Genomic DNA, 144,179 nt, shown 5'->3' with positions numbered 1-144,179 from the left:
AATTTATTTAAAAAATTACTTCAATACATCACAAAATGATTAGTTAATAAAATGATAGTTTCCAACTAACCTAGAAAAAGATATAAAAATATTTACCTAAAATTCAAATCTCTTCTAAATAAAAACCTGTGAAGACGCCTACGAAAAAAATACAATAAATAATAACAACAATCCACATTAATTAATGATTCATTAAAGAAATAGTTTAAATCTTATCAATCCTTTATTTTGTTTTTATGTAAATCTTATCTATCCTTTAATTTTTAATTTAATATAAAAATATAACTATCTTATATATATTTTAATTTTTAATATTATCTGTAAATTACATGTCTTATTTTTTAAATTAAATAATATGAAATTTAAACTTTAATCTTTATATTTCAAAATTATAATTGATTACCCAATAAATCTTTTATAGATTATAAATATCAACATATGTTTAATTAAATAGTCAGATTATAATAATATATAATGAAATATTTGAAACACTTACCTATTTATTTCATACTAAATTTACTTTAAATACTTCCTCCATAACTTTTTCATCAATTCACTTAAGTTTTCAAAGGCATAGAATCATTGTTAATATAATATCATTGTAGATCAGCATGAATAAATTACTTTTCAGGTTTATGGATATTTGAAAGGGCAAATTACTTGGTGGTTCTCAAATTACTTACCTTGCTTACCTTTAGCACTCAAATTATTTTAAAACAAATTACCCTTTAAACTTTCTGATAGGTTACCAATGACCCTCAAACTATTAGAAAGGGTCACTAAAGGCCCTTCTGTCAATTTTTCCGTTACAACATAACATCTATAATTAAAACCCTAATTTTCAATTATCATAACAACTCTTTATTTTCAACCATCATTCTTAACTTTACATCTTCTCTACGACAACCTACCTACCTAATATCGTCTTTTTTTTCCAAAGATTTGTAGAGAAAAAGGTCTATTAGAGAAGTAAAGAAGTCCTAAGTTGCGATCGGTGCGAGAGAAAGGTCTACTAGAGGGATAAAGAGAGACAGAAGATAAAGTTCATAGTATCAGAGCAATGGCTTGGATGATTAGAACTAGAAATTGCGATTTTAGTTTCAATCGAGTATACGGTAAGTATTTGTTGTTGTATACTTAGTTCTTAGTTTTCTTCCTTAAGATATATTATTTTTAAATATATTACTCCATGTATTATCTATAGTTATCTCATTTGTACTTAATTTCTACTATATATTTATCTTTATTAAGAAAAAGAGACTAGAGAAAAGAAAATAGTACATTTCTTATGTGATATAATGATTCTTCTAGTTAGGTAAAAGATTATTTGAACTAGTTATTACTGTAGTAACTTATAGACAACTTTAGTTTTGTGCTGAAACTGTTTCAGTTGGAAATGCACTTAAACTTGAGACTGCTTGTTTAAGTAATACATAGTTACTAGTTTATATAATGTACTTGATAAGATGTTTAGCATTTCTCTCTAATTAAAACCCTCATTTTCTAATTATGCATTGATATCAAGTTTACTATATTCATATATTCTTCTAACTTCTATACTATTTCATTGTACATATATTGGGTTACAGGTCTTGAGTCTGAATTTTTCAGCATTAAACTTTATCACAGAGGAAGAAGAGATGGGTTATTATACGTTGGTAGTGATGTTGATTACATTAATTATTGTGATGTTGATATATTATCTTTCCAAGAGATTAAGGCAATGACTAAAGACCTAGGGTATGACAACAATAATATGTTCTTCTCGTATGTGGAACCGGGTGATCCTTTGAAATGTAGCATAAGGAACATTGTAAACGATGTTGATGTTATGAATATGTGTACGTGGGTAAATAAGGGAAGATTGATTGAGGTTTACTGTTGGATTAAAATTAAACTGTCAACCGAATGGTTAACTCCAGTTAAAAGAACGAAAAGGGGCCAAAGTCGTACTACATCAACTCTGGTAAAAAGGAGTACAAGGGGTGCACAAGGCTCAAAGTGTATTACATCAATTTCATTAAGAAAGAGTGCAGAAGGTTCAAGGAGTATTGCAAACTTTTCAGTAAGAAATAGTACACAAGGCTCAAATAGTACTTTACAAGAAGAAGTAAATGGGGAAGATGAGAATGATGAAGAAAACCGTGATTTGGAAACTAGTGATGATGCAAATGGCGATGATACAAGTAGTGAAGATGCAAATAGTGATAACTTTTCAGAAGGAGAATTTTATTGCAATGATGATGATATGTTCGAACGTTAATTAGGAAAATTATAGAAGAAAGGATAAAAGAATCCTTTAAGTGGAGGTCAATTTATAATGGTGTGGACGGCTACCAAGTTAGGGGGCCTAATGGACATCAGTTTGTTGTTGATGTTAGGAAAAAAATATGTAGTTGTGGATTGTGGGTGCTATCAGGATTATCATGATGTCATGCTATAGTTGCTTTAAAGCAACATGGCCTAAAAGTGCATGAATGTGTTGATAAATGTTACAGAAAAGAATTATTCATCACTATTTACCATCATGTCTTATACCCAATCAATGGTAAGATATATGGCCAACTTCATCATTGGATCCTCCCGTTTGTGTGGTTCAGCCAGGTAGACCCAAGAAAGCAAGAAGAAAAGAACCAGATGAGAGAAAATACTATGGAAAAAAGCTAAGGAGATATGTGGTCATCCACTGTAAAAAGTGTGGAAACTCAGGCCACAATGCTAAAACTTGTAAGATGTAAAAGGAGGAATGATGAGCATTAAAAAAGTAGAGAACCAATATGTAAGTAGATTTGTTTGATTTATTGAATGTATTTACATTATATGGTAGATCTTTTTTCTTTTTAACTATAGTCTTTTTCTTTTTAATTGCAGTGACTAGCTAAAGGCGGAGGATGAAGCAGATGATGATGATGGGAAAATCAATATTTTAGGGCTTAGTATATGAATATTATAAACTATCAGAGCAAATTTTTTGTCTTTTTAACTGTAATATTTTGTCTTCTTAATTGTAATATAACTGTTTTTTTATGTTTTTAACTGTAGGTTTTTTATATTTTTAACCGTGGTATGTAAAAGATGATTATAAATGTTTTTACTACTTTTTAATGAATATTATTTGTATGATATTGATGTTGCAATTGTTTAATCACATTCACATTTTTTTATCTTATTGTATAAAGCAAAAAACATAAAATAGAAATTTGCAATTGTGTAAAATTCTATTGTAATTGTCATAAAAACATTGATAGATTACAATAGAACAAATTATTTTCAAATTTGGTCATAAAACAAAATAAAAAATATTCAAGATTGAATATTGATAGTTTTGGGGAGAAATAATTTAAGGGTTAAAATCAACTATTAAAATAGTTGGAGGGCCAAAAGTAAACTATCATAATTGTTGGAGGGCTTTTAGTTAAAACCGTTATGTGTAATGAAAAAATTGACGGAACGACCATTAGTGTCCTTTTCGAAAATTTTAAGGGGAAATTTATTTCAAAAATAGTTTAAGGGCTACAAAGTAAGTAATGGAAGTAATTTGAGGGTCACCTAGATAATTTGCCTTATTTTAAATCCCTATTAATTATAATTAAGAATGAAGAAAAAAAACATTTAGAATGTTTGATTAAGTTATTCTTAAAAGTTTATTTGGACAAACTACATTAATAACTTATCCGCAAAATCAAAAACTCTAATCAAATTATTCCTAAACATAAACTCTAATTATAATAAAATTTATAATGTTCACTGTTTATATAATATTGGTGTCTATTTTTAATAAATTAATTTTAATACTAACAAAAAATATTATATATATATATATATATATATATATATATATATATATTATTAGAGATGTACAAAGGCATGTTGGAGAAAAATTTGCGACCAAACTGTTTGGGGCATGCATGTGGTGATTTGAAAATTTGTGAAGTAAACTTTGTTCATTAATTTTATTAAAAAATCATATTTTATTATTATTATTTAAAAATAAAATCATTAAGTTAAAAGATTAAATATATATTATAAAACAGTCATGATTATATAGTTTTATTTGTTTAGTGATTTGTTGGTTTAATAAATTTGATACATTTAATTATGCTCATTACTTTGTTTATTATTTAATACTTAAATGTATATTTGAAGGTATAGTTAAATTAATTAAATGAGTATTTTATAAATTTTAATAACTCATTGATTAAGATAGTTCAAACTGACCAAAATAAATTTTAAGAGACATAAGGTCACAAATTTAAAAATAAAACAAATTTAAATTTATCAAATGTTAATAAATATATAAAATATATATATATATATATATATATATATATATTAGTTTATTTTCTAAAAAAAATATTTTATCAAAAGAAAGTTGATACAAAAAATTTCTAACTTGATCTAAAGCTTTATAAAAAAATCATTTTTTCATAATTTTTTTATCTAATTTATTCATAACTTTTATATATATCAAATAAAATCTCTTTTATTTTTTACTTTAATAATTTTTAAAAGTGATTATCATGACAAAATAATAGTTTCTAAATAACTAAAAAAAGATATAAAAAATTATTTGAAATTCAAATCTCTTATAAGAAATAAAGTGTGAAGAAACATACAAAAATACAAATTACGATAAATAATAATAACACTCCTTTAATGAATAGTTATATATCTTATTTAAGGTATCATGCTACTTCTACTTATTAAAAAAAAGTATATATCTTATATATTTCTTAAATGGATGAACTAAAAATCTTGGGATTAATCCTTGATTTTAACCATTATAAATATATTATCAAAATTATTAATTTTATTAATTTTATTTAAAAAAAACCATATTTTATAATCTAAAAATAAAATCATTTAGTTAAAATTATTATTATTATCATTATTATTATATAAAAGTTTCATTTGGCCGGTGGTTAATTTGGTTGAGAATTTGTGTAATAAATTTGACACATTAATTATGTTAATAATTAAATTTAGTAATTTTTTTATTTAATATTTAAATACATATGTACATATATTAGAATAGGTAATTTGATTAAAACATTTTAAAATGAAATTATTACTTAATTTTTATTTTTTTATTAAATATTTTAGTAATTATTTTAAATAAAATGTATTATAACTAGAATTTGTATATACATTAAAAAATTTAGTCTTATAAAAATTAAAAAATATAATTATTGTTCAAAAATATTTTATTTAAAAGTATAATTGATTTAACAATTATAAATCTTATAATTATCCTTTATTTTTGTAATGTGAATATTATATATCCTTTGGTTTGTAATTTAATATAAAAAAAAATATAACCACCTTATCAATACTTTAATATTAATATACATAATTTTGAGGGTGAGAGAGAGAAAGATTGAGGAAGGAAATTAAAAAGAATAATATTGGATAAGACAATAAATGGTATAAAGAGACAAATTTTATTATTTTTTATCTAATCAAATTGTGCCACTCGTCACTCTTTTTTCTTTTCTTTCAAATTCTCTCCTAATTATTTCTCCATAATTTTAATCATAATAATTATTAAATATCTATTATATAAATAATAAAAAAAATAATTATATATAAATTAAAATGGTTAAAACAATTCAAAATAAAATAATTTATTATATTCTTTAATTATCAAAAAAAAAAGTTTATATTATATACTATAATTCAAAAAATAGTTTAAATTATATCTTTTAATTTTCTTTAATATAAATCTTGTTTATCTTTTAATAAAGTGATAAAGGAAGAGAACGAATGAACGAAGGAATTGATAAAGGTAGAGAATCGACCAAAAAATTGTTATTTTTTTAATTGATAAATAATCATTTCTCATCTTTTAAATTTGTAATTGAATATAAAAATATATAACTACCTTATCTATACATTACTTTTAATATTATTTTTATTATTTTTATTGTTTTTTAATCAAATTAATTTGAAAATTTTACCTTCCAACTTTATATTCAAGAAATCTTTAATAGATTGTAAATATCTAGTTCAATTAAATAATTAAATTATAATAATATAATAAATTCTTTTGAATTCTTTATCTATTCTTTCTTACTTTCACCCTAAATTCATTTTAAATAATTCCTTTCATTTTATTATAAATTCACTAAAATCTAAATCATTTTATACACATACCAAAAACAAACTAACATTTCTCATGATCAATATGGATAAATTAGTTTTCAGTTTTATCGTGTTAACTCTTATCCTTTCTCGTAAGTTTATTTTTAATAAATTCAGTTAAAACAGTAATATAATTATTAATTAATTATTTTGCAGAGAATCATCAAGTAGTATCGTCACCGTCTTGTAGAGTTATGAGCAGCACTTTCAAAGGCATATGCCTATGGGGCCCTAATTGTATGAAACATTGCCTTCTAGAAGGTCATCCAGCTGGCGACTGTAGTATCACTTTTCAATGTATTTGTTTGATACCATGCAAACCTGATCATCCCCCAACTTCTCCTCTATAAGGCCTTGTTTGATGTATGGGTTATTTGGATAAAGTCTGGGTTTTTTTCAAATAACCCTGGTGTGATGAAAAGGATAAAAAACCAGGTTTTTTAAATTTTATTCCTATTATATCCCTCCCTCTCTCCCTCTCTCCCTCTCTCCCTCTCTCCCTCTCTCCCTCTCTCCCTCTCTCCCTCTCTTCCTCTCTCTTCCTCTCTCTTCCTCTCTCTTCCTCTATATATATATATATATAATAAAATAATATTATATTAAATAAAATTTTAAATATAATAAAATAAATATTAAAAAACTATATATATATATATTAATATTAACTTTTATTAATATATAAATAATTTTTTTATAAATACTTATAAATAACTGTTATTATAATTTAAATATTACATAAAATAATATAATAGATTATAATTTTATTTATATTGTGTATTTATTTTTATTTAATATAATTAATATAATTTTTTACATAAATTTAATGTTATAAATATTTTTATTTAAATATATGTCACTTTATTTTCTAATATAATTATTTATTTACACTATTTAAAATTTAAATGGTATATTAAATAATATAGATTGTTATAATTTTATTTATATTTTAAATTTATTTATATTTAATATAATTTTTTAAAATAAAATAATTTATTAATTTAATTTATATAAAAATAAATTTTATAATGTAATAAAATAATATATATATATATATTTATAAATATAAAATAAAATATTTAAGTAAGGGTAATATGGGTATTTTAATTAATAAAAGTGTTGATTTGATTGATGATGGGATTGTTGGGTTTTGGGATAAAACCTGGGTTTTATCCCAAAAACCCAAAGATCAAACGAGGCCTAAGAGTACAATTGCATCAATTATTATTATATATAAATAATTTTGTATGCAAAAGATAAATAAATAAATTATATTAAAATAATCTTTCATACACTTAATTTTGAAATTATAGTGATCATTTTAAAATTTTCTAGCCTTTTATGTCATGTCTATAACTTATTTAAACTGTTAATTAAATGAAAATAAACATTTCATAAATTTTTAAATAGGGAATAAATGATTGTCTATAATTAAAGAGTAGAAAAGAAGAAATAAACAATATTAATTGGCATGTTTGATTTAGTTTATTCGCAAATGTTTATTTGTCCAAACTATTTTTGTAATTTATCTGCAAATCAATTCAAACCAGCACTTAATTTATGTGTTTTGTTATCAAACCTCAACTCTAATTAAATTTTATAATATCCATCTTATTTTAATGTTGGTGTCTATCTCTTATAAATTAATTTTAATATTAACATTGAAAATGTATATATAAAATACTAGAGATGTAAAAAGACATAGGAGAAAAATATGGATGGAGGTACATAATGGATGAACTGAAAATCTTGGATCTAATCCTTGATTTTAACCATTATAAATAGATTATCAAATCAAAATTATTAATTTTATTAAAAAATTCATATTTTATAATCTAAAATAAAATCATTTAGTTAAAATGATTATTATTATATAAAAGTTTCATTTGGCCGGTGGTTTGGCTGAATATTTGTGTAATAAATTTGACACATTTAATTATGTTAATTAATAATTAAATTTAGTATTTTTTTCATTATTTAATATTTAAATGCATATGTACATATATTAGAATGGGTAATTTTATTAAAACGTTTTAAAATGAAATTATTGTTTTATTTTTTTTTATTTTTTTATTAAATATTTTAGTAATTATTTTAAATAAAATGTATTATAACTAGAATTCTGTATATACATTAAAAAAATTAGTCTTATTAAAAATTAAAAATATAATTATTGCTCAAAAATATTTTATTTAAAAGTATAATTGATTTTAACAATTATAAATCTCATTTATCCTTTATTTTTTGTAATGTGAATATTATATATCCTTTAATTTGTAATTTAATATAAAAAATATAACTACATTAGCAATACTTTAATTTTTAATACTGTCTTTAAATTTAAACTATAAACTTTATATTTAATAGATTGTAACATAAGATTATAATAACATAATGAAAATATTTGAATTCTTCATCTAGTCCTTTTTTTAGTTTCACCCTAAATTCATTTAAATAGTTCATCTCATTCTTTTTTTTTTATCAATTCAGTAAAATCAAGATATTTTTCATTATATATCAACTTGGATAAATTACTTTCCAGTTTGATTGGGTTAACTCTTATTATTTCTGGTAAGTTTGTTTCATTTGATTTTAATAAATTCCGTTTAAATTAGTGATATAATTAATAATCAATACAAGACTGATTTTTATATGTTTATGGACCCCCATTGTATGAAAACTTGCATTCATAAGGAAGGTTGACGAGGCTGATTTGCACATGATGGATGAATAGAATATCTTGGGACTAAACCTTATTTTAACAATTATAAATAGATTATCAAATCAAAATTATTAATATTTTAACAAAAAAATTAAAAATAAATAAGTTAAAAGGTTATTATTTTTTGATAAATCATGTTCATAAATAAATTTAGTATTTGAATTACAAGTTAAATATTCATCTCTTATAAAAACATTATTATTAACTTAATTTATATATTATCATTTTCAAACGTCAACAATAATTATAAATTTTAGTTACGGATTTAGGAATTAGAGTTGAGGTGAGCTTTAAAATAATTTAAGATGGACTTAAAAATATAAAATAAAAATTAAAGAATGGTAGAAACATATTGGATCGTTGGTTGAATTAAAGAATTCAGAAAGCTAAGTTATAGTTTCAAGCTTAACATATTGGTATCAGAGCTGGTCGATTCTCGGAATGGTAGAAACTCGCCAGCAGTCAAAAATGAATGCGCTTAAAGCCTTTATTGAAAATTTGTCCCAACAAACCGCTGCGATGCATAATAGAAAAAATATATTATATATAAAATATTAGAAACTTAAAGATCGAGAAAAATCTGCCACAAGCTGATTTGGACATGATGGATGAATTGGAAATCTTGGGACATGATTTTTGATTTTTCGAAAATCAAATCGATTCTAGCTTTCACATAAAGTTTGTAAATGATCCTATAATCGTTTTTCAATCATGAAATCTAACAACCAGACAATATACAAACATATAAAAATTGAAATATAAAAATTCCAATTCAAATTAGAAGATTGAATTAAAGGTGATTGGAAACATATCAAGGATTGGAGAATACTTCTTACACCTTAGGGAAACTTTTGGGATGCCCGAATCTAAGTTTTAAGGTATTATATAAAATTTGAAAAAATCTAGAAAGCTCGAGCAATGGCGGATTTTCTAAAAATTTGGATTGAAGGCTTGAGAGGTGATCTTTTGCCTTCATATTCATCAAAGGAGGCTATTTATAGCATCATAAAGTCAGTTGATCATGAAAGTGGCTTGAATTAATCAAACACCCATAATAGTGTTTTGATTGTTTTTCCGACTAGTTTTCGATATAGATCATAATTACAATCTTAGATGTATGGAAAATGATGGTGATCATTTCACTTTTTGAATGGAGTTAAACCTTCTAGAACGATGAAATTCTATCTTTGAGAAATCTTATAAATCATCTACTTCCTTATTTAATATAAAAAAAACTTATAAATACCTTATATATACTTTAATTTTTAATATTATCGGTAAATTTTATATCTTATTTTTTAAATTAAATTAATTTAAAATTTTAAACTTTAATATTTACCTTGTAAAAAAATTACAATTGATTATTCAAGAAATCTTTTATAGATTATAAATATTAACATATGTTTAATTAAATAGTTAGATTATAATAATATAGTGAAAGATTTGAATTACTTATCTAATTAGTTAGATTATAATAATACAGTGAAAGATTTGAATTACTTATCTAATTAGTTAGATTATAATAATACAGTGAAAGATTTGAATTAGTTATCTAATTAATCTTAAATTCACTTTAAATAGTTTTTCAAATCTTTTTATCAATTCACTTTAATTTATATTTGTTTTATAAATAATTTGTTAACATATTATTAGATCAACATGAACAAATTACTTTTCACTTTTATTTTGGTGTTATCTTTTCTTCTTGTTCGTAAGTTTATTTAATATATTTTCATAAGTTTCAATTTTAATAATTATATAAATAGCAAATTAAACAATATTTATTATGTTTTTTTTCAGAACACGATCAAGTAGTGTCATTGCCACCTTGTAGATCTTATAGTGGCACTTTTAAAGGTGTGTGTCTATGGGACCCAAATTGCTGGAAACATTGCGTACACGAAGGTCATCTAGCTGGAAGATGTAATTTCAAATTTCAATGCATTTGTTTGATACCATGTCAACCTGACCATCCCCCAATTCGTGCTCTATAAATGTAATATTGCATTAATTACTATTATGAATAATTTCGTGCTCTATAAATGTAATATTGCATTAATTACTATTATGAATAATTTTGTATGAAAATAAATAAAAAAATTATAATAAAAAAAATTCATGCTTACTTAATTTTGAAATTAAAGTTATTATTTTAAATTTTCTTTAACATTTAAGTCAAAGTCTATAATATATATATATATATATATATATATATATATATATATATATATATATATATATATATATATATATATATATATATATATAACGCTTAAGTTTAAAATATTTTAGATTAGCGGGTGCTCGCACCATAGTGAACGACCTACTTTATAAGATAAAATGGATCGGTTAAAAAATCTATTAACTTACGAATCACACAAACGGGTTATAAAATAATATGAAATGTCACCAATTATAAATATAAATTAAAGGAGATGAGAAATCTTATTTAAATTATTAATCTCCATATTTATTAAATTAATTTTAAAATAATTTTTAAATTTTAATTAAAATATATTTTTTTTTATTTTCTCTCCATATTTGTAATATACATCATTAATTTAACTCTTTTTTATTTTAATATAATTATATATTAAATTTTAAAATTATTTTTACCTTTAGTCTATAAAAATATTTTACCTAGTCTTTAATTAAAATTTCTAAATAACTTATAAAAAAATAATTTTATACCTTATATAAAATTAATTATTTTTTAGTCATTATATTTTTTATCTATTATTTTATTATTTTAACTTTTTGATTGATTTAATAGAATTATATATTAAATTATATTTGTAATTTTGTTTTTAATTCAAATATAAATCCAAATTAAAATATTATTTTTATACTTTCTTTTTATATTTATTATTTATACATTTAATTAATTTTCTTTTATTTATTATATAATTTATCTATTATTTATTAAAAATAGTTAAATATATATAGTATATACATATATAACTCTCCATATTTATTATATGCACCATTATTTTTATTCATTTTTTAATTTAATATAATTATATATTAAATTTTAAAAATATTTTTACTAGTTTAAATTTCCAAATAATTTATTAAAAAATGAATTTATACCCTTTTTTTATATTTATTGTTTATATAATTAATTAATTTTCTTTTATTAATTATATATTTTATCTATTATTAATTAACGATGATTAAATATTTATACATGCATAAAATTTTAAATTAAATTCATTCACATTTCATATTTAAGATCAGAGGTCGAGTCTATACAAATTTATAAATTTTAAAATAAAAGTGATGATGTAGGGGTGGGAGAATAATGGTTCGTATAGAGAGTGAATGTATACTTAATGTAATGGTATATGTGAGTCCCTACATAAATGTATGTATGAATTTGTGTCGACGAGAATGCCAAAAGTAAGGGTAAGATGACATACGTGAACCCTTACGTAAATGCGTGTGTGAATTTGTGGTTGATGGAAAAAGTCAAAAGTAATGATAAGATGGCATATGTGAGTCTCTATATAAATGTGGGTGTGAATTTGTGATTGACGGTGAAAGTCAAAAGTAAATGTAATATTTGTACAAATTGTTCAAAAAGGAGGTTTATGATGAGATATCAATTAGAGCACTTTATGAGATAAAAAGGACTGGATTAAAATATTTATTAACTCGTAAATCATACCGACTTGTTATTAAATAATATAAAGAGTCACCAAATAAAAAAATGAAAGTAGATGAGAACTTATTTTAGATTATTATCTCCATATTTATTAAATTGATTTTAAAATAATTTTTTAATTTTGATTAAAATATATATTTTATATTCTCTCCATATTTATTATAAACATCATTATCTTAATTTTTTTAATATAATATATTAATTATAAAAATATTTAACTTAGTATTTAATTAAAGCTTTTTTTACCAGTGTAACTAAGAAAAATTAAATAATTGTATACCTTATATAATTTATTAATTTTAATTTAAATATTATATTTTTTATCTATTATTTTAACATTTTTTTGATTAATTTAATATAATTATATATTAAATTTTAAAAATATTTTTACTTTAGTGTTAATTTCAAATTTTCAAATAATTTATTAAAATATTATTTTTATATCTTTCATTCATATTTATTATATATCCAATTAATTGATATTCTTTTATTCATTATATATTTTATCTATAATTCATTAACCATAATTAAATATATAAATACACATAACTCCATATTTTTATATTCATCGTTATTAACTCTTTTTTATTTAATATAATTATATATTAGATAATGAGAGATTAATTAAAGAATACTTAAATCCAAGTCACAAATATTTGTAGATTAGAAATTTATTTTGGTAAAATATTTGTTTTTTTTAAATTAAAATTTGAACTATATTTTTATTTAACCATTATCAATATTATTTTTTAAAGATAAGATATTATAGTACGTGTGAGTCAAAATTTGAGGGATGAGAGAATTATGGTTTGAATTGAGAGAGTTAGTGTTAGTCAGGAGATTAATAATACGAGATCGATACAAAATGTTTGAAATGAAATCTAATGAAAGATAATTAGATATTGTTTAAACTTTTAAAGTGAGGTCATAAATAAGTAGAATTATATTTTGATATAATATTAGTTTTTTAAAAATTAAAAGTTTAACTCATTATATTATTATTATTTTTTTATAAAATGATAAGATATTTTATAATAAGAATTTATAGATTGACTAACATTTTACCAAACCCGAATATTAGTAATGAGCGAGGGTAAAATGTCGTTACAAAATGTTCGAAGTGAAATAACGAGTAATATGAGGTTAATTGAGAAATGTTTGAAATGATGTCACAAAATTAGTAAATTTTGAATTTATTTTGGGTGGTCAAAAAATAATCAATATTTTTTTTAATGTTCGAATGGATATTAATTGTTTACTAATTCTTTATAAAATACAAAATATAACTATTTTTTATTTAACTATTATAAATATTATTTTTACATAACATGATAATATATTTATAATAAAAATTTAATAAGTAAAACGTTATTTTAAATGATCAAAAATTATTAATAAGATAGGGTAAGAGGTTAGTACAAAATGTTTTAAAGTTATGTAAAGATATTAAAAAAAATTGAGGTCAACGAGGTCTTTATTTTTCGTAAGTGAAAAGAATTATTTTTAAGATACTAAAATTCACAAATTAAAAAAAATATATTATCAAATGCTAATAAATTTAAAACAAATCTATATTTATTTTCTTAAAAAATATTATTTTATAAAAAACAAGTTGATCAAATATATATATATATATATATATATATATATATATATATATATATATATATATATATATATATATATATAATTAACTTGATCTAAACATTTATAAAAATAAATATATTTTCATAAATTTTATTTTTTATTTTCTTCATTTTCAAAAGTGATTAGGATGATTATCATGACAAAATAATAATTTCTAAATAAGTAAAAAAGAGGTAAAAATAATTATTTTAAATTCAAATCTCTTATAAGAAATAAAGAGTTAATAAACATACAAAATAATTACAATAAATAATAATAACACTCCTTTAATGAATAGTTAAATTATTTTTTTAAATCTTATGTATCTTTTAATTTTTTTTTATGTAAATCTTATGTATCTTTTAATTTTTTATGAAAATCTTATATATCCATTAATTTGTAATTTAATATAAAAACATATAACTACCTTATCTATAATTTAATTTTTAATATTGTTTTTAAATTCCTTATATTATTTTTTAAATCAAATTAATTTGAAATTTTAAAATTCAATCTTTATCTTTCTAAGTGATTATTCAATAAATCTTTTATAGATTGTAAATATCTACATATATTTAAAATATATGTTAGATTATAATAATATAATGAAAGATTTTGAATTACTTATCTATTCTCTTTTACTTTTAACCTAAATTTACTTTTAATAGGTCATATTTTTTTATATAAATTTACATTATTTTTACAATCACATATAAAAAAAAATCATTATTAACATATTATCATTATAGATAATTATGAATAAATTATTTTTCAGTTTTATATATGTACTCGCTCTTCTTATTTTTCGTAAGTTTATTTAATATAATTTTAGTAAGATTTGGTTAAAAATAATTATATAATTAGTAATTAAAACAATAATTATTTATTATTTAATTTTTAAAATTTTTGCAGAGAACAATCAAGTAGTGTCACACCCCTTACCACCTTGCAGAGCTTATAGCGGCACTTTCAAAGGCGCTTGTTTCTCGAACTTCAATTGCTATAAACATTGTCTCAATGAAGGTCATCAAGCCGGACAATGTACTCTATTATTTAAATGCGAATGTTTGTTACCATGTAAACCCGATCATCCCCCATTTCTTACTATATAGAAATACAATTGTATCCATGGCTATTATAAATAGTTTTGTATGCAAAAAAAAAAGAAATAAATTATAATGAAATAAATATTTCATTCATGCTGTCTTAATTTTGAAATTAAAGTGATCATTTTAAATTTTCTTAACATTTAAGTCAAGTTTATAACTCATTTAACCTAGCTATTAATTAGGTGAAAATAAGCATTTTATAATATTATTTATATATATATATATATATATATAATGATGTTTAATTTTTAAAGTGTCCGGATTGCGGGTCGAGAGCTGTGGTTAATTTGGATATATGTGAGAGTAAATGGATACTTGGGTCGAATTGTGGGTTAACCCGCCCATAAACTTAAAACGGTTAAAAATAAAATTAAAAATGCTATAGGTATGGTTCGAACTTGCAACATAACAAAAACAAGTACAACCTTTTAACCAACTAGACTAATAACAATTTATATTTTAAATTCAACCCAAAATTTGATAAACGCGTGACATTTTAACAATATAAGTTCAACTTTTTAACTAACTAATCTATATATATAATGATGCTTAATTTTTAAAGTGTCCGGATTGCCGGGTCGAGAGTTTTGATTAATTTGGATATATGTGAGAGTAATGGATACTTGGGTCAGATTGTGGGTTGACCCGCCCATAAACTTAAAAAGGTTAAAAATAAAATAAAAAATGATATAGGTATGGTTCGAACTTGCAACCTAACAAAAACAAGTACAACCTTTTAACCAACTAGGTAAATAACACATTATATTTTAAATTCAACCCAAAATTTGATAAAAGCGTGACATTTTAACAATATAAGTTCAACTTTTTAACTAACTAATCTATATATATATATATATAATGATGCTTAATTTTTAAAGTGTCCGGATTGTCAGGTCGAGAGCTGTGGTTAATTTGGATATATGCGAGAGTAAATGAATACTTGGGTCGGATTGTGGGTTGACCCGCCCATAAAATTTTTACCGTAATATTTTTTTTCAAGATTTTTTATATTATTACTCGTACAAATGCAAGGGATACATACTAGTTTTTATAAAAATAGATAATAAATTATTGTCTACATATTTAGGATATATAGTATATTTCCTTCCTCCATCCTTCTCTTCCCTGCTTACACTTATTGGCTTCTTCTTTTTTTAAAACCAAATATAAGTTAATCATCATATACATTTTAAATTTAGTTGAATGAGTCAATTTATTGGTAATTTATATAGAGACTTGGATTCTTTAATCCAAGGGTCTAAGTAGCTTCACAAAGCTCTCAAGAACATCATGAACATCATGTCAAGATTTTATTCAACCTGAATGGTGTTCGATTTCATCAAAACAGTTTAGGGAATAAAATCGAGTTTTTGGTTTTTAAACTATAATGAAGAGTAATGAGTTTTCTAATAGCTTACTTATATTTTATACGATTGATTAGTATCAAAAACATGAACGTTGTCTGTTCGTTTTGACCAATTCGAAATTGAACATTTTCATTTAGTTTGAAAATTTTAATTTTGATCAAACATGATCAAGATGGATAAAACATCATTAGAAACATGTTGGGAAGCTTATTGAGTTGTTAATCTTGAGAATTAGTTTAAGAACAGAAAAATCAATTTTTGATTTTTCCAAAATCAAACTGATTCTAGGATCGTTTTCAATCAAGAAATCCAACAATTAGACAATATACAAACATATAAAAATTAAAATATAAAAATTTCAATTAAAATTGGAAGATTGAATTAAAGAGTGATTGGAAGTATATCAATGATTGGAGAATACTCCTTAGACCTTAGGGAAACTTTTGGGATGCCTAAATACAAGTTTTAAGGTATTATACAAAATTTGAAAACATATAGAAAGCTTGAACAATGGCGATTTTTTGAAAATTCGGATTGAAGGCATGAGAGGTGATCTATTGCCTTCGAATTCATCAAAGAAGGCTATTTATAGCCTCATGAAGTCAATTGATCATCAAAGTGAGCTTGAATCAGTCAAACACCCATGATGGTATTTTGGTTAGTTTTCCGGTTAGTTTTCGATATACATCGTAATTACAATCCTAGATGTATGAGAAATGATGGTGATGTTAAACCATCCAAAATTGGGCTGCAAATGAGCCGAGCCGAGCTCAAGCTTGTTGGAGCTCGAGCTCGACTCGATTAATTATTTATTAGCTCGACTCGAACTCGAGCTCGAACGAGCTTATAAATTTGAGCTCGAGTTTAACTCGACTATATTATCCAAAAGCTCGACTCAACTCGAAAGCTTGAACCAAAATTGAATTATATATAAAAAATTAATTTTCTTTTATATTTTTTAATATTATATATATTATATACTTTTATTATATATAATATATTAACGTTTTTTTATCTTTTTCAATATTATATACAATATACTCATTATTACATTCTTGGTATTTACTTTTATTATATATATATATATATATATTATATTAATATATATTTTTATCTTTTTAATATTATATATAACATATTAGTTATTATATCCCTAATATTTATTTTTATTATATATAATATATTAATCTTTATTTATCTCTTTCATTATTATTTATAATATACTTTTATTATATATATAATATATTAATCTTCTTTTTTTTATCATAAATCCCCAATATTGTTTGTCGGACTTTTTCTTTTCTATCATCAATCAATTGAAAATCAGTGTTTTTTATATTTATTCAACTCTATCTATATAAACATAAGTACATAAGTTTCTCCTAATATATGAAGAAATTATCTAAAAACAAAATCAATAACTATAAAAGAAGTTAAAACAAATTTAATTATCAATTGTTGTGAATTAATGAGGTGTGAAGATTGAAGAAAGAAAAAGAAAAAGAAGAGTAAAAAAAAATGTGAAAACTGAATAAGAAGTATATATAAAAACTAAAGAAGAAGAGATAAGAGTGATTGAAAAAGAATAATAACTAAAAAATAAGAAGAAGAATAACTAAAAAAGAAGAGATAAAAGTTATTGATCGAAGAAGAAAAAGAATAACTAAAGAAGAAGAAGAATAGTAATTGATGAAGAAGATAAAGAGTAACTTGAAGAAGAAGAGTAACTGATGAAGAAGAGATGAAGAGTGACGAAGATGATGAAGAATAACTGATGAAGAAGAAGAGATGAAGAGTGACTGTATAATATGATGAATGAACTATATATTAGAAATTAAGGTTTTACTTTAAGGATTATGGGTCTTCATATTGGGCTTTGAAGAGAGAGGGAAATAAAAAAAGATGTGTAAAATTTTAATATTAAATAAATAAAAAATATTTAATTATTTTGAGGCTCGAAAAAGCTCGACAAACCATCGAGCAAGCTTTATATGAGCTCGAGTTGGACTCGAATAATAAACGAGCCAGCTCGAGCTCGACTCGAACTCGGTCAAAGTCAAGCTCAAGTCGAGCTTTGACCGAGCAGCTTGCAGCGGCTCACGAGCGGCTTGACTCATTTGCAGCCCTAATCCAGAATGATAAATTCCATCTTTGAGAAATCTTATAAATCATTTACTTTGTAATTTAATATAAAAAAAACTTATAACTACCTTATATATACTTTAATTTTTAATATTATATGTAAATTCTATATCTTATTTTAAAAATTAAATTAATTTTAAATTTTAAGCTTTAAACTTTAATATTTAGCTTTTTAAAATAACAATTGATTATCCAAGAAATCTTTTATAGATTATAAATATCAACATATGTTTAATTAAATAGTTAGATTATAATAATACAGTGAAAGATTTGAATTACTTATCTAATTAGTTAAATTATAATAATATAGTGAAAGATTTGAACATTGCACATATATTTTAATTAATATTTTGATTTTTGATAAATAATAAATTGTTTCTAGAAATCTTGAAATGATAGAGTACAAATTTAAATAATTATGTATAAATAGAGAAAAAGATACCAACATATATTTTGTTCAAATATTATTTTCACTAATTTGAGATATATAATAATTCACGTTACAAAAGTAAAAATTAAATTAATCAAACGAAAAAATTAAATTTTGAATAAAAATGGGCATATTTGTAAGATTTTATTTCGATTTAAAAAAAAAAACATTAAAAAATGTATAATAAATATGAGATTAAATCACTTTAACCAATATAAAAATTTCTCAAACTTATATTTTTTATATAAATAACGTTTAACAATTATTATATTATAAAATTCATACATGTGAAACACAATATAATAGTAAAATTTATATAATAAAATTTAAATGGGTATTACTTTTTGATAATTTATGTGTAAAATTATAAATAAAAAATGAAATTTAAATGTGTCATTTTTTATATAATAAAATTTAATAAATATGAAAATCTTATTATATTTGATTAAGTTTTTTAAACTATTGAATATAGTAATTATATATTATTCAATATTTTTTATAAATAAATTAAACATATAATTTTATGTTTTAATTATTTTGCTTTTATATATATATATATATATATATATATATATATATATATATATATATATATATATATATATATATATATATATATATATATATATATATATATATATATATATATATTTGTTGCTTCATACAAAATCTCCTAGTTTACTAATTAAGGTGACAATAAGTATTTTATAATTTTTAAATAGTATGTCTTCACTGTTTACACTTCCTAGCTTGTTTTATTATTATTTTTGAAAAATCAATATAAGCTAAATCATAAATATACAAATTTTAAATTCAGTTTGATGTTGTTAATAGTTATAATTTAGAATGTTTTTGAATCTCATGATTCATAAAAGTTTATTTGGACAAATTACAATAATAACTTATTAATTTGCAAATCAAAATTCTCAATCAATCAAACCAACACTTAATATGATTAAGTGTTATCACTCCAAAACTTCAACTATTTAGATATTGGTGTCTATTTTTAATAAGTTAGTTTTAATATTAACAATATATATATAAATTAAAATCGTTAATTTTATTATTTGTTATTTAAAAATAAAATCATTAAGTTAAAACATTAAATATATATTATAAAACAGTCATGGTTATTTTTAATTTTATTTGTTTAGTCATTTGTTGGTTTAATAAATCTGATACATTTAATTATGTTCATAAATTTATTTATTATTTAATACTTAAATGTATATTTGAAGGTATAGTTAAATAGAATAAATGAGTCATTTTATAAATGTTAATAATTCATTATAGTAACTTAAGTGAAAAGAATTATTTTTAAGGTACTAAAATTCACAAATTAAAAAAAAGTATTATCAAATGCTAATAAATTTATAACAAATATATATTTATTTGCTTAAAAAAATATTATTTTATAAAAAACAAGTTGATCAAAAAATATATATCTAATTAACTTGATCTAAACATTTATAAAAATATATATTTTTTTTCATAAATTTTTATTTGTTTTTTATCTATCTATCTATATATATATATATATATATATATATATATATATATATATATATATATATATATATATATATATATATATATATATATATATGAAATAAAATCACATTTATTTTTTATTTTCTTAATTTTCAAAAGTGATTATAATGATTATCATGACAAAATAATAGTTTCTAAATAAGTCAAAAAGAGAGAAAAAAAAAATATTTGAAATTCAAATCTCTTATAAGAAATAAAGTGTTAATAAACATACAAAAATAATTATAATAAATAATAATAACACTCCTTTAATGAATAGTTATTATATTTTTTTAAAATCTTATGTATCTTTTAATTTTTTTTAATGTAAATCTTATGTATCTTTAAATTTTTTTTAATGTAAATCTTATATATCCTTTAATTTGTATAATTTAATAAAAACAAATATATAACTACCTTATCTATACTTTAATTTTTAATATTATTTTTAAAATTCCTTATATTATTTTTTAAATCAAATTAATTTGAAAATTTAAACTTCAATCTTTATCTTTCTAATTCTATAATTGATTATTCAATAAATCTTTTATAGATTGTAAATATCTACATATATTTAATAAAAATGTTAGATTATAATAATATAATGAAAGATTTTGAATTATTTATCTATTTTCTTTTACTTTCAACTTAAATTCACTTTAAATTATTCATATTTTTTTATATAAATTTATTTAAATTTACATCATTTTTACAATCACATACAAAAATAAATAGATCATTATTAACATATTATCATTATAGCTCACTATGAATAAATTATTTTTCAATTTTATATATGTATTAGCTTTTCTTATTTTTCGTAAGTTTATTTAATATAATTTTAGTAAGATTTAATTAAAAATAATTATATAATTAGTAATTAAAACAGTACTTATTTATTATTTATTTTTTAATATTATTTTTAAAATTCATTATATTATTTTTTTAAATCAAATTAATTTGAAAATTTAAACTTCAATCTTTATCTTTCTAATTCTATAATTGATTATTCAATAAATCTTTTATAGATGGTAAATATAGACACACATTTAATAAAAATGTTAGATTATAATAATATAATGAAATATTTTCTTTAAATAGTTCATATTTTTTATATAAATTTACATCATTTTTACAATCACATACATAAAAAAAAATAGATCACTATTAACATATTATCATTATGAATAAATTATTTTTGAGTTTCATATATGTATTAGCTCTTTTTATTTTTCGTAAGTTTATTTAATATAATTCTAGTAAGATTTAATTAAAAATAATTATATAATTAGTAATTAAAACAGTATTTATTTATTATTTAATTTTTAAATTTTTGCAGAGAACAATCAAGTAGTGTCACAACCCTTACCACCTTGCAGAGCTTATAGCGGCACTTTCAAAGGCATTTGTTTCTCGAACTTCAATTGTTATAAACATTGTCTCAACGAAGGTCATCAAGACGGAGAATGTACTATATCATTTAAATGTGAATGTTTGTTACCATGTAAACCCGATCATCCCCCATTTCTTACTCTATAGAAATACAATTGTATCCATGACTATTATAAATAGTTTTGTATGCAAAAGAATAAAAAAGATTATAATGAAAGAAATATTTCATAGTATTTAAGTCAAGTTTATAACTCATTTTAAACTAAAGTGATCATTTTAAACTTTCATAGCATTTAAGTCAAATTTATAACTCATTTAACCTAGCTATTAATTAAGTGAAAATAAGTATTTTATAATATTATTTTTATAAAAATAGATAATAAATTATTGTCTGCATATTTAGGATATATAGTATATTTACTTCATCCATCCACTGATCTCTTCCCTGCTTACACTTATTGGCTTCTTCTTTTTTTCAAAACCAAATATAAGTAATCATCTTATACATTTTAAATTTAGTTTAATGAGTCAATTTATTCGTAAATAAATCTAATTAAGAAAGAGGAAAAGTAAAAGTAAAAAGATAAACGCTGGGAATGTTTGATTTAGTTTATTTGAAAAAGTTTATTTTTTAGTTTATTTGTTAATCTGTTTATAAAGTTTATTAAATTATTGTGATTCAATAATTTATTTTCTAATCGCAATCACAACTAATTCCCCGAATCAACACAGCACTTAATTTATGTGTTATCGTTATCAATAGTCAATTCTAGTTATAATATCCATCTTATTTAATGTTATAAATAGTTTTGTATGCAAAAGAAAAAAGAAATAAATTATAATGAAATAAATATTTTATGCATGGTGTCTTAATTTTGAAATTAAAGTGATCATTTTAAATTTTCTTAGCATTTAAGTCAAGTTTATAACTCATTTAACCTAGCTATTAATTAGGTGAAAATAAGCATTTTATAATATTATTTTTATAAAAATAGATAATAATTATTGTCTGCATATTTAGGATATATAGTATATTTCCTTTTTCCATCCACTGTTCTCTTCCCTGCTTACACTTATTGGCTTCTTCTTTTTTTAAAACCAAATATAAGTTAATCATCTTATACATTTTAAATTTAGTTGAATGAGTCAATTTATTGGTAAATAAATATAATTAAGAAAGTGGGAAAGTAAAAGTAAAAAGATAAACGTTGGGAATGTTTGATTTAGTTTATTTGAAAAAGTTTATTTTTTAGTTTATTTGTTAATCTGTTTATAAAGTTTATTCAATTATTGTGATAATTTATTTGCTAATCGCAATCCCAACTAATTCCCCGAATCAAACCAGCACTTAATTTCTGTGTTATCGTTATCAATAGTCAATTCTAGTTATAATATCCATCTTATTTAATGTTAATGTCTATTTTTAATAAATTAATTTTAATATTAATAATAATAGATGTAGGAGAAAAATCTGGGTTGGGACATGATGGATGAATTGAAAATCTTGGGACTAAACCTTGATTTTAACAATTATAAATAGATCATTAATTTTATTAAAAAAACACATATTTTATTATTTATTATCTAAAAATAAAATTATTAGTTAACAGGTTAAATATATTATATAAAAAAAGTAATTATTATATTAAAGTTTCGTTTGTTTAGTAATTTGTTTGATAAATTTGACATATTTAATTATGTTCATAAATAAAATTAGTAATTTTCTCATTATTTAATACATATTGTATATTTCAAAATAGTTAAATAGAATAAATAAGTCATTTTTCTCTATTTTAAGTCTAGCGATTTTAAATGGTTTAATTTTAAATTTCTATATTTTTTAGGGTTTTAAAGATGAAATTGGAAAAATAAAATGAATTTTTAATTGGGCTAAAATAATTCAAAATTTTAAAATGAACTTAAGCTCAATGGATCTAGTGAATTGTGAAAGGAATTGGGCCTAGTTCGGTTAATGAACATTGGGCTTCAAAGTCAATCATTTCACTCAAAAGATTCATTCAAGTGGTTTATTTGTTAATGCTTTCAAATGATGAATCTTCTAAAGTTTATTATAATTAGAGTTTACTTTTCAAATGATGAATTCTGAAGTTACTTTAACTCATCATTTAAATAACTCATTAATTTAATTTAACATTAGATGAAATGCCTAACATCAAATTAGACATCAGTGTCAACTTTAGAAATCAAAACAGTAATTATTTAAATTCTAGATTAAATTTAAAGTTCTAAATTATTTGTTTAAGTTTCTAATAAATATGTTTGTAGGGAGACTTGGTAAGCAAACAAATCATTTTAAATAGAAGTTTATAAAACCTGACACATCTCGAGTTACAATTTGTCAAACTTAACCTCTTTTTTATTTATTTTAAAAAGTTTATATTTTTTTTTGATTTAAATGAGAAAAGGCATTACATCAAACACGGATATATATTACTAAGTATAAGCTCTATTTTTAACTAACTAATCTCTTTCTTTCTTTATTTATTTATTTATTTATATATATATATTAATTTTAATAATGTTTGGATAGCCAGGTCAAAAGTTATTTACGTCAAAAGTTGTAATTAATTTAAATATATATGTGAGTAAAAATTAAAAATGCTATTACATTTTTACCCAAATTTTTTTTCTCCATTTTTATATAATTAATCGTCCAAATGTATAGACTACATTATAGTTTAATAATTAAATTTAGTTAATTTTAATTATTTAATATTTAAATGTATATGTACATATATTAGAATGGGTAATTTGATTAAAATATTTTCAAATGAAATTATTGTTTTATTTTAATTTATTTATTAAATATTTTAGTAATTATTTTAAATAAAATGTATTATAACTAGAATTGTATATAAAAATTGAAAAAAATAATAGTCTAATTAATTATTGTTCAAAAATATTTTATTTAAAATTATAATTGATTTTAACAATTATAAATATTATTTATCATTTATTTTTTGTAATGTGAATATTATACATCCTTTAATTTGTAATTTAATATAAAAATATAACTACCTTAGCAATACTTTAATTTTTAATACTGTCTTTAAATTTAAACTTTAAACTTTATATTTAATAGATTGTAACATAAGATTATAATAACATAATGAAAATATTTGAATTCTTCATCTAGTCCTTTTTTTTTAGTTTCACCCTAAATTCATTTAAATAGTTCATCTCATTCATTTTTTTTTTATCAATTCAGTAAAATCTAGATATTTTTCATTATATATCAACTTGGATAAATTACTTTCCAGTTTGATTGTGTTAACTCTTATTATTTCTGGTAAGTTTGTTTTATTTGATTTTAATAAATTCCGTTTAAATTAGTGATATAATTAATAATCAATACAAGACTGATTTTTATATGTTTATGGACCCCATTGTATATTGTCTAGGCTGATTTGCACAGGAGGGATGAATTCAATATCTTGCGTATCCATTTAAAAAACGGTATCTACCTTATAAAATCTTATTTTTTTTAAAATTGGTTATATAACATTTTATTTAATTAATTATTCTTTCGATACAAGACATGCACATGTTTTTTTGTGTATTTAAAAATTATAACAATAATATATAAATACTTATATATGGTGTTGATGGCGACAACTAAGGAAAATACCTAAAGAATATCAGTATTTTAGAAATTGAAAAATGCAACCAAATAGGTCCTAGAATCGATGTCCCCGATCATAGGTGCATTTTCATCGTTCGGGGGTCAAGACCCTCGGTCGGGGTCAATATTCTCGGTCGTGGTGCGGAAGCCACTAGTCCTTGATTCGGGTGTGAGACTCCTCGGTCCCAAGTTTGATTTCTTGGTCAAAGGTAAAAGTCCTCGGTCTTGGTTGAAAAACTTCGGTCGAACCTCTCGGTCCTGACTAAAAATCATCGGTCTGACCTTTCGATCATGGTAGGACATCTTGGTCCTCAAGAACATCAAAATTGCAGGTTTTAAATTTTAATTGAGACTTGGATTCTTTAATCCAAGGGCCTAAGTAGCTTCACAAAGCTCTCAAGAACATCATGAACATCATGTCAATATTTTATTCAACCTGAATGGTGTTCGATTTCATCAAAACAGCTTAGGGGATAAAATCGAGTTTTTGGTTTTAAAACTATAATGAAGAGTAATGAGTTTGTTAATAGCTTTCTTATATTTTATACGATTGATTAGTATCAAAACATGAACGTTGTTTGTTCGTTTTGACCAATTCAAAACTGAAAATTTTCATTTAGTTTGAAAATTTTAATTTTGATCAAACATTATCAATATGGATATAACATCATTAGAAACATGTTGGGGAGCTTATTGAGTTGTTGATCTTGAGAATTAGTTTAATAACAGAAAAATCAATTTTTGGTTTTTCCAAAATCAAACTGATCCTAGGATCGTTTTCAATCAAGAAATCCAATAATTAGACAATATACAAACATATGAAAACTGAAATATAAAAAATTCAATTTAAATTGGAATATTGAATTAAAGGGTGATTGGAAGCATATCAATGATGGGAGAATAGTCCTTAGACATTAGTAAAACTTTTGGGATGTCTAGATCCAAGTTTTAAGGTATTATACCAAATTTGAAAACATATAAAAAGCTTGAACAATGACGAATTTTTTGAAAATTCGGATTGAAGGCATGAGAGGTGATCTATTGCCTTCGAATTCATCAAAGAAGACTATTTATAACCTCATGAAGTCAATTGATCATCAAAGTGAGCTTGAATCAGTCAAACACCCGTGATGGTATTTTGATTGTTTTTCCGGTTAGTTTTCTCGATATAAATCGTAATTACAATCCTAGATATATGAGAAATGATGGTGATCATTTCACTTTTTGAATGGAGTTAAACCATATAAACAATAAAATTCCATCTTTGAGAAATCTTATAAATCATTTACTTTGTAATTTGATATAAAAAAAAAAACTTATAACTACCTTTTATATATATATATACTTTGATTTTTAATATTATATGTAAATTCTATATCTTATTTTTTAAATTAAATTAATTTGAAATTTTAAACTTTAATATTTACCTTTTTAAATAACAATTGATTATCCAAGAAATCTTTTATAGATTATAAATATCAACATATGTTTAATTAAATAGTTAGATTATAATAATATAGTGAAAGATTTGAATTATTAATCTAATTAGTTAAATTATAATAATATAGTGAAAGATTTGAATTATTTATGTAATTAGTTAAATTATAATAATATAGTGAAAGATTTAAATTACTTATGTAATTAGTTAAATTATAATAATATAAGATTTAAATTACTTATCTAATTAATTCTAAATTCACTTTAAATAGTTTCTCCAATCTTTTTATTAATTCACTTTAATATACATTATTTTTACAAATAAATTTTTGTTAACATATTATTAGATCAACATGAACAAATTACTTTTCACTTTTATTTTGGTGTTAACTTTTCTTCTTGCTCGTAAGTTTATTTAATATGATTTTCATAAGTTTTGATTTTAACAATTGTAAATCTAGTAAATTAAATAATATTTATTATGTTTTTTTTTTCAGAACACGGTCCAGTAGTGTCACTACAACCTTGTAGACTTTATAGTAGCACTTTTAAAGGAGTGTGTCTATTGTCCCGAAATTGCTGGAAACATTGCTTAAACGAAGGTCATATATCTGGAAAATGTAATTACAAATTTCAATGCATTTGTTTGATACCATGCAAGCCCGATAATCCCCCAATTCGTGATCTATAAATGTATTATCGCATTAACTACTATTATGAATAATTTTGTATTAAAATAAATAAATAAATTATAATAAAAGATTTTTTTTCGTGCTTATTAATTTTGAAATTAAAGTTTTAAATTTTCTTTTAACATTTAAGTAAGTCTATAATATAATATATATATAATTCAGATAGATTGGAACTTTTAATTAATCCAGCCACTTGGGATCCTATGGATATGGATGAGGACATGGTCTCCTCCCTGCAATTTCATAATGTTGCTCACCAATTATCCGGGATTGAATGGAGGAGGATATATATATATATATATATACTCTAGATTAGTGGGTCCTCACACCATAGTGAATGACCTACCTTATAAGATAAAATTGACCGAGTTAAAGAATTTGTTAACTTACAAATCATACAAACGAATCATACAAACGGGTTATAAAATAAAATGAAATGTCACCAACTAAAAATATAAATTAAAGGAGATGAGAAATCTTATTTTGATAATTAGTCTCCATATTTATTAAATTGATAGATACTAATTCCTATTTCGAAAAGTTTTTTCTCTTCTTTGGAGTTCTTCCCTTTTTCTTTTATCTTGTCTATAAGAGACTCATATTTGAAGAGAAATACATTTTGTTCAATCAGAAATCACGAATTTCTATATATATATATATATTTCTATATCTCCTAATTAATTAATTTATCTATTGTTATATATATTAATATTTAAAATAAGGTATCATATCTCTTTTTTAAATATTTATGTTTTCTAAATTATCAATTTTTCTTTCTTATAATTATATATTATATATTTTACCTTATTTATATATATATATATATATCATTATTAATTTTATATAAAAATGATACTTAAAGTAAGATTTTGGAAATTTGAAAATTTATTAAGATAAGATTTTGGAAATTTATTACCCGCATTATTCATCTAATATAATAAAAGGTTTGAATTACTTATCACTTTAAATAGTTCTTCCAATATTTTTTATCAATTCACTTAAATTTACAATATTTTTACAAATACATGCGAGAGATCTTTGTTAACATATTATTGGATCAGCAACATGAACAAATTCCTTTTCAATTTTATTTTGGTGTTAATTTTACTTCTGTCTCGTAAGTTTATTTAATATGATTTTCATAAGTTTCGGTTTTAATAATTATATAACTTGTAAATTAAACAATATTTATTATGTTTTTTTAAGAACACAATCAAGTAGTGTCACTACAACCTTGTAGAGCTTATAGTAGCACTTTCAAAGGTGTGTGTCTATGGGACTCAAATTGCAGGAAACATTGCCTACACGAAGGAAACATTGCCTAAATTGTAGGAAACATTGCCTATTTATAAATTTCAATGCATTTGTTTGATACCATGCCAGCCCGACAATCCCCCAATTCGTGCTCTATAAATGTACTATTGCATTGATTATTATTATAAATAATTTTTGTATGCAAAATAAATAAATTATAATTAAATGAAATATTTGCATACATGCTTACTTAATTTTACAATTAAATTGATTATTTTAAATTTATTTAGCATTTAAGTTAATAAGTGTATAACTCATTTAACTAAGAAAGTGAACATAAACATTTTATAAAAATAGGTAATAAATGAGTGTATATATATTTAGTATAATATATTCCATCCTATTATCTCTTCATTGTTTACACTTCCTAATTTATTTATTTATTATTACTATTTGCAAAATCACATATAAGCTAAATCATTAATAAACATATTTTAAATCCATGTTAATCGTTATAAATAAAAATAAATAAAAGAAAAAAAAAATCATTTATGAGGTTTGATTTAGTTTTTTGTAAAACTTTATTTTTACAAACTATAATAATAACTTATTAGGTTTTTATGATCAAATTTAGGATTTCTCTAGTTTGATTATTGACTCTCCTACTTTTAAAATTTTTTAATGAAATTATGTTAAACCTATTTTAAAAAATAAATAAATAATTTATTCACAAATCTCAATCAAACTAACACTTACAATGCAGACAGATTATGCTAACTTTGTTTTAGAGTAGATGTATTCGCATGATAAATTTGCGGGTTATACAGGATGGAGTCCATAAAAAAAAAGTGAAATTTTAAATTGTACAAATATTATTATTACTTTATTTTGTAAAATAATTTTAAATATTATTTTCACATTAATTTTTTTTATGAAATATAAATTAATTATTAAATATGAAACACTTGATTTATAATATTATTTTTATAATTTATTTTTTAATTACTATATTTATCTTCTAAAACTAATTTTGTAAGTACTATTTTTTTATTTAAAAATGACAAAATTTATACAAATAATGAGTGTTCACTCTGTCATCAAACACAATGAGATTAATTATTCGAGAGCAATAATAAAAACATAAGTAAAAAAAATGTTTACGGAACTACCAAAACATAAAATTCATTTTTAACAAGCTCGGAGATCTTTAAAAGATTAATGAGTACACCGACCGATTCCATCAGCTTTTCAGAAGAGATCTTTCTAATCGTCATAATAATAACGCTATGAAATAAACGAGAACGATAATTGTAATTATGTACACAACTTATTATTGTCATAATAGTAAATGTGATGTTTTTTGAAAAAATAATAATAATAAATAGTGTTAAAACAATTTTTTAATATGAATATATTAATTATGATATTATAGTTTATATCGACCTAATATACACTAATTTCTATAAAATAAAAAGGTATAAATCGTTAAAAATCTTGCTTAACTTTCTCTACAATTTATTTATATACATATATATTAAGAGATGCAACAAAAGAAAGCAGTTTTTTTGTGCTCCAATATATAAAAGATTAGTAATAGAGTAATCATCTGGTAAGATGAAAAAAAAAATATTCAAACAAAATATAAAACAATCCTGGTTGAAGATGAAAAATCAAATTAAGATAAGAATGTACCCAAATTATACCACCAAATTAATAAATTTAGATGAGCAATAATCAACTGTAAATCTTCAGATACCAAACTTTTAAGAAAATTAAAAGTGTTTGATCAATTCAAAAATACATAAAAGAGGCGAAAAGATTATGTTGGTTCCGATTGCAGCACAAAATCCAATTCAAAAGTACAGAAGCAATTGACCAATCATCTGGTATTTATAAACAATAACTTGACTAACGTCGCCTCTTATGGTCATCTTCCTCCTCCTCATCGGAGTCGCCCTTATCACGGAAACGGGGATTCTTCTCCTACAATATCAAACCGAATGAATGATGCCTTAGTATAGTATTATCCTATCTAATATATTCAACTTATTTGAATCAAATAAATGAGAAATATCAACGAACTTATCAGATTTCAAATCATTACCATGTTAACATGAAATTTTAAAGACATTACCGGCCTAGTTTCAGAATCAGGATTTCTTCTGGACTCGTGATCGGAGTTTCTCTTGTTGACGAATGGCCCACGTCGGTCATCATCACGATCTCGCTTTCGGAAATCTAGATTCACAGGACATAATAACCAGAAATGATATTTTAAGGGTTTGTTTGATGTGGTCAAATCATCAGCTAAAAATACCAAATAACATTGCCTTATTACATCATACAGACTTTTTTTTTTGCAAAAATCCAAGATCAACCAGCTAGATAAAAAAGAAGAAGAGGAATTATTGAAATTAACACGATGTAATCAAACAAATACAAATGTAAACGAAGTCATATTTACCTTTACCCTGTCTATAAGAGCCGCCTCCTCCATGACCATGATTTCCTCCATGTCTACCACCATCTGTAGATGTTATATTTCAAGGTGTGCTTATTATATAGGCAAGCTAGTTTATTCCTTCAAAAGGACAAAGAAAGATTCTCCATTCTACTTGCAGGACAAATTTTGTTTATTGAAAAGTGAGATTCTTTTTCACCACAGTAAACATGAAGGTCGCATCAACTGTGATTGGCAAACCAAAGCCATTCCAAACTAACGTCGTGAGTTAATCAAATAAACATCACAAACTGGAACATCAAGAATCATCATAAAAAGAAAATTCGAAAATCGAAAGTCCTTCAAAGAGGCTGAAATCAAACTCTATGATTAAATTAACTATTTAAATTAAAATCAGCTATTGAAATGAATACGAAAATGTTTGTATCCTCATCTCCCCTTCTTACCCTAAACCCTAATTTATATCCTCCATTTGGAGTATCAATATTACATTGTTACAGAACTATACCTACGACACAAAATGTTATCACCAAAAGTTGCATCTATTACACAATCCAGAACCTATTTTGTATTTCAGAGTCCAGCTATATCACATTGCCATTAAAAAACTGATAAGAGCACCCATTTAAGGTACAAAAAAATATTGGATATCAGACCATATACTGATAAAGGGTAGAAAAGAAAACAGATCGATCATTTATGGGGTCTGTATGAGATATGCCAAACGGAAGCTGAAAAGAAGATTAACCGTTGCACCCTTTAGCAATTAAATAGTGAATTGCCAAGATATTGATATTCTTTTGACAATACTAGTGCTTCTAAACCAGAACAGAATATCCACTATAGAAATTTTCTTTCATGAATCTCCAGAGATGATTTCATCAATTTTATAATCATAACACTCGGTGTCATTTAGAATAAGAACAACGAGAATAAACTATGAATGACTTATGAAAAGCAATCAAAAATATCAGTTTTCACAAGCATGTTTTGAAAAGGATATCTTACATCGGGGCTGAATAACTGGAGGGAAAGATCCTAGTGATGTTGCACCACCATAGTCAACTAGCTCTCGTTGAGCTTCCAATTCTTTCTGGACCAATTTACCATAACCCCCTCTGCGTATGACCGTTAAGGAGGCAAACAAAATGAAAAATGTTCAACCAAGAAAAAAAGGTATTCCAATTTTCTCACACACCATCACATGCAAATAACAATATTTCCTTGTACCTACTACACACAAAGAACAGTATAGTTTGCAAGACACCATTAAAAAAGGATAATTTGTTAGCCATTAATGTAGTAAACATGTAACAACTCATAATAAGAGGTATAGGTGAAAGAAACTGCATGTCATGATAACAAAGAGCAATGTTGCAATTCACTATTGTATGAGAAATTGATCAGACTCCAAAATCAAGGAGCTTTGACCATGACATATCAACCATATATTGATTAAGAAATCAACTAAGAACTCCTAAGGGTTTAGCAGAATCTTAAAAAAAACTATGACACTATAGTTCTCACCCCCTCATAATGCCCTGATTAAGGCGGGGGTCGTGCTAGCCTCCTCCAGGGAATAAACCCTGGTTGCAAGAAAAAATAATGGGTGCTGCCTTTGACCATGTAATGTGACCAACAATTCAATGAAATAAACCTGATCCAAACAATCATGAATTTCATGAGGAAGTTAGAACAAAGAAGGTTCATATCTACACTTGATGACATGAGTGACATTTAAGGCAATAAATTGGAAACAGAAAAATTCATCATAAAGCCGTCTTAAGGATATCAGGATCATAATCTGTTCGATACTCATCACGAACCTAGAAATGAGAAAAAAATGAGTTAGAACAAACACAATCTTAGTTCATTCAAGTAAAATCATGGGCATTACCTGCCCCCCACTTCGACCACGGCCCCATTGCCTTCCCTCTTCAAACCCCCAATCAAAATCCACACGAATTGGACGATCATCAAGAATTGTCCCACTTACATATTTAACAGCATCTTCAGCATCTTCTCTAGAATAATACCTGCGTATTCATTTTACAAGTGATTATGCAAAGCTAATTAACCTCATAGACACAACTAAATTGTGAAGAGTTATTCACATGGACCATAACAAGGAATAGTCCTAATGGTTCTCCCTGGGTCCGATTGATGACACAAGTCAATGGAATAATTAGCGTTACATCTGCTGACACTCCCAGAAGATGGTCATGAAAACTCAATTGTCACATTCAACAACTATCAAATAGTTTCGAGATACACCCATCTCATCTGGAATTCAGGAAAGAAGTAAATACACTTTAAGTAAAGAGCACTAAAACTACAGAAACGTATTAATAGATGTCAAGAAAGGTGAAATTCCCTGCTTATTGTGTATCCTCATCTCTTCAAATACCAAATTGATTCAAGTATCTAGATGTAATATTTTCAACAGCAAGATTGAAACTAGAAGATCAAAGGAAAAGGCAAAATATCAATAGGAACTTTCCTCTGGCTGTTAAATAATCCCATGTTAAATGAAAGACATTTCATTCTATAAACTTTATAATTATTCCCCAACTCTGCATATAACAATAATCAAAGGAAGCTGATTGGAAAACATAAAACAAGCCTAAAAGTATAGTATAAAAAGTAAGGATAGTTCACATCAACCTTTCCAGAAGATATTTGGTTCTTGCCAACAAATGTCACTTTGAAATATAAACATTGGCAACCAGTTACTTTCTAATCTTTTAACATGCCTAGGGATAACAAAAAGGTACCGTACATGAACAGTACCCAAGATGAGCAAGAAGATATCAGATTTTGGGAGGATATAAGCAAAAATGACTAAAGTGTAAACTAATGCAAAATGATATACCGTCTCATATAGTATTGCCCTAGTCATCAACAAATGACAACTTTCAATACATCAATCCACACAGTTGATAAACTCAGGGATAACGAAATATCACAGAATATATGAGCAATTAAGGGCTCTTGCCACGAAAATAAGAAATTAAGCAATAAGTTATTCAAATATGTTAGTCACCATACACATAACATATTTGTGGATGTTGATGTATGTGAGTAAATTCTTTCAATTTTGGGTCATACCAAACATGGTATTCAAATGTGTAAAACAACTAGTTCAGAAAATGGAGAATAAAAAATCACATGGCTTTCAAAAGGGATTATATCTAATACCAACATATAAAATGGAAATGATACTTACAGGACAAAGCAAAAACCGCAAGGAGTTTTTGTGTTCTTATCAAGACCCATAGTTAGCCTCTTAATTTCTCCAGCTCGGGAGAACAACTCATAAACTTGCTCTTCGGTGGTGTAAAATGACATGTTCCCAACATAAAGAGTAGAAGATGTTTGTAGTGCGTGTTCAAATTCTTCTTGAGTTCCTTGAAATCTCCTATCTCGATATGCCGAGAGTTTGTTAGGATCCTAACCAAGCAAAAATATAAGTAGGAAATTATTACCACAAAAGTTGTACCTTATCAGAAATTCAATAAGCATATAGACAACTAAGAATACAGTGGAAACAAAGAGGCAGTATGAAAAACACAGAGAACACAACATAGCAAAAAAAACTATTCAGCCTTTGTCAATCTCTATTCGCTTCACTTTCTTTTCAAAACTCAAAATAACACAATGCATCTGACTAAACCCATGGATGTGTTCTTCCATGATCACCAAATTCGGAAGGTCAATTCAAGAATGTGTAAAGCTTACATCTAGATGATTTGATATAGATTGGATCCAAGTTCAAAGCTCTTCATGGTGTAAGTAGTCCTCAAGGTGATTCTAAAGCATTTTTCTTAATCAGTGACATTGGTCCTTTTGGAACTAGAGCGCACATCCAAAGGAATCTTGTCCAAGAAGGGCGCTTGTAATTTCCAACTTGAATTAGGAGTCTATCAGACAACAAACAATTTTGAGCATATGTTTGAGTTCAAATTATGGATTTGAGATCATAGCACATATCTGGAAAACACACATGTTGACAACTTTTCTGAAGATAAGCTTCACTTACATAAATTCCACATCAGTGCTTAACTTATTGAAAATTTGTGAAATTTAAGATTGCTTAGCTTTATTATTCTATAAATGTTAAAAACTTCTTACTAGCATTAGTATTTATTTGCCATACTAAATAGAGTTTCTATATTGAAAGACAATCTATAATAACAAATGAAGATCATTACTGATGTCCAAAGATTTTCTCTTTGGTTTTGAAAAGGTTCAATCTTGTGAAGTTTAACAAATGACTGCTACTCCCTCTTACTTTTTTGGAGCGTGGCATCAATATATTTCTTATCCCTTTGGTAAAGGTCCAATTAAGCATTGTGTCAACATCCTTTTTCTTTACAAAGGTTTCAAAGATTAAACTTGATTGAAAATCAAGCTCAATTAACAAACTGATGTATATCCCACAAGTAACCAACTTGGATCTCCACAATGTTTATCAACTCAAGAAAGCTGAACCAAGTGAATAAACTGAAATACCATGACCCAAAGCTGAAGAACAAGACAAATCAAAGGTATAAAAATGATATTGACTATATGCTGTATATTTTAAAATAGTATGGGAGTGATAAGTTATGGGGATAGAATGCAACAAGACTGGCAAGTTCACAAATTCAATCAAGAAACAAAAAGTAAATTCCCTCCAATATCAACAACATTCTTCATTCTATATTAATAAATACAAAAGACTGTTCATAAATCATAAAGAATAAATACTAATGTTGTGGAACATACAATAATGGAAAGATAATAAAAACTAAATTTCCAAAATATATCCCATAAGTTGGGAAGTAGTTTGAGAAATGATGCAGGCCAAATCTCAGATGGACCCTTAAAAGAAAACCACAACCTTTTTTATTTGCATTCCAAATCTTCTTAAATCATTTCAATCCAATGTATGCAACTGAGGATGGGCTATCTTATTGAGCTAGATAACTATAAGGCTCATATAAATTGAGACATTAAACTAAAGCATGTTGGACTGATGAAATGAAAAAGGAATCAAATAAATATTTAGACAAATTGAAGTTAAAACCAGTAATGTAGATACTAAAATAACCAACAGATATACATTTTGTCTAATTGAAAAGGCAGGGCATAAAATTTATGAAACTGTAATGGCCAATAGAAATGGATAGAGCAGTGCTGATGCAGGTAATACTAAATAAGTATTTTAATACATAGTTATTAACGGAATAATTAAAACATCCTTTGATACAAAATGTGTCGGGAGAGTAAAAGGGGGCATTGTGTCTACCTTGAATAGAGAAGCCATGCCTAGATATTGAAAGATCGGAGCAGTAGTCTGGAGGTCGGCGTCGGATATCTTAGTCCGGTCGGCGGCGGCGGCGGAAAGCTTCTATGGGTCGTTCGCCGGAACGGAACAAGGGTTAAGGGAGAGAGTCGAATTGTGGGAGTAAAGACGAAGGGATTGTAAAAAAAACTAAAAAAGATAATTGGTACTTTTACACTTAACTTTGGGTGTATTTTCAAATTATACCAAAACATATATATTATCTAATTTTACTCATTATTCAAAATAAAATTTAAATATAAATCTCATTAATTAACAGTTAATATATTTTTTTCTTTAATTTAAATATTTTTAATATTTATTTTTTTTACTTTTCTTATTGATTTTTTTTATTTATTAATATTTTTTTATATTTTATTAAAATATTAATTTATATAAAATATTTTGAAATATATTTTAATTATATATATTAAAAAATTTAATAAAAATTATTCATTCAAACTCAACTTTACTCCATCTTCAACTATTTCAAATAAAATATAATAAATACATATTTAAATATTAAAACAAAAATAATTAATATGCTTATACTTATCACTATATTTTAAATAATTAATAAATATTTATTTTTTTAATTTGTAATAATATTATAAGTTACATTTTTTACCTAAAATGTTAGATATTACTATTAAATAAAAATAATAATTATGTTATTATTTAATTAAAAAAATAATTATATTATTTTTTTAAATACTGTTAAATAAAAAAATTCAATATAAATTAAAAGTAATAATTGAGGAAGCAATACAATGTAGAAAAAAATAAATTATGGGTATAAAAAAAATTATCATCTTAAAAGTTAAAAGAGAAAAAATTGAAAAGAGAAATTTATGATATTCCCGAATATTATGACTTTTTATTTTTAATTTTATCTCTTAAATCTTTTTACATTGATAATTTTATTTTTATTTTTTATGACTTAATTTTTACATGTGGCGGTTAGGGGTTGCTTTGGCTCTCCTAACATTATTCATCAAATGTATAATTATTCATAAATTAATTATAAATATTTAAATGAAAATATATAATAAGTTATAAAGGTATGGAGATATCTTGTATAGTAAAATCAAACATTATTTATTTTAAAGATGAATCTGAAAATTGACTTAAAAATAAGGGATAAAAATAAGAATTGTCCCAATAAAGAACTTCTATGAAATGAAACCCTCATTTCTTCAGACGAGTTGATCGGCGACTCCTTTCCGGCGGCGATCATAATGATGCAGCGATGGTTACCTAAGTTACGGTCTTTTGCCGCTCTGAATTCTATCCAGACACCAAATCAAACCTCTTTTACACACATTTCCCGCCGTCTCCTCCACCTCACTCCGCAGCCTATCACCAGCACACGCATTCAATCCGACATTTTCTTTTCCAGACTCGGGTCTTCCTTTAATGGCTCTAACACTTTGCAACTCAATCAGTATGGCTACGGTTCTTCTTTACTTCCTCATTCCGTAAGTTTTATATTTTTGGGTTTGATTCACACCTCTCTTTTGATTTCATTACGAAAAGATATTGGGATTAGATATATGGAAATTTAAGTTCTTTCTATGTTTTAGTGTTAAACATACATGACATTTTGTCCTGCTTTTAGGTTGCGCTAATGCTAGTTAATTTTGTTTAGTTTTTCTGAAACATTCTCAATGGGAAGTGATGAGTGTCAAAATGGGGAGGTTAGATTCTGTTCAGGTTCTCTTTGAATCTGTTTCTTGAGTCCATATCTTGACTCTCGCATACCCCACCTACAGACTGTGCCTGATGGAGTTCGGCCTAGACTTCTTCACCTCTTCATTGTCAGACCTTCATTTATCATTGTTCCTCATCTATTGCTGGGATATCTTTCTTTTTTAATTTTGAAGTTGAAATAGAGATTGAACTTTAAGGTTGTAAGAAGTTGATTATATATGGTTAACTAAGTTTCATGAACACTCTTGTTTGATTACAAATGGAAACAAGTTAACGGAGGGGTTATGTATGACGATGACATGTGGAGAGGGATTGAAAGAGGAAGCCCTAGGGGAAAGATATATGGCATCATGAAGAGTGGAAGACTTTAAGAGTCAAAGATTTAGAGGGATTCTTAGGAGGTTTCCTCACGATATGACTCATGTGGTAAGAATATTTAACTTAAGAGGTTGAGATCTCAAGTTCAATTCCCACCGACTTGATTGTAGTGGTGGTCATGGTGGTGAGATCTTGTGCTAACCTCCACGAAGTGAACTCTTCTCAGAAAAAGAAGATTTTAGAACCACAGCTGAACCGCCTAGTTTGCTTTCTTGTTCTTTTGACCATAGTGTATCATAGTTTTCAGGCTCATGGTGGTAAGATCGTGCATTTGGTACTACCATAAGGTGAATGTCCTGGAAAGACTGTAAAATGAATAGCATACTGGTCCAAATAAATATTAAATTGCAATCCAGGTTCTAAATGTTGAAAGGTGATTGCTTCTAAACAGGAAGATATGAATACTAACAATAGGCACAAATTGTTGCTAAAAGTCCATATGGCTTCCAACATAATCATTCAAGTGTCCTACTATTAGTCGTCTCCTCCTTTCAGTGTTGGAGATCGTTATATTATCAAAAGAAATATGTATGAGGAAGATAAACTTTAAAGTTAGAATTTTATCAGTGGTCTAAATACTCGCCAACTGCACGATATGGCCTTAGATCAATGGTCCTTCGATTTGTTTTGTTCAAAGCTCTTTCAAATACTTTGAGATTTGTTCAACAATAGGCTCTTTCAAAGACAGGTGATGTGTTCATGCTTAATGGTCAATGGAAAATGAACATCATTCGAGACAAATGTTCTTTACTTTTTCATTGGAGATTAATTTTGTGTGATTAACAGGGTAAGATTTTTGAAAGTTTGAATCTCAACATGATGTGGAACCATAATGTGAAAGGTTCAAGGAAGAACAGTAAATATAAGGTGGAGACATAACTATGAAATCTCGAATGTTCAATGAAAAGGTTTCTAAGTTTATCAATAAAAAATTGGCGATTCCTTCCATGTGCGTTAGTGGGGATCTGGATGAGTGATTTTGCTCTGTGGTATGATTGTATATCATATGGATGATGCACTACTGTTGGGATACAAGTTTTAAGTTTTTTTTATTGTGAAATAACTGTTTTTGTATGTGATTTCAATTCCCATTTCTCTGAAAGCATACTTGTTCCCTTTTTACTCATAATTGCTTCTTTTATGTTCATGCAGTTTGTACAAGTAAGGCATCTCACAAAGAAAGAGATGAAGGCCAAGATGAAGAAGTTTAAGCCAAGGACACCAATCACTTCCAAGCTCAAGAAATACAAATTAAAGGGTTATTCGTATGTCACACATTTCCGTTTTTTTATGATGCTATACATATGTTCAGATATCTAAGGTGGCTAATTCTTTCCTTTCCAACCAGATCCTTTAAGGATCGTTTTAAGGCAATGCCTGATGGGACGATTAGGCGCTGGAAAGCGGGGAAACGACATAATGCTCATCTGAAGGTTTGTTCATGCTTTCCCATCTTAATATCATCCTAATTGCAGGGACATCCTTGTATGATTTCATGCTAGTCACCTAAAGTACAGGGTAAGGTGATTGGTGGAAAGAATTGCCGTCCTCTAGGATGTAACCGCAATCTGATTTTGAAGTAGTCAGGAACTTCTTGAATAGTTTATGGTTTATAACTTGTGAAAATAAGTTGTTTTAGATTTTCCATCTAAATTGTTTGATGTCCGCCGAACTGCTAATATTCAAATAAACCCGATATGTGAACTTAGTGAAGATGAGTTTTACATCACATGCCTATGATTTAGTTGACCTTCTTTTCTTTTCCTTTTTCTCAAAAAAAAAGATAGTAACCTCCTTAAAGCATGTGCAAAAGTCAACTGTCGTATAGAACGGTATGGAGGTAGTAATTTATAGAGGGAAGTATAGATTTGATCATAAGGTTCATTTTTGTTATTGTTGGTTGGAAATAAGTTGCTTTAGATTTTTGTTATTGTTGGTTGGAAATAAGTTGCATAGTAACCTATAATGCTTGCTGCCCGCTGAACTGCTAATATTCAAGAAACCCAATATGGGAACTTAGTGAAGATAAGTTTTACATCACATGCCTATGATTTAGTTGACTTTCTTTTCTTTTTTCTCAAAAAAAATATAATATCCTCCTTAAAACATGTGCTGAAGTCAACTGTCATATAGAACGGTATGGAGGTAGCAATATTGTAGATTTTTTTATTTTGGATAGTTGAAAATATGTTAAACTACAGTATTTCAAGATATGAATAAACCCTTTGCTAGACTCTAGAATAACCTCCATCCAAGAAAAGCAAGATGTGTTGGAATTACTATGAGGGGGATATTGGCTTCAGTTAAAAACACTTTCGTATGTTGATCTGGATTTGTATGATAAACCGCAATGAATTTCTCCTATAGATACACATACATTTGGTATAAAATTATGTTTGGCTGTTATACACCCCAAATCGTTCAACCTTCATGCGTCTCCCACCACCATTCTAATTGTCCCATTACCATAAATTTCTGTTGTTTCCCCCTATCGGACACCACCTCCGGTTGGAAGAGCAATTCTATCACTGACGCCTTCTTTTAAGCAAATCTGGATCTGAATGTGAATCTAAGCAGAATAAGTTCAAAAACACCCAGTTTCCAAACTGAATCTTCACCGGATGTGCACCCAAATGGGAAAACTAGATGAAATGGTGTTTCCATGTGAAGCCATTAACTCCATCTTTCCCTTGTCATTGTATTGTTAGCTCCACTTGAAATCAATTGTTAGCTGTAGGTTACTTGGTGTTGGTGTGTACTCCCTCCCCCGTCATATAATTGATGATAAAATGCATGCAAACAAATTACAAATCTTTCTAGTAATTAGGTAAGTTTGAAGAAGGGTCTTTAAGTAGAATGTGTTAGAATGATGTATGTACAGTGGAAAACCCCTCTTAACATAAAATTGGAGTTATGAAACCCCCTAAATCCTTGGGGGTTTGTTTTTTGGTTATTTAAATACCCAGTAATTTATTTTCATTATATTTGTTTGCTTTGATTTTGTTTGTGTTAGAATGATGTATGTACAGTGGAAAACCCCTCTTAACATAAAATCGGAGTTATGAAACCCCCTAAATCCTTGGGTGTTTGTTTTTTGGTTATTTAAATACCCAGTAATTTATTTTCATTATATTTGTTTGCTTTGATTTTGTTTATTTGGGTTTAAAATGTGACTGATGAAGGAATGTATGATTTGAGATTAAACCCAAATAACCCCAAACCGAACAAGGGCTTGTTGTCTCGTCATTTTTTACAAAATCTTTGTTGCTCTTGCAGTCCAAATCAGCGAAACGCCGCTTGAGGAAACCGGGTGTAGTGCCATTGGCTTATGCTAAAGTTATGAAGAAGCTCAACTTCTGCTGATAAACTTCTTCCTTCTGAGTCTTTCTGTTCAGCCTCTTATTCTAAACCCAAAAATATAGTTACTAGACTTGTTTAACCATGGATACAGGCTTTAGTTGATTTATTTATCTAAACAGTGTCATGTTGAAACATAGTCCCATGCTTGTGTTTTCATTGAAAGATATCTGATAATTGCAATTATTCTTCTCGTTAGAATAGTGGGGCGCCTTCTTTCGTTTATTTTTTCGTATTCAGAGCACGGAGATAGTCGTGATTACAATGTTATTCTTGTTTAATTTCTGAATTATTGTGATTTCATTGCAAACTGGATACCTGAAGTTGAAGGCCTTGTTTCAAAGGTGATTTGGTTTTAATGGCAATAATGTTTAATATCTTATTGTCAATGTCATTTTATTTTGTTGTTATTTTCCTATAAGACAGGAGAATAGCAATTCATGTATAATTTTGAAATAGAAATAAATGCTTATTATAATTGAACGTGGATGATTCTTAATTAATAATAATAAGATAAAATAAGATCACGAGGGGAATATGGAATATGGTGAGCTGGGGAATGGACCCCCACCCACCCCTACCTACTACTACCATGCTAAAGATGATGACATGAATCATACGCCATAATCCATTTATGAGTCTTTGTTTGGTTTTAGTTTTTTTTTTTTTAATATTAAATAAATTGTATTTAAATATTTGGATGTATAAAATAATGGATGGAATAGTGAATTGGAATGAAAGAAAATATTAAATTTTAGATTAAAAAAAGAGTTTAAAGAAATAATATCAAATAAGCTTGTCATAGTTTGTATATTATTATAACAAATTCAATTCACAAAAATATTGAAGTTTTATTATTATTTTTACTCAATTTGATCGCGGGCTAATCTGTTCAAAGTTTTGGTAAATCAAAATTAAAATTTGTAAATCAAACAAGATTTTGGTCCTTAAATTATTAATAAAAAAAAATAGAATAATCCAAACAAAACAATGTCATGATATAACATGATCTGGTTTCACATACAATTAACAACTTTACTACAATTGACAGATTCCCAAAATTCTCCACTAAGGATTTGTTTGGTTTTATATTAGTTAGGTTAGAGACTTTAGAGGCCACCATCTAATGCCTTGTTTGGATTAATATAACAAAATCTAGTTTAGTTTAACATATTAACCTCACAATATTTGAATTTTTGGTCATACGTACCCTCCATTACATTGAAATTCCTTAATCATTATTTCAAATAAATTATAAAAAAAATATATTACCATTTAGTAATATAATTAAAATTTACCCTATTTTCTTTTGATATCCATATCAGATTTTGTTCGAGATTATTGTGATATGTTTCTAGCAATATTAATAAATATAATATGATGTTCATACATAAAAGTCCAGCTTTATATAATTTTGTTAATCTATATAATATTACCAAATTCATTCTGATCAGTTATTTATTTATTAATATAATAATAATTCACTAGGTGAAAATAATATTATTTAATATATCAAAGTTCTGGATTTCAATTTATATTAATATTAATAACTGTCAAAGTTAACTTCTTAGAAGGGAATAAACTCTGACTCAAGAAACAGAAATTTATTAATATATTCTTAATTAAAAATAATTTATTAAAGAATATAAACATTTGTATATTTTAGATTATAAAAACTATATATTAATACAATTGATATAAATTTCACGCGGACATTATTTATTTGAATCCAGCTAGGAAACGGTCAAACAAACGTTATGAATCAGTGTAATAAATTAATGAGTGAACTAACAAACTAGCCCTCAAACTTATCTTCATATTTAAATACTTCCCTAAACTTCTATTTTGTTTAATTTTTCTCTTGAAATTTACGGTTTATAGCAATTGAGCCCTAATTAATATAGTTTGATGAAATCTCACCAAAATTAATTCAATAAGTTGAGTCTATTTATATTTATAAAAGAGTAGTTAAAAATGATGAGTTGCACAAGGTGTGACTAATTTTTTCGAGTTGAATATATATCACGTAATCATATTAAGCCAATTTAACCCAACGAACAAAACTAGTAATCTAACCGGCCCGAACCTAGAACCTTAGAGAGACTTGAGATATCTTTGCTAATATTATATAAGTAATAGGAAAAGAGAATAAGAATAAGGAAATGAACGATATGTCACCACATCACTAATTGGAAAAATGATAAAGAGTGAAGAGAAATAAAATTTGTTATTTTTTCAATGAATCAGATTGCGTCACGTCAATCACTCTCAAATTTTCTCCACCAATCATTTCTCATATTATATTGTATAGAATTGGGATTAGTTATTTCAAATCAATAAGTTGAGTGGCGAAAGAAAAGTAAAAGGGATTTTAGGGATGAATTAGAATTCAAGAAAAGTTTGAAGACTAAATTAACTATGTGAATAGTTAATGAATCTTTTTGACTTAAGACAAGCGAGTCTTACAAGCTTTGTCGTCATTCATCATCGTCTTCTTCCCTGCGCCGCCGCAAGATCACTGCAAAAACAACTGTAGAGAGAGAAAGATAGAGAGAGAAAAGGATAAGAAAGACAAAACCTTAGCGTTTCTCCAAAACCTAGAAGCATCATCTTCCACTCAATAACAGAACAAAACCCATTGATTACGCCACATCCTTTTGCGTTATGTAATCCACCACTACCCAAAAAAAGGTTCAAAAAAGTCCACTTTCCTAGTAAAAAAATAGTTCCCTTTTCTCCGTTTCAATGTCCTAGCCTACTTTTATACCCAATTTTCCTTCTTCTTCCTCTTCCTCTTCTCATTTTGATCACCCATGGCGACTATAACCGATATTGGAGTTTCTGCACTAATCAATTTACTGGGCGCCTTCACATTCCTGATAGCATTTGCAATTCTCAGAATTCAACCCATCAATGACAGAATTTACTTTCCCAAATGGTATATCACAGGAGCTCGCACTAGTCCAAGAAGAGGAAGAAATTTCGTGGGGAAATTTGTTAATCTCAATTTGTGGACTTATTTTACCTTTCTTAATTGGATGCCTCAAGCTTTAAGGATGAGTGAAACCGAGATTATCAACCATGCCGGTCTTGATTCCGCTGTTTTCCTCAGAATCTACACTCTTGGGTTTGTCATAATTTAATCTCTTCTTGTTTTTTTAACTGTTTATGTTAGTTAATCGATGCTATCTTTTTTGTCATGCAGCTTGAAGATTTTCGGACCGATTACTCTCGTGGCTCTTTTGGTTCTATTACCAGTAAATGCATCGGGAGGAACATTGTTCTTTTTGAGTAAAGAATTGGTAATTAGTGACATTGATAAGCTTTCAATCTCAAATGTTCGTCCAAAATCAATTAGGTAACTAGTTGTTCTTATTGCTAAGTAATCCAAAATGATTATATGATTTGATGAAATCTTTATTGAATTGTGGGATTGATTCTTCAGGTTCTTTGTGCACATTTCACTTGAATACTTGTTTACGTTTTGGACGTGTTTCATGCTTTATAAGGAATACAATACAGTAATGTCAATGAGATTGAAGTTCTTGGCTGCGCAGCGCAAACGAGCTGAACAGTTCACTGTAAGTTGAGAATGTTCAATTTTCGAATATTTATAAAGAAAATGTAATCGTTTCTTTTATAAATGAATTATAGGTATTGGTTAGGAATGTTCCTCATGTTTCTGGTCGCTCAACTTCAGATAGTGTTGACATATTCTTCAAAAAGAACCATCCTCAGCACTATCTTTGTCATCAGGTAATAAATTAATAATAATCTTCTTGTTCGTGTTTGTCTTCTTCGTACTTTTAACTAATTCTCTTATATGATGCTTAACTTAGGCTGTCTATGATGCGAACAAGTTTGTTAAATACTTGAGGAAAAGAAACAGACTTCAAAATTGGTTGGACTACAATCTACTTAAGTTTGAAAGACATCCAGAAAAGAGACCATCTACAAAGGTTCATTCTGATGTTTAATTTTTTTGTTTTGATTTTCTAGTTACTAAAATGAGTTGTCTCGTGATGGTGCAGACAGGATGCTTAGGACTCTGTGGCGAAAGAATAGATTCTATTGAGTTGTATACAGACCAGATACATAATCTAGATAAAACAGTAGCAATGGAGAGGCAGAGAATTATAAGAGATCCAAAATCTGTAATTCCTGCAGCATTTGTTTCGTTTAACTCAAGATGGGGGGCTGCAGTATGTGCTCAAACGCAACAAAGTAGGAACCCGACTCTATGGATCACAAACTGGGCTCCTGAACCGCGAGACATTTATTGGAAAAATCTAGCCATACCCTTTGTTTCTCTTAGCCTCAGGAAGCTTATCATTTCAATATCAGTCTTCTTTTTGGTCTTCTTTTACATGATCCCTATTGCTTTTGTACAATCACTTGCAAATTTGGAAGGTCTCGAGAAAGTCGCCCCATTCTTGAAATCTGTCATCGAACTGTAAGTTAATTGTTGTCTAATTCAAATTCAAACACTCAATTGAGCTTGATATTGTGGTCTGTCTGATTCTTGCTGTGTTTGATTGGTGCAGGAAATTTGTGAAGTCATTTCTACAGGGTTTTCTTCCCGGGTTAGCTCTGAAGATATTCTTGTACATTCTTCCTGCGGTTTTAATGATCATGTCGAAAGTGGAAGGACATGTTTCTGTTTCGATATTAGAACGTAGAACAGCAGCAAAGTATTACTATTTCATGTTGGTGAATGTGTTCCTCGGAAGTATAGTGACAGGAACAGCATTCCAACAACTCCATTCTTTTCTTAATGAATCGCCAAGACAGATTCCAAGAACTATTGGCGTTTCAATACCGCAGAAAGCTACATTCTTTATTACATATATAATGCTCGACGGATGGGCTGGAATTGCCGGAGAGATTCTGAGGTTGAAACCGTTGGTTATTTATCACCTTAAAAACATGTTCATTGTTAAAACCGAAAGAGACAGAGAGAACGCTACGAATCCAGGAAGTGTTGATTTTCCTGAAACACTCCCTACCCTCCAATTGTATTTCCTACTTGGAACTGTGTATGCCGTCATCACTCCAATCCTTCTCCCGTTTATACTCGTGTTCTTCGCGTTTGCGTTTCTTGTTTATCGTCATCAGGTGATTAACGTTTATAATCAGCAGTATGAGAGCGTTGCTGCGTTTTGGCCACACGTTCATAGCCGGGTAATCGCAAGTTTATTGATTTCTCAACTTCTTTTGTTGGGTCTTCTCAGCACGAAAGAAGCTGCAAATTCAACCCCTTTGCTTGTCGCGTTACCTATATTAACATTATCTTTTCACAAGTATTGTAAAAACCGATTTGAACCCGCCTTCAGAAAGTATCCACTAGAGGTAACTGTAATTCCATTCCTTCATTTCTCCATCTTTACATGCAATGTTTAAAAAACTAATGATCAATTCAGGAAGCCATGGACATGGATTTGGAGGAATCAGCTGAACAAACCTCGAATTTAAAAGCTTACTTATCCGATGCTTACTTACACCCGATATTCCATTCATTTGAGGATGTTGAATTGCCTGATCATCCTCCGCCGCCGCAGCAGCCCCCGGCTGCCAATAAGGAAGAAGATTTGAAGAATTCAGATGATGAAAAACATGATCAAATGCCAAGTGATTCATCAGGCGAATTGACTTCTCCTCCTAAAACCCAAAACGCTTATCGACATGAAGATCATTCGTCGTATACTGGATATCAGCACGGAGATGAAGAGAGTCATGACGTGTACCATTATGAGTCAACTCAGAATCAGTATGCTTATCATTATAGAGCTGGATCGCCTTCAAATTTCTTTGGTTATTGAATAATTTATGAATTGTGGAGATACTTAATGTAAATGCAATTAGAGTTTGAGAATTCACTTTGAATGAAACCATTTTGATTTTAATATGAAAGATTTCTATTATGTAGAGTAAACATAACCTTATGATTGATAACTTATATACTATTGTTTGGTTTTTGGAAGAAATTTAAATATGGTTTTTACTCTACTCTACATGTGTTTTAAATATTTTAAAACAATTAAAAACAACTAATGTATATAATTAGTTGAACTCTAATAGATTGTTTTTTATTGTAGTTAAAAAAATAATTATAACTTAATTCAATTTTTTGGATTTTCAAATTACATAATAATAAAAAACAAGTGTAAATAATCGCAAAAGAAATTCAAGGTGGCTCAATTTTAAGAGTCGGGATTTATCGCTCCAAAATCATTCTGACTTGAAACCAATTATTTTTGGAAGAACAAGTATAAGCTATAAAAAGAGTCCTCAAGATCGGAATAAGTAACTTTTTGAACAACATTGTCGATATTCAGACGCAAAGGCAATATTGTGCCATATTCTCTAAAATTGATCTTTTTGATTCTCAAAGACATTTTTTTTTTCACGATTAACCCGAATTCAAAATTCAATTTAGTTATCGTGAAACTAATCGTCTAACTCGATTGCAAACATTGCAATTCTTTTGAAAAATTTCGCATCCTTGTCTTATTTATAATGACATTTGTAGTAGATTTATAAAATATTTATGTTTATAAAAAAACTCAAACTTAAAAAAATAAATGAATATAAGAATGAAAAATGATATTGTAAGCTTGATTATCACTCATTTAAGAATCAATAAATATTTCATTATTAACATGTAAACATAATATTTAAAAATGAATAATTATGTTTTTTAATAAAAAAATCATAAATACAATTTTTTTTAAATGGTTAATATAAAATAATATAAATGAAAGTAACTTAAAGTACAAATATTTTTTTTTAACAAAGTTAATTTTATCATTAAAAAAACTCACAAACAAAAACTAAATGGACAATCAATAATTAATCAAAAACAAAATCAAAATATTCAAAAAAATATAGATATGAATCAAATCAAGCTTAACCATGAGAATCAATGAACAATTAATTCAACCCCATATACCTATCTAGGGTTTGGCCAAGAATCGAGTGCATAGCCTATAATACCTAATTTGGGCGAACAATGATCCAATTTTTTTGAAAAAAAATCGAGTTTAATGATTGAACCAAAATATAGTTTTGTGCAGCCTAATATGTAGAATCGAGCCCATAAAAGATAATATTTTTTTATATTGTTTAAATAAGTCATCTAAACTGAATCCATAATTTGTGTGGAAATCAAATAATGATGGGTGTATATAGTGATCACCAAATTAATAAGTATGATAAAAATAAATAGACAAATCAATATGAAAGAAGGTACTATATAGTCTATAGATGTTTGACATGATTTATACCAAATTGAGAAAGAGATAATACTAAAGATGAGATAATTAAAATGTTCACGTTTCATTAAAATTTAATGAATTTTAAAAAATGCATTTTGGCTCTTTAAACATGTTTTTAAATATTTTAAAATTAGTGAATTGAACAAGTTATTATGAGTTAACTCAAAATCAATATTTTTATTATTAATTAACTTCAAATTTCTTCAATATTTATGATAGCGAATGATGTCTAATTTATAATTATTGTGATACTCAATTTTATTTTAAAACTTAGATTCAGAGTTAGATTAAAAAAATATTTAATATTTTATTCAAATATTAATTTAAATGATAAAATATTCTAGAATATATATTAACCGACTTTTAGATTCACTTGAATTAAATTATTTTAATTCAAACATGAAGATTTATATTATGTAGTGACCATGATGATGACAAGTCATATGACTATGTTAAAATAAAATAAAAAAAAATGACAAAGAAAGATGAGATGCAAGATGTTTGGCATGATATATATATATATATATATATATATATATATATATATATATATATATATATATATATATATATATATATATATATATATTATTAAAATGACTCGTACTTAAATATAATTGAGTTGAAGGAGTTTAAACTAAAAAAATATTAAATGAGTTATATTTTAGAATATTATTTTATTTAAATTAACTTTTAAATAAGTTTGTTTCTTGTTTAAACTCACATCTAACTGAATCAAGTTATTTTCAAACATAGCTATGATACAATGCATTTTAGTTTTAAACATATTTTTAAATGGTTCAAAATGAGGAGAAAAAAAAAACCTTAAAAAAATGCAATTAATAAATAGTGTTTGATATTATGAAATCTTGAATTCCGATTTTAAATAATGTATATTACTAAATTTGTTAATGGGGTGTAAAGATTTAAAAGTGAAAAAACTTTCTTTATAAAAAGTTGTAGTCAATCAAATAACGAGTTTATCAAATGAGATTGAATTAATAAAATTTTGAAAATTATTAATAAAATCATATGATAATTAGTTATAGAGAGTTATAACTCACATTCAAATTTCTTCAACTAATATTGAATAGTTTATGATCCAATGATGTCTATTTTTATAATTATTGAGATACTCAGTTTTATTTTAAAACTTAGATTTCGAGTCAAAAAAATATATATTTTTCATATTTTATTCAAATATTAATTTAAATTATAAAATATCCTATAATATTTATTTATATATATATATATATATATATATATATATATATATATATATATATATATATATATATATATATATATATATATATATAAATCGACTTTTAGGCCTTGTTCGGATTGGGGTTATTAGAATAACCTAGAGGGAGAGAAAAATAATGATGGTGAATGATTTTGAGAAGATAATGATTATTTTTGGTAAAATGACTTAAAGAGTATTGATATATATAAATAAAATAAAAAATAATAATTTAAAATAAATGGTATTTTAGTATTTTGGTTAATGAAATGAGTGATGTGATTTGTGAAAAGTGATTGATTGGAAAAATGATTTAGAATAGATTAAATAAAAAACCTTACAAGAACAAGGCCTTAGATTCACTTGAATTAAATTATTTAATTCAAGCATTGAGGAAATGTTTTTTTGGGGTTTTATCTAAAACCCTAGTTGGATAAAAAGTAGTAAAAAACTGGTTTTTAAAATTTAATTTGCTCTTTGACTTTAGATGATATGATGTAGGTGAGAGAATGATGGTTTAAAATCATTTTCAACCCACCTGCAAACCCATCTCCATAATAGGTTTTAGCCCTCCAATCCACCTGCAAACTCAACTATATTTTGAGTTTTTCTGCAAATTCTCTCTCCTCCATACCCAAATTTGCAGGGACATTGTTCACGTACTTAAAACTTTTTAAAACATTCATTTTAGTCCTTTTAGTTTGTTTTTAATTAATTTACTTAACTTATTTATATTTTAATTTGTTTACCTATTTTATTTATTTATATTTTAATTTATTTATATTTTTTTTATTTAGATGTTTAATTCATGATAATTTTAATTTGTTTATATGATTAATTTATATTTATATTTGTTTATATTTATATTTTCAAGTATTATAAATTTATAATAATAAATAATATTATATAAATAATTGATTTATAATTAGAATTTAAAAGTAATTAATAAGTTGATGTAAAGTTATGAGTTTAATTTGTAATTTTAGATAAATATATAGATAATATTGAAAAAAATAAAAATTATTATAAAAAATAATATTTTGATAATATTGAGTTTGAGTTTGGGTTTTTGGGTTGGATATGAATTACTGTTTGATGGGATGTTTACTGCATTTTAGGTTTAAGAATAGGTATTTGTGTTGGAGATGGCCTAAAGAGATGATAAAATTATAGGGTAATTTTTGTATTTAAATGATAAAATTATTTGATTTAATGGTTGATAAGATGCTTGAATTTTAAGTTAAAAACTTGATTTTATCCCCCAAAACATTCTAGAGCCTCAAACATGACGATTTATATTATGTGGTGACAAACTAACAATGATGTTGACAAGTCATATGACTATGATAAAATTAAATAATAATAAAATAAAAGTTAATTCAAATAAAATACTCCATATTTTGACAAATGCAAGATGTTTGGCCAAAAATATATATATATATATATATATATATATATATATATATATATATATATATATAATTATTAAATGACCCATGTTTAAAATAATTGAGTTGAAGCCTTGAAGGAGTTTAAACTAAAAAATATTAAATGAGTTATATTTTAGAATATTATTTTATTTGAATTAACTTTTAAATAAGTTTATTTCTTGTTTAAACTCACATCTAACTCCAAGAATCAAGTTATTTTTAAACATAGCTATGATACAATACATTTTAATTTTAAACATATTTTTAAATGGTTCAATATGAACCAAAAAAACTTTTAAAAAATGCAATTAATAAATAGTGTTTGATATTATGAAATCTTGAATCCCGATTTTAAATGATATATATTGCTAAATTTGTTAATGGGGTGTAAAGATTTAAAAGTAAAAAAACTTTTTTTAATAAAAAGTTGTACAATCAAATAAGTAGTTTATCAAATGAGATTGAATTAATAAAATCTTGAAAATTATTGATAAAATCATATGATCAAATTCAATCCAAATGTTATTATATAATATATATTTATTTTTGAAGATTTTTTTTTTATCTAAATCATAATTTTAAATATTAAAAACATAAAAGGTGATGTTAATTTTATCTATATTTAGTATGAAAATATAATTCAACTAATAAAAATGTTAGGTAAAAAATTAATTTTATTATATTTATTATGAAAATATGATTCACTTAATAATTTTTTAGGTAGAAAGTTGACTGAAAAAAACTTTTTACCTTTTGCTAAAAAAATACAATTTATGTCTTATTTTGAATGTTATAGTAAAGTGTAGGGATTCAATTAATAAATTTCATTCTATTATCTAATTAAAATAGTTGTTTATTTTGTGAACCTTACAAAATAAAGAGGTTCAAAATGATCCCCAAATCCCTAGATTTGTTATTTGGGTCAAAAATAAGAACTTTAAAGAGCATGACGACAACAATGGTGAATTTATCAACTGTAATTTCAACCGCCAATTCATTTTCGTATAAATACTTCATCTTCTTCCTCAAGTTTCTCTATTCCGATCAGCCATGAACTCCGACGCCGGAAAATGGTACTGTCCAGTAACCGGAGTTTATCAAAGCACACATCCGACCCGGATTCTTCCAACAGACCCGTTAATGGACGTCGTCTCCTTCATCTTCTCACACAATCACAATGGCGGCCAAGCTGCTTTCATTGATTCATCATCTGGTACTGCAATTTCTCGTTCGGAAATATATCCTCTAATCAAATCCATTGCGTCTGGTTTACATCATCAATTTGGTGTTAAACAAGGTGACGTTGTTCTGATTCTTCTTCCGAATTCCATACTGTTTCCTGTTATCTTCTTGGCTATTGTCTCTATAGGAGCTATAGTTACTCCAATGAATCCTCTTAGTTCTTTAAAGGAGATTAAGAGGCAAATTACTGATTCTAATGTTTCCATTGCTTTAACTTCGTCTGAACATGTTAAGAAACTTGAAGCATTGGGAATTCCTGCAATCGGAGTTCCGGAAAGTGTTGATTTTGATTCATATCGATTTGGGTTATCTGATTTTTCTAAGCTTGTTTCAAGTAAATCTGATTTAGCTCCTAAACCTAGTATTCATCAAGAGGATACAGCTGCCATTATGTATTCTTCAGGAACTACTGGTATAAGCAAAGGTGTTGTGTTATCGCATCGAAATTTCATAGCTGCAATTGAGCTTTTTGTTAGGTTTGAAGCTTCTCAGTATGAGTATTCAAGTTCGGAGAATGTTTATTTGGCTGTTTTACCCATGTTTCATATATATGGGCTATCACTTTTCACCATGGGGTTATTGTCGCTCGGATCTACAGTCGTGGTGATGACAAGGTTCGATGCGAATGAGATGGTGAGAGCGATTGAGAGATTTGAGGTTACTCACTTCCCTATTGTCCCCCCTTTGTTGAGGCAATTGACGAATAAAGCCAAGAGTGTGCCCGTAAGTTTCGCCAAGAGTTTGAAACAGGTTTCTTCTGGTGCTGCTCCTTTGAGCTTGAAAAACATTGAAGATTTTTTGTTGGTTCTTCCCCATGTTGATTTTATCCAGGTACAGTTTAAGGAACTTTTGATTGTTTGTTGCTGAAATGGAATGTTTTTAATTGTGATTTGAATAAGTGCAGGGTTATGGGATGACTGAATCGGCGGCTGTTGGAACTAGGGGATTTAATACTGAGAAGCATCAGAAATATTCTTCGGTTGGGCTATTGGCTCCGAATATGGAAGCTATGGTTATAGATTGGGTAACCGGTTCTTTCATGCCTCCAGGAGGTAGTGGCGAGCTTTGGCTGAGGGGTCCAGGCGTTATGAAAGGTTAAATAAATAAAAAATTGTGTTTACGAAAGGCAATTCAAATGAAATTTATCTGGTTTTTCTAATTGGAATATGAAAAAATGTAGGTTACTTGAACAACAAAGAAGCCACATTGAAAACAGTAGATGGAGACGGTTGGCTACATACAGGAGATATAGTTTACTTTGACGAAGAAGGGTACGTGCAAGTACTCGATCGCATCAAAGAGATCATCAAATACAAGGGTTTTCAGGTAGAGAATCGTGTCTCTATGATGAATTGATAGGATTTTTTTGTTTCAATACAATATTTTTCTTTGCAGATTGCTCCTGCGGAGCTGGAGGCGGTTCTGATTTCCCACCCTGATATCGTTGATGCTGCTGTAACAGAGTATGTTTGCTAAGATTAATTAGTTTGTTTGCAAGTACTGGAACATAAATGAATGAATGATGTTTTTTGTTATACAGTGGTTATGACGAGGAAGCAGGCGAAATCCCAATAGCTTTCGTTATTGGAAGAGATGGAAATAAGCTATCAGAGGAAACTGTTATAGAGTTTGTCTCCAAACAGGTCTTTTACAACACTTTTTTTTCTTTTTTCTTTCTAAATGTGATTTGGTCGAAACTAATGGATGTATGTATGTATGACAGGTTGCACCATACAAGAAGGTGAGAAGGGTGGTTTTCACAAATTCGATACCAAGGTCAGCTGCTGGAAAGATTCTTCGAAGGGAACTGAAGAATGTGTTAACTTCCAAACTGTAGGAACAATATGATTGAATGAATGAATGAATGGTTAGGTTTTGTTGTAATGTGGGGAAGTAAAAAAGACATATTAATAGAAGACAATTGTTTTTTGTTTTACAAAGCTCTTGATTTACAATCATATATTGGTGTATGGACTAGCAAATGCATAGTAAATCAATGAATTAACCTTGTGTTTCGAAAGCAGATTAAATTCCAGATTCTTCGAGAAGTTTCAAGATATTATGCTCTGGTGCGCTGCTAGATGGTAGAATTAAGCGCCTCGAAGGTGGTCTTGATTTCGGTTTTGGTACAGATTCATCGGTGTTGCCCCCTTCAACAGAAGGCGTATCTGTTGTTATTCTTCTAACTCCAACCGATACTCGTTCCTTCCATAGTCTCCCATCCTAATTAACACATTATACATAATTGACATAAGTTATGTTACAAAATGAAACATTTTTTAATGTAACGTTATTGTCTTAAACTAGATAGATCCTAATCATGTCATATTATTATCGAATCTCATAACATGAATATGGAATTCATTTCTACATTAATAGTGAATTGAAACTAACTTACATTGAGAATTGAAGGTTCAGGAAGTGGGCATTGAATGGGGATGTCATGATCAAGAGGTTCAGTTGGATGATCCACTGGCTTAAACTCAACCGCAAGTTGAAGCCCATGACCGGCGGAAGTAATGGTTGTCACACCAACACCACCAGTAGCTAATACGGTTGCAGTTGCGGCGGCGGCGGTGGGTTCTGAAATAGGAACAACTTCTTCTCTCCCGTCCTGCAAAAAAACAAAACCCAAATCAGGGGTGTTATCAAAGATGATGAAAAAGACGAAGTGGATTGATTGTAATTAGATCGAAAAATCATAATCAGGCAAGTAGATCAAAGAAAGGGGGGGTGTTTGCGAAACTTACAAGAGCGCTTTGGGTGCGACGATGGGAACTTCTAGAGATGGAGAATCTGGAAAAAAGACTGACCATGTTTGCTTGTTAGAGTAAAACCTTGAATCTGAAGAAGGATCAAGATGAGATTTTGATTTGATTTGTTGATCCTGTTTCAAAATTTCTTTATTTTGGGTCTATCTATCTATTATTAGGCGGTGTAGGCCGCACCAGAAAGATAGGGATTAGGATTAGGATTAGGGAGTGTCCTAGTCAGGTTTAAGTCTTAACCCACCAGTGAGTTTGGCTGGATTCTTAATTAGTAATTGATGGGGATGGATTATAATAATGATATGTGATTGGAACAATTGGAGGGTCGGGATCGTTTCAGAAAAAATCAACACTTTCTCAACTCATCGTCTTCCTCAATGCCTGCCTGTCTATCTTGTCTATCTTTCGGTTTTAACTTTTAACCAAGAACATGTTTTTAAGGTGATAAATAAATAGCCAACGGTGCTCACCCCTCAATAATACCAACTTCACACTCAAACTTTATGGTCCACTAAAATTCAGCCTGGCTCTAACTTATGAAACTTTTTTTTATTTTTAACTTTTCTTTTTAAATAATATATAATGTTGTAAAGTTAATATATATATATAAAAAAAAAAAAAAAACTCAATTTTGGGCTAGAATTTTTTTTTTTTTTTTATTTATTAAATGGAACTCGTTTGAATCGTATCAAATAAGACTTCAACTAACAAATAAGTTTTAGACATTTAAAACTTTTTAAAATACGAAAATAAATGATTCACATTCGATAATTTTAAACTTGTATATCTCAAAAAAAAAAAATACTTATATTAAAATATAAATACGTCTAAATTGGTAGACCGTACATAAAATTATGTTGTAATGAAAAGAAAAAAAAAATAACTACAAAATTTATATTTATTCAAAAAAAAAATTAAAATTACACATTTTTTTAGTCACCAAAACAAATTTTGATAAATTAAAATATGTAAATCTTGAAAACCATACTCAATTCTAAAAAAATACATTCAAAACGTCTCTAAATATCATTTAAAAAATAACAAATTAATTAGAATAACAAAAATATACCTTAAAATAAGATTAAGAACGTTCTGTCCATAAAAAAAGCCCTCAAATAACTAAAATTTTGATAATTTAAGTTTCATATGTCACAAATTTAAAGTTTGAACATCAAACATAGAATAAAAATAACTCAATTTAGAGCATTAATTAACCATTAGCATGAAAAAAATTAACTTAATTTGTTAGTTATTAATTAAATTTTTTTAAGTGATTTGCATTAGTACAGAACATACGGATCTAATCTAAAATATAAATACAAGCTAATAAAGTTATCATAAATTAACATAAAAGATGTCCAAAATAATAACACTTTTTATTTAAACATATGCATCATAAAATACGAGTCACATTTCACTTAATAGAAATAATTGTTGATGTAATTACCGATAAATAAATATAAAAATAAAATAAAAAATCAACTGTCTTTATATAACGCTGTACCAAAATTCAATAAAAATGTGTATTTTTTTCTAAGTTAGTAACAAGACCTAATTTTATTTATTTTTCATTAATAATAATCGTTTTTGAATTTGATAAGAAGAACTCAAGATCAATAAAGCTATAATTGAACTAACTACATTAATTTTAGCAGCTTTTGATAAAATAGAGATTATTATATATAATTTATAACATAATGTCCTCTAATTAGATTATTAAGATTGATTTAAAAATAAGAAGAAAGTGGATATGATAAACGAATCCTTAGTTGTCGGAAAACGGATTTATCAATTCAAAAATCTTCGTTGAATAGTCAACGGAACTCATTTGGTCTTATTTGGAGTTCTGTATGTATTATGAAGTAGGGCCGTCCCTCTAAGGACTTGTTTTATATTTGACTAATCTTATCAAAGTTATATTTCATTTATTATCATTTGACTCTTAAATAATATCTACACAAATCATTATAATTTAAAGTCATTGTTATTATTCTTGATGTTAATAACTATTTTAAATGATTTGACAATAATCTGTCTAAACTATAGTCAAAAGTTCTTAGTTCTTACTGATTTGTTATTTTTAATATTTTATTATTATTTTTAAAATAATGATATGTAACAAAAATTAAACTATGTTAGAATATTTTATATTTTTATTCGTTCCTTTCCTATCTCTATACTTTATTTTTTAAATCCTATATTTTAAACGATAAATTTTATACTATAAAATTAAAACATGTACTCTATACTTTATGCAAGGACGAATTTATCTAAGAGTTCGGTGGGCTGAACCCACCCCGAAAAAAATAAAAAATTACAGTTCAAATGTGACATTACTCCTTAATTTTAAAAAAATCAATAGCATTCACTATTTTATTTATTTAATTATTAAAAAAATGGTAAAACTTACATTTATTTACTCGTTTTATTTAAAATTTTCTCGTTATTTATTTAAACTCACCCTAAATTATTTTTAAGCCTATATCACCACCACCGAATTCTGGATCCGTCCATGTTAATAAGATCTTTTAATATTTTAATACATGATAAATTGATTTGATATACTTGTATTTAACTAATAAATGTTAATAAAGAAAACAAATATTTTTTTTTCTTAAATCAGTGAAATTTGTGTACAGTTTAAGCTTAATCGTATGTTCTTTTATCCTCGCATCCAAACACATCACTGTTACGTGAGTATATATGAATAAGTCAATAAATTTGATTACATTTACATTAACAACATTAGTTTTTAAATACGAGTAAGGATAGGTAACACGAAATTAAACACGCGAATAGTGAATTTCTCTTTTTTTAATTAATTATTTTTTATTTTCTCTCATCATATAAATATATATTTACGAATAATGAATATTATTAATTTATTATATATTTTTATATGAATATATTAGTTTAGGCTTTATGATTTAGGGTATAACACATACATAAGGTATAATGTATAGGAAAGGAAGGTACATATAGAGTCAATGACGAACTCGAACTTAAATAAATAAGAAGAAAATTTTGGATAAAATGAGTAAATAAAGATAAGCTTTATCATTTTTTTAATAATTAAATAAATAATATAGTGAATTCTACTGATTATTTTTTTAAATTAGGGAGTAATATCACATTTTGACCGTATTTTTTTTGGAGATAGTGTTCAGCCCGTCCGAGCCCTACATAGATTCGTCCTTGTGTGTTAATGATGTGAATATTGTCAAATGTATCGATATATTATTCAAAATAATTCGAGTTAAATTCAATTTAAATGTCTATGAGCTCGGTTAATTAAAGCATTTTTATAACTAACAAACTCACCAATTAATTACTCATTTATATCCTAATGTCAGAAAACTATTATTCTATTTGTTTGTGTGAAATAAGTTGAATATTACTTAATATATCACTCAAATTAATTTTAACACATCCTTAATATTAATTAAAATAATTTATGTATATTTTTATTCAAATAAACTCAATAATTTTGGAACAAGTTTATTACAATGACATAAAACGTGAATAATTTGAGGGTTTGGTTTTGAGATGGGCCCTCAACTCTCTCTTTCTTTAAAGAGTTAACCCAGAAACTTCCATTTGAATATATAATATATATATATGCCTAATTGTAGTTGTCTACTACAATTTCTTCCAACCAACGCCATTCTGACTTTTCTCGATCATCACCAACCGCCCAAGCTGCCAAACTGCCACCGCCTTAGAAGACCATTTCCGATCTGAGCCATGGAAGCAGCAGCCACCTCGTCGCGGATTCTTCCTCACCTCAATCATCGCCAAACGTCTGTTCGCGATTATAATCTCACGCCTTCGATGTAAGCTATCGTCTCAATATCATTCTCTATTATTACTTTGATGATGTTGTTTTGCTGATCCAAGTCATGCATCTGATGTTTAGATTCGATATCGACTGCCTTCCGGGAGTTTAAAACGTACTATTGCTTGTTTGACGTTTCTATATTTGATTCCGTTTATTTAGGCCCTTTAGGGCAATGGGTTTCCTCTCGTTTTTAGCCTTTGATAGACTAGACTGATGAAATGTACAGAGGAAGATTGTATAATTCTTATTGAACTGAGCTAACCAACATGTTGATGATATCTATGGCAGGTCATTCAATCAGAAAAAAACTTATGTATCAGCTAGCTTCCATTTGTCTGATCCTTGGAGCCCTAAACTTATGTCCAAATCAAGTGTTCAACCATTTTGCTCATTAGATGCATGTACTTATCCCACAATTACCACTGTTTCTGAAGATATGTCACAAACGACGGAAGAAAAGATTGGTGTACTTCTGCTTAATCTAGGAGGACCAGACACACTTCAAGACGTGCAACCATTCTTGTTCAATTTATTTGCAGACCCTGTAAGTGAGGATGATACTAAATTAGGATAAAGTGTCTGTTAAGATTTTCTTAGATTGCTAAAGCAATGTTTTTTTTTCTCTAATTGTATTCAGGATATTATTAGGCTCCCCAGACTATTTCGGTTCCTCCAACGACCATTGGCACAGCTGATTTCTGTGCTTCGTGCACCCAAAAGTAAAGAAGGGTATGCTTCCATTGGAGGTGGTTCTCCTTTGAGGAAGATAACAGATGAGCAGGTAAACTGCTTACTCAATACTTGATTGATTGTTATAGCTACTACTCACACTACATTCATGTGTTAGGACTTGCCTCTTTTGGATATGTGTGCAATATATTACAATGTATTTTTTTTAGTATCTAGGTATTTGACCGCCTTTGGACCATTAAATTTCACTACATCATGTCTCATAAGTGATTATATGATTAGAACTATAATCCTAAAGAAACAAGCCCTTGCTTAACCAACTGTATTTGAATTGATCAGATGGTTTTAAATTGTGACGTTTCACACCTTTGCTTCTGTTTTGAAATCCGAGTATGCCTTTTCCTCAGGCAGATGCAATTAAGACGTCGCTGGAAGCAAAGGATGTTCCTGCAAATGTCTATGTTGCTATGCGGTATTGGCACCCGTTTACGGAGGAAGCTGTTAATCAGGCAAGTGTTTGTAATTACTCCTAGTAAGTTGTTACCTGAAGTATGTCAACATTGCTCCAAGTGTTTTATTCTTTTCGAGCTTCACATCTTAAGTTTCATATTAGTGTAGATTTTTTCGGTGCACTCAGTATCGCTAGCATATCTTTTTCTTTCTTGTTTGGAAATGAAAATATCATTCAAACCATATTGAACACAAATGTTGCAACAAGAAAATGTTGCATCATCTATGGTAGAAATAAGGCCAAATAAGAATCACTCACATATTTTAGATCTATTTGGCTATTCCATATATCCGAACAATTTCCATTCTCTCATACGAACAACATGAATGCTATAAGTGGTGCACCTTAGAAATCAAGGTGTATCATGGAATTGTACAAAGAGTTGCTATAACATGTATTGTGGTTCTGTAGTTTGTGGATTTTAAAATGTCTATGCATTGACAGTTGGCATTGAATCCATATATATATTTATTTGCAGATCAAAAGGGATAAGATTACCAAGCTCGTGGTGCTGCCACTTTATCCTCAATACTCGATCTCCACTACTGGATCAAGCATTCGTGTTCTTGAAACCATGTTCAGGTAAAGTTCGTTTGAATTCGAGTGTTTTGTTTCTCTAGCGAAATAAATATGACTAAATTTGGTATAATTTTCCAGGGATGACCCATATTTGTCTGGACTGCCTGTTTCTATAATACAGTCCTGGTATCAGCGACAGGGTTACATCAATTCTATGGCAGATTTGATGCAGAAAGAATTACAGACGTTCTCCAATCCCGATGAGGTGATTTCTTTATTGAATCATCTTATTATTTTTCTTGACAGAACTAGTCCTCGTTCACTTTATCTTGTCGATTGGATATAACTCCCACATTGATCATTAATCTTTTTGATATAGGTCATGATATTCTTCAGTGCACATGGTGTACCTGTGAGCTATGTTGAAGTTGCTGGGGACCCTTACAAAGATCAGATGGAGGAATGCATTTACCTGATAATGCAAGAGCTTAAGTCACGAGGAATTGACAACCAGCATACTCTTGCTTACCAGGTTCATGATTAATCAGTGAATCCTCTTGCTGGAATTTTGACACAATTATTAAGCGTAGGAATCAGGTTTAGATTGTTTGAGTTGATATTCAATTTGGTTTCTTATTGCAGAGTCGCGTTGGACCTGTACAATGGCTGAAGCCGTACACTGACGAAGTACTAGTTGAACTTGGCCAGAAAGGAGTTAAGAGTCTTCTTGCCGTTCCAGTGAGGTATTCTTTCACTTTTAAGTTTTAAGAGACAATATCAATTTATTCTAGTCAAGATTGTCACTCATAGTATATTTTTAACTATCTTTTGTGTAAAATCAACATGTTAATTACTACTATAAATGGTTCTAAGCACTTAGACTTTTGTCTCCTTTTAGTCGGATTTTGTACTTCCACATAGTTGGATTCAGAGCTTGTTTTAGATCTAAGAATGGGTTTCTGAACAACTATGGTATTTTGCAGTTTTGTGAGCGAGCACATTGAAACTCTGGAAGAGATTGATATGGAATACAAGCACTTGGCTTTGGAGTCGGGCATTGAAAACTGGGGACGCGTTCCTGCTCTTGGTATCACTTCTTCCTTCATCACAGATTTGGCTGATGCAGTTGTTGAAGCCTTGCCCTCTGCTGTGGCTATGAGAAGTTTGAGCACTGAATTGCAAGAGGCTGACAGAGATTCTGTCAGTTCTGCTGCTAAAATGATTTACGGTTCAGTTTTAGCGTTCATTTTGCTCTTTTCCCCGAAAATGGTATCTGCAATTAAGAAGCAATTTCTTTGATAGAGAAGGGTTCTATTTTATGCCTACATTCTTTGTTCTTTCTCTTTTGTGGGTTTGGTTGCAATGGGTATAATAAGATATAGAATACATTAGTATTAGAATGAAGATGTCAAAGAAGGGGGAGAATGAAGTTCATTTTGGTAAGTTTTTGGTTTGGCTGTTGGGACATAGAAATGTGATTTTTTTTTTCTTAAATTGTTTCAAATTACCCCAATGAGCACTAAATACATTTTAAGAGCCTGGTAATGGCGAGCTTTGGCCAAGGGTATATCATTTTGCTTATTTGATATGTCATTTGATTGCTAAAGAGTAAAGTTGGTGGTGATGAACAATTCTATCTTCTACTTTGCTTATTTGTGTTGTAATCTGTACATCATTTTAATAATTGGATTTAATCATGATGATTGAGGTATAAGGATATATTATCATTTAAAATATTAGATTAAAGAGAAAATGGTAATTTATTTGGTGTTGTAATAATTTGGTTATAGAAAATAAATAAAAATTGAATTGAGCTGATGGGATAAGAATGAATAAATATGGTATGATCTGGAATGTTGGATTGACATCAGGGACTGTGACTCAGTTAATCGTTGGAGGTTTGGACAAAAACTGTAAACTCGGTTGGATTGAGTCGTCGATAAATTTTATTCTGATTATTTTATGGTGGATTATTCGGTATAATTTTAGTGATCGTTGTCGATCGGTGAACTATTTGGTTTGGTTCGAAATGAACGGTATAATTTTAGTGATCGTTGCCCATCGATACGTCTATTGATTTACTCAACAACGTTATGATTATGACAAGTTCATAACAAGGAAAATCTGTTCTGAAAATTCGTCTTTTTTTTATATATTTGATTCGTCTTTTTTTTATATATTTGTTTGTTACTTAATATTTTTTGTTTTTTATTTTTAAATTTAATCTCATTGTGTTTTGGGTGGATTTGGTGATAAAACAAATATTTTATTTTCTTAAATTATTTTGTTGTTATATTTAAAATAGTATCATTTCTATTATATTAGATAAACATTTATATATATATATATATATATATATATATATATATATATATATATTTTTTTACAAACTTTATTATTGTTCCAAATATATATTTTTTCAAATAAAAATTCACATTTATTTTATGCAATAATTCAATTGACAATCCAATACATAAGCATCTAAATCCTTATTTTTAATATAAAAAATTAGCATTAATTTCACAATCAAATATATTATTATTTAAAATATTAGATTAAAGAGAAAAGGTAATGTATTGGGTGTTGTAATACTTTAGTTATAAAAAAAATAAAAAAATTGAATTGAGCATGGGACATAAAAATTAAATTATTTAAAAGAGATAAAAATTTAAATTGAGAAAAAAATATACTTATTTAATTTATTAAGGAAAGAGTATAATATATATATATATATATATTATTATAGGAGAGAGAAATAATGTGGTGTGTATTGGTAAAATATATTTATAAAAAATTATAATATATATTTTTTTAAATATATAAAAAATAAATAGAATTATAAAATGAATAAATATTTAAGGGTTTGAGTGTAGTATAAAATAACATGAGCATAAGGATGGATTAATCTCTCTCCATTCTCCACACCTTTCTTTGTTTTCCCTATCTCTGTTTCTCTATCTAGGGTTTCCTGCATCTTCTTTTTTATTTTATAGTTTGACAGCAGTCAGTTTCCAACTAGACGAAAATGGCCGACGATATTCAGTACTCTTCCGGTGGAGAATTGGTTAACAACAAAAGGAAGTACGAAGTCGACCAGTCACCGCCACCTCCTCCTCGTCGTGTCACTGGTTTCTCGGCTCCTATTGCATCCCAGTCGCCGGATTCAGCCCCACTGCAGCCTTCTTACAACACCGTTCTCCCAATCGTCGATGGCGTTGAGCTCGCAAAGCAGAAGGCTCAAGAAATTGCTAATCGCCTCTACAGCAACGTCGACCAGAAGCGTCCTAGGGTTGAGAATGGCGGCGGCTTTGATTCAATGGACGGTAAGTGTTTATGCTGCTTTCTTGTTAAACTTTTGTATCCGTTGCATCTTTCTTGTTAGATGTGTTGTATTATTGGCTTTTCTCTTTAAACTATTTTCCAATGTCTTGTGCATTAAACTTATGTTCTGTAATGATCCTTCTCAAGAACTGTAATGTTCTTGTTCAAGGTCTGACCAACTGTAATGATCTTGGGCTGCTCAAGATCATCACACAATAACACCATGTTAACATGGACATCAAGAAATGACGTAGAAGCTATTACACAATTCAAGCTTACAAACTAGATATGAAATATGCAACTGTATAGTGTATCCATTGTAACTAATATTGAGTGGTTGTTCTAGCTGGCTCCCATTGGTAACAACTTCAGTTTTGCTAACTCATTGATATTGTATATGACATGTTCTAGAGTGTATGTATAGTAGCTGACTGTTGATTCTCCAGAATTATGAAACCTTATTTATACTAACATTCAGATTATTGCTAATTCTTACTAATCACCTTGTTTTTTTTATATTTTTTGCATTCAAAAGTTTAATTGTTCTTTTTGCATTCTTACTAATAAACCTTCATTTTGGACACCAGGTGGAGGGAATAAGCCTGTGGTTCCAATGATGACTCCTCCACAACAAGCTTCTTCTTACAATAATTACCAGGGGACAAGCAAAAAGATTGAAATTCCTAATGGAAGGGTTGGTGTAATTATTGGAAAAGCTGGGGAAACCATCAAGTATCTGCAAATGCAATCTGGTGCAAAGATTCAAGTAACAAGGGATGTAGATGCAGACCCAAACTCTGGTTCCAGAGTGGTTGAGGTGATGGGTAGTCCAGACCAAATTGCTAAGGCTGAACAGTTGATTCATGAAGTTATTAATGAGGTAAATGTGTAGGATGTTTTACTATAATTTCTGGTAGAAAGTTTCGTTATTTATTTGGTACTTTCGGCAGGCTGATAAAGGGGGTTCTGGAGTAGTTTCTAGAAGGGTAAATGTTCAACAACCTGGTGCTGATCAATTTGTGATGCAAGTTCCAAATAACAAGGTTCACTAGTGTATAATGTTAACTTTTTATTTTCTGTTGATTATATTTGTTGGAAATGCTAATCTGTCTTTGTTCAGGTTGGTCTTGTTATTGGCAAAGGAGGCGAGAGCATTAAAAACATGCAGGCTAGATCGGGAGCTCGTATACAGGTTCTCCCCATGTTTATTGTGTTATGCTTCATGCGTATTCAGTGTCTTTCTATGAGCATCCCTTTGAATTTTGTTTAGTATTTATTACTAACTATGTCCAATCAATGTAGGTCATTCCTTTGCACCTTCCTCCTGGTGATACATCCACTGAAAGAACAGTACAAATAGATGGTACACCGGAGCAAATAGAGGCTGCTAAACAGTTAGTCATTGAAGTAACCAGCGAGGTAGGTTTACAATTTTGTTGAATTGATATTCTTAATGTCTCGTTATCTTTACTGTTTGAGAAAGTGAGCAAGATATGATACGATCCTAAGGATTGGTTATTTGCTTACAGATTTGAGAATCCTTTATTGGTTTTTTCTTTTTTGCTACATTCTTCATTGAAATGATTTTCATAGTAAACAGCCATATTATGATCCTGGTTCAAAACTTTAGCTCAACCTTAATCTCAATTTGCCTGCTGGCACCAACATATCCTAGAATTACCATCAGAAGTATTTTGTCACCGGATTTCACATTCTTTTGCAGTTCCTCTTGATAGTTGATTGTTATGGTTATGTTAAGATTGTGACACTTCATTTTTTTATTCATTTTTGAAAAACAGAAATTTCATCTAAACATGGTAAATATGAAAGTCAAATAAAAGTAAGTACAAGTAAATGACATGTGTAGCCATAAGTTAACATTTATCATACTAATTTGACAATGCTATACAAAGGAAGATAAAGTCACATGTTCTTTATGAACTGTCATTGTACTTCTTACCTTGAACCAGATCAGTTGTGGCGACGCACTTCCGTTCCTAAAGATGCGTCTGTATCTTTCCTTCCAAATAGACCGGATGATTATGGAGAAGCAGTAATCATTTCAGTTGGTAGAATGATATAGTAATATTTTGATACTTTATTGATTCATCAGTTTATCCAACTGAATTCTATTTCCATTGTTGCTGAATGGTCCAAATAAAGTAGTTACATATTATTTTATCTCGTATCTTACCTTTAAGCTGTTATGAACCTTTTTCTGCCTGTTCAATTATCCAAATGTTAAGAAGGATATCATGCTGACAGACCACTAGTTCCTGTTTGAAGAGGCAGTTTGACCTATATTGAGACTTGTTATACAAAAATTAATGATGATAATGCTTCTGCAGAGATATAATATATCTGTTATTGATGGTTGAAGTTGTTTGTTCATAGATTCTCTGCAGGATTATGTCATTGACTGGTTATTGCCGTCTTTATGATTTTGATATTTGTATATTAACTGAAATGAGGTAGTAGCTACGAGATTCTGGGGGGTTTAGTGATGTATTGGTAATTGGATATTGAGTGTGTCCAGATAGATGTTATATATTGATAAATGTGAGGATTGTTTGATCTGTGTAAAGTCTTGAATATCATTGAGGATGTTGTTTGTCCAAGTTGTGCAGTGATTCCTGCTAAATTCTAAGCAAAATTTTCATGGGAGTATAGATTGATGTAGCATTGAGTACGCTTCTTTAATGCATGTCATTACTGATGCCTGCTATTGAGAACTATTGTAGGGTTAGTGAGTATTGGTGACACCAACATTGGATCTTTAGTAGTGTTGGTGTTCCTCGGCATCTTTCTGGTATGGTTCTAACTTCATCTTCTATGATAATAACTAACTGCAAGGAGAGAAACTTGAGGCAATGGGGGAGTAAGGATCTGGGTTATCCTAAGATATGTGGATATTTAATGTAATTTATTAATGCGTTGTTATCTCTGTCAGTTCTAAGATTTGGCTGGATCAGCCTCTCTTCCCAGTTTTTCCCACAGTATATGTTTATCAGTATGATGAACATGTAAATACTAATCCTAAATTCACGTTCAAAAATTTTCACCTAGTCATCAGATTCTTTTACCTATTCTGAATTCTCTGATGGGTATCCTTTTGTTGTACTTCTGCACATGACAAGCACACCATTTTAATCTTATATCTTTCAACCATCCATAAACTAAAAGGAATTGATATTTCCCATCCTTCTTATGTTGACTAAGGGATTTACTGATATTTGTTATTTATCCTGTTGTTTTATCATTTGTAGTATATTAGTTTATACTCTGATAAAAAATCTTTGTTGATGATTAACAATATATTATGTATTCTATCATCAACGCTATTAAAATTCTTATGTTCCTGTTTTAGGTCAATAAATATGTTAGGTTCCTCCCAATATAGCTTTCTCATTATTCTTTGCAAGTCCATCTTTTGTCATATTTGATGTCTTGGTTTCTCTTTTGATCATTTTCTTTTTATCAGGATCTCTTATAACTATCAACTGTCAAATATTAATGCCTTGACTAATCTGTCTTTTATATTGTCACTGCCATACTTATAAGAGTAGACACATATTTTCTTATTGTATCATCTCTTCCTTTGCAGCCATATTTTTAGTGCAATGAACTTTTAGTCAAATTGTTGATATTCTATAGTGGCTTAACTTAATAGTTAGCAACATATAAATTTATTATTATCTGATAGGGGATTAGGGATTTTCAGTTGTCCATCTTATGAAGTCAATTGTAAATATGTTGCAATGTGAAAATGTACCTTGTATTAGCCTACTTTGTTTTGGCATCGTTGTCTTTCTGCACCCATTCGTCATGAATAGGGAGAGGATGATGGACTTCTGCAGGGGAGTAACTGAGTAGTACAACAAAAGCCAGTACGGTATGTAGGCACCACCCATCCCCTCTTCGATACAAATGATATTTGACTATATCCTTCTACAAGATCAACGTGATATGTGTGTGGATTCTTACTATATTCCTTATTTTATGTGTATCTCTCTCACTGCTTAATCAATTGCCTTCCACATTATATATTATATATGAGTTTGTCATTTTCTATGCTTCAAATTGTATGGCCTTGGGGTTTACATGAGGCCAACTTATTTTGCAGAATCGATCTAGAAATTCAGGAGGTTATCAACAAGGTGGTGGCTACCAAGCCAGACCTCAGTCTAGTTGGGGGGGACCACCTTCAATGCAACAGCAGCAACAACAACCTGGTTATGGTTACATGCAACAACCTGGAGCATATCCTGGTGGCCCATCACCCCAATATAACATGTCTCAGGCTTCATATTCTCAATATCCTCAACAAACATCTTATGGCGCTGCCGGTTGGGACCAGTCATCTGCCCCTCAAAATCAGGCTGGTAGTCAGGGAGGAAATTACGATTACTACAACCAACAAACTCAACAGCAGCAGCAAGTTTCAGGCGGTCAACCCGGTGGCCCTGCTGATGCTTCTGCCGGTTATGGTTATGGTCAGGCACCTACAGCTGCCTCTGGCTATGGTCAACAAGCTTATACTCACGATGGGTATGGTGGTTATCACACTCAATCTGGATATGAACAACAGCAACAGGGGTACAACTCTGCTCCTCCTGCTTACGGAAATGGAGGTGGCGGTCAAGTGGATGCCAGCCAAGCACCGCCGCCTGCAGGCACTCAGCCACCAGCTAACCCTAACCCCAATCCTGCTAGTTATCCAGCACCTCAAGGATCAGCTACTGCCGCTGCTGCTGCTCCTGCCCAAGGAGGAGGTTATGGAATTCCGACACCCCAAGCTGCTGCCGGTGGTTATGGAACTCAGCCTGGTTATGGTTATGGTCCGCCTCAAGGTCAAAAGGGTGTTCCTGGTCAATCAGGCTACGGGCAGTCCCCTAGTGGTGCTGCTGCTGCCCAAGTAGGAGGGTATGGTCAAGGTTATCCTCCACAAGCTGGTTATGGGGCAGCACAAAGCGGGTATGGATCAGCAGCGTATGGGGCTGCCCAAGCAGGTTATGGACAGCAACAACCGGCGGCAGCGTATAACAGTTCGTATGGCGGTGCAGGTTCCCAGCCTCCTGCTTATGGTGGTGATGGCACGGGCGGTGGGGCAACACCACAGCCGCCTGCTCAGGGTGGGGCCAAACCTTCCCCCAAGAGTTAAAAAAGGGGTTTTGTTGGAATAGTAGTAGTTAGTGGATGATCAGATTATGTAATGTTTTTAATGGATTTCGACATGATTCTGTCTGGTATGTCTTTTTATATGTTGTTGGAGACTCTTTTCACTATCCTACCTTCTTAAACTGTTATCATTTTTTGTTGAACAACCCTTTGTTATATTAAGCTGTTGCTGCTTTATTTTGCTATAAACATGCTGGACCTTTTTACCCTTTCTGATTTTGCAGTTTTATTAAAAAAAAATCTATAAGCTCATCTTTTTTTGCAAAATTATTTGATAATTGTTGGAGCATTTTTAATCTCTAGAATATTGTTTTCCTTACATAATTCAGTTTCAACTTCATGTAACTTTGATATGCCGCTTCATTTAGTGTTATTTTGGAGTTTTGTTTATTTATTGTGAATATATTATCATTTGATTGGCAATAAATGACTTCTGATTTGATTGTTCATATGGATTAGTGCATTACAAGATCCTAAGCCTTAGGGCAACAAAGAAGAAATGGCAATATGGTGGATCATATTGAGTATTCTTGTTTTGTTTATTTCCCAATTTTCAACTCAGATTTAAACCCCAAATGGAATAATGTCTTCATTTGCACAGAATTTTATCATCTGGGTGGCATCCATATGAACCCTGCTTGAAAAATGGGGTGTATCTAAACTTACAACTTGTTAGATCCAGTTGTATTGACAATATAGAATTGCACTTCAGAGCAAAGGTTGTATTCGATTCGGGTCCTCAAACAAAGTTTTTTCAAAATATCTAAAAAAATGTAATCCAAATTTGGCAAATTGATTAAAACTTGCCTTCTTACACTTTGAACAAATGTTTGGAAAAATAAAGATCAGCAACTACAACGCAATTTACATTACATTAATGGAACTATTATACATTTTAAGAAATGAGTGGCCATGAGGGAAAACCATTTGCCAAACAAGGAATAGCGTGCATACCACACCAAATGAATAATAATAATAATAAAAATTAAAAAGAAAAAAAAAAAAAAAGATTCATGTGTTAGATTAGCAGTACGCTATACTTGATTTTGATGTTTCAGAACCTGTTTTGAACCCGTGTTTGATCAAACCGATGAATTCTTGTGAAGTCAAGCAGTAGGAGTGTGTGAGGGGCATCTTTATTTTGATAGGTTTACTTCATGAATTGAGAGATCTTTTGAGATCAAGGCAAGCCGCTGTTTTGCGCTCTCTGATCGCAAGTTATCACCTTTATATCCCATCTGATGTGCATAAATTTGTAATTTTTTAAAATAAACAAAACCAAGATTTTCAAATAGCGGGCTAAATCTGAAAAAAAAAACAGTTTTGACTACCTCAATGTGGCTGTCAGGGGCGAACCACCGCAATAGCACACCGAGATGCACTACAGCAGGTATTAGCTTGAAGAGCAATGGTGTAGTCACCTGCAACAACAAATCATCCAGATAAAAAATACTCTGGTATTTCACAAACTGATATTTTTGTAAGGACCATCGAATTAAAGAAATGGATTTCTTACCAGACTAAGCGCTGTTGTCCCAAGAAGAAGCAAATAAACTTTGCCCTAAAAATTCAAATTCAAATAAAATCTTCAATATTTCACTATGAAAATTATGGTTATGCATACATGAGCACAAAGTTCAGTAGTGGCAATGATTTTTGAGTATTTTTTATGCATTGCAAAATGAATAGAAGATAGCAATGAAGAAGAAACAAATTGCAATAAAAAATGATAACATACCTCAACAAGATGAAGATTGGAAGCGCGACTAAGAAGAACAAAAGCAAACTCCCCTATTTGTGCCAAGGACATTCCAACCTACAGAAGTACAAGAACCTAAGTAGTTAGAATTCCATCAGAACTAAAACGCTAGAAATTTGGAGTAAGTAGAAAGACAGCGACTCGAAATAGAACATATACCAGAAATGCCGTTTTGTTGCTGTAGCCAAACCCTTTGACAACAACAGTAATGATGAGCGTTTTTACAATGATCACTAAAATAACAGATGCTACTAGAATATCCACATGGTTCCACAGGAATTGAACATGGATCAGCATTCCGATACTAGCCAGAAAAAGAGCAGCAAAGAAATTCCTTATGGGTTCTACCTGCACAAGTAGTAACATAATGGATTTAGTTGATAACCCCATCATTAATAGAGTGCAAAATCAACCACTTATTAAATTGAATGCAATTTTCGGCCCCATTGACGTAGTTCAAGGGCGATTTTCTGTAAATGGGTAGTTTTATTCCAACAGACAAGTCATGTTCAAAATTGTGTTTCCTTTCTCAAAGTGATAATTGACCAATAGATGGTGTGCTGACCAATCATAATCTAACAAACATCAGCTATAGAAACATCCAAATGAGAACTGCCATTGATACTTCAACAATATCATGTATTATATTATGAGATACATATATTGTTTTATGGAAATGAACTATTACCAAGTCATGCTATAAGAAAAATCAATTTGGATCCTTCTAAAATTACCCAAAGTAGTTAAAGAGAGATACTAATACGGTTGTTTGGATCTAAACAAAATCAAACCCTTTGAAATTTTGTAGTTCTAGTTTTGTTTGATCTTGAACAGAATTAATGCTGTTTGTAGCCTGAACAAGATAAGAGGCCTGTATGACAAGCCTTAAACCAGAGAAAACAAAATGCAATATGAAATAGAACTACCATCTTTGACAAACAAAACAGAGAATCCGCGTACTTGCTCAAGCGTGTGTTGACCAAGATCAGTTGTGGCTATCATCACTCCAGCAGCAAAGGATCCCAGTTCAAAACTTAGACCAAGCTTGTCACTACACTGCATATGCATAAACGATTAAGCAATGCAGTTGTATAGGAAAATATTCCAAATCCAAATTGGATAATTCACGATAAGAAAAGATCTTGTTTCATAGAGTTCCATGAATACCTAGCATTTCAAAATGTCCATTAAACAGATACTTTGATTATACGATTTTAATACTATCCAATTTGTTTTTAGACATGAAAGAGAATTCAATGATCCCATTTGTAAACTACTATTTCGTCACAATCACGATCTAATTGGAAAATCACAAGTTAAAAATTGAAAGTAACTTTTTATTCGTTTTGGTGAAAGATGTTTTTCATAATTATATTATTTTTTGGGTCGTGATCCAGATAATAGATATTGCTTCATGTGGTATGCAATTATAGTGTAATTTTTTGTTTCATTTGGTATAAATAATTTTTTTCCCGATCCTGATCGTATTATTTTTTGGATCATGAACATATTATTCTCTAGATGATAATCTGTGATTTTAGGCAAGCATAACAAATGTATATTTTTCTATATAATGATCAAATGATTTTTTTTTTATAAAAAAACAACAACTCAATGGGAAGTAGATATGAACAAAAAATACAATGTTAGACCTTTAAAATCAGCATTACAACTTTGAGCAAATGGAGAAAACAGACAAAAATTCTTGAGTTTTGTTTACAACAGCTTAAATACTCAACAAAGCATTGAACAAGTCAGAGTGCAACTTTTAAAAACTAACATACAACTTTCTCCCGTAAAATAATTAAAATCCCATTTTTTTCCCATAAACATAAGGTCAGAGTGCAACCATAACATGTTCTGAGTAGGATGCACAAGATGAAGAACTTGGTAAATTTTTAAATGAAAATTTCATTTAAATTATAGTCAACGCAAAAATTGCATCGGAAATTCTAGAAATACAACCAAGTGTGTTTAAATCATAACATGTGTGGTCATGGATTCAGAAGAGGACCCCCAAAAATCGTTTTTGATCTCAAGTATTAAATTGGGACAAAATGTACTCTAGTATTAGTATAACAAAATCATGATATCAATGAGGAAGAAATAATTAAAGGAGATGGCAATAAGAAGACTAACCCATGCAACAAGTAGGCAGAATGCAACTGATGCCAACTGGTATAGTTCATTGGTCTGCATGCGTAAACTCAAATAAGCAAGTGAAATATCATACTGGAGTTTGGTATTTGAACTAGAGATTTGTTACCTGTGATGACAGGCTTATCATCAGCTTGAGGAACCAGGGTACACAAGTCCGAGACAATATTGATAAAACAGCCAGAAATGTTAACAGCAGCACCAACCTGTTCAATTAACAGAGTTTAATACAATGCAGCATTCTAGTCAGAGGTCTATTTAATATAACGCAGTATGCAACATTCAAGTCTGGGGTCTATCTATGAATAATCTGCTCAAAACTAAAACACTTGCAGCCTCTGATCACGACTTTACATATAACATTTTACAATAATAAATAATTTGGATATGTTGGTCCTTTCACCCAAATAATCCAAATATAACCCACTTTTTATATCAATCAAGGTTTTTTTCAAATAACCCTACAGCAAACTAGGCCCAAGTCTAACCAGTATCCATGAGAAGTTCAGGAAGATTAACAGTAGCATTATTCAGAAACAAAATGGCAATTACTCAGTTTGAACATTAAGACACAGTCTAACTACTTAGATGAGTAAAAACTCATCACTTTTAGCATCTCATTGTATAGCTCATATGTTTTAGTAATTGTCCTTATTTTGTGAAACCCCACTTCTAGTGTATACTGTAACGGAAACCAAAGGCAGTAACACTGTAAATGGCATATTTCAGGTAAATCAGAGAAAGATTTTAAGGCCAATATTAGTTACATCCTACACAAGTAGTCTTAGTTTGAGAGTAGTGAGAACTGTTCACAGAAATTTGCACATTTCCTGATAAATCAGTTTTTTTTTATCAGCGTAGCCATAAGAACCACCCACTTATCCACCTTTTGTAGTGTTGTAACCTCCTAAATAGAAGATTAAGGCATCACATCTACAACTGAACCCTCGGATGGAAATCTCAATATGTTGAGTATTATTGTAAGAAGGGCTGAACTTGATTTTAAATGAACTTATTTGTCTGACATCCAAAAACGAAATGACCCCATTGATTCCATTAATAATATCCCCACTAATACTCAGATCGTATCTACAGTTCTTTTCAGGGTGGCCTTGGAATATAAACTCTATATTGATCATTACTAAATAATACTATACTAAAATGGAAACATGATTGAGCATATAGAGATAGATAGAAATACTTAGACACCAGAAGAATCCAATAAGATATACTTACGATTTAGTCATGGATATAACTCCTTGTAGTAAACCTGATGAACCGCCCAGAACTGGAAGCAAAGCAAACAGCAACCCCACAGCACAATCCTACAAAGCAAACAATTAAAATTAAGTAAAAAAAAAAAAGCAACTTAAAGCCATTTACTCCATGGGACTAAACAAGCAAGCAGTAAGAGTCCAACATTAGACAAGGAAATTTTCTCTAATTGAATTACAAGAAACTAGGTACCTGCAGAATGAGGGTACCAACTGTTACTTGACCATGAAGGGCATTTATACTGTTTCTTTCCATCAAAAACTTCAACACCTAAAGTGAAAATAATTGACTTAGAGAAAAAGAAGCTTGGTAATATTGACGGTTGAAAAGAAGTGACTGATCCATTTGGAAACTTACAACAGCGGTTGAAGACATGGAAAGGAATGCACCAACAAACACTCCTTCTGATGGTTTACCACCACATAGCTGCAAAACAGCATCAAAGAACATCCGTATACTGTCAAAAACTATGGGATTGAAGCATTTATTATGAAAACTCAAATCGCTATTTTAAACTCAATAGATTAGTTACAAACCTGGAAGATAAGTAAACTCCAGGTACAAAAAGGACTAAAATTATTACATCATAATGTGACTTCAATTGAACTAGGACTTAGATAACAAAGTATTACGTTATAATAGTTAATCAAGGTTTTCACATAACATAATACAGCTTTGCAAAATCATTTGATCTCTTCTTGAGGTTCTATTGAAGATTCCTTTGGGTTTGCCAGATTGCCTCCTTTAGCTCAAAAAGAACCAAACTTGGAGAAAGAAGAAGAAAAGCTCGCAATGCCTATTTATCTTACTAGGTGAGTTTGCTCCCAAAAGAAACCGTGATCTTCTGAAACAGGCTTTGCAATTCAGGTACATCTAAGAATTTGAGGTGAGCTTTATTGCAACAAGGGAAAAATGAAGAAGAATCATCCTATGATGGAAAGGATCTTTGTGGTAATACAACTTACTTTATTGACTAAAGAAATGCCATTAATTATTGACATGGGAAAAAGAGATTATGTGACAAATTGTGTTTCTTTTTGAGAGGATGTAAAACATGTTAATATTAAAAGAGGGTTAAATATGAACTCTAGATCAAAGTTTCCTACACCTGGGATTCGTTCCAAGATTTCCATCTATAATTACAATTATTGGGCTGTTTTGGTATACCATTTTTTCTATGTTGATCATGATTTATAAAATAATTTGTAAACCAAATGAAGCAACAAAATTACACAATAATTTGGATCCTGATCCATAAAATAATATGAATCATAATCTAGAAAAAATCTTTTTACCAAACAAAGAAAGAACATTTTCAATAATTTTGCCGTAATGGGATTGTAATTTTGACAGAGGTTATCACAAAATACAAGTTTCCAAATTGCTGAATCCCTTTCCATATCACATATACAAATTTATTTTATTTTATTCTTTTGTGACCAGGGTTTATTCCTAGGAGGAGGCTAGCACGACAACTCACAAACATGACCCCCAAACTTAAATCAGGGGGTTCTTAGTGAGAATCGAAACTAAGACCTTAGCCTCTTACGTAAAGACTCCTTCTACTTGAGCTACCTGGTGGTTATAATGAAATTTAATGGTAGTTCCTCAGCTTATTGGTAATCTATAACAGTGTGCAACTTCATATGATCAGATGTGGCAGTCTTCATATCACATATGCATGCAACTCTATCAAAAATAAACAGAAGTTCGAGTTTGGAATTCATAGGACTTACTGAAGCTGTAATTCCACATAAGCACATAAACAGGAAAACCTGAAGCAGGCCTCCCAAGACAGCAACAGCCCGGACAGCTCGAAGCTAAAATTGAATAATGAACTTTTAGGCATGAAACTAACATTTAGACAATTGAAATTGGTTAAAGTCTAACCTTAGTTGCAGAGAACTCCAACCCCAAAGCGAAAAGAAGGAAGATGACACCAAACTGTGCCACTGTCTCAACCTATGAAAAATAGATAAGTGTAAGATCTAATAGAATTCATGACATGTTTGGATTGTCTTTCTTCGAGAAAAGGATGAACCTTTTATTAATAACAGTCATTTATAACTTAATCAAGTCTACCATGTGATTTTATTGTATGCACTTATGCCAAAGTTTCTACAAGAAAATTATTTTTATAGCATGACAACAACAAGAAGCATGCTTTCAACTCTGCTAGAATATACTAGAATCACCTTGCCATTAAGGCCTTGTTTATTTTTAGAGTGATTGATTAATCACAAAATTATGTTGTTTTAACCTCTAATTTGTTTCTCAAATAGAAAGCAACTATTCTTAGATTCAAATTAAAGCACTCCCATTCATAAACATACAATTATAATTTAAGGTATAAATAATATTGATATGTCTAAGAGAGTAAAAGAAAAAGAAATAGCGATAATATCAACATGAGCTACAAACAGCCTCCAAATGGGGAAAATGAGGAGTCCAAGGCAAATTTTATGTTAACTAATATTTCTTATTTAGAGGTATGATTCCTTAAGAAGAAAAGGGAACAACATAACTCTGCCTTTATAAACAAATCTGTATTTTATCAATAATTAATGCAGTGGTCTGGAACTGGGTGATATCAAATTTTCCATGAGTGACAAATGAAGAAATTGGAATCTATGTCTAATGAGGAGAATATTTCTCAATCTTCACACATACCTCCTTGAGATGAAAAAAGTACACATGACTCTCACAAAAAACTAAATGCAAAAGAGGTAGTTGGAACCATCATTAAAAGGACTAGAATAAAGTCGAATAACAGTATAGAATGTGCCTCACGTAATTACAGAAATTAATGGCACTTAAACATGGTAGTATATTTAATAAACCCAGGCTTGACAAGAGTACGCTAAGTTAATTAATGGTTAAGCTTTGTCAATATATCATGTCAAAAAATCAGTAAATGACCTATAATATGGGTTATCAGGTGAGAACACAAAATTACCTGAACCATTTCACTCACAAAATTGAAACCTCCTGGTCCAACAATTGATCCCGCAAGCAAGTAACCAGTAATAACCTATAAATAGAAAATTGTTTCGAAATGCCAAAGAATTAGCAAATGAATGGATACTTTGCAAAGACAATTTAAAGCTACATTACTGCAAAGACAAAGCTAAACATGTATATACCGGCTGTCCTGCACAAGCAAATGCAATTCCTCCACAAGTTGCTGAGACAATTACAACCACCAGGTCGGATATCAATCTGTTTAATTAAATGGAATTAGGATATGAAATTTCAATATCATAAAACAACTCCAAACTGCATGATCTAGCCAATAAATTATTTACCTCAAATCTAACTGAAGCACTGGGTATTTTGATTTGAAACTTGATATGATAAAGACATTGTCCTGAAAATAATGTTGTCATCAGTTGATGATCGCCCAAACAAAAATGAAAAACTATCTGAAAATGCAATTCAACCTTTCTATCAATCAACATTGGCGTGTCATCTGCTCTATTGTCACTATCAAGATTGAAGACGTGATGAAGTTGAAATGACCTATAAAGAATAGTATATTGAAGTAAGAAAGCAGTTCATCAAATACAATATCAAATCATAAATAATGAATGTTAGGGAAAAGAAAAACAAATATGATAGAAGCATATACGTCTCCTCCTTGGTGTCATTTTTCTTGGGCTTTACTCTAGCTACGGTTTCCAAAACCGCCTGACAAACAAACAATATAAGGAAGAACCATTTAGAGACAAACTAAAACCTCATACTGGTCCATAATGGATACAGTTTTTCTTGTTTCTTTCCTCATGTCAGATCAAGTATTGTTTAAAGTTAAACGAAAAGTTTTTGACAAAGTGTCAAACTCTAATTGACTAGCTCCAGGTTCATCTAGAATTAGCTATATGTCCCATGGATATGACCTAAAAATGTAAAAGAAATCTGCTACTACAAACCTGTTGCTCAGTAACACTGTTATTGAAGCCGCCAACTTCGTTTACTGCAAAATTAAGACAAAGTATCCAACAATATGAGTAACTAGATACATCACCGTGGATAAATCAAACAATAAAATTGAGTCATGGGTGGATGTATAATTCAGATCCCAATTGAAAAGTAGTGATTTTGAGGGTGAAGAAGTAAAAGGTTGGATCTACAAACCTTCGTTCTGATCGCCCTCTGTGAACTCTTTCTCGAGTGCTCGATCAATTATGTCGGCAAAACTCTGTTCTTTAGGGCTATGTTGAGAGCTATTGGTGGAGTGAGTAACATTGGGCGCATCGAATGGATCCAAATCTGAAACAGTGAGGGAGCGGGCCCAAGAAGAAAAGGGTAGTAGAGATATGAGAAGGAATAGAACGGACAAGGAGAGACGGAGCTCGGAGGAGGACGATCTCCTCCTCATTGCAGAAGGGTGGGAAAAGGGCCGGCGGCTAGGGTCCCGGCGTTGAAACCGGTGAACGTTTTTGTTGTCGTGCCGATGTGAATCAGTCGGAAAAGGGTGGATTCTAAGTGCGAAGAAGGCAAGCTGGATGGAGTGAGTGAGTGCCAAGATAGATATAGAGAGAGATAGAGAGAGAAAGATGAGTGATTGAAAAATTTAGATGAATTATCAAATCATATATATGTGCATGTTCAATTGATCATATTCACAGATCTTGCCAAGTTCTTGATCTACCAATCCCTCTTCTTTTACAACTTTCAAATGCCTATTATAAATTCATCCAATCTTGTATTTGGGATTTTTTCCTAATATATAACCATTTTGAGAACAAATCCTTTTTCTCAACTAATTTATATACAAAATTAAATTATTTTAGTACAAAAGTATTGATATATATAATAATGTTTAATGTTAGATTATCGAGTTTTCAATCTAATCAATTACTTATTTTTTTGAAACTCTGGTATTTAATGACGTCTACAGATGTATTAAACATTGGATTAGGTATAATTTGACATTTGAAGAGATTAAGAAACTGATGGTGACAAGGATCAAGGGAGAAAAAAATGGAGAGTTAAGATGGTTGTTGGACAAAAGGCTAAGAAAAGGTGGCCTAAAGAGTTGGATGGTGTCCTAACAAAAGGCAATGGAAAGCCTTTATCAGTCCCCATGTTTAATTAGACTAAAGAACTAAACAACAATATTCTCACATGGAGTGTACTTTTCATTGACCTAAAATATAAACCACATTTAACTATATTAAGTTCTCTTGCGTTCTATTGTTTTTAACACATCTGCATATAATGGTGGAGATTTCTCAACAACAATGTAAATGTAAGCCTCTAAAACAAAATAATTATCATCAAGTACGAATTTCGAGATAATGAATTGATGTATCTCTTTGGAAGAAAGTTTAAGGGTAGAAGTCGATGATATCGTATCACTAAAACATGGGACCTTCTCAATTTTACGGTGAACAATGATAAAAAAATTGATATCTAATCAGATTATTTGAAAATTTATTTTAAATATGCGATTTTCCATTGAAAGGGAGAGGAAAGGGATTCTCCTTATAAAGATGCTCTTTACCCATATTTCGATTGACATAGAGATTGACTACAAGTTTTCATTGGTTAACTCTCCCAATTTCAAAACTATCTATATTTAACATGCATCATTTAAAAGGACTCTATCCCGGTTTCCTTAAAAAGATGTGTGAAAAATAAAAATTTCATAAAAAATCTCATTTTTTATTAAGAAGTTATCCATAGAAGAGTTTGATGTCTAAGAAACTAAAAAAATATCCATTTCACTAGTATGACATTTGTTTGAAGAGTAAAAAATACATTTGAATCGCATATTGTGCTCTTTTAAAAAAAATTGACATTTTAAAAAAAACTAAATTGTTCTTTCACGTTAGTGGAATCGAACATGTAAATAACACATTTATTATCCATAGGCATAGGATGAGACATTAAGTAAATAAAAACCAAACACTATTATTAGAGAATAAAATTAAAACTTAAGAAACATGAGTATTAATAATTACAACATTAAAAGCAAGGAAATGTGATTCGAGGCTGCTGATCATCCCATTTCAAGATGATTAAGAGTCATTAGCAGCAACATGAATAGAAATGCATCAAAGATATTGAGTTTCCTTTCTCTCTTTTTTCTTTTTTCTCTTTTTTTCATCTATTTACAAGTTTGAAGAGCAAAGGCCTCGAATCCATGGGGGGAAGAGGGGAAGAGCTTCAATGCAATACTAGGAGGTACGGAGAAGGTTTTCATGCAGTTGCAGCCTTGGCTTCTTCGACAGCCTCTGTCGGAGGAAGGGTGCAGATGAGGTTACGATCCCCGTACACATTGTCAACACGGCCTGGTTGTTTAAACAATACACAAAACAATTATCATTTTCAGACAACAAACAAACACTTAACATTATAATCAAAATTTATTTTTCTTACAACAATCCCTTTTCTAAACTTCATGGACAAATAAAAACAGTAAAAAGTTTTTAAGAGTATAAGAAATTGAAAAATCTGAAGAAATTAAGTCCATCAAGTGTTTGTCAAAAAAGAGTTATTTCAAAAGGGCTCAAAAGTTTGGGACAGGATAACAAAATTTGAAAATAGTTTAATGGCTTATGGGCGTTTTCTAATGCTAAAACAACGTATTTTCTTGCATTTCAACAGACAAAAACCCAAGGCTACACTAACATTACAAGTAAGAGGTTATAGGAAGGTAATGTATATATAATACTTGTAGAGAAATAAGTAAATAAAAATAAAAATAGACACCGCACCTGTAGTGGGCCAAAATTTGGCAGATCGGAGCCAGGAAGCAGGGAAGGCTGCATAGTCCCGGGAGTAAGGCTTGCTCCATGTGTCCGCCATGAGCAATGATGGTGGGTGAGGAGCACCCTATGCATATAATAAAATGGACATTAGTTGTTTGATAATAAGCCTAAAAGGATTCTTTTATAAAAAAAAATAAGCCTTTAAGGATAAAAGAAAGAAAGTGATTACCTTTAAGACATTGTTGTGGACATCAGCTTTTCCTTTCTCAATTTCTGCAATTTCTTCTCTTATTGAAATCATAGCATCACAAAACCTGTCCATCTCTGCCTGCAATACACACAAAAGAGTCATTTCCAAGCTCAATAAACTTTTAAAAAACAAATACGCGCTTTTTACCTTACTCTCACTTTCGGTTGGCTCAATCATAAGTGTGCCAGGCACAGGCCATGACATAGTGGGTCCATGAAATCCATAATCAATAAGACGTTTGGCTACATCTTCTGGCTCTATTCCAGCAGTAGTCTGAAAATAATTATAGTAGTACTTAAAGTCTATATCTCAAATGATCTATTAACAACAAAGTCTATATTAAAATGGCTCCTTCTTTTAACAACATAGACCAACCTTGAATCCCCTTAGATCGACAATGAATTCATGGGCAACTGTTCCATTGACACCTCTAAAGAGAACTGGGTAGTGATCCTATCCAGACAAATACATCAATAAATGAAATCAATATAGAGGAAAAAAAAAGTGTCCAACTTTAATAGAAGAGTGAGTGAGAGAGATCCAGAACCTCCAAACGTTTTGCCATATAGTTGGCATTTAAAATAGCTATCTTGGATGCGTCAGTGAGCCCCTTGGATCCCATCATGGCGATATAGGTGTATGATATTGGTAGAATAAGCGCTGAACCCCATGGTGCAGCAGATATAGTACCCAGTGGCGCAAGATTGTCTGGGGCTGGTATCCCTCCAGTTGCCACCTTCAACATTTAAGGATTGTTTTGTTATTACTTAGTCATCTATGTTAACTTTTCAAAACATGATTCATGATTGAAGGATTGAGCCTTTTCCAAGTGATCTGACAATATCTTGTACTACATTTATAATCACACCCCTACTATTTACAACCATAACCCTATAATTCATCTCAAATGACTAGCTTTTCGAATCTCATACCAGACTGAAAAGCAACTCAAACACTATTTTAATCTTTTGATCCACAAAATACAGTTATCTTACTCAAAAGGACTTTTGGGCTCGGATTGTTGACCTTATAGCTGGGAATCAAGGTATTCTAAGATCAGTGATTTGATGTTCTTTTTAATGCATCAACTCATTTTACTAGCACATATCCTTGTAATTCTCTGTTTAATTTAATAATTCAAATTTAGTAGTAAAAAGGAAAAGGTAAACATACCACAGGATGAGATGGCAAAAAGGGAGCCAAGTGTTTCTTTACACCAATAGGGCCCATTCCAGGTCCACCTCCTCCATGTGGAATACAGAAAGTTTTATGCAGATTGAGATGGCATACATCAGCCCCTATCCAACCTGGACTAGTCAGCCCAACCTACACACAAATAAAATTCAAAACACAAATCTACAAAAGCAAGGTTTTTTTATCAAGCCGAATGATTGAGAGAAACAAATTGATTGAATGAATAAACCTGTGCATTCATGTTGGCTCCGTCCATGTAAACTTGGCCACCATTGTCATGAATTATCTTACAGATCTCGTCGATGCCTTCTTCATAAACTCCATGAGTCGATGGATAGGTAACCTGCATTAAATTAATATGTTTTCAATAAAATGATATATATTCAATTAAAAGTAGTTGTAGAAGTTATAATAATAATAATCCACATTACCATGAGAGCAGACAAGTTATCTTTATTGGCTTCAGCAGCCTTCTTCAGTTCTGGAATGTTGATGTTACCCTTAGAATCAGTTCCAACCGCAACAATTTTCATTCCACACATAGCAGCACTTGCCGGATTTGTTCCATGTGCAGAGACAGGGATAATACACACATCACGATGATGGTCACCTCGTGCCTACAAAACCAAACACCAAGATTCGTCATCACCTTTAACCACAATTTTTATTTTTAATTTGAGATTAGGTTTTTTCTTGAAACCGCAATTAACAATAATGATGAAGATCAACATACGGACCAGATGATAAGCACGGATGACCATAAGACCGGCATATTCACCAGCTGCACCAGCATTAGGTTGCAAAGAGAACGAATCAAATCCAGTTATTGTACACAGCAAATCACCCAAATCCCTGAACATTTCCTGTTAAGAAAAAAAATATTCTTTAACTTCCTTTTTTTAGCAAAATTTGAAGTTCCTCAGCATAAAACTACAGCTAGCTACCTGATAACCCTCTGCCTGTTCGGTTGGTGCAAACGGGTGAATGTCAGAGAAGTTTGGCCATGTAACCGGCATCATCTCAGTAGTTGCATTCAGCTTCATTGTGCAAGAACCAAGAGGAATCATACTGTGGCAAAGTGACAGATCCTTTGATTGCAATTTGTGAAGGTATCTGAGCAAGTCATGTTCTGTGTGGTTCCTGCAATTCATATATCAATACCAGATCAACGCCTTTCTAACCCAGAAAAATAAACTTTTATAAATATTTGTCAAAATACATACGTGTTGAAGATTGGGTGCGTCAAGTACGGGCTTTTCCTTGCAAGCCCGGATGGAATAACGAATTGAACTTCGGGTGCAAGAGATGCAGCAGTAAATGGAACCTAATGCAAAACAAAACAAAACAAATCATTTAATTTCTTCCTATTTTGAAGAACTAATCTGAGTTTTAGTACTATGATTCAAACTCGCCTTCTTTCCAGATGCGAAAACTTCGAATAACTTGTCAACATCTTCCAAGGTTGTTGTTTCATCGAAAGCAACAGTTACCTGAATGGAAAGCTAGTTAAGCACTCAAATTTAAACGAAAGAAAGAAAGAAGTACAAGAAAACTGACTGTTTTATCGTCCAAAATTCGCAGATTAATCTCCTTCTTGTTCGCAGCTTCAGCAACCGCTTTAGCATCAGAAACCTTGATCTTCACAGTGTCGAAAAAGGGGAGCGGTTGGACTTCAACTGTCCCGAGTTTCGATAATCCGACTGTCAGAGTCGCAGCTAGACCATGAACCCTTTGTGCTATCGTCTTGAGTCCTTCAGGACCATGGTACACGGCATACATAGCAGCCATGTTCGCTAGCAAAGCCTGGGCAGTGCAAATGTTGCTGGTGGCTTTGTCCCTCCTGATATGTTGCTCTCTAGTCTGCATAGCCATACGTAAAGCCTGCTTCCCAGAAGAATCAACACTGACTCCGATGATTCTTCCCGGCATCATTCTCTTGTATTCTTGCGAAGTTGCCAGGAATGCAGCGTGAGGACCTCCATATCCCATCGGAACACCGAATCTCTGCGCAGAACCAACGACAATGTCGGCTCCAAACTCTCCAGGCGTCTTCAACAACGTCAAAGCTAACAAATCGCTAGCCATCACCACCTTAACACCGTTTGCATGAGCAGTTTTCACAAACTCTCCATAATCCAATATCTCACCTTCAGTTCCAGGATACTGAACAAGAACTCCACAGACATCGCCAGATTTGTAATCAATGTCTTTAACATCTGAAACAACAACTTTGAGATCAAACCCATCTGCTCTAGTCTTACAAATGTCGATTGTTTGAGGGTGACAGTTGGAAGCGATGATGAAGGTCTTCTTCTTCCCTTTGAGAATACTGTTACACATAGACATGGCTTCAGCTGCAGCAGTTCCTTCATCAAGTAGAGAAGCGTTTGACATTGGAAGACCAGTCAGATCCGTAATCATGGTTTGATAATTGAGAAGAGATTCAAGTCGGCCTTGAGAAATCTCAGCTTGATAAGGTGTGTATTGCGTATACCAACCAGGATTCTCCATGATATTCCTCAAGATAACAGGAGGAACGAATGTATTATAGTAACCCATTCCAATGAAAGACTTAAAGACCTTGTTTTTAGAAGCTAATTTTTTCATATGATCAATCATTTGAGACTCGGTTAATCCCTCGTCAAAAATAGAAAACTTCATGGAATCAAGACGAATCGATTTAGGAACAGTTGCGTCAATCAACGAATCGAGTGAAGTAAATCCAACGAACTCGGCCATTTTAGACTGATCATCAGGTGTAGCCGAGTTATGTCGTCGAGGAAATGTATCGCTCTGTTTGAGAGCATCAAGGGAAATGGATCGTGTTTGAGATCCAAAATCAGAAGATCCAGATTGATTCCTTCTACCATTGAAAAGGGTAGAAGGAGATAATGAGGAAACATACCTCGGAGGAGAGTAGAGTACAGGGGATGAAGAAGAGCCACCAGCAACGGATTCATAAGCACGGCCATGCTTTGAATCTGAGAGAAGACGGCGGAGGAGTGCCCGGTTCGCGAGCCGTCTAGCACGTTCCATTTCTTCTAATCAGAAATCCGAATTCAACAACGAAGTTGAACCCAGAATGAACGAACCAGAGGAGAGAAGAAAGAGATGAAGAGAGAGAGGCCACAATGCAAAGTGATCTTATCTCTTTTATATTGAACCTAGAAAGTGAAGTGGAGGTGGGTTGTTGATATAATACATATATAATAATAATATATATAGAGAGAGAGAGAGAGAATCTATCAGTTTTCGGGATCTGGTGGTGGTGGGTGAGGAGAGGGAGAGAGAGAGTAGGGTTCAGATGAAGAAGACAGGGGTTTGGCAACGTGGGAAGATCTCCCTCTTTCCATTAAAGACCAATCTTTGGGATTGAATTGTGAAAAATTTCCGAAAAACATGGGAAAATGGAATGAATGGAAGGAATTGAATGGGAAGAGATTGAGATTCAGTGGATCAAAATTTATATATTTTTTGAAACTGTGAAAGATTTTCATGGCCACACCACTCTTCTTGGCTAATCCTCTTTCACTGTAGGCTTGGCTTATCTCTTCATTTCACCTCACAACATTTTGAATTCTTGTCTTCTTCTTCCATTTCCATCTTCTGCATTATCTTTCACATGCAAATAAATATTATTGTTTGATTTTTGTTAATAATGTCTTAACAAACATGAATTAGAGCCATGATTTCACAGTTTTGTGTAATATCTTCCTAAGAAATTTAGGGTGGTATTTTGGAGTGTTTCGGGTTCGGGTGGATAGGATAACAGATTTGAGCGATAATAATTTGAACCAGACTAGTTTAGTATTTTGTGTTAAAATCATGAACATGAGATGTTTATATGTGATTTATCCGACCATTATTCGATTTACCTAACTCAACTCAACTTAGTCTCATATAATTAATTCACATAAATATATATATTTCAAATTAAAATCACATTGTCACCAAACAAATTTAAAGTTTACAAATCTACATGCAAAATATTATACAAAGGAAAATGAACAGTGAGTAAGAAAAAACAAAAAAACAATAAAAGAAATTTGTAAAAATGTTATCGGGTCTATTTAAGTTATTTTAGGTCGACCCACTTTTGATCTGTTTATTAATCAGGTTAAACAAATTAATCTAATTTTGACCCGATCAAAAAAAAATGCATGAAACTAACCTAATTTTTTCGTATTCGAATAGTGTTTACTTTCGTGTCCAATATTGTAATCCTATAAAATGGCCAAGATTTAGTGGTCTAATAAATTAAGAATAATGTTTATGATATTAAAAGTGTCTATTCATATTAAGAATGGATTAAGTAAGTTGAATTGAGGATGTGATTTTTGTATTAAGTTTTTTAAGTATAATTAGTTTTACAAAATTATTATCTTAGATAAAATAATATTTTATAATATATGCTATTAAAATTCAAGTTCCAAAAATGCTTTCAGAAATGAACACAAGGACACAATTTGGATTTTGGAAAAAAAACTTGTTTTAAATTTATTTTAAAAATATTTTTTTATTAAATAATTTATTTAGATATTAACCAATTTAATAATATTTTTCCAAGCAAACTTAACTCCACGTCTCTTTAGATTTAGATGTTTCCAAAACAGGTCTAATTTTTAATTATTTTTTGTATGACATTCTCAGTAAATTAAAATAAGAGTTACATCAGAGAAATTAATTGGTAAATAACAAGATAACATTTATAAAATTAAAATAAATAATGAATGGTTTAGATATCAAACTGTAAAACAATCTACAAAAATAAAATTCTTAATAAAAAAATTTTAACGATCATACAATTTGTTAAATGTTTATTTAAAAATAAAAATATTTAAATTCTTAAACGATAAATTTTATAGTAGAGCAAATCAAACAAACCAATAAAACAGTAGAGAAAAGATCCTACCAAATATTTTAAGCCACAATTAAAATGATATTTAACCCAAGTTACAAGAAAAAAAAAAGTCATTTCATATAAAAAAATGAAAAATATACCTATATAATACATCTTTATAATATATATATATATATATATATATATATATATATATATATATATATATATATATATATATATATTACTTTTTTACATAAATTTTTTATAATCAAAACTAACCCAACATTATTTTATTTCCTCTTTCATGTTACATTATTTATTATTAAATTAATTAATAAAAATATAAAAATATTATATATTTTAAATTGTTATATATTAATATCATTTAAGTAAAATTTTAATCTTCTCAAAATTATCACAAATTAGAAAATAAAAAAAAATTCTCTTCAAAATTTTTAAAAACCCAAACCATCCTTTAAGATGTTTAAATATGTATAGACCACCAACTAAATCCAAACTGTAATCTGGGAGGAGTAAATCCAGAATGTGTATATTAAAAAGTTAATTTGTATTAATAAAGTTATTGTGTATTTAATTTTGGTTGCTAAAAACAATGCAATTTTAATATATTACCTATTTACATAATCAGTGGCTTTAAGTTTCGATACTGATTTTTTTATAAATATATACATATAGTTTTAAGTCAAATTAAACGTATATATTTGCAGCATTAAAAACTATCAAATATTAATTTAGTGTAATTGAATTAAATGAGTATTTTATGGGTTTTTTTTTTTTGTAACGAACATGTTTAGATTGTAAATTTGTAATTTATGATGATTAAATAAATTGTGAAGAGGAGAAGGGTATATATACCCCATGATAGGGGATGACACTTTTCCACGAATTTTTTTTATAATAGTTTTTATATTAATGAAATTTCAATTTTCACATAGTTGAGGAATGCAATATTGTGTCGGGTTACCAAAATAAATTGATCACATTAACCTAGTCAAATATAACAAGCTTATTTAAGTACTTGTAGTCATTTTATATATATATTTTTTGAAATAATAATAATAAAAAAATTGATCTCATTAACCTAGTCAAATATAATAAGCTTATTTAAATACTTGTAGTCATTTTATATTTATTTTTGGTTGAAATAATAAAAAATAAAAAATAAAAAATAAAAAGTGTAAAAGGAAGTCAACAAAGTGAATTATTGAGTTGGTACACCAAATTCCATGCCACTTAGTTTGTTACAATAACTATTGGATGCAATATTGCTTTAATGCTAATAAATATCAAATTGTAATTGAAAATAACAACAATTGAACAATCATTCAACTATTTATGCTATTTTATTTCAGAAAATAAAAACTTCAATTTTTATTTAATATGTGTAATTGTAACCTTATGTGGGTCCCAAGAAAGCTAGAACAGATCTCACCTAACACACATGTTTCTTTTCCTTTTTTATTCATTTTTAATTTTTTTTAATCCACCAACCTCATTCAAATAAATTTTTTTAAGGAGTACAATACTATTTTATAACTTATTCATGGTAATTCATTGAGCCTTTTATATGTGATTTATCACATTATCAAACAATAAAAAAATTATTTGGTTTTTCAATTTTTTGTCAAAAGACATTTTTCTTTATTTATCTACTTAACAAAATAATTTTAATAATAACTTACAATTTTAAAAGAGGTTCCTAATTTCTAATTTAGATAACTCTTAACCTAATTAAATAGTTATATAATCTAATTTAAAATCTATTTTAAAAAATAAAATAAAATAAATATTATATAAAAATAAAATAAATTTATATTTTTAAATATATATATATATATATATTAATCATTCAAATAAATAAACTAATATAATTATTTTTTAATATTATATCTCAAATTAAATTTATAATTATTATAATGTATATATATGTTTTAACGTAAATTCTTATTATTTAAAATAAAATTGATCTAAACACACTTCATCAAATTTTATCTTTTTAAGTTGAGCATTTAAGTGTATCTAATTCATTCAACAATAACCATTTTTTTTTATGCTATTGGGATTATATCTCTAATAGATGATCATCTAAATCTAAAGAAGTTCAAATAGAAACTAGCAAAAGTAAAAGACCAATAAAATAAAATACAAGTTCTATTAGAATAATAAAATTCAAGCCCACAAAGCAAGGGAAGACATCAATGAAGCTCCAAGAAAAAGAGCAAAATAAGACCCTATTTGAAGTCTCACATTACAACTCATTCTCTTACTCATGAAATCGGCAGCAATCAAGTCCACAAGGGACATGTACACCAAAATCCCAGCCGATATAGAATCTAAGATTCCCTCAACGATCAACGCTCTCGGGCTGTTATTGTTGTAAGACTTTGCAATGCCCAGACCAAGGGCAATCCCCGATGGTGTTGTTAGGGCGAAAAAACACGCCATTATGGTTGATTTCAGGTTCTTAAATCGAGCTTCCGATATACACCCTCCTAGGGCAAACCCTTCGAAGAATTGATGAAATGATAGTGCCCCAATTAATGGTCTTATGGTACATGGGCTTTGTGATACCCCGAGTGATAGACCGATAATGATCGAGTGTGATACTATCCCAAGTTCTAGTACCTGTCAATAAACATAAAACAAACATCACATGAGAATGTTTCAATTTGTTTGCTCAATTTGCATCAAAATCTCGTTTTGATGTCATTCGGGATAACTTATAACGAATCATGTCATAACTAGTAATATTCTCGGGATAACTTATAACAAATCATGTCATAACTAGTAATCTTCTCGAGATAACTTATAACAAATCTTATCATAACTAGGAATCTCCTCGGGATAACTTGTAACAAATCTTGACATAACTAGTAATCTTCTCGAGATAACTTATAACAAATCTTATCATAACTAGGAATCTCCTCGGGATAACTTGTAACAAATCTTGACATAACTAGTAATCTTCTCGAGATAACTTATAACAAATCTTATCATAACTAGGAATCTCCTCGGGATAACTTGTAACAAATCTTGACATAACTAGTAATCTTCTCGAGATAACTTATAACAAATCTTCACATAACAATTAATCTTCTAGGGATATCATCAATCAATAAAAAATGTAATTTTTTTTCAAAAAATATGCCATAGACTTATTTTGGTTCCTAAACTAGATTCAAATGTTGGAAATTTGTGGATTACCTGTGAAACAACAACATGCCTCAAGCCACCATCTTCAGAATCACCAAGCGCAAACTTATGTGAGTGACCGTGACTGTGGGTATCTTTCGAGTTCCCTTCACAGATTCCATGGCCATCTGGATTGTTATGGTTATGTCTGTGATGGGCAGCATGGGCATGTATCCCAACAATATGCATCCCTTCATCTTCCCCACCAGTAGAAACCTTCAAGTTCTCCTTAACTTCAACTATACCTGAATCAGAGTCAGAAACAGCCTCAATCGATTCAACCCTCGATATTTGTTGAGCTTCCCTTTGCATCTCTTGTTTTCTCTCATAATACTGAGTCCCCAAGAAATCAGCTAACAGAGTAGCCAAAGCAGCCATCATAGCAATGAAACCCGAGAATGGAAACTTCGACCATGGGTATTCCGGTAAGCACGAATCAGTTAAAGCCGACGTACCGTCCGGTAGCATATGAACAAAACCAGTTGCGAGTATAACGCCGGCTGCAAAGGCCTTTGCTACAACGAATAGATTAGAATCTGTGCCGAGAAAACTGTTACGCTTTCTCCCTGCTACCAGAGGTATTGATATACCCACTATACCGGCAATCAAAATTGAAGTGATCGCGACCAATTTGAGAATGAATGCCGCGGATTCGTCTCGACATGATTCTATATCTAAGTCGGTGCCGCTTCCACAAGCGAGATTTGAGATTGAATTGGAAAGCATCTGGTGGGTTGAGTCTGTAGAAGAAGGAGAAGAAGTAGGATTAGGTCAGTAGAAGAAGCCAAGAAACAAAATGGATATGAATGAAAAACCTACCTGAGAGAGCAAAATATGGGTCGTAAAGCAACGAGAAGAGGTCCTGAAGAATTAGAAATTTGATTAGAGAGATGATGATGATGATGAATTGGCTATTATTGTGAGTGGCAAACCTCAATGAAGAACATGGCTGGCTGAGTAAGAACAGTGTGAGGATTTAAATGCTAGGGTTAGTTCGATCGAATGAATCTTGAATTGATGACGATAACTATCCCCTTCCTTCATGAAGAACAGATGAAAGAGAGAGAAGAGATCTGTAAGGGGGAAATATGTCGACATAATTAAACATTTGCAAGAACAAATGGTTTTGATTCATTGAAATCATATTCAACAAGAATAAGGATGATCAACAAAATGTCGACACTTCTCTGTAATTCCTTTTTCTTTTATATATATAATAAGAATAATATTCCGCCGTTTCCTCACCCATGTGAAAAATATAATAAATTTAAATATTTAGTGATTCTTCATATTTTTTTTTTAAGAAATTATCCTATGAAATTATTCTATCGATTACAGATTACAAGACGAAACCGGATGCTATATAAAAAGTCCTCTAGACGCATATTTTTATTTTTATTTTTGAAATTATTTTAAAAAAAAAAAATTGTGTCTCGCGATTATGGAATTTTCATAGGCATCGACAAAACACGACAGGGGCAATTTTGTAAAAAAAAAAAATATGACTCATTTATTGAGAGTCATTTAGTCAAATTTCGGTGACAACAATTTTCATCACAAACTTTTTATTAATAAAAAATTTACACAACAATTTCAATTTGAATTCTTATTTATAAATATTTAAATTAAAACTTGGTCATAACTAGATTAATGCTATACTTACTAAAATAAATGAAAGTTATTTGAAACTTGTTATAAATATTAAATACGGAGTCAAGAGAGAGTAAAAATAAATATAAATATAATAATATATTAAGTGAAAGAAAAATAAAATGACATGCTAACAAATTAGTTGAAGCGTGCACGAATGGTAATTTAAATATATTTCCTTTTCATTTTATTAATTAATATATTTTTTATTTAAAAACTGATTATTAATTTATTTTACAAAAGTTAAATATTAAAAACAATTACATTTAATTTGTATAATTATTATTATTATTATATATATTAAGAATATTATCATAATATTATAAAAATATTAATTATTATTATTATATTATTGTTGTTATTATAAGTAATATTTTTCGTATGCATAATTTAATATTTTAAATATAATTTATGTTATTAATTAATGAGGAGGGAGACTTAGTATAATTTAATAAATTCTTCATTTTTTAAAATTGTTTTATATAATCTATATATTAATAAAAACTAAATATATCTATGCTTATATTTTTCGAATTATTTGAATAACTCAATTTTAAAAAATATCATTACACTATTAAATCACTAAAATAATTAATCAATTTTTTTTATTTTGTCTTTATATATTAATACCGTTTAAAAAATTTTTAACCACAAATATTCTGTCATTTCAAATCACCTTCTAACATTATTTTTTAAATAATTCAAAATAAAATAAAATTTAAACCTTTATCCGAACAGAATATTTCACCGAATCACTTTAATAATTTGTTCTCTCTCTTTAAAAGTTTCATTCTTCATCAATTGGAAATACCTTTATTATTAGTCTCAATTCCTTTTAAAAAAGTTTATACACTTTTTCTCTCAATCAATGTGATTGTTCTAAAGTTGAACAGTTAAAGATATAAATAACTCTTCAATTTTACACAATTATTATAAGTCCCTCAACACAACTCGACCTCAATGGGATTGCCGGATTGAGTCCGAGTTTCAACACAACTCAGCTTTAGTGGGACTGAGTCCGAGTCTCAGCCCAACTCGATTTCATTGAGATTGAGTTCGAGTGAGATTGCTACATACTCAGTTGAATTTAGAGATTAGATGATTAATTCATTCTAATTTATATTGAGATAGAACTCACTGCAAACTAAAAACTCACACATAATTTATAAAGAGGTTAATTAAATTGCAACTATCTAAGGAATGAATTTTGTATGAAGTGTTTTTGTTACTTCCTTCAACTATTGTATTGTAGCTTCGAGAATTCATTTAAAAAATATTATTTTTTCCTTACTTTCCTCTTAATCATTATTAGCATCCCATTGTTGGTAGCTAACAATGTCATTTGTCTATAAAAATCATCTTATTTGCTAGAAGGATGACAAACTTTTGTAGGGATAACGTTCTTTTGACATAATTTAGTATTTGTTGTGAAATTTTCATTTTTATCGCTCAATTGAATTGATGTCAAAAATATCTCACTTTAAAATTGGCTACATTCTTATGTTTAGATATACTTATTCAAATGTCAATAATGTGTATTCTTATTTTGGATGGTTTGAGTTAATAATATATGAATAGATATTATAATAATATATTATACTTATTTTTCTATAGAGATTGATCCTCAATATAATAGTTTTTATATTTGTTATAATTTCTAACCATATTTTTTACTCTCATTATTGATATTTAAAATAAATTTATGCATATATATATATATATATATATATATATATATTTAATTTATGGAGAATGAAAAATTCTTCATAATATATGTAAAAATTACATTAGTGCATGGACAAGAATAAAGAATAAAATGTTTTTTTATTTAATTTATATTTATTAAAATAAAAAAAAGACACCGGTTTAATATTTTAACATCCTAAATTCAAAAAATAATTATGGATTAAAAACTTTAATCGTGTTTTTAAATGATAAAATAATAAGTTATTTTGTTTGAAAAAATATAAAAAAATAAAATTCAGAATTACAATTCCAATCTAAAATAAATGAAATTGAGAACTATAAAATTACAATAAATTTAATTTCATTGCAATTCTAATTTCAATTCTAATATAATTTTTTTGCTTTAAAGGTAAACTATTTTTTAAGATTGTCTACATTGACAAATTTAAAAAAGAGTTGTACGATGACTTGAAAAAGATAAATAACAAATTATTGATGAAATGAACAAATATGTGATTTTTGTTCATTTTTATAGAATTAGAGAAAAATTAAATTATAAAAAATTAAGAACATAAGGTGTCATGTCACTTTTTTATCGTAAAATAATAATTTTGTTTCGAAACTTAGATCTGTTCAAATGTAATCTAAATATACATTAATAAGTAACCTAACACATTATCTATATAGATTAAAGATGTACATGACTTTATGCAAATACATACCTTACAATGAGTTCACAATTTTATTTATTTATTTTGATTTAATTTATTCATATTTTACTATTAGTTAAACATATGACCAGATTTAAAGTATTGAAAGAAATCGATCCAACCCAATTAACGATAATCACTATAAGTTCATTTTTCTTAATTTAACAAAAAAAATAAAATAATAAATAACATTTTGTAATTTCTATTACAAAAATTGATAATGTTTTACAGCTAATTACAATGACAACAAATGCTAGTCCACGGCAAGCAACGAATATTTTGTAAATCTTGTATTACGTAAATCCAGCATTTTGATTATTATAATAATACGTCATTGTAGTCTCTGGTTTGATTTTAAATATTGAAAAAGTGTCTAGCTCTCAATTGTTAATAATATACAATTGGCTTCTTATTTTTCAAATAATCTACGTCATCTTCACGAAGAATAAAAGGATATTCAATAAAGAATTCCATGTCAATTTCAATGTTTTTTTTCATGTGAATGTGGAAGGTTTTCAACGAGTGAAGAAGCAAACAACTCAAAGTCCAATTTAAAATTATCCTATGGATGATACCTAAATGGATACTTGAGTCGGATTGTGGGTTGACCCGCCCATAAACATAAAACGGTTAAAAATAAAATTAAAAATACTATATGTATGGTTCGAACTTGCAATCTAACAAAACAAATATAACATTTTAACCAACTAGACTAATAACACTTTATATTTTAAATTCAACCCAAAATTTGATAAACGCGTATCATTTCAACAATATAAGTTTAACTTTTTAACTAACTATATATATACTGATGCTTAATTTTTAAAGTGTTCGGATTGCCGGGTCGAGAGTTGTGGTTAATTTGGATATATATGAGAGTAAATTGATACTTGGGTCGGATTGTGGGTTGACCCGCCTATAAAATTTTTATCATAATATTTTTTTCACGGTTTTTTATATTATTACCCGTGTAAATGCACGGGATACATACTAGTTTATATAATATCAATTTTGAGTTTCCAAAATATATGAATAATATGAATGGAATAAAAAAACTAACACAAAATCTCTAAGTACTAACAGTTTTATTTTATTTTATTTTTGTTAAATCTATGTAACTAGATGACTACTATTTTTATTCTCTCGAGGTAAAAGGTTAACATACTCCTACAAATATGATATCTACTCCAACTTAAAATGTATTTTAAGTGAGAATTAAATCCGTAACCTTTAGTTTCATAGAATCACTTTTTGTCGCTTGAGTTATCTTAATGAATTTATATATAAATGAAATTTATTAATTATTTTATTTTTAATACATTAACACATTAAGATAGTTGTTTAGATTTGAGTTTATTTTTTAGGGAATAAAAAGAGAACTAACATGACACCCCACTATTATCCCTTTCCGCGAACTCAAAGCGTTTTCATATGAAATCGAACCCATGATATTTTAGTCTCTTAAGTTGTCTCTTACCACTAAGCTACCTTGGTGGAGATAAAAATGTAACCACAATGGGGTTAAACATACATAACTTGCCAACACACTTAACCATTTAATTAAGCGCAAAACTTAAAATCTAGGATTAGGCTGGGGATATCCACCCTTGAGTTTATTTTTAAATCTAGATTAGAAATGATAATGATTCTTAATAATTTTAAGAATATGATAATTTTGTTTTTGGTAAAAAAAAACTTAATATGTATTATAATATAATAATAAAATAAAAATAATAATTTAAAATACATTATATTTTAATATTAAAATTAATAAATTTAATAATGTGATAAATAAGAAATAGAATAAAATAATGTTTAACTAGTTTCTCTCATTTAAATAATCCTAAACCTAACCACATATATATTTGATTCTTACTTAGAAGGGTGTTAGTGAATAAAGAGATTGAAAGTAGATGTCGTATTAGTATTGTAAAGTCATGTTTAAAGATTTTAGATAAGCGAGTTTGACTCACCTCGCTTATCTAAATTCAGAAAAACATGATATCATAATATTGAGTTTACTTCAACTAATATATATATATTTTTTTTATTAAAAGTAAATAAAATAAAAAAGAATTTGAAAAATGAAATTAGATTAAAAGAAGCCCAATATTGTTTGTTATATGGTGGGTGAGTTGAAAGATTTGATAAATAAAAGGATAGAAAACATTAAATGTGAGAAATGAAACAAATTGAGGATTGGTTCTTTAAAAAGTAAAAATTAAGTGAGTTGTCAAACACACAACCACAACCGACGTTGAAAGAAATAGAGATAGAAAGACCCATTAAAGAAAGAAAGAAAAAAAAACACTTCATTTTCTTCCAAACCTCATCTCAAGAATCGCACGTCAAGTGTTTGTCAAAATGACTGACAGAGTCTACCCATCCAAGCCCAACGCCGCCGCGACCACCACAAACGCTCCGGCGCCGACCAAAACCCAAATCTACAAACCCAATCCCAATCCCCATCCATATCGCCCAGTTAATCATCAAACCACCGCCAATCGCCGTCGCCGCGGCCGTCGCGGATGTTTCTGTCTCTGTTGTTTCTGGTCCATCCTCATCCTAACAATCCTCCTATTCCTAATCGCAATCGCTTCTTGCGTTTTCTACCTTCTCTACACACCCAATCGCCCCTCTTTCACAATCAATTCTCTCCGAATCTCGCGTTTTAATCTCACCACCTCAACCGCCGACGACACAACCCACCTCGCCGCCGCCTTCAATTTAACAATATCAGCCAAAAATCGAAACAAGAAGATTTCATTCTTCTACGATCACATATCGATTACTGCTGAAACATCCAAGAACGAGGTCGTACTAGCGAACGCTTCCTTCCCCAACTTCAACAGTAACCCTAGGAACACAACGGTTATAAGATCCTTTCTTGCAACCTCGTCTGAAATCGTGGATTCTGATTCTGTTGCGTCGTTGAAGTCCGATCTGAAGAAGAAAACTGGGATTCCTATTAAAATTGTGGTGGATACTGGGTTAGTGGTGAAAATGGATAATATTAAGAGTAAGAGAATCTTGATTAGAGTTACCTGCGATGGGATCCATGGAGTAATTCCCAAAGGAAAGCCGCCGGCGATGGGTGTCGTTGCTTCGACGGCGGGTTCCAAGTGTAAGGTTAATGTTCGGATCAAGATCTGGAAATGGACTTTCTGATTTTGATATTGTCGGTCGGTCGGTCGGTCGTCTTCTTCAGCTATTTTAGGTCACATACATTTACTCCGGTCACCGGAAAAGCTATAATTCCAGCTATGTTTTTGGCCAATTACTTTTTCTTTTTCTTTTTTATTTTATTTTAACGTATTCTATTGATTAAAGCTTTTGGAGATGTGATTATTGTTTTCATGTTTAAAGTTGATGGGTCAAATCTATTACAAAGAACAACATGGGGATTGAAAATAAATTATTGCTCATCATTTTTTTTTTATAGTTTTAATTGATTTTTTTTTTCAACATTAAATTGAAATTGAAATTGTCAATTTCCCTTATTAGATTATCTCATCCAAGTAGAAAATAAAAGTGTAAAATAAGAAAATGGTCTTTTCTATTAATAGTAATTTGTAAAGCACCAACCATATATGAAAAGTCAAAATTAAATAAAGAAGCTTTTGATAAATGTTACATCTTTGACTAAATGACAGTCCATGTAGCAATATTTGTATGAATCATCATAATTTTGGTAAAGAGCCTTTCAAATATCTTACATATAGGGCAGATTCAGGAATTATAAATGGTTGGGTTTTTAAAAAAAAAAATTGGAAAAGGTTTAAAAATATACAGAAAAATTATGGATAAAAACAAGTAGGGCTGCAAATGAGCCGTTTTGCGAGCTGTTCGGCCAAAGTTCGACTTGAGTTTGATTTTAATCAAGTTCAAATCGAGCTCGAGCCGACTCGTTTAATATTCGAATTGAGTTTGAATTCATATAATACTTGTTCAATATTTTGTCGAGAGCATGATTATAAACAGATGAATGATAGAAGATGAAATTTGAAAGAGGGAATGAAAGAGAAATGAAGTGTCATCACATCACTGACTTGAAAAAAGACATAAATTATTTGTTATTTTTTAGTCAAATCAGATTGCGCCACGTCATTTTCTTTCAAATTTTCTCTCACAAATTTTCTCACCCAATCATTTCTCTTATATATAATATATATATATATTTTTTATTTATTTAATATTAAAACCTAAAATTTAAAATAAATATTTGTTTTTCATAAATATTTAAAAATTTAATTTTACTTCAAATTTTTGAGTTGTGCTTGTAAGTGAATAGTCGAGTCGAGCTCGAATTTATAAACTCGTTCGAACTAATAAATACTTAATCGAGTAGAGCTTAAACTGATTAGCTAATTGAGCTCGACTTAACTAGTTTGCCGCATTAGATCTGTCCCTACTTAAATCAAATCCTTAGTGGTAAAAGAAAAGGGAAAAAAAGAAGATACTTTAAAACTTGGAGTCTTCCAAAAATAACAATTAAACCTTTATTTTGTTTTTATAGAAAGCACCAGTTTCCTTAATCTACTTTTATATTAACATCTTATATTAACATACAGTATGTGAAGGAAAAAATAGATACGTTAGGTTTATCGAATCGATCCGTGTTTGAATTTCTCGTTTTTCATGTAGATGATGAGTTTTTTTTTCTTGTCTAGGTTTAATTAAATTCAAATGAAACATATGCAGACAGACAATAACGTTGGATGTGAAAAATAATATTAATGAAAGAGCTCCTCTTCCATTCATTTCTTCATTCATGTGACTCATAAATTCCCACCCAAATAACTTAAATTGCTATCCCATGACTCATGAGAAAGTTGCCTCTCATCAATAGTCATACAAAAATAAAAACAATTATAATTAATTCTATAAAAAAAAGGATGAAAACAAAGAAAAAATAACACTATAATAATAAAATGTTGTCTATTCAATTCTATTCCTCGTTTAAAAGAAATTAAAAGATTTTTTTAAGTCAAAATCCGAATATTTATGATCATTAAGAACTTCATTTTGACCTCTCTTCGATGGTTATTATCAAATATCATTTAATGAATATATTTGTTCGAATTCCTAATTTAGTTGTCATATTTATTTTCTTTCAATTGTGTACTTTTTGTTACTTATATTTTATAAAATATTTGTTTTTGTTGAACAAAACAATATAATAAAAAAAAGTTAAATGGATTGGCCAATGGGCTGCCCAATCAAGTTAGCCCAAGTCTTTATAAAGACTTGTAAGTATTAAAACAGTTAATAAAAATAATTTTAAATCTTATTCTATAAGATTATGCTATTATCCTATATTAAAAAAAATAAAAAAAAATAATGATAAATATGACCATTAATTATATTGTCTTCAAAATCTAAAAGTGGAATATGTTATCAATTGGTTGGCATGCTGTCGTGTTGTATTAAAAACGTGTTATACCTTGATTATGTTAATATCAACAAGGACTTGTTTGATTTTCATTAATTCTATTAAATCATGAATTAATTTTTTCTCTCTTTATAACATTCAAAAGATAATCATTTGACCAAATGATTCACTTTACAATAAGTAATATGACATAAAAAAACAGCTATAATGTAATTTAATATCAAAGGCATACATTTTTTTCTCTTTGCAATATTAAATATGTGACCGTTACAAATTACTAGTCAAATATTTTAAAGAAAATTAATTTAATCAAAATAATTAATTTATTTCCTAATCATTTGTAAGCAAATTTGAATTTATACCACAAATAAAATTGACATAAACAGTTTTAAATTTCAAATGAACAAGTTTTATTTTTTCAAAAACAAACTAGGCCTAACCTTTTTGTCTTTATTTCAAGCGGAAGCCATTATTTATTTGAAATAGAAAGACAGAGTAGAGAAATATTATAGAAATGAAAATGAAGCAATTTTCTCTTTCAATACTTGTATTGATTCTCTCTCTACTTCCATTTTCAATATCTTTTACAAATTCAGATTCAATTGCTTTGTTAGCTTTCAAATCTTCTTTAGAAAATCCATCGCCGGATTCTCTCTCTTCATGGTCGGACGGCGGCGACAAAGGCGGTAGTAACAGTCCCTGCAACTGGTTCGGTGTCACATGCAACCCATCGACTCACCGAGTCATCAAACTCGTTCTTAATAATCTCAATCTCACCGCCTCTATTCTACCATTAATCAAACTCACCCATCTCCGCCACCTCAGTCTCCACCACAACCGTATCTCCGGCGGCGCCGCCGCCCAAACCCTAGATATTTCTTCTTTGCAAAACCTTAAGCACATTTACCTCTCACATAATCGGTTCCAAGGTAAATTCCCAACCGGAATCATCAAACTCCGTCGCCTTCACCGGCTTGATCTCTCCTACAATCATTTCTCCGGTCACATCCCGTTAAATGTGTTGACTCAGATCCCGAGTTTACTCACTCTCCGTCTCGAGTTCAATTCTTTCACAGGCGATCTATTATTACCGACCAATCTATCTGCAGTAACGGATTTCAACGTCTCCGGCAATAATCTCGCCGGAAGAATACCCATCTGGCTATCTAACTTCCCAATCTCATCTTTCTCCGGTAACATCAAACTCTGCGGAAATCCTCTCCCATCAATCTGCTCAATTCCACCTCCCCCAAACAAGAACCGCCGCCGTTTAAGTCTGACAACTGTACTGACGATCATCGCGATTACCGCAATCGGTTTAATCGCAATCGCCATAGCGATCGCTTATTGCTGCTACGTTCGAATCTACAAACTTAATAAAGAAATCAGAAAGACAGAGAAGAAGACAAACAGAGGAAACAGAGGAATTTTAGAGAGAGAAAATGGAGGAATGGTGTATTTTGAAGGTTGTAAGGGTTTTGGTAAGGTGGATGATCTGTTGAAAGCATCGGCTGAGATGTTAGGAAAAGGGATTGTAGGGACAACTTACAAGGTAACAATGGACGGTGGAGATATGATGGTGGTGAAAAGGATTAAGGAGATGAAGTTAAGGAAAGATTTTGATGTTGGTTTAAAGGTGATTGGGTGTGTTAGACACCATAATATTGTGTGTCTTAGAGCATACTATTATTCCAAAGATGAGCTGTTATTGGTTTATGATTTCCTGCCTAATGGAAGTCTCTATTCTCTATTGCATGGTATTTCTCTCCATTTTTTTCTATTCTATTTTTTTTTTTTTTAAAAAGTCTCAATCCAAAACAGTTGGAGACAGTTAGTGAAGAACATATAAATTCATAATCTCATTATCCAATGACAGGAAACAGGGGACCAGGAAGAACACCATTAGATTGGACCACAAGATTAAAGCTGGCATTGGGCTCCGCCAATGGTCTATCTTTCCTCCATTCCCAAAACAATTCCAAGTTATTTCATGGACATTTCACCTCTTCAAACATCATTGTCGATCAAAAAGGAAACCCTTCAATATCCGACAATGGCCTCTACCAAATCTTCCACACATTCCCATCTTCATCTCCATCCACCACAACCCATTACGCGCCCGAGCTCGCCAACTCCAACTCCATCTCCGACGCCCAATTCAACAATCCCAAGTTCATGCAGAGATGCGATGTTTATAGTTTCGGTGTTATTCTTCTTGAGATTCTCACTGGAAGAACAGCCACCGGAGAAGGAGAGACTGCATTGGCGAAGTGGGTGAAAAGGGCTATTGGGATTGGAGATGGGAAGTGGAAGAGATGGGATGTGTTTGATTTTGAATTGGTGAGGTTTAGAGAAATGGAGGAGGAGATGATGGCATTGCTTGGGGTGGCTATGTTGTGTTTGGACGAGGTTCCTAAGAATCGGCCGAAGATGGAAGTTGTTCGCCGGAAAATTGAAGATATTATCACATTGGGCGGCGGTGGTGGCGGCGGCGCCGGTGGGGGATGTGGAGTTTCTTCTTTGGATGATCATCAATCTGATTCATCCCCCGCTTTATCTGAAACTACCCCTAATTTTACTAGTAGCTGAATATTATTGTTTTGATTGTATTCAATTTAATTCATTATTAATTTCCTATTATGAAACCTCATAAACATATGTAGATATTTGTAGTATTTTCTTTAGTAATTTTATGATTATTTTTCCATTATGTTTTTATGTTATTAATTAAAATTTTCAATACCAAATAGATTGTGTTGTTTTAAATATTTTGTTTGAAAAATAAATGGTCTACCTTTGTTATGTTAAGTCTTTGCTATGTAAATTTATATTTGTGTGTCCACCACTATATAAAAATAAAAATAATTAATTTTTTATAATAAGTAATTACATAAAATTCCAAAACAAGAAAAATAAGAATGTTAATGTATACTTTAAAAACATAAAATTTGCCTTATTTAATTTAATTTTACTATAACATATCAATTTTTATATTTTTTTCAAATTTACATACACTTATTTTTATTATACACAATCAAACTCTAATTATTATATTATTTAAAGATAGTTGATTTATAATTATACAATTTACAAGTTGATCCATATTGTATATAACATAAATATTAAAATCGAGTACTATGTGCGATTTAATGAAAAAAAATGTTATACAATGTTTAGGAAAAAAAAAGTAAGACATGGTAACAAAGTTTGAGAATCATATTAATTATGTTTTAGTATTTCACATGTTCCGAATTCTATTCAAAATTAACTAATTATATATATATTTTGAGAAAAATATTTAGTTTTCTTTATAATTTCAAAATGTTTCTTACTAATAAAATGTTTTATTTTAGAGTAAAGAATGCAACCACAGCCAAGAGCTTGTTTAAGGTTAGGTTATTAAGGAGTTTTTATCAGATTTTTTTAAAAATATTGTTTAATGAAAAAATATGTTATTTAGTTTTTAATTAATTAAATTATCATATTTTTTATATTTAATTTTTTGCAAAATTATTTAGTATTTGCATTAAATTGTTGAATATTTAAAAAAAATATTTGAGCACATTTTCGATTAAAATGAAAACTGGCAACATTAATTAGACGGTTATTGGCCGGTGAATGGTCCTGGGCCTGATGTGTATGTTCATGTGATTTTTTTTAGACCAATAAAATGTTTATTATATAATTTTTATTTAATATATTTTAAAGGAAAAATCAAACTCTCAAATTTTATTTGAACTATCCTAATAAGTAATTCATTTTATAATTTTTGTGTTATTACTTAAAATAAATATGGCCATATCAACTAATATATTTCACTTACAAAAAAGATCATCATATGAAAATTTATTAAGTAAACCCCCATAAAAAATATTTGTGTTTATAAAGAAGCTATCTAATTATGTGTATCCCCAAGTTGAGTAATTAATTTGAAAAAAAAAACACAATCAAGTAAAAAAGTTTGTATAAGAGAATAACATTTTTCAGTTTAATTCACACTATTTTTTTTTAAGTTGAGATGGGTTATGCTGTTAATTACATGAAATAAACTTTACTCTTTTTTTTTTCTTCTTTTTTTTAGAAAAAGAAATTCATCACATTTGGCTTTAGTTAAAATTGTCTTTCTTCAAATAAGACAACAAACCATTTATTGCCTAAGACTTACTTCTACTTGATATTTTGATTGGATCCATAATATAATTCTAACCCAATTTCTGTTTCTTCATTTTCAAATTCATCCTCTAATTCAACTTAAACTTAAATTTTATATTTTCTTTTATCATTTTTTAAAACATATACAATTCCTAAAAGTTGGTATAATGATTCCATTACAATTTTGTTGGTAAAAAAATAAGTATTAATTAAACATTTGTTTAAATTAGGGCTATTTTATTATGTTCAATTAAAATTTTGGATATATTCTTTCGAAACTCACAATTTGGGCTTCTTAGTTAAAGTTATACCAAATGAGATTTTGTCTTAACAGTTTAAAACCTCGTTACCTTATTATTTGCGTGACATTTATAAAATAAAAATATCTATATCACTAATTTAACTATTGAATTTAAGTAATTCGATAATTAAAACCTCATTTCACTGAAATTGATAATTAAATTAATGATATTATTTTTTATTTATTTATAAATGTCGCTAAAATAATAAGTTAACGACATTTGAAACCGTTAAGACAAAAAATTGTTTTTATAATTTTAACAATAAAAACCCTAAACGGTAAGGTTTAAAAAAAAAAAAATCAAAATTTCATTTAACCCCAATTTAACAATTCAACCTTATATAGTTTAGAGTGTCAAACTTTAGTGAACCATTTTAACTTTCTAAAATTCAATAATAAAATAAATTAATGTTTATAGCAAACATCAAAACTCATGACACAAACTACAAGATTAGATCCTCTACTCCCACATATTCTTGCTCTTCCGATTCACTTTCACAAGGGTAAAACAGTCATATAAAAAAATTAAAAAATTAATTACACTTTTGCCCTCCCACCCTAAGCTTGTTGTGATTCTTTATTGAACTATGAAACAATTTAATTGAAATGGGAGGACATGACATAGCTACTATAGAAAGTCTTGTTAGATTTATAAGTAGAATAAAAAAAATGGATGGTTCTTGTTGATTACAAATTATTTGACAATAAAAAATCTTTCTATGTATATATAAATGTAATCTTTGTTCTTATATAGTTTTTTTTTTTTTCTTTCTAAATATCATCAAACAAACTATTGCTGTACAGATAATGGTTATAAAGATTGCATCCCCAAAAATCAATCAATCATTCAAAACATGTTCTTCTTCCTTTTCAACCACCACCCATTAAATAATTCAAAGTTAACAGACCAACCAGCTAGATAGATTACATTAAAAAAAGACAGAAAAACATAAGAGACTGCAGAAAAATAAAAAACTGATAATTATGATTTTTGCTTATTTCAGTTCGATCACAATTTCTTAAGGAACAGCAAAATCTTGACAAAACAGTAGATAGATAATAAACTTGATGAATATACTACTAAATTCATAATTCCCCATTTCTTCTTCTTCATCATCATCCATGAGTGTTGAGAGCTTCCCAGACCAAATTCTTTGGAACAGGGCTTGTAAGATCACGAGCCTGAAGTGCAGCTTTCTTCAACGTGTCTATAGTCATCAAATTCGCCTTCAAAAACGGTACAATATTGTAACCCAGATTGTGTTTCTTGCAAAGATCCTTCACAAAAGGAGAAACCTTCCTCAATTGACACCTAGGTAATCTTGGAAACAGATGATGTTCAATCTGAAACTGCAAACCTCCATGAAACCAATCCATCCAACTTGGGCATGATATGTTAAGTGTACCCATTGTCTGTTTTTCAAACCAATCGTTTCCATTTGGTTTACCCATATACACATTTGAAGAGAAATGGTTCAAACAGAACTGAACATGTTGAATTCCAGTGACAGAGAAGCTAACAAGAATGAACATTACTCTTTCTCCCCAATTGGGTAAGCAAGAAACCAGCAATGGAAACCAAACCCAGTAAACAAGTACTCCAAAAATCTCGGGAATTCTGTTGGGTACTTTTCTTTTGGATAGTAATAGGATTATAGATTGTGCAAATAGATTGATTCTAGCTAAGCACATTACGGGATAGAATGACAAATGCTGGTAACTAATTAAGAATCTAGAAACAGAATCGAAATTCATTTTTCTATCGTAGAAATAAGAAGTGATTGAATTGAATAACTTGTTTGATACCGCAAAGAATGGCATGTGTTGAAGATCTGGATCATGGTCGAGACTATTACAAGCAATGTGATGTGCATTATGGTTCCATCTCCACCAAGCAATGCTGATTCCGGCGAGACAGTTACCGGTCAAGATCTGAGTAAAACGATTGAGTTTTTTATTCGGCATTACTTGATAATGACCTGAATCATGTCCGATCCAACCACTTTGAATCCAAAGAACACCCATCATCATACTGCAAATGAAATGAACAAAAGTGCTGCTGGAGAAGAGAACTCCATAGAGAATAGCAGCGAACAGCATTACAATGACAGTGAGAGTTACAGATGTGACATGTCCTTTCTTTTCAAATAAACCCATCTTAGTGAACTCAAACAGGAGTTTTCTATAATCCTTGGAGATATCAGAGACAGAGTAATCTTCAAGGTAGTAACCATTGAAGAACTCGTCAAGATACTTCCACGCGGTTCCTGGATGATAGGCAACGAATGAATCAGTTGCATCTTTTCCGGCGAGATTCAGTAAAGGCTGTGAACCGCCTGGATGATCTTTTGCCCAGTTGGAAACGTCGTAAATTTTACCCTGAATGCAGATCCAGATATCTCCTGGCTTATTGTGGGTTTCGAGGTCTGTTGCTGAAATGCATTTTCTTGATTCCGCCATTGTTATGGAGTATGAAACTTCTTACTCTGAAAGATTGTGAATATGAAGGAATGGGTTTTGGAGAGAGAGAGTTATAGAGAGATAATGGGAAGGTCTCTTTGTCTGTCAGCTTGTTGTAAGGCAGGGGAGTGAAGAAGATGATGGTGATGATGAAGATGAAGAAGAAGACAGCCAAAAATTGTACCTTTATCAAAACCTACTGTAGTCTGTAAATTAAATAATTCAAGTCCTTAATATATTGATCCGGTCCCTAAACTTTAGAATATTCATCAGATGCACATTAAGGTATTCTATTCCTACCATATTACCCATAAACTTTAGCATAAATGAATTTTGAGGAGATGATTCATATCAATATTATGTGATTATATATAACAATTAATATAACATCAAAATTTCAACTACATTATATTATACGTATCAATCCCTTCTTTTATCCTAGTTACGGGGTTATCTCAGTTCTCTTTCACCTAAAAAAGAAAAACAATCATTTTTTTTTAAATATGACCGTTTTGCACTTCTCTACTTCTCTGTGAGGGGAACATAGAGATCCCGTAACAGAAGATCATATCTGGGTAATAAGAGATTGAACTCGTCAAGAGTCAAATTTCACTCATTAACTAAATGTGTTTACGGGTTATCTGTTTACATGTGAGAATTAGTCACACTACAAAGAAGAATCAAAAACTACAATATTATCAGAACAAAAAGAAAAAAAAAATCTACAGTTAATGATAAAGTTACAAATTAAATAATCTCACAATTCAGAAACCATATATTTGAGATTTGATTTTTATTTAGATAAAGGTGCAGCTTTTGAATTATAGATCTGATACAAAAGAAGTTGAGAGAAAAATGAAAAATAAAAAAGTTAAGTAATTAAATTGTATATTGTCTTTATATGGAAGGTCCCTTCCACTTGCAAATGTTTTGGCTTCTTCTTTGCTGGCAACTAAAATTTCCTCACTATTATTCTTTTCATGTTTTTGGCATATTCTTTTAAGAAATGGGACATCTTTTTTGGGGTATTATTATTATTATACAATTATTTATTTATTTATTAAGATGAGATATATATTTTAGGAGAAGATTGAGCCATTTTCATGGATAAATATCTAAAATGGTGCAAGTATATAGATTAAGATGTCAATTCCTTTTTATTTATTAAGATGAGAAATGTTTTAGAGGAGAAAATTGAGCCATTTTTATGGGATAAATATCTAAAATGTAGTATATAGATTAACATGTCATTCTTATTTAGGAGAGGATATGTTTTTCAAAATGGGAGGAAAACTTGCCACACATTATCCTTTATTAATCCATATAATTTTGTTGTGAAATTTTAATAGGTGGGTTGAGATTGCCCGAAGTGAAGATTAGGGATGACAATTTAATCTGCCTCGATTAAGAGACTATAGACTTACACTCAAATATTTTTTTTTCAGGAAACCTGTTTAGTCCGTTTTTTTAATTTTATTTTGATGGTATTGTTGTTTTTTTTTCTTGGTTCTTTTTATGGTCTAATTTAAAGGATGTTTTTGAATTAAATGAAAATTGTGCCACACAAAAGTTGGAAAAAAATAATTGATAAATGACATCACAAATACAATAATTTGTATCTATTGTATAATTCAATTAGGATTTGCAATATATATGAATTTGAAAAATATATAAGATTATATTACAATCTTTCTGGATTATAGAAGATTTGATTGGATCCTTCTATTTTGGTTAGATTGTTAAGAGAAAACCTAACCTCACATCCCTATTTGAATACTTTTAAAATTTTAGGGGGCTTATTTTTTATTTTGACCAAAGCTCAAGATCATTTTTTTTGGTTGGTCATGAATTGCAAGCATAGTTACAAACAATATAATATAATATAATATAGTTTTAGCTTGTGATTTAATGTTGCAGGAAATCAAATAAATAAATTTATGATGAATTTTATATTTTATAAAACTATGTAAATAAAATAAAACAATTTATTGACCACATATATTTCGTGCTTTTAGCAGGAACATTCCAGCATTCTCCTCGTGAGTGTCACACCACATGTCCTATCTATGAGGATCATTTGAATAATGAATATTAAAAGTAATCCATATTCTCTTTTTTGTATTAAATATATTTTATATAAAAATAGATCTCATCATATTTTGAATGAATTTGTACTAAATCTAACAGAAAAATATCCATTTAGTGTATACATTTAAAGTTTAAATAAAAAATATATTCTAAATATATTTGAATTTTCTTTAAATAAAATAATATTCTTTAATATATATTAACATTTATTTCTAGATATATCTTAACCACATCTATTACATTTTAGAAATAATATCTATCTATAAACAACTAAACCCATAAAAAAAATGCTAAATCTGAGGCTTGGAACAAAAATTAATAAATCTCTCTCACAAGAAAAGGTCACAAGCTAACTTGTTGCATTGAATATTTTTTAATAAATAAATTATTTACAATTTATTTAAACATAAGTTGTGCCTTAATTTTTATTTATTTCTCAATAAAAAAAATATATTGATTAAAATAAAGTAAGAGGCCTAGGACTAGGATGGTTATTGACCATCAAACTCATTAACAAATAGGATTAGAGAAAAACAAAATACAAATACAGTGACCTTACTCAACCCAAATATGATAACAAATACACTGTAAACCCTATTGGAAACACTTTCTTGAGTTGGAATTGAATTTTGACGATAAATCGCTAATCAATATTCGGACAAGATATTTGAACACAAAAAAATGTTTTATGGACATGTTCTAGTCCAAACCCAGAATGACATAAAAAGGAATTCTGTGTGTATGTATACTTGGAGGAAAGACACAAAACAAATACATAAATTCATCTCACACATTGGAACACTCTGTCTAAGATTTTGAATCAGATGGAATTCCTACAAAATAAACTGCATATATGCGAATACATTTGATCTCAAATGTAAGACTCAGTCATCAAATCAACTCGAAAGAAAGAAATGCATTTAGAAGAAGACCTGGCTAGAAACACTCTATCCAAACTTCAAAGGGCAAGGTTCGACAGATTTGCAGAGTGAGTGCAAAACTAGGAACACTTGTGTCACAACAAAGTGTGCGTCTATTGGACATGTTAAAAGGAAAGGGTGTCACTGCAACCCGGATCTCAGAAAGATAGTGCAAAAGTGAACATGCGAAAAAACTGCTTAGTGGGACAATCCTAGATATGACCCATTTGAAAACATTTATGGATCTGGATGAGAAACTGGAAAGCAATTCCTTTTCATCAAGTATCTCACCTGGATGTGAATTCAGGTGAGCTCACGTTTGGAAACAAAACTTAGTCACAAATTACAAAATTGATTGACTGTTTCTAATATAGATTCAGATCCAGATCCAAAAAGTGTTTCCAAACGAGTATTAAAAACATCTTCTATTCCAAATATGGACGATCCTCACATAATGTTACAGGTTGAATAATCTCATCACATTGCACTACATACTGTGCCAATGCATACAGAATACCAAGAGTAGAGTCTAACATGATGCTCATATAAACAAATGACATATATATATATAATATATATATGAAAAAAGAATGACAAACCTGTATATGTCCGCCTCATTGTTTGTTTTGGTTCTTTCGCTAATGAAGGTTGCAAATTCGTGGAAGAAAAAACAAAAGAATACGGGCCCAAATAGCTACTATACAATAACAGTCATTTCCAGATCCCCACATAAGTAATAACAATATTATCGCAGGCAGGTCTCATTTTTTCACAGTTTCTTGGGTAAATTATATGACTTCTTCAAGAACTTCGAAGATGCTTCATCATTGCGGTAACAAAGAACACGGAGAAGGGTGTTTGGTTCTGTTGGATTCCATTGTCCAGAAGTTGGCGGCAATGGAAGCCTGGATTTAGCCACTGACCCGTAAGTTTCTACAGTTATTCTTCGATACCGATCAATTAGGCTCTCTGTATCAGCGCGGAAAAGTGGGAGGACATCTCTTGCAGTAGCTGAGAACTTGTTAATCAATTCATCTGGCAATCCATCTCCATTTGCCCAGAACAAATCCTTTAGGGTTTTGAAATCATCCTCAATGATTTGGCTATCTTGTTTAGTAAAAGCTCTAGATGGCCCCCCAGCAAGCAAAACTAACAAGAACCCATCGAAAGAAGCTCGCATTATATCAGCAATGATTCGTGTACGGACTTTCTCAATCAACGTGTCAGATATAACCGTCAGAATTTGCTCGAGATTGATAACAAATGGCTCAATCCTGGCAGTTGATGGCTCAGCCATGTACAAACCATCCCAAAGCACGTTGCTCAGATCGTGAAACACGATTTTGTAACCGATGGCTTCTGAGAGTTGCTGGACACCTTCAAGACAAGCAGAAGGTGTCAGCTCAAATTTTTTCCCCAACCCATCTTTGAAATCCTCTTCTTGAGCAGACTCGGAATTCCTCAACAGAGTAATTATTCTTTTCTCTATTTCATCCAATGCGGAACGAAGATGGTGCAAAGTGTTCACACGAGTGCATAGGTGTGGTATGCCAAAAGAGTTATCTGCATTAGCTGTTGCTACTTGAGAGTTTCTTTTCTGGCTGTTCAAGCTCTTTTCTTTTTTCTTCCACACGCCATGAAATCTTGTTCCCACCGTACATCTGGTCAAAGCAGGCATAGTAGGAACGAATGTGTTCTTTGATCCTAAACAAACATTCATAATGTTAAACAGATGTTATCAATGCCAAGTATTATGTTCCCTTGTCCAAGAAATATAAATCTTACCGCATCCTGATTTTGCCTTGGTTACATAATATTGAAGGCATCTGTCCAGGCCAGCCATTAAGTCAGAAAGCAAGGCAGCGTGCATGGGTATCGGTAGCTGAAAGTAGGCATCTAAGGTCTCATCGATATTTCGAAGAACTTCGACTGCAGATTGGGCATATGGTTCCTGATTTGCTAGTGGTTTCCACACCTATCATAATGGACATGCAACTATTACTGTAAATATCCAACATATAAGATAACCTCAAGAACAAGTATCAAAATCATTTAGTTCCTTACTTATTGAGCAGGTACATATATTCTCTAAACAACAGTTAGACTTAGGTGCTTTTGACAAAACTGAAAATTAAGTGTTGAATAAGTTAAGCGTGTCAATAATAAATGCTGAATAAACCAACTAAAAATATTTAAATCTTATGTACTTGGTATTCGTATGTAAGTTGGATTTGATAAAATGTAGAATTAATGTCAGGAAAGTAACTACTTTATTTTTTTAGTGTAGTCATTTGATAATCTTAAGGGGTTAACCTTGTCTATGGCATGCTGTTACTAGATTACCGATTTAAGTCATTCGTAACTTACAGAATTAATTCAGATTTTTTATTTTAATTTGAACTGAATCTAAATAATTAAGTAATTTTAAATAATAGTGGAATCAAATTAACATAATTCAATGAGTTTAAGGCTGTGCTTGATATAATTTGAAAGCATACTGTCAAACTATATTATGAAGACTGGTTACTGCATGATGGTGAACTATCTAAATATATGTTCCCTTCTAGGTGAACTTTCTCCGTGTCTTCATTGCCAGAAGCAACTTTGCCCCATGATAGAAGTGATGAAGATAGATGGGAAGTTTTCAGTAAAGCAGCTAGAGATGACAGTTGAACAGGAAAGAACTAGATGAAGGGCTGCAAGGTTTCGGGATTTAACACTTGATCTAGGGGTTAAATTCCATTCCTATATGAGATAAGGTTCAAATGTTACCCATTAAAAAAAAGATATTACATTATGTTCTTATCACACAAGACATTGTGTTAACTGCTATATACATCAGCTGCAAAAAGGAAGCAGAAGTTGAATAATAATTCAAAGATCATTATCCAAACCATGACTTGACTGCACATACACAGCAAGAGCAATAAACTTCATGAACTTGGATATGCTTCCACTGTTGAATAAAATTATAGAGGGAGAGAAAAGTACCTCTTGTTGGACTATTCTATCAATCCATTCCTTTAGTCTGTCCACTCTTGTCTTAATCCAAGCTTTAACCAAATTGGCTATAACAGATTCGGCTTCATAAGGAGGCATCTCACGAATTATTGCCTTGCCACCATCATCACATTCCACGGAATCTTCAACAGCAGTATTAACAAGCTCTTTCTCCAACTTATCTGCAGCTCTCAAGATTTGTACAGCTTCTGGTGTCAACTCCCTTGTTCCCAAAACAAATTGCTTCAGTTCATTACCATAGCATGCATGGAGAGTGGCTACAGCTACTCCTGCCGCAAAAGGGTGCCATCTCTTCAGTATTGGACTGAAAACCTCCTTCTCGTTAGCAGCCAGCTCACCTATGTCCTTAGCAAGTATCGCAAGAAGGGGAACTGGTTTTGAGTGGTTTCTGGATGCTTGGCGGCTTGAATCTGCCTTCTCCATTCTCTACATTCAACAATACCAGACATATTATCAGCAACAGCGCTAGTTAACCATTAGCTTAGCTTAAACAAGTAAAACGTGTGGCTATTATCTCTAGTGTTTATACAGATATATGTTGTAGATGAGATTAACAACTAGACAATTTTCTAAAACCTTTGGCTAAGATTAAAATAAAAACAGATTAACCTAAGATTTATGGTTACATGGCTCAGACCAACAAAAATCAAAGTCCACATAATAAAATATGTACAAATCAAACACCTATTGGATAGACAAGCTTCTGCAGATCAAAATACAATTGTTTAGGCAAACAATTGTGGGCTGGAAATGCACAGAGAACCTTCAATATCTTCTTAAGCATGATGAGTACAAGATAATTTAATTAGAAAATCTAAAGCAATAAATAATGGAGCTAGAACTTTGTCCTACACACTTAGACAACAATTACAAGATTTCTATTCTAGAAACTTCAAAGAAACCTTGAAAAAGGGGCAGAAATATCCGGTGTAGCACAATCTTCCGATTCTGCTAGATATGCAAGAAGTTTAATAGTATTAACTAGAGATCAATGACAAAGGAAGGAACTGTAACAGATTGAATACAGTAGGCTTGCCTGGGCAAATGCAGTGCGAATTGAAGACCTAATATAAGTATCAACCCTGTTGCGAGCCACATCAACTTCACCTTTCCTCTTCCTCCTATATTCATTAGATATGTCTTCAACTAAGATCTTAGCTGCTGATACTCCAAGAGATATTATGCATTCCATGGAGTCAATATTTCCTCTGTCAAAAGTATCATGATAAGCAAGAAGCCGCTTCTCTGACCATCCCAATATTGCACTTAAAGTAGAGCTTAGTATCCCAGAATAAGCAGGATCTTTGATTGTTTTAGAGTCTTTTGCGACTTCAGCTAGCTGATTATCAGCAGAAAATAGCAGCTCATTTTCAACTTGCCCTGTCGCAACGAAACGGTTAAACAAAACCCATGAAAAACAAAGGTTATGGAGCATTTGATTCAATCCAAGGATTCCCCAAGTTTTCTTTATCATTTCCATGAGCTCGTCAACTTCATCTATCATTGATGCCTCATCACTAGCATCAAAGCAAGCCTCGAGAAGAATCTCATAGAGATGTAGATTCAATGGTAACCCATCCGCCCAATGACATGACTCAACAAGAGATTCGCTCAACGATCTGGAAGCAAGAGTCATTACAGCACTGCGAAGGACCTGCATCGATTCATTGTTTCTGCCAGTTTCTATTGGCCTCTCTAAGGCACCATGAAGAATTTGCCGCAACCTCTGTGCAGCAACATTCGACTTCTCAACTGGCAGGTGAGGATGTAATAAGAGTCCAGCCTCCAGCATTTTCAGATTTCTCTTTTGCCATGCATCATATTCTTCTTGATCAGTGAAATCAGATGATTTGAACTGCTGCAATAGCTCTAGTGGAAGAACCATTGACTCAGCTCGCCTTCCAACCTGCACAGGTAAAAGAATAGAATCTCTTAATTCTATGTAGCAAAAGAGTTATTACAGCTAAGGGAAGGGTATGAATCCTATGACTGTCAAAACATACACACACAAGTAAGAAGATAAAAGAAAAGAGTAAGTTTGTGTAAGAAAGTAAATCTTCAACACTAATAAATAAACAAAACTGACTTTAGAAAAGGAAAATAAGCATAAAGTGAAACAAGAAGTGAATAATCTTAAACATTCTCATATTCATTATATAAAGATTTATCAAATACCTTCATTCCCAAACCCATAAAATACACAGGAGAAACATTCCAACTGAAACACTTTGAACCCATGTAATGGATATTGGTAGTGAAAGAAAACACACGCAAAATGGTTGGATTAAAAATATTCATACTTGTAACTTGTAAGAGTCTTTAACATCAATTAGTGTTGTAATCAATCCCTATTTTGCACCATCCGTGAGTGCAGGGAGTCTTTAACTCAAATTTGAGTAACTTCTACCCTAAATAATAATATACATAATTGAGATCTTTAACTATAGCTACATGCCAAAAGGGGTCAATAACTTAGAACATAATTTCAATGTTCAGCACATAAAAATCGTCAGTATGTAACAAATTCATTAGATATAAGCATCTATCTATCTTCAATTAATTCTACAAGATTCATTAGATCATGAAATAAAAGGAATCCATTAGATTCAAGTCTCTCTACTCTGAAACCACTACATAAAACAGATAAATCACCTGTCCAGCAGCAATCCTCAACAAACCCCTCCGAATTCTCGAATCTGTATTTTCCGAAACCCTCATCTGAACTCTCATCAGCTCCCCAACAGTCACCGGCTTCTTAGTTTTACCACCGGAAGGTGGACTCCCTTCAATCTTCTTAATCCCTAATGAAGAATTCGAACTGGATCGGAGACCAAATGCCTTCTTAACCTTACTAGCAGCAGCCGAAGTGAGAGATCTCTGCATTGAAGGGGAGATGGAATTCGATGAAGGAGAGGGAGAAGGAGATCGATCAGAATTGGTGGAGTTGCTGGGAATGTAAGTAAGGGGTTTTCCGGAGGAAGTGCGGCAGGCGGCTACAAAGATCTCGTAAGCAGTTTCGCGGAGGTCGGCGGAGGAAATTGTCGGTGTTATACCGCCGAATGGAGATGGAAGGGAAGTGCTGGCGCCGGAGAGTACGCCGGAGTTAAGGCGGGTGACGGCGGCTGCCGGCATGGTACTCTCTCTCTTCGATTGACCGAGTGATTTGTCTCTGAACAGAGAAGCCATTGTCAGAGAAGAGAGAGAAAGAGAGAGAGAGACAATAATAATAATACAAAGAGAAGAGGACCTGAGTAAGAAATTTACGTATAAGACTTTTTTATAATTTATTAAAAGTATTATTGAATTTATTAAAAATATTCTTAAAAAATATAAGTTAAAAAAAACATTGGAATTAATAAAAAAAAAACATGTAAAAGTATATATATGACATTTAAATGTTATATTTTAGGAAAAGTAAGAGAATATTTGAACACTTTTTTTAAGTAATAAATTTAAAAAGTATATTTTTTAAGAAATTAAAATAAAATTGATTTATTTTATTTCTTTATTTTTTTTTCTTTATTTTTTTATTTATTTTGCTAATCAACGCATATAATATAAAATCTCTCGAATACTTGTACTACCTTCTAAATAAATATAAACTATTTTGAATTCTTTTTATTGCTAAAAATTATTTTAAATTCAATGAACATTTTTTTTATAAAAATAAATATATATTTTATTTTTAAAAAATTAGAATTTTTTTTGTTTATTATTTTTTTAAAAAAATATGTATATTAAATGTTAAAAAAATCGTTTAAACATAACGACAAAACCCAAAAGAATAAAAAATGCTACTCAGTTAATTATCGAGCTCGTAAATTCTTGAGAAAAACAATTAATTAACTCTTCGACAGACTCTATTGACTTTTTTAAACTAATCTAATAAAACATTATCATAATAGTATTATGAATGATACGCATCGAACAATTAAAATCATTGAAAGTCGACGATTTCTTTCAAACTTGATAATTCATCAAAAAATAATTGAGATGGTAACCCAAATAAGTAGGCATGTCATATAACCGCATCAATTCAATCTTCTCAACAACTATTTAAAGACTCAGACATCACTCAATGAATCTTAGTAATAAACCACAAAGACTACAAATACTAGTCACTTTCAACAATGCAAGAGTAAGTGAATTGTTGATTCAACTTCTTTGTGACACATAAGACTGACTAGCCATATTACAATATTTTTTCATGCACATATTATCCGTTAGAATTCCATTATGAATAAACACTTCATAAAAAGAACAAGATTTTAGATAGAATTTTTTGACTCCCAAAGTTTTTTCCAACAAAAAATTATATAGAATCATCTTAGAGACTACCCGGTTCTATTGCAATTGTACTGCACCATTTTTATAAAAGAACCTTAATAAAATAAATAAGATCTCAAATATCCAAACCTTCTTAATTTTTAAAACAATTAATTTTATCTCAGTCAACTATATGAAAAAACGACGAGTTAAAAAATCATATAAAAATTTACACATTATTCTCTCTATTTTCACCGCGACACTTTTAGGGAAACGAATAACGACATTATATATATGTGTGGGCATAAATGACAACACACTATTAATAAGGATTAACTAAATCACTTTTGAGATTATTTTATTTTCCATCTATATAGTTTATATTTTATTTTGGTGATAATCTGGTCTCAAAAGATCTCAAATCTTTTAGAAAAGTAGAATTCTTTTATTAAAATTCAAAAACAACTTTATTTATAAATCTATATATATACAATAAATCCCTAGTTATTGTATTTCATATCATCGAAAATACATTTATTTTGTGTACAATAAATTAATAATTTTTCATTAGAATCGTTAGAATACAATTACCAATATTTTTTTTGACAATTTTTTTTTTTGATATATATCCTAATATTTTATAATTAAACTAAAAGGTTGAAATTTTAAAAAATAATTGTGTGAGAATGAGTATCAATTTGATTGGTAAAAGTATATTTAAAAAAAAAAATAGTACTTGCACTCCAATTTAAGAGCTCTATATGATTTTTTTTTTTAATAATTTGAACATATATTAAATTGAAAATTTAACCATAGTCATTACAAATAATGCGAATATAATGAATTATGAGAGGCATTAACTAGACATGGCCTATCTTAGTTATTTAAATGGATGGTATAAATTAATTATTAAATGAAAGTTGGTTCTGATTTAATTTTAAAGAAAGAACTTAATATAATTTAGTATTATTAATTAATTAATTTAATTAGTGGTAAGTAAGAGTTGGCCAATTATTTAGACAGCGCAACTGCAGCCTGCTGCACTGGAATTCTCCCACATGGCCTTCTCATACACATACAACCAATACGATAAATTATTTATTTATATTTTTAAACATTGTTGTAAGTATTAATATAATATAATTGAAGATAAATTATTTTTAAAAAGAAAGAAAATATCATTTTTTAAAAAAAAAAATCACAAAGATATGCCATTTCAGGTGATTGAATGGGACATCTTCTTTGCAATACAAATACATTATTGATAAATTTGACTTCTATAAATTAATTATATATAAAAATTAATTGTTGAACATTTAAATAATTCAATTTGGTTACTATTAGTCCAATTAAAAGTCTTCTGTTTTTACTTTTCTCATATAAAATGTTCCCATATTGTATTTATAAATGGTAAGATCATAATTGATCACTATATTAATTAATTATGTGAAAATTTAATTTGAATTCATACGTCAATAATAAGAAGTTGTTATCATTTTCTTTCATGTTGTAAATAATTAAATTAGAGTAAAGATTATAACTTATTATTATTTTAGAACTTGTAATTTTAATAAAGATTTACAAAAATGCAAGACATAAAATAACATATTACTTAATTTAATATATTATAAATTTATTTAATAATGTATATTTATAATCAATTATTTTTTTATATTTAAGTGAAAATATATTCAAAATAAAATTTTAAGATGCGTAAAACTTAAAATTTGTTTATTTTAAATTTATGAAATTAGCACCATATTCAAATCTAGTAAATTCCAACCGGAAGCATTTACAGATTTTTTTTTAATTTATCTATATAAATGGGTTTGACGATTTTATTTTTTATAGGATCTAATTAATATATTTTATTTGCAAGTATTAGAAGTTGGAACCAATATAGATATAAATGATGTAGTTTATGGATAATTATCAGACTTAATACTAATTATTTAAAAACTGTATAATATTTAGTCATCCATGTGAATATTACTTGTTATTTTAATTATTTGAAAAAGTGAAAGTAAAGTGACCGCATAGCGCAGTGGATTAGCGCGTCTGACTTCGGATCAGAAGGTCGTGGGTTCGACTCCCACTGTGGTCGATTTTATTTTTGGCTTCTTCTTTTACAACTTTTTACAAAGGAAATTAAGCTTTTCAATAGAGAACTCAAACAAATCCTTAAATAAGGACCTTAATTAACGATAAAAAAATGTTACACATTTTGTCAAACAACTATAAAAAAAGGTTACACATTCATATAAGGAAATTGAGAACAACATATTAATACATATAATGATACATTAGGAAGATGAAGTCTCTACTTGGGTACCCAACACCCATGGAGTTCAACATAGCCTTCCGGCCCTTCCCGGTTTTTTTTTGGTTCACTTAACATTGAGATCACAACTATAATAATAATAATAATAATAATAAAAATAAAATATATATAATAATACTTGACATTATCTCTTTATGACTTGGTAAAAATCTTTTATGAGAGTGGGAGTGAAGAAGAGAATAGAAAAGCTAGAAAGAGAAAAAGAAGATTTGGTTTGGCTTAGGGCAAAAAAAGCATTGACAAAGTATGAAAATTTCACTCTTTTCTTAGTCTTAATTAAGCTACATCATCTGATGTTAATGATAAGTGATTAAAGGGGACTAAGAATACATTAGGAAATCTGAGATAAAGAAGTAGTGATATGTATTGATAAAGGAATATATGTTTAGTGTTTAGGCATTCGTTAGGCGAGGCGAAATAATGAAGAAATTATAAAATAGGGTTAGCACTTAGGAATGTGAAGATATACGATGATATGACTTAGATTAAATATAAATGCTAGGAATAGTTGAAGACTCTGTAGATTTACGATTGTATAAGGACTATATTTGAAGAGAGATATGCATGTTTGAAATGATTGAAATAGTGAAAGATATTTGAGGATATAACGAAACATGCATGCTTGAGGTAGTTAAAGATATTGGAGACATTTGATGTTATGAGTTATTCGAAATATGAATGTTAAGATTATTTGAAGACATTCATGACTATATGTGAATAATTTATTTATTATTATGTATATGTGGTTGTGCTGAAATGATTTGAATTTGAAGGGCATTGCGCCATTATGCTAACATGTGAATCTTAAGGGTTTAGGTCAGCTAACATTTGAACTTTACGGCTTATGTCATTACGCTAACATTTGAATCCTAAGGGCTTTGCCATTATGCTAACTTAAGGGCGTTGAGCCATCATGCTAATATATGGGATCATTAGGAGTTTTATGTTGCTAAGCTAATAAATGAATATTATGTATGGATCTTGTGCTGTTAAATTAATTGTTAGACTATTAAAGGTAAACTTTTAGAATAATGAAGTTAATTTCATAGAATTAACTTTGAGACCTAATTTATGATAAATTGTATTTATGTGTATGTTAAAGAAAATGGAGAAAAGAGTATTTTTATTTGAGTTTTAGAATAGAATTTCAAATGTATATCTTACATGATGCATACCTTGTCTTCTTCATCATAATATATGTAACTTAATTTAGCTATTAAATGATTGTTATTTCCTACCGAACGCGTTTAGCTCATTCCAATTGGATGAATTCTTTTCAGAAAGAGATCTGGAATAGTCTAGAAGGATCAAAGTGACTGAATCATATATAGGTACTATTGATGAAGGCGTCTATCTATATTATTCACTCTATATTTTGTTCACAGAAGTGTAATTTAAAACAAGGATATGATGTTTTGTAAGAATTAATAGCCTAGAAGAAGATATGGTATCATTAGTATCTTTTGAGAACATTGTGAGATTATATTACTATTGTATTGGTATTTATGAATATAAATGAATGATTTACTTTCAGCCTAGCATGTTATTATCAAAATTAAATGTATAACATGCGGCGACGACAAACAAATGAATTTGGATTTTGGACGTGACAACAACCCCTGTATATATCAAGTAAATATTGATTTTTAGAATTAATTTAATATTTCTTGTTATATTATCAAGATCAACTCACCATCGTCTTCCTCGGTTGCGCCAGGTCGAGGCACGAAGAATGGCTCAGAGGGAATAGAACCGTGATCATGTCAATTCTTTGCCTTCTTATTTACAACATCAGTCTACAAAGGAAAATATCCAATCAATACACAAGTGTTAGCTACAAATTGTCATTAATTTCATGACATACCTTGGTAATGGTGTTTGGGAAGTTGCATGGGCGTTAGGCACCACGTGCATAAGTATATCTATATTTCTTCCCCCAAAAGTTAGGGTTTATGCTACACATAACCATCCCTCTTCCATGCTCATTTGGTTCCAATGCTACCTCAAGAGTCCCACAAGGACTCCCATTCAATGGTATCGTGAATCTCCCAACCCTATATTCATCCACAAATAACAATATAAATAAACTTCGACCCACATTAATTTAAAAAGAATCATAATATTTCACCATCTATCTATTATCAACACTCTTTATAAATGATCAATAAAATTCATGAGTTGATCGAGTTATGTACCTTGCATCGGGCAAAACGTCTTTTCCCAATGACAACCTTAGATTCTTATGACATAACTTTTTCAAGATGGACGCATCGGCATTGTGCTCGCAATAATCAGCCACGACACTAATCACCCTTCCATCTTCATCGGTCTCTTTATATGCATTGATGAAGTGAAATGTCACTAACAATGGCACCTTCACGCTAGCCACCTTTAATTATTGGATTGAATGTAAATCATAACAAACTTTTTAAAAATTAGTGTTTAATAACAATATTGTTACATTAAAATATTTTGCATATTTTGCATTTTCGCGAAAAATGAGGAAGACAATCTATGGGAAATGTAACAACAAAGGAAGTTCTTCCAGAGATATGTATTGTACCCATTGTAGAACTGAAGGACACAATCAAGATGGTTGTTTCATGTTGAATGAGTATCCAGATTGATAGAAGAGGAATAAAGATCAAAAGATAAAAAAATGTGGCTAATATGGCAGACACTCCCTTCTCCATTTATGAAGAATAACCATAATTCTCTGAAAAATTATCTTTCAAAATAAGTAAAGTTGAAATTGCGCCTACCTTCAAAATAATGATGAAAGATCTTCTTAAAGAAGGAAAAGGTAAAGAACATTACTACGAAGGTACACAAAGCTTTTCACAATAAAACTTCTAATTTTAATGGTTACGTAATTTTAAAAATGAACATATATTGACATTGGAGTTAGTTGTTAATATACCTTTATTTTTACGTGATGGAACAACTAAACATTTGAAATAGGAAATATAAAACTTTCTGATAAATTGAAACTTCTTGATGTTATGCACGTTTTAACTTCAAATACAACATAACTTCAGCATCTAAACTTGCTAAGACAAATCATATTATATGTCAATTTTCTCCAACGGATTGTATATTGCGAGATCTTAAAGACAACAACACCATATGAATTGGAGAACTATCTCAAAACTTGTACTTGTTTAATATCGTAGTATCTAAACTAAAAATTAATCATATATGTATATATAAATTAATTATTGAACATTTGAATATTAATTCAATTTGGTTACTATCTATTAGTCCAATAAAAAGTCTTCTATTTTTACTTTTCTCATATAAAATGTTCCCACATTGTATTTATAAATGGTAAGATTATAATTGATCACTATTCACTATATTAATTAATAACGTTACAATTTAATTTGAAGTGTACGTCAATATTAACAACTTGTAGTTAGTATTAATTGTTGTTATTATTTTCATGTTGAAAATATTGAATTAAAATAAATATTATAACTATAAATTATTATTAAAATAGAATTCACAATTTAAATATTTTTTTTAAAAAAAAAGTGTAAGAAAAAATAACATATTGATTAATTTAAAATTATGAACTTATTTAATATAAGTTTAATTAATAATTTATATTATAACCAATCATTTAGAGTCATATTAGTTTGTTAGATTAAATTTTTTTATAACCACTTATATTTGATTTTTAAATAAAATTATGTTTACAATAAAAACTTATAATATGTGAAACTTAACGTTTTTATTTATTTGCTTGAATGTATGAAAATTAGCAATACATTTATTTTCATTTTAAAAATTCTTATTAAAAGTCAAACCAAGTATCTTATACAATGTTTATTTTTTTTATTTTTTTTTTCAATTCATCTACAATATTGGTGGGTTTGACGATTTTATTTTGTATAGGATTTAATTTTTTTATTTCTTTTCAAGTATTGGAAGTTAGATCCAATATAGATATTAATGATCTAGTTTATAGATAATTATCAGGCTTAATGAAAGTTAATGAAGAAAAATACTAATTATTTAAAACCTGTATAAAATTCAGTCAATCATTTAAAGATTTTGTGTAATAAAATTTATTGGAATAAGTGAGACCAACAAGACCGCATAGCGCAGTGGATTAGCGCGTCTGACTTCGGATCAGAAGGTCGTGGGTTCGACTCCCACTGTGGTCGATTTTATTTATTTATTTTAAAGATTTTTTACATAGAAAATTAAGCCATCCTATAAAAAAAAGTTACACATAGATGTCACAAACTATTTCTTAATATTACACATTTTTGTAATTTTCTCACACACTAAATTTATATCTCCACCAATTAATATTGACATTGTTCTCAATAATAAGGAATTTAAGAACAACATATCACTACATTTATTTGATGCATTAGGAAGATGAAATCTTTACTTGGGTACCCAACACCCATGGAGTCCATATGGAAGGCCATAAGGGAACTTTGCTCTGGCAATTTCTTCGAATGTCGATCCATCTAATATCAAAGCATAGCCTTCCCCGTTTTTGTCACTTATCATTGAGATCACAACCCCTATATATATCAAGTAAATATTAGTTTTAAGAATTAATTTAACATTTCTTGTTATATTGTCAAGATCAACTCACCATCGTCTTCCTCAGTTGCGCCGGGTCGAGGCACGAAGAATGGCTCCGAGGGAATAGAACCGGGATCATGCCAATTCTTTGCCTTCTTATTTACAAGATCAATCTATAAAAGAAGAAAAAAAAAATCAATACACAAGTGTTAACTAAAATTGTCAATAATTTCATGACATACCTTGGTAATGGTATTTGGGAAGTTGCATGGTCGTTGGGCACCACATGCATAAGTATATCTATATTTCTTCCCCAAAAAGTTAGGGTTTATGCTACACATATCCATTCCTCTTCCATGCTCATTTGGCTCTAATGCTGCCTCAAGAGTCCCATAAGGACTTCCATCCAAAGGTATTGTGAATCTCCCAACCCTATATTCATCCACAAATAACAATATAAATAAACTTCTGATCCACATTAATTTTTAAAAAAAAATCATAAGATTTGGCCATCTATCTATTTATAAGTTATCGATAAGATATATGGATTGATCGAGCATAGTACCTTGCATCGGGTAAGACGTCTTTTCCCAATGACGACCTTAGATTCTTAAGACATAACTTTTCCAAGATGGACGCATCGGCATTGTGCTCGCAACAATCAGCCACGACACTAGTCACCCTTCCATCTCCATCGGTCTCTTCATATGCATTGATAAAGTGAAATGTCACGAACAATGGCACCTCCACACTAGCCACCTTTCATTATTGGATTGAACATAGATTATAAATGTTTACATCAAAATGTTTAATTTGCATAATTGTTACATCAAAATGTTTAATTTGCATGTAAAAAGGTCATGCCTAGTCTTTTTATATTAAGTTATTGTATAAACCAAAAAGTATAGAATTTGAGATAAAGGAGACTTACAATTTTGCCACTAGCCTTGCACATAACATGCATGAAACCTTTGGACTCAGGATGCCACTCAAACTTGTATAGAGGCGTGGGCTCTGCCCTTAGCAAATTTTGGGCACAATACCTTAAGGGCATTTCGGGCACAATTATATAATGTTCTGTCATAGGGAACGAGTGGACCCACCCCGGGGCAGGTCCACCTCGACAATCCACTCGACCTATGAGCCTTCTCTCGTTCGAACCCGGATCCATTCGCACAACCAAGTAACCAGGACTAATCAAATCGGGCAACAAGGTCCAAAAATCCGAATCCGTGACAATAGGATGGGCCGAGTGAATTAACCCCCCTAAATTATCACTATACTCAAATTTTCCCAATGTGTCCAACGTATCAGGGTTAACTACAATCGACCCTTTAACCGTCTCGGTCAAACATACTACCCGCCCGTCTCCCAATTTCACGACTCCAGTATTAGAGTTATCCGTTAGTGATGCACCTGATAATAGATTGGCTAAGTCGCTTATATAGGACAAGAAACTCTCAGTCTTTGGAACCTCGGAGAATTCTCGGTAACACAGTTTCTTGTTCTTCTGAGCAGCTTTGTAGGCTTCAGATTCGATCTGACGATGACCCATTATGATGCGACCATTTTCAAATTGAAGGCGCACTAGAGTAGCGTAACCATCGAACATGTGACGAAAATTATAATCTTCTAGGTGCCATAAACCGGGTCCATTTCTTAGGTACGTCCCGTTCTACATATACATAGTTATTCTTATTATTAGAATCATTAATCCAAACTTTAATTTATAGGGACAAATTAACCAATAAATACATTAAAAGGAAAAAAATGAACTTAGATTCATAAATAGTGAGAATAATAAAGAATGATAGTGGCAATGAAAAATAGGAATAAATAATTGAGATTATAATAAGCACTTGTAAGTTGTAACATTTTGTCTGCCATGAACAAAGAGCACTTTGATCATGTAATCTCATTAATTAATTCTAGCTAGCCATATTGTAACTGGACAAAAATATTAATATTTTAATTTTTTTTATAATAGTTTTAAATTTTAGAGAAAATTACAAGGACACATTCTTTGGACTATTTGAACAAAAAGGGATCGAATCAATGCATCATAACCGATCGATCTTTTTATTTAAGTTATATTCATTTCACGGTAGTTTTATTATATTATATTGTTCATAAATTTACTCCATGCAAAAGTTTCATATGTATTGAAAGTTAAATTATATATATAAAAAAAGATAAAATATGAAATAGAAAAACATTTTGAAAAGGGTTATAATGAATAAATGAAGATTAAATTTATAAATTAAGGAAATAGGATAAAGAGAGAATGAATTACTAGCCAAAGAGGAATGTCTCCTTGAACAGTCAGCTCCCCTTCCCACCTCTCTTGTCGGATGCTCGTCCACGCCGCCAGTTTCTGATTTTTTCCGGCGAGTTCTTGAGGAGGAGCCACTACCGGAAACTTATAACCCGCTACGTTGGTTATTAAACTTAGTTTCTTTTTATTCATAATCAATTCGTCGAGTTTAGTTGTACGTCGAAACGACCCTTTTGGACTGATGTCTTTGAGATGAGCTCCGGTGACTGAGAATCCCAAACTGGATGCCATGGATGTATAGATTAAGAAGAAGAAGAAGAAGGTTGTGTTGTGGGGGTTTAGGGACCTGAAAATGTTGATATTTATAGGAAGGGAAAGTGGTAGCATTTGATTGGAGCATAGACAAGACTTACTATTTTATTTCTTTACATTTTGTTCCCATGCTGTAATCATAATAATAATATTAACCTTTCTTATATATATATTTTTTTAAAGGATGTCACAATTTCATTTATTGAGATATACCTTATTACCCTTGTTATAATGAATAGGTTAAAAACTACCAAACAAATTGATTTTCCAACAACAATTGTAATTTTTATTTTTTTTAAAAGCCATGCATATATAACGACGGGTTAGTAGTCCTAAGCTTATAGTTATAATAATGTCTTACTTTCTCATTTTAATATGGCTTATTTGATATGTATACATTTGATCATTTTCATAAAAACAATCAGAAAATACATTTGTTAAAAGAAATTGATATTCAAAATTTTCGAAAACATTTGTCACTATTAGTTACAATTTCAACCCAAACAGTCTAAATTTAAAATATTTTTTTAAAAAAAAGAACTTAGTTGTGATAAGTCAAAAATACCCCTATTCATAAGTTACATTTTTTTAATAAAATGATTAATTCATTTGTGAAATATATGTAAATAATCATTTGAAAACTATATATGTTAATATGTAATTAATAATAGAAACTAGTCCTAAAATATTTTAAAAGATTGAATTTAAAAATATATATAAAGGATAAATGGTCAAAAGTTTAATATAAAAAGTTGATAAGCATATTGTCAAAAAAATTTATACCAAATAAAATTTTATTTAATTTAATCATACTTTTTAAAAGTGATGGTTATGAATCATGATAACAAAAACACATATATAACCTTAATTGGAAATAATCAATAATTGATAATTCGACTAAACTTGATAGCTAACTTCTTTTTTTCCTCTTAAAACAACAAATGTAAGGATTATGTCCAAAGTATAATAAAGCACAAATAGTACTCTAAGTTATAAACTTTAAATAAAATGTTAAAGTGTATTTTAAAATCAAACCTGGGTCAATTTGTGTCTTCTACAAATGGTTCCTTTTTTTTTAGAAAATTAAAAGAAAATGCAATTAATGATTCCTTTTATGGGTGACGGACTTTTCATATTATACCCTTTAATTTTAAAAAGAAAAGAGTGTGAGATTGTTTGATGTTGGTTAGCGAGGGTTATTTTAATTTTTAATAATTAAATTGTTATAATATTTTTTATATTTAAAATTAAAATTATATAAAAATAGAGTAAAAATATTTTAATTAATAAATAAAGTGGTGTAACAATTATAAATTTTAAAGATTTTTTTAAAAATAACAAAAATATCAAACCTATGTTAATATATCACTATTTTATTAAATGTTTGATTTTTAATAATAATTTAGGTCGGGTTCTCTTTGGGTTTTTTAAAAAATTCATCCAAAATCAATTTTCCAATCAATCAATTCCCAACAATCACATTACTCATTTCATTAACCAAAGTACTAATATACTCTATATTTTAAATTATTATTTTTTATTTTATTTATATATATTAATATCTTTTAAATATTTTTATCAAAAATAATTATAATCTGCTCAAAATTATCCCCCATCAGTATTTTTTCCACTTTAAATTTTTTCAAAACCCAAAACCAAGCCTTATAAAAGGATCTTTAGGTACCATTATTGCTAGTTATAATATGGAATCTTATTGGAAGAATTCCTTGGTGCTAGAAGACATGTCATTCTATAGTTATAATTAATCATTTCTTATTCACTAATTAATATATATATATATATATATATATCTTAATACAGTATCCAAGAAATCGGGCAAATGGGTTTTCGCCACCTGTTACGACAGTACACTAATTTTCACCAGCCAATACTTGTTTTTTCCTAACAAATTTGATGCTCTGCGGTACAATTTCAGAAATATATATATATATATATATAACTCAACCTGAAAGGCAAACAGAAACGCAAAAATGCAAATTTAATCGCAAATCTAACATTGATTTATTTAAATAATATATGTTTATTTAAAATATTTTAATTGGGTTGATCTTTTTTTTTATATTTTTTTTACATTATGTAGACTTGTATAGAGATTTTCATCTTTCTAATCTAACCGTTAATAAAAAAAAATCAAAATAAGTGACTTTATACCTTATAAAAAGTAAATTGATTTTTGAACCACTAAATGTCATGTCCAGATAAAGAAAAAAATATAAAATCATACAAATTATAATCGATTAATTATCATGTTGGTCTTTAATTTGAAATATGTAAGAAAAAAATTATTGACCTATCAAATTATCCATTCAGTCATGAATTTTTTTTTAACAAAAGACATCAATTTTAAAAGATATATATATAATAATAAAATTTAAAATTATTTTAATATTTTGATTATGAATTAAATTTTATAATTTATAAATAATAAATGAGATGATATTTAATTATATATATATATATATTTAATTTTAAATTCCAAACCAAAACAAAGCCTAATATTTTATTTTTATGAAATACAATAATTGTTAAACATGATTAACAAAAGATTTTAAATTCATATAACAAAATATATAATATTATAACAAACTAACAAAGATTATATCAAATATATTAATATTTTATAAATTAACAAATATCATATAGTTTATTTGAATGTAGAAATTAACATGATACTGCAATAATGACCAAATACTATCATATATTACAATATATATATATATATATGAACTAAAAAAATAAAATTATGAATAATTTTTGTAAATAAAATAACAAAATCAATTATGAGTTAATATATTACTATGACGGTCATTTAATCAAGCTCCTTCAAATAAACTAAAAATATTGACATAAACTCTTTTGAAAAAAAGAAACATAAATTTAAGGAGAGTAGGTAGACTTAAATACCCTTCTTTTGGGAATTTTTTTTTAAATTTTGCAGTAGATGGAAATTTAACATTTTTTTTTTATTGAAACTAGGAAAATTCTTGAGGAATAAAAATATAAAATTTAAAATAAAAAATTATAATAATATATATTCAATATTTAAATGTTTAAAAATATTAATAAATCACGAATAATATATTAAAATAAAAAATTAGACACTCTCATTTCATATTTTATTCACTTCGGTAAAACAACTCATCTTTTCACATATCTCATCACTTATTTTTTTTCCAATTAACCTCTCATCCTTTGACCTTACACTTTCACTTTGGTCTATCGATTAAATATCTAATTCATATTTTTTTAATATTTAGCATTGTGACCTCACACTTTGGTCAATCAAATATTTGATTTATATTTTTTAACCACTTTCAATTGTTACCGGTCGATTATCCATCAGCAAACCACATCCCAACCACATTTAATTAAAGGGTTGCACTTGTTTTTGTTAGGTTGCAAATTCGAAACATACATAAACGTTTTAAGTTTATGGACGGGTCAACCCACAATCCGGCCCAAGTATCCATTACTTTCACATATATATCCAAATTAAGCACAACTCTCGACTCGGAAATCCAGACACTTTGAAAATTAAGCATCATTTTATATATATATATATATATATATATATATATATATATATATATATATATATATATATATATAAGAAATGATTAGGTGAAGGAATTTGGTGGGGGAATTTGGTGAGGGAATGACTTGGCATAATCTTATTCGCTGAAAAAATCAAATAATTTCTTTTTTTTTTCTCTCTTTCCTCCCACTTTTACATTTTCCAACCAATGGAGGTGATGCCAAGTCATTCCCTCACCAAATCCTCTCTCTATCACTCCTATATATATATATATAAATATAAATCAATTAGTTAGAAAGTTGAACTTATATTTTAAGAATGTCACGCGTTCATCTATTTGGTGTTGAATTTAAAATATAAAGTCTTATTAGCTTTGTTGGTTAAAGAGTTAGTACTTGTTTTTGTTAGTTTGCAAATTCGAAACATACTTATAACATTTTTTTTAATCGTTTTAAGTTTATGAACGAGTCAACCCACAATCCAACCCAAATATCTATTTACTCTCACATATATATCCAAATTAACCATAACTCTCGACCCGTCAATTTGAATACTTTAAAAATTAAGCATAAATATATATATATATATGATTATCACTTAAAACATTTAAAATTGAAGTAATCTCATTAATATTAATATAAATTTGTATTGTCTTTTTTAATTAATATATATATATATATTAAAATAGTTCAAATTAATAAAATATGCATCTCAAATAAAAAAAATTAAACATTAATATATATTAATTGTTTAATAATTCAAAATTATATATGGCTTCATATTTTTAATCACTTTGACCTTTGTGAATAGACTTAGAATCTGTGTATCTCAATTAATATATGTAAAAATTAATTCAACAACTCAAAATTAAAATGTAATAATAAGAACCAAAGTTATGATCAAATTTAAAATTTAAATATTTTGTCATCAGAATTATCTGAGGCAAGAGTATTTTGAAATCCAACTCTCAACAATTCAAATCACAATTGAACCACTCAAAATAATATAATTTCCAAACAATTCACTTTTACAAATTTGTTTGATATTGGTTATTCAAAGGGTTTGATAAAAAAATCTTGTTAGAAGAAGAAATAAATTATTTGTATTCTTAATTTGTTAGAATTATTATAATGTATTTTTGTATTTTAAATTTAAATTTTATAAAAATAAAATATAAATATTTTAGTATTTTAATTAATGAATAAAATAATAATTGAGTTTTTGACAAAAGTTGAACAAAATATAAAAAACTTATCACGAACTATTATAGTTTTTTTATTTGTAACTTGGTTTATTTAAATAATGTTGATGGGCGGTGATTTTGAAAATATTCGTGTTTTTTTTTCTGAGTAAAAATATTTAAAAATAATAATATATAATGATAAAATAAATTCGATTTTTTTAAATAAAAGTATTTTAATATTTTAAATAATTAGTTAAATTAAATCATGAGTAAATAAAATGATATTTAATTATGTTTATATTTAAAAAAAAAAAACCGAACAACATATTCTTCAAAGAGATCGGACGAGATGCTCATGTTTTATTTTTTGTCCATCTTCAAAGGTTTAATAATAATATAATATGTTCATTCAACTTAACAAATAAATAAAGACTTCCAGACAAAATATCCTTGTTTTACTAATTAAAATATAACTTTTTATGTATTGAATTTATTATTTAGATGGAATCATTGATCTGTGATTTAGAATATATACTTAGATGCCCTTATATATCATATATATTTTAAATTACTATCTTATCTAATTTAATACTCGGATGAGATATTTAAAATAATAAATTTTATTATTCGTGTTTTAAATAATTGTCTATTTAAAGAGATGTTTAGAAAACCAAATTAAAAATAAAATTATTATGTTGAGAATTTACATTGGGTTGAAATCTGTGAATAGAGAGTTCAATGAGTTAAGCAGCATTACAAAGACATTTCATGAAGTTGGAAAAAATTGTAAATATCCGATAAGATAATAATTAAAATGTTAAATAAGTTTGAATGTGTTTCTTATTCTTATTTGGACTTTTGGAGGACTTTTGGAGGAGGGTTTATTTATTTATTAGACTAACACGATCCTAAATAATTTTATTTTATTTAATTAAATCGTTTTTAGTAAAAAAAAAATTAAATTAATGAGAATTAACGTGACACCCACGTCCCACGTCTCTGACCATCCGCTTCTAGTGAGAATCAAACCCACGAGTCGATTTTTTCCGCCAATCATTATTTATAATAATGTATAAACTAACTACTAAACTCTAACATGACTATTCAAACCAAACACACATTATTCAAAAGAGGGTCACCACGGCTCAAAAAAATATTGTTTTATGATAAAAATAAACATAAACGACAATTTGAAAGAAGTAAGTCTTTAGAGTAGTATATGGATAGTTATTATTTGATAAAAACAATATATTTGAGTATTATTCCTTTTCTAATAAATATAAAATGGGAATGATGAGGACTATTAACTAATTATGACGAGTATTAATATTATTAGTGAATTATACCCATTTCGCCGTCCAAAGTGGAAGCCATCAACTTCTTGTTTAATTGTTTTATAATTGTGGAGAAATGATTTTTGAATCTTTATAGCTTGTTTGATCTTTATTTTATTTTTTAAAACAATTGTTTTATATATATTTTGATTAGAAAAGTGTATTATTCTAATCAAGTGACCAAAACCTTCTTAATATTAAAGTAATTTATTTATGATTTGATGAAATGATTGATTGGCACTATAAAGATTGTTTATTTCAATACCATATTATTAATTATATATTAAAAAAGAGATAATAAAAACTCATTTATAATATCATTAGCTCATATAATATTATAAATAGTGTGGAGGTAAAAACTCAAATCTGTGATTTTGAGTACATTAGTTTTATTTAGAGCGTTATTTTGAGTTTTTTTTTATAAAAAAATATATTTTATTTTGAGTTTTTTTTTATAAAAAAATATATTTTATTTCATTTAAATTCAATTATGTAACACTTAATTTATTAATTAAAAAATTAAAATATTTTTACTTTAATTTCGTAAATATAAAATAACATTATAATAATTCAATTAATTACATATTCAAAAAACTTAACAAATAATGATTATTTTTAAATAATAAAAATTAACAATAACCTAATATATATCAAACAAGCTATTGAGTTTACTTTTTCTTAGTTCATCATGCCCTTTATGGAAATGGCAGCCCACAGATTTCTACGTTTGTCTGACGTCCATTACAAAAAAAAAAGTAAAAAAAAAAGTGAAGATTTGGGTCCACGTGTTCGCCACCCATTTCATGCCTACAAGATCCTACAAAAATACTAATCCTTGAAAAATATTAATTAGTTTTGATTAAAGTGTTTGTAGATTTAAAATTATTTTTAGTATATTTCATACATGTAGACATTACTAATTAGCCTTTAAATGGGTTGGATTGACCTTACCCAATTCCCAAAATAATAATTTAATAAGCAAGATGATTTAATTTGAGTTATATATATATATATATATATATATATGGTGTATATACTATTATATATTATTTTTTTTCAATAACAGAATATGAGTAATCATGTTTGCTAAATCTACTTACAAATATATTAATCCCAAAATGGGAAGCACAAAAGGGCATATTTTTTTAATCAAACTTTGCAAATTTTTAATAGCCTTTAAGTTTAGTTTAGTTGAAGAATGAACTTTCAATCATTTTGGATGGTTCATTCCGTAGAATGAGGTCATGACTAATGATGAATTAGGAGTGCTAGCTACTTAATTTATTATCATGGTGCATGATAGAGCATCTTAATTAATTAGTGTTATTATTATTATTATTATTATGGGTTGCCAATTTTCCACTACTCATTAAGAAAAATAAATGGAAGTGAAACATTAGTGTTATATGACATATGAAATTAATAAAAATAGCATTGAGATTTTTTTTATTCCAATTCTAATAATTTTATAATATGGTATTTCTTTTTCTTTTTTTATATATATTGAATTAGGGATAACAATGATAATCATATATTCCATATCCACGAGTATCTGATTGTCGAGTTCTAATATTTTAAATTGTGTTCGGGGTTGGGATCGGAGATGTGAAGTAAAAATGATTACTAGATCAGGTTCGAGTTCGGAGATGGGAGTATACGAAACTCAAACCCAAAATCCGAAATATCAATATATATATTTTTGTTAAAGTTTAAAATAACTTTTCAAATTCCACGTCATTACAAATTTAAAATAAATATATTATTTATTTTACTTATACTCATATTTCACGACAACAATGTTTTTTAAATTTTCTTCTTCATTACTCTTAATAATCTTTACTTTCTTTAATAACAAAATACCTTTTATTTTTTTCTCACTCATCATCTCTTTTCTTTAAGTTTTATATTACTAAACTTTTTTCAACATTCTCTGATGGTTGAACTTCAAGTATATAATAACAACAAATTAGTTGTTATAATTTTTTAATTTTTACATCATAATTTTACAATTAAGTAATATTTTTATTTTTATTTTAATATTTAGTATTTAGTGTATTTAGAAAATCATAAACTCATCAAAGATCGGATACGTACCCGACGAATCAGGGATTGTGATACAAATAGAGATACCCGTCGGGTTCGGCGTCATGATCAGATAGTAAAAAAAATCGGGTTCGGGGATGAGTACTTCACTACCTAACAAGTAGGGTATGAATGAGTGATATTTTTTAATTTCAACTTTTTGTGAGACTTTCTTTTGTAATTGAGTTAGATGATTTTAACTTAATACGATATAAGTGAGAATCGAACAAACAACTTAATGTATTATTATTGTCATATGTAAACTATTTTGTTTGAGTGTAACCAATTTCAAAACAAAGCTTGCCTTATTAATATTTTATGAGTTGATTCTTTACCTATATTGTTGGGAATATTTAAAAGACCTTATATGGAAATTCATAATGACCCAATTCAATCAGCTTAATTAATTTTCCGAGAACATAGCTAACAATTTAAAATAAAATCTTCATATTAATTTATCAAAATTCATTTAAAAAAAGAAAAAGAAAAATGAAATTAGTTTTGGTTTAATGAATATCAGTATCATAAGGTATACGTCTCGTTTTCTCATATATAATTAAATCTATTTGATTGCTCTAGCTAGTTTATTATTGCTACCAAAATAAAATCAAGGTATGATGATGAGTATTGGAGCTTGTCCAAATATGGCCGACAAAATTAGGGTTTCTCAAGAAAAGCACATTCAATGATCAAAGATATTAGTGGCAATAATACAATTTATGACTATTTATTTAGGAATGTGGGACCATGCAATACCAACATTGCCTTTGCTTTGTCATGTTTTGGAAGCTACAAGAAATTTGATATCGATTGGTTGTTTGTTTTTAGAAATGATTAAAAAAAAAATCATTTTTTATAAGTAACACAACTATTGCAAAGTTTGATGACTAAGTATTCAAGATAATAAATCAATTCCAAAGATTAAAAAAATTAAAAATAAAAATTTTATCAAACAATTTAATAAATATTAATAATATACATTTATGAAATTTAAATAGTAACATTTTCTAATATATATATATATATATATATATATATATGTTTTTAGAAATGATTAAAAAAAAATCATTTTTTATAAGTAACACAACTATTGCAAAGTTTGATGACTAAGTATTCAAGATAATAAATCAATTCCAAAGATTAAAAAAATTAAAAATAAAAATTTTATCAAACAATTTAATAAATATTAATAATATACATTTATGAAATTTAAATAGTAACATTTTCTAATATATATATATATATATATATATATATATATATATATATATATATATATATATATATATATGTTTTTAGAAATGATTAAAAAAAAAATCATTTTTTATAAGTAACACAACTATTGCAAAGTTTGATGACTAAGTATTCAAGATAATAAATCAATTCCAAAGATTAAAAAAATTAAAAATAAAAATTTTATCAAACAATTTAATAAATATTAATAATATACATTTATGAAATTTAAATAGTAATATTTTCTAATATATATATATATATATATATATATATATATTAATAAGAAAAAAATGATTGATGAATATAAATATTGGATTGGAATTAAATTGGATGAAAAAAGACAATTTAATTTAAATAAAATGAATTTCACATAAAATTCAAATAAAAATTAATAGTAAATTTAATTTAAATAAAATTCATATCAAATTTAAATTGAATTAAAGTGAAATTTAATTCAGTAAAAATGAATTTATTAATGGTTACAATTAACATTAATGTCTTTAATGAGTCAAATAATTAATTTATTCTAACTATAAAATATTTATGACTAGATGTAACTTGTAGAAGAAATGTAATGAAAATGCAAACAAGGTTAATCATTGTAGGTATAAATCGGTGGTAGTTGAATTAAAGAATTGATGAATAATTTTAAGGTTTAATTTACAGCTATATATATATATATAAATATATCCCTTCACTCAATTCATTTCTATAAAAAAAATTATCATATCATATCTCACTCTAAAATTCCAAAAGTTTTTTTTTCTTTTTTTATCTTTATGAGTGTTCTTTGTGAGTGTTTTCGAGTTATTGACTCGACTATCCTGGTTGAAATCCGGTGATTGAATTAATGTATCTTTGTTATGTTCGATGCGTAATGATTTTAGTGCAAAATCACTACTAGATTCGTTATAGCTTGGGAGACAGAGTTATCCACGATAAGTTCCAGCATAAACGAGAGACTATTGAACTATTTTAAGGGAATTGTGTATAACAAATGACTCAAATCAACATTGTATTCCGATAATTACGTTATACGTATATATTTTTATTTTATTCATTTGTAACATTGTATTTTATATATTTTTTTGTTATTTAAAAGATAAAATATCTAACCTACTAATGAGTTATTTTTTTATTTTTAGAAAATAAGGAGAAATAAGCGATCTAATAATTCTATTGTCACTTAAAACACACTTTAAATAAAAATTAAAGTGATGGTAAGGTTAGGTTAGGTTGGCTTAAAAAAATAAAAACTTATAATCCTAATTTAAATATGAAATTCGATTCTTACCAAATATATTTTAAATTATGTGTTAAATTATCCTTACTTAAAAACGTCTTTAAGTTAATGAATTAGTTATCCGCCATAGAAAAAAATAGATAGAAATACTTTGTTGATTCGTACTCATTACTAAAACATAATCAGGCAAATAATACAAATCCCAAAATAATTCAATTTTTTGGGCCTAAACCCCTGGCATTGGTGAAACTGTTGGGCCTTCAATTTTCCAATATTAATTTAGTAAACTTCTTCAGTAATATTTAATATATACTATTTAATGTTTAATATTGCCACATTAATTACTTAAATATTTAGATGTCTAAATATTAACTAATTACAAGTTATATGTCATATGATATCTCATATCTATTTTATATGACATAATATTTTGTATTGAATATATTGTTTGAGAATAAATCCATATAAATTGCCATAAGGACAATAATGCCCTACAACATGACTCAGTTTTTATCAACCATAATTTTTCTACTACATCTATTTATTTATACATTTGTTTATATAATATATTGTAACACATTTCAACTATATAAACTACTTGTTAAATTATATTGGGGTCATTGTTTATTTAGTTCCTTGTGAAACTCTCTCTCTCGACTTATAAAATTTCAATCTCCCTTGTATATTTATTTTGTCTATTGAAATGAAAACCATTGAAATATTGATTGGTTTTGTGAAACTCTCTTTTCAAATAAGGTTTTAATGTCTCCCTATTTGTTCCTTTTGTCATTTTGAAATGAAAACCATTGTTTTGTTGAGACTAAACTAATTTGACATTATTGTGTGCAGAGTCGGATTTATGTTAACGTTATAATAGGTTTAAACTCAATCTAAAATATTACCTATCAAATTTATATGTATCTCAATATTTTAAAAATAATAATAACATTGTATATTGGTTAGTAAGTGTTAGGATCTAGGTCGCCGCTGGTGGACCGGGGGTTGGACCGGTTAGCGGTTCTCAATCGTAGGGTGGTGGTTAATCCGGTTAGAGATTAACACCGGGGTTTCAATACTACACAACCTGTCACAAACCCTTGAACTTGGTTCAAGCGCGGAAGAGGTTTGCTTTCAGGTTGAAGCGGTACACGTGTATGATAGGGGAAGTCGGTTTCGGATGATGGAATTTTGAGGAATGGTGGGTCGGTTTCGGTTATCTGGATATTCGGTATGGTAAGTAGATTCGGTTCTGAACGATGTTGTTAGATTAGTCGGTTATGTAAAGAAGCCAACAGAAAGTAAATGACACAACAGATTTTATGGATGTTCGGAGATAAAACTCCTACGTCACCCCTTCCTCTCGAAACCGCGAGAAGGATATTCACTAAGGAATACAAATACAATCCGATCGAGACTTATTTTCTGCTCGATAACACTCGTACAATTTACACCGAAATTGTAAGACGAATTCTAACTTTCAGCACTTAGGCTTTCTAGAATAGGACACTATTATCACTTGTAGTAAATGCACTTAATGTTTTTCTCACTTAGCAACTTTTTGTGACTGCATTTACTCTTCTTCAACTGCCTCCTTTTATAGGTGAAATATGCCAACGGTCATATTTCACTTCCTTGAATCTGATTGGCTGGTCAGCGGTGCAGTGATTCAGTGTCTCAGACCTGCCGGTCTTCTCCTCAGACCTGACAGTCAATCTCAGACCTGGCATCCTGTTTCAGACCTGCCGGTCTGTAAGGCAAACCTGCCGGGTTTGTCTTTTACTCAATGTAGGCACTGTCTGCTTGGGACAGTTGTCTGTACTTTGAAGATTTCCTTTCTGGTTTATCCCGAAGTAGAAGGATCCGGTAGTACTGTTTTCTGCAGTCTACAGTCTTTCCTCAGACTTGCATGGATATGGAAGTATTCAGTCTGTTCCTTTGGTATCATTCTCAGCAGATACCCAAAGTGTCTTCTTGTGCAGGTCGGCCTCTTGACTTGGCCTAGGTTGGCCATTTGACTTGGCCGAATATCTTTTGATAGTGAAGTGACCGGACTTCTTCCGGTCTTGTGGATTGATCGGCTTTTTGAGCTTTGGCTTTTAGGCTTTGGCCGATCCTTCCTCTGTTCAGTCACGTTCCAAGTGTGTTTGATCGGTTTGATAGCTTTGACCGGTTCGGTTACTTCACTTGGTTTTCTTATTCATCCGGTCCGGTTCCTCGTTCCTGCATAGGAAGTTTGTTTAAGTTAGGTTTATTTGAACCGGTATGAATTTATCTAACAATTTCTCCCTTTTTGATTATTTTATTTAAAATTATCAAAATTATGTAAGAATGCAACCGTAGGCCGGTTGTTTTGTTTGGCCGATTTTTGAAAAAGACTTAGAGAATTTTTCGAAAAATTTTAAGGGAGGGGTTTTAAAAGAATCTCTGGTTTTGGAAGAATCTCTATAATTTATCTAACAATTTCTCCCTTTTTGATTATTTTATTTAAAATTATCAAAATTATGTAAGAATGCAAAATAAGGCCGGTATTCAAAGATAACTTTATATATATTTATAGCGAACCGAAAAAGACAAAGCCTAACAACTTAAGACAAATAAGAAAGGAAGGAGAGTCCCTATTCTGAGTCCGTGAATTCGTAGGCGCTCTTCTTTCTCTTCGGTGGTGCTGGCGGTTGCGGTTGAGAGGATTGTGGCCTTTTTGATCGAGACCGCAACTGTTCTACGACCTCTTCCTCGATTAGGTCTTCTTGCTGCGAGGGGCCCGTTTCAGCTGGTTCAGAGATCGTGTTTAGCGTCTCGAGAATTCGAACTTTCTTACTAGCCGGCCGCTTTCTTTTCTTTGATGCCGAAGCCGAGGCTGCCGGTGCGGAGACGGAAGTTGCTGGTGCTGAAACGGAAGCGGCTTCCTTCTTCTTTTTCTCATTTTCCTTTGCAAATCCGGCCAGCCTTCGTGCTTCCCGTTCCAGTCGTGCGGCATCTTCCGCAGCAAGTCTGGCCACTTTCTCGGCATATCCTGGGAATAAGGCTGCGCCCCTTCTTGCTCTTTCGGCCTCTATTTCATCTTCGGTCAGCTGAGGCGCGGTCAGCTGAGTCGCTTGCGGCGCTTCTTTGTCTCTGCCAACCTCGGCGTCCAGCCTTTCCTGGACTCTCTTAGCAATTAGAGCATCGGCCTCTATAGCCGCGGCATCCGCGGCTTCCTTAGCTTTCAGGATCTCGGCCATCTGTGCAGTAAGTGCCTTTACCTCGGCCTCGAGGTCTTCGTTCTTCTTTTCCAGTGCCGAGACTCGTTCAATTGTTGGGTCGACCTGTTCGAAATCCTTCTGTAATTTCGAAGTGAGACTCTCCAGAGCTGAAATATGTTGAGCACAATTTGCTCGCTCACCGGCCTCTTCCCATAGTCCGGTGCTGAGTTCCGCCAGACGCGCTTGATGATGATCCACAACTTTCTTTGTTACATCGGCGAACTGCTTGGCCGAGTCGAATACGGTCTCGCATCTCTCCTTGAGCGGTTGAAGCTTGGAGACGTTGTGGTCAAGTATGCGGTCATCAATCTTCTCTGATATTGAGGTGTCAAATTGCCGGAGTCGGTCCTCAATCCGTTTCGAAACAACTACTTCAAATTTTTGAAATAGGTCATCAATCCATTCCTTAGGAGGAACTGAGACGGTGGCTGCCGGTGGAGGAGTGGGAGCGGACTGCTCGGCCTGATGAGGATCGGCTCTCTCAACATCGGAGTCTAGGATCTCAACAACCTCAGTAGGTGTTTCTAATGTGACCGCATCCACCAAGTTTAGTGCCGCATTTTCCAGGATCGGTACCTCGACATCCTCTAAAGTTTCTACCACATCAGTTCCTGGAGTCGGTACCTCGATTGTTCCTGGAGTCGATATCTCAACGGTTCTTGGAGTCGATGCCTCTTCATCTTCTGGCATCGGAGTCTCGATATCCCTCGGTGTCGCGGTGTCTTCTCTTGAAGTTGATGCCCAGTCCATTTGAAAATCTTCGACGACCGGAGGGGTATACACTGGAACTTGTTTCTGAACGCAGATTGCTTCTAACCGCGCTATCTCTTGGTGTAACTCCAATTTGCCTTTTTCGAGCTTTTCTAATACTAGCGGTGCTACGGTAGACACCGATCCCTCTTCGGCATATTCTTCCTTAATCTTTCTGATACGCCTTCTTATCTGTCGAAGATGACTTCTCGGTATCAGCAGGCCAGTTCGGCATTGTACCTCATGAATGGTATTGGATTTTGTGAGGCTTAAGATATGGTCCTCCACTTCCTCCAATCTGTTGATGCACTTTACCGAATCGTAATCCTGTAGGATATCTTTATATTTAGAGTTGAACCGGTAATCGTGCCATTCCAAGTACAAGCTGATAACGTCCACGTTTCTTTTGATAATGCCCTGAAAGATATTCTGGGCTAGTCTTTCGGCCTCGGCCTCATCGGCTTCTTCCCTGCTGAGGCCTTCTTTATCGGTTCCCTCATGATTCCCTTCCCCACCCTCGGTGGTCTCAGGATTGAAGCTTTGTTCGGCATCTGTTGGACTTTGAGCCGAGAGATCGTCCTCATGGACCGTTTCATATTCGGTTCCCTCTGTTTCGGCTTCCTCATCAGCCCACTCCTCATCCTCTGTTTGTTGAGGTGGTTCTTCGAAGATTACCTTTTCCTTCCTCTTTCCTCCGGTGTTTTCTTTCGCCGGGGTCTTTTTCTTTGCGGCTTTCTTCTTTTGGCCACCTGTGGAGCTTGAAGCCGACGGCTTTCGAGGGAGAAATTGCTTTGACCGGATGATGTTGCGTTTTATTATCCCAACACCAGGACCGAGTTTGATCTTCAGATGTAAGAATATCTTACCGAGTTGTACAGCATACCCCCAAGATCTGTCCGAGCCCGGTCTCACCATTGCCATAAGATTGCTGAACACCGCCCTTGCCCAGTTAATCTCTGTTCCATCCATCAGACGAAAAATCATCTTTATTTTGTCCCTGGTTAGATTACTGAAATTTCCTCCCCTTGCCAGGATCGCCCTGGCAAAGACGTCACATGCCGGAATGAGCTCCGGTCTCAGCGTCTGTTTCTTCCCGGATGTGGTAAGCGGTTCGTTGGTTGCCGATAGAAGTTGGCAGGCTGTTCTATATGTATCCTCGTCCATCTCTGCCATAGCATCCATGCCGGTAGTTGGGAGACGCAAACTCTCGGCCACTACTGCCTCGGTAATCTCTACTTGAGAACCGCACACCGTTGCGAGGATCCTGTCGTAGGAAATGGTTGCGGTTTTGAAGAACTCTTCTACCGCTTCCTTGTATATTATGTGAGGACCGTTAAGTAGATGTTCCAAACCGGTGTCAATCAGCCGGTTAGCTACTTCTTTTGCCTCGGTCGTTCCATATTGCCGAATCTCCTCAAAATCTACTTGAGAATATAATTTGAACAATGCCGCATCACGACGACCCATGTTTTGAGGATTCTGAAAATGAAAGAAATCGGCTTCGAAGGATTTTAGAAGTGTAGAGAGAGAAAGTGAATTTGTGAGAATGAAGAGAAATATGACGAAGGCCCCCTTTTATAGGCGCGGTTTGGAAGCCAAACCGTCCCATCATGAATGGGCGGGAAATTTCCCTCC

General features: G+C 29.3%; 15 protein-coding genes and 2 non-coding genes across 17 annotated transcripts; 9 read left to right on the top strand and 8 right to left on the bottom strand.

Moving 5' to 3' along the window:
• Positions 1–30,846: 30,846 nt before the first annotated feature.
• On the bottom strand, positions 30,847–37,055 carry LOC124910680 (nuclear cap-binding protein subunit 2). The gene is made up of 8 exons (XM_047451355.1): positions 36,898–37,055; positions 34,834–35,057; positions 33,505–33,643; positions 33,400–33,433; positions 32,616–32,729; positions 31,611–31,673; positions 31,281–31,384; positions 30,847–31,129 (listed from the first exon to the last, which is right to left on the bottom strand). Exons 1-8 carry the CDS (start codon positions 36,913–36,915, stop codon positions 31,055–31,057), a joined length of 771 nt encoding a protein of 256 aa, XP_047307311.1. The 5' UTR covers positions 36,916–37,055; the 3' UTR covers positions 30,847–31,054.
• A 1,073-nt stretch (positions 37,056–38,128) lies between these two features.
• LOC124945746 lies at positions 38,129–42,763 on the top strand. Its single transcript, XM_047486235.1, has 4 exons — positions 38,129–38,411; positions 40,174–40,286; positions 40,370–40,454; positions 42,298–42,763. The coding sequence occupies exons 1-4, from the start codon at positions 38,172–38,174 to the stop codon at positions 42,382–42,384; spliced, it is 525 nt and encodes a 174-aa protein (XP_047342191.1). The 5' UTR covers positions 38,129–38,171; the 3' UTR covers positions 42,385–42,763.
• Positions 42,764–44,879: 2,116 nt separating this feature from the next.
• LOC124945003 (CSC1-like protein At1g32090) lies at positions 44,880–48,303 on the top strand. Its single transcript, XM_047485362.1, has 8 exons — positions 44,880–45,505; positions 45,584–45,736; positions 45,824–45,959; positions 46,033–46,134; positions 46,218–46,337; positions 46,410–46,831; positions 46,923–47,727; positions 47,799–48,303. The coding sequence occupies exons 1-8, from the start codon at positions 45,192–45,194 to the stop codon at positions 48,195–48,197; spliced, it is 2,451 nt and encodes an 816-aa protein (XP_047341318.1). The 5' UTR covers positions 44,880–45,191; the 3' UTR covers positions 48,198–48,303.
• A 5,022-nt stretch (positions 48,304–53,325) lies between these two features.
• On the top strand, positions 53,326–55,495 carry LOC124910351 (4-coumarate--CoA ligase-like 6). Its single transcript, XM_047450986.1, has 6 exons — positions 53,326–54,398; positions 54,472–54,661; positions 54,748–54,893; positions 54,963–55,030; positions 55,108–55,210; positions 55,291–55,495. Exons 1-6 carry the CDS (start codon positions 53,376–53,378, stop codon positions 55,402–55,404), a joined length of 1,644 nt encoding a protein of 547 aa, XP_047306942.1. The 5' UTR covers positions 53,326–53,375; the 3' UTR covers positions 55,405–55,495.
• On the bottom strand, positions 55,452–56,763 carry LOC124910352. The gene is made up of 3 exons (XM_047450987.1): positions 56,318–56,763; positions 55,966–56,181; positions 55,452–55,790 (listed from the first exon to the last, which is right to left on the bottom strand). The coding sequence occupies exons 1-3, from the start codon at positions 56,381–56,383 to the stop codon at positions 55,593–55,595; spliced, it is 480 nt and encodes a 159-aa protein (XP_047306943.1). The 5' UTR covers positions 56,384–56,763; the 3' UTR covers positions 55,452–55,592.
• Positions 56,764–59,980: 3,217 nt separating this feature from the next.
• LOC124910497 (ferrochelatase-2, chloroplastic) lies at positions 59,981–63,604 on the top strand. The gene is made up of 9 exons (XM_047451140.1): positions 59,981–60,168; positions 60,462–60,717; positions 60,811–60,954; positions 61,271–61,372; positions 61,853–61,956; positions 62,032–62,158; positions 62,273–62,425; positions 62,536–62,636; positions 62,877–63,604. Exons 1-9 carry the CDS (start codon positions 60,080–60,082, stop codon positions 63,190–63,192), a joined length of 1,392 nt encoding a protein of 463 aa, XP_047307096.1. The 5' UTR covers positions 59,981–60,079; the 3' UTR covers positions 63,193–63,604.
• A 1,210-nt stretch (positions 63,605–64,814) lies between these two features.
• LOC124910555 (far upstream element-binding protein 2) lies at positions 64,815–70,499 on the top strand. The gene is made up of 6 exons (XM_047451222.1): positions 64,815–65,216; positions 65,802–66,094; positions 66,165–66,257; positions 66,335–66,406; positions 66,517–66,633; positions 69,338–70,499. Exons 1-6 carry the CDS (start codon positions 64,919–64,921, stop codon positions 70,373–70,375), a joined length of 1,911 nt encoding a protein of 636 aa, XP_047307178.1. The 5' UTR covers positions 64,815–64,918; the 3' UTR covers positions 70,376–70,499.
• Positions 70,500–71,219: 720 nt separating this feature from the next.
• On the bottom strand, positions 71,220–80,228 carry LOC124944991 (K(+) efflux antiporter 6-like). Its single transcript, XM_047485345.1, has 20 exons — positions 79,718–80,228; positions 79,513–79,556; positions 79,212–79,270; positions 79,024–79,102; positions 78,889–78,950; positions 78,727–78,802; positions 78,540–78,614; positions 77,474–77,545; positions 77,320–77,403; positions 75,941–76,009; positions 75,776–75,853; positions 75,545–75,633; positions 74,418–74,514; positions 74,291–74,344; positions 73,112–73,207; positions 72,311–72,499; positions 72,131–72,208; positions 71,909–71,953; positions 71,724–71,813; positions 71,220–71,630 (listed from the first exon to the last, which is right to left on the bottom strand). Exons 1-20 carry the CDS (start codon positions 79,959–79,961, stop codon positions 71,529–71,531), a joined length of 1,782 nt encoding a protein of 593 aa, XP_047341301.1. The 5' UTR covers positions 79,962–80,228; the 3' UTR covers positions 71,220–71,528.
• Positions 80,229–81,479: 1,251 nt separating this feature from the next.
• LOC124910803 (glycine dehydrogenase (decarboxylating), mitochondrial) lies at positions 81,480–86,960 on the bottom strand. The gene is made up of 14 exons (XM_047451484.1): positions 85,301–86,960; positions 85,156–85,233; positions 84,967–85,067; positions 84,688–84,883; positions 84,481–84,606; positions 84,175–84,360; positions 83,973–84,086; positions 83,723–83,875; positions 83,097–83,285; positions 82,925–83,002; positions 82,697–82,822; positions 82,529–82,627; positions 82,306–82,423; positions 81,480–81,879 (listed from the first exon to the last, which is right to left on the bottom strand). The coding sequence occupies exons 1-14, from the start codon at positions 86,777–86,779 to the stop codon at positions 81,788–81,790; spliced, it is 3,135 nt and encodes a 1,044-aa protein (XP_047307440.1). The 5' UTR covers positions 86,780–86,960; the 3' UTR covers positions 81,480–81,787.
• Positions 86,961–90,729: 3,769 nt separating this feature from the next.
• Positions 90,730–92,925, bottom strand: LOC124910804 (zinc transporter 4, chloroplastic-like). Its single transcript, XM_047451485.1, has 4 exons — positions 92,732–92,925; positions 92,619–92,661; positions 91,812–92,539; positions 90,730–91,232 (listed from the first exon to the last, which is right to left on the bottom strand). The coding sequence occupies exons 1-4, from the start codon at positions 92,744–92,746 to the stop codon at positions 90,777–90,779; spliced, it is 1,242 nt and encodes a 413-aa protein (XP_047307441.1). The 5' UTR covers positions 92,747–92,925; the 3' UTR covers positions 90,730–90,776.
• Positions 92,926–98,105: 5,180 nt separating this feature from the next.
• LOC124946048 (NDR1/HIN1-like protein 6) lies at positions 98,106–99,281 on the top strand. The gene has a single exon (XM_047486603.1). The coding sequence runs from the start codon at positions 98,210–98,212 to the stop codon at positions 99,011–99,013; it is 804 nt and encodes a 267-aa protein (XP_047342559.1). The 5' UTR covers positions 98,106–98,209; the 3' UTR covers positions 99,014–99,281.
• A 2,454-nt stretch (positions 99,282–101,735) lies between these two features.
• On the top strand, positions 101,736–103,947 carry LOC124910667 (probable leucine-rich repeat receptor-like protein kinase At1g68400). The gene is made up of 2 exons (XM_047451342.1): positions 101,736–102,994; positions 103,114–103,947. The coding sequence occupies exons 1-2, from the start codon at positions 101,752–101,754 to the stop codon at positions 103,824–103,826; spliced, it is 1,956 nt and encodes a 651-aa protein (XP_047307298.1). The 5' UTR covers positions 101,736–101,751; the 3' UTR covers positions 103,827–103,947.
• Positions 103,948–106,648: 2,701 nt separating this feature from the next.
• On the bottom strand, positions 106,649–108,280 carry LOC124945261 (acyl-lipid (9-3)-desaturase-like). Its single transcript, XM_047485660.1, has one exon. It carries the CDS (start codon positions 108,148–108,150, stop codon positions 106,807–106,809), a length of 1,344 nt encoding a protein of 447 aa, XP_047341616.1. The 5' UTR covers positions 108,151–108,280; the 3' UTR covers positions 106,649–106,806.
• A 3,401-nt stretch (positions 108,281–111,681) lies between these two features.
• On the bottom strand, positions 111,682–117,410 carry LOC124910739 (protein unc-13 homolog). The gene is made up of 5 exons (XM_047451420.1): positions 116,832–117,410; positions 115,216–116,085; positions 114,150–114,605; positions 112,944–113,133; positions 111,682–112,862 (listed from the first exon to the last, which is right to left on the bottom strand). Exons 1-5 carry the CDS (start codon positions 117,363–117,365, stop codon positions 111,928–111,930), a joined length of 2,985 nt encoding a protein of 994 aa, XP_047307376.1. The 5' UTR covers positions 117,366–117,410; the 3' UTR covers positions 111,682–111,927.
• Positions 117,411–120,475: 3,065 nt separating this feature from the next.
• Positions 120,476–120,549, top strand: TRNAR-UCG. Its single transcript has one exon. It is a non-coding gene; the product is annotated as a tRNA-Arg (tRNA).
• Positions 120,550–124,881: 4,332 nt separating this feature from the next.
• TRNAR-UCG lies at positions 124,882–124,955 on the top strand. Its single transcript has one exon. It is a non-coding gene; the product is annotated as a tRNA-Arg (tRNA).
• An 84-nt stretch (positions 124,956–125,039) lies between these two features.
• Positions 125,040–127,864, bottom strand: LOC124910343 (carotenoid cleavage dioxygenase 8 homolog B, chloroplastic). The gene is made up of 6 exons (XM_047450977.1): positions 127,625–127,864; positions 126,263–127,006; positions 125,897–126,090; positions 125,574–125,763; positions 125,402–125,504; positions 125,040–125,327 (listed from the first exon to the last, which is right to left on the bottom strand). The coding sequence occupies exons 1-6, from the start codon at positions 127,796–127,798 to the stop codon at positions 125,185–125,187; spliced, it is 1,548 nt and encodes a 515-aa protein (XP_047306933.1). The 5' UTR covers positions 127,799–127,864; the 3' UTR covers positions 125,040–125,184.
• Positions 127,865–144,179: the final 16,315 nt, after the last annotated feature.

Source organism: Impatiens glandulifera, chromosome 7 (genome assembly GCF_907164915.1).
Source record: "Impatiens glandulifera chromosome 7, dImpGla2.1, whole genome shotgun sequence".
In the NCBI taxonomy this organism is placed as follows: Eukaryota; Viridiplantae; Streptophyta; class Magnoliopsida; order Ericales; family Balsaminaceae; genus Impatiens; species Impatiens glandulifera.
The sequence above is the reverse complement of the archived record's forward strand: the minus strand, read 5'-3'. Positions and strand labels throughout refer to the sequence as shown.

Bases quoted from the DNA above. Each gene is read 5' to 3' on its own strand.
- LOC124946048 (XM_047486603.1), top strand. From the start codon at position 98,210: ATGACTGACAGAGTCTACCCATCCAAGCCCAACGCCGCCGCGACCACC.
- LOC124910343 (XM_047450977.1), bottom strand. From the start codon at position 127,798: ATGAATAAAAAGAAACTAAGTTTAATAACCAACGTAGCGGGTTATAAG. The intron at 126,091-126,262 runs GTAAGTCTCCTT...CAATAATGAAAG, and splicing joins GCAAGGCTAGTGGCAAAATT to GTGGCTAGTGTGGAGGTGCC. The intron at 125,328-125,401 runs GTGAGTTGATCT...TGATATATATAG, and splicing joins CGCAACTGAGGAAGACGATG to GGGTTGTGATCTCAATGATA.
- LOC124910351 (XM_047450986.1), top strand. From the start codon at position 53,376: ATGAACTCCGACGCCGGAAAATGGTACTGTCCAGTAACCGGAGTTTAT. The intron at 54,399-54,471 runs GTACAGTTTAAG...GAATAAGTGCAG, and splicing joins CCCATGTTGATTTTATCCAG to GGTTATGGGATGACTGAATC. The intron at 54,894-54,962 runs GTAGAGAATCGT...TTTTCTTTGCAG, and splicing joins TCAAATACAAGGGTTTTCAG to ATTGCTCCTGCGGAGCTGGA.
- LOC124945261 (XM_047485660.1), bottom strand. From the start codon at position 108,150: ATGGCGGAATCAAGAAAATGCATTTCAGCAACAGACCTCGAAACCCAC.
- LOC124910739 (XM_047451420.1), bottom strand. From the start codon at position 117,365: ATGGCTTCTCTGTTCAGAGACAAATCACTCGGTCAATCGAAGAGAGAG. The intron at 116,086-116,831 runs GTGATTTATCTG...TTACCTGTGCAG, and splicing joins TGAGGATTGCTGCTGGACAG to GTTGGAAGGCGAGCTGAGTC. The intron at 114,606-115,215 runs GCAAGCCTACTG...TGTTGAATGTAG, and splicing joins TTCGCACTGCATTTGCCCAG to AGAATGGAGAAGGCAGATTC.
- LOC124910555 (XM_047451222.1), top strand. From the start codon at position 64,919: ATGGCCGACGATATTCAGTACTCTTCCGGTGGAGAATTGGTTAACAAC. The intron at 65,217-65,801 runs GTAAGTGTTTAT...TTTGGACACCAG, and splicing joins CGGCTTTGATTCAATGGACG to GTGGAGGGAATAAGCCTGTG. The intron at 66,095-66,164 runs GTAAATGTGTAG...TACTTTCGGCAG, and splicing joins TTCATGAAGTTATTAATGAG to GCTGATAAAGGGGGTTCTGG.
- LOC124910667 (XM_047451342.1), top strand. From the start codon at position 101,752: ATGAAAATGAAGCAATTTTCTCTTTCAATACTTGTATTGATTCTCTCT. The intron at 102,995-103,113 runs GTATTTCTCTCC...ATCCAATGACAG, and splicing joins TCTCTATTCTCTATTGCATG to GAAACAGGGGACCAGGAAGA.
- LOC124944991 (XM_047485345.1), bottom strand. From the start codon at position 79,961: ATGAGGAGGAGATCGTCCTCCTCCGAGCTCCGTCTCTCCTTGTCCGTT. The intron at 78,803-78,888 runs GTAAATAATTTA...TTAATTAAACAG, and splicing joins GTGCTTCAGTTAGATTTGAG to ATTGATATCCGACCTGGTGG. The intron at 72,209-72,310 runs GTATATGTTCTA...GTACTTCTGTAG, and splicing joins GCAACAAAACGGCATTTCTG to GTTGGAATGTCCTTGGCACA.
- LOC124945003 (XM_047485362.1), top strand. From the start codon at position 45,192: ATGGCGACTATAACCGATATTGGAGTTTCTGCACTAATCAATTTACTG. The intron at 45,960-46,032 runs GTAAGTTGAGAA...AATGAATTATAG, and splicing joins AACGAGCTGAACAGTTCACT to GTATTGGTTAGGAATGTTCC. The intron at 46,135-46,217 runs GTAATAAATTAA...TGCTTAACTTAG, and splicing joins AGCACTATCTTTGTCATCAG to GCTGTCTATGATGCGAACAA.
- LOC124910804 (XM_047451485.1), bottom strand. The intron at 92,540-92,618 runs GTAGGTTTTTCA...CTTCTTCTACAG, and splicing joins CCCATATTTTGCTCTCTCAG to ACTCAACCCACCAGATGCTT. The intron at 91,233-91,811 runs GTAATCCACAAA...GTTTATTGACAG, and splicing joins GGCATGTTGTTGTTTCACAG to GTACTAGAACTTGGGATAGT.
- LOC124910352 (XM_047450987.1), bottom strand. From the start codon at position 56,383: ATGGTCAGTCTTTTTTCCAGATTCTCCATCTCTAGAAGTTCCCATCGT. The intron at 56,182-56,317 runs GTAAGTTTCGCA...GTTTTTTTGCAG, and splicing joins GTCGCACCCAAAGCGCTCTT to GACGGGAGAGAAGAAGTTGT. The intron at 55,791-55,965 runs GTAAGTTAGTTT...TGTGTTAATTAG, and splicing joins CTGAACCTTCAATTCTCAAT to GATGGGAGACTATGGAAGGA.
- LOC124910497 (XM_047451140.1), top strand. From the start codon at position 60,080: ATGGAAGCAGCAGCCACCTCGTCGCGGATTCTTCCTCACCTCAATCAT. The intron at 60,955-61,270 runs GTAAACTGCTTA...CCTTTTCCTCAG, and splicing joins GGAAGATAACAGATGAGCAG to GCAGATGCAATTAAGACGTC. The intron at 62,637-62,876 runs GTATTCTTTCAC...GGTATTTTGCAG, and splicing joins CTTCTTGCCGTTCCAGTGAG to TTTTGTGAGCGAGCACATTG.
- LOC124910680 (XM_047451355.1), bottom strand. The intron at 33,434-33,504 runs GTAATGCCCATG...TCTCATTTCTAG, and splicing joins GTGGTCGAAGTGGGGGGCAG to GTTCGTGATGAGTATCGAAC. The intron at 31,674-32,615 runs GTAAGATATCCT...TAACATCTACAG, and splicing joins TCCAGTTATTCAGCCCCGAT to ATGGTGGTAGACATGGAGGA.
- LOC124910803 (XM_047451484.1), bottom strand. From the start codon at position 86,779: ATGGAACGTGCTAGACGGCTCGCGAACCGGGCACTCCTCCGCCGTCTT. The intron at 85,234-85,300 runs GTCAGTTTTCTT...CTTTCCATTCAG, and splicing joins GAATTTTGGACGATAAAACA to GTAACTGTTGCTTTCGATGA. The intron at 83,286-83,722 runs GTATGTTTACCT...TAAATGTTGAAG, and splicing joins TTTTGCCATCTCATCCTGTG to GTGGCAACTGGAGGGATACC.
- LOC124945746 (XM_047486235.1), top strand. From the start codon at position 38,172: ATGATGCAGCGATGGTTACCTAAGTTACGGTCTTTTGCCGCTCTGAAT. The intron at 40,287-40,369 runs GTATGTCACACA...CTTTCCAACCAG, and splicing joins TACAAATTAAAGGGTTATTC to ATCCTTTAAGGATCGTTTTA. The intron at 40,455-42,297 runs GTTTGTTCATGC...TTGCTCTTGCAG, and splicing joins GACATAATGCTCATCTGAAG to TCCAAATCAGCGAAACGCCG.